The sequence below is a fragment of the Salvelinus namaycush genome, chromosome 3, assembly GCF_016432855.1.
Source record: "Salvelinus namaycush isolate Seneca chromosome 3, SaNama_1.0, whole genome shotgun sequence".
Lineage (NCBI taxonomy): Eukaryota > Metazoa > Chordata > Actinopteri > Salmoniformes > Salmonidae > Salvelinus > Salvelinus namaycush.
The window spans coordinates 69,449,481-69,593,659 of NC_052309.1; the positions used below are offsets into that span (position 1 = coordinate 69,449,481).

The window sequence follows — 144,179 nt, forward strand, 5'->3', positions numbered from 1 at the left end:
GGCACCATGCTCTGCTCAGACTGGGCTGTGCCAGGCCTTTCTTTAGTGGAGAGGAGTGCTGTCGTCCCCAGCCCTCATCTCATTTGTGGTTCAGATAGTCATCATTAAAAAAAATGGTTTATTCTCCTCACGGGGCAGGACTTGTTATTTATGAAATTATGGGGGTAAATTAATTAGTATTCCATTTGAGTGACTTCTTTAATGTTTCAGTTAAGACAAAAGCCATTTAGCCCTTTGGAGACTTCTCTTTAGTTAACTGCTGCAGCTGTATGCAAATACCAGCAAACATAGTTAGAATTTACCCAGCGGAGGACTTTAACCAGCATGAAAACACCCGGCATTGTTCTATTGAAGAGGGACAGCGTATGGGGTGGTGAGAGAGGGGGGGAACGGGGGATGGGTAGAAGCTTGAAGTGGGGGTGAATGACCACACACAGATTTCAATTTACAAATCAGCAGTGAGACCCCCCCCACCCCTCTCCATCAGCCCCTCTCGACCCCTTTCTGTCAGTACCCAGGCAGCTCTGGCAGCTGCCTCAGTGATTAGGCTGTCCATTCAGCGGGACTTAAAGCCAACAGCGCCAGCCTCTGATCCCTTTACCAGTGAAACCACCACCCTTCCTTAAACAAACACAGGCCCAGGGCCTTGCAGCATCCATCGCACAACATCTGCTCCCAGTTTGTTGTGCAAACCAATCAGATAAAGCTTTGGCACCGATGGAAGATAGTGCTGAACTGTAGAAATGGGAGGGGAGTTATTAGAAAAGTGAATGTCTTTGCCTTATCGCCCTGTGGCATGAACTCAGCCAGCCCCACTGTTAAGATACAGATCTGATGGCTGTTGCTGCTCAACAGTCAGTGGCAGCAAGCAATTAGTGGGAATGTGGGGTTGGTTCAGTTGTCATAAACTGTTGGGAGGTCGCGAGCAGCGAGGAAGGAGTGAGTGGGCGCTGCTACCTGGCGTGTTGGGGCACGCGGCGGAGATAAGGCAGGTGCTGTCTCTCAAGAGGGGAAGCGTAAACGGGCAACGGTAGACACACACACAAACAGGCAACGGCAGACACAAACAGGCCATGGGGGCCCTTTCATCAGCCCTGTCTGTCTGACTGAGGGAGGGCTGCCTAGCACCTGCTAAGCCCTACCCACCATAAAACAACTCCTAATCCCTACCTGCTCTTTTAAGTGTGCCACTGAGGCTGCCTTTTAACTAAACACCAGCCTGCAGTATTCTAACCTTGACAGCTTTATTCTTTGGCTACTAAGACCTTACTCTGTGTCACACAGGTGGTGCTGAAATTATCATTGGTGATGTCCCCATTGATATCTATATGATGGCCATCGATTTATATTTGTATTTCTAGTCAACATGTTGGAGTTAGGGAGTGGGTGCAGATCCAGAATGGAATTGGGTCTTAATGGTGTTGGGGGGGGAGGGATGGTTGCCTCCCTCTTTGTTCTATGTCTGGGATACTTTTGGGGGGCCTGCACAGTTGCCATGGAGAAAGGGGAACCTTGCATAAGAGGCCTTTATTAGAGTGGAGGTTGTTTAACTCCATGTGTTCTCCACATGCATAAATGACTGCTGCTAGATGGTCATCACACTGAATTAGATGTATGGTGAACAAGGACATCAGACATACTGTATTTTGGACTCCAGTTGATTCTTGTGCCACCACTTGTTCTGTGAGGGGCTTTGATTTCACGGATTTCCACTCCCACAATGTGATCTGATGTGTTTTCCCTCCTTTTCAGACATACATCTTCACAGACGGAGAAGATGAGGAGCTGAAGAAGAAAGTTGGTGAGTTTTGGATTTTTTAGAAGCATTTTAGTTCTCATTTTATATTTATCTTAACCTGAACAGTAGCTGGAATTAGTTTATCATTAAACGTCCAGATTTGATAGTGAGAAACCAAGCCCCTATTTTAATCCCCATGGAATGTGTTGCTTTGAGCTCCTGGGGCATGTAGTCTTAGTGGCAGATGCCGTTAAGGCTCTAACGACACTATAGTTACAATTACTTGCATTAACTAGCTAGTAAGGTACTAGTTTGTAACTCACCATCTCCTCCCTCATTGTTCCTACAGGGAGTCACGCCATCAACACCAACTGTTCAGCAGCACACAGCCGCCAAGCTCTATCCTGCAAGATGGCTGTGGAGTATGACAAGTTCATTGAGTCTGGGAAAAAGTAAGTGTCTATCTAAAGTGATGAATTTACCCAGGCTGTATATCATTCTAGATTTGATAGTGATTATTGTTCTAATTTAAATATTGTAACGCTTTAACAATGTTTTCCCCTCTTAGGTGGTTTTGTCACGTGGATGATGATAACTACGTTAACATGAGGACTCTAGTGAAGCTGCTGTCCCACTACCCCCACACCCAGGACATGTACATTGGCAAGCCCAGCCTGGACCGGCCCATCGAGGCCACAGAGAGGCTAGGAGACAACAAGATGGTAGGTGGACTTAGCCCTCCTGGCCTATGACAACTTTTCAATTGGTTATTAAAAGTTTGAAATGCTTCAGAAAGGTTGCATAACAACAACCTAACATGCTCGCCGTCTCTTTTTTTTCTTCCAGAGACCAGTAAACTTCTGGTTTGCTACTGGGGGAGCCGGCTTCTGTGTGAGTCGAGGCCTGGCTTTGAAGATGAGCCCATGGGCCAGTGGCGGCCATTTTATGAACACGGCAGAGAAGATTCGTCTGCCTGACGACTGCACCATCGGCTACATCATTGAGTCGGTGCTGGGGGTGCCTCTGACCCGCAGCAACTTCTTCCACTCCCATCTGGAGAACCTGCAACAGGTGTCCAGATCTGAACTTCACAAACAGGTGAGATGTGAACGTGTGTCCGTCCGTCGTTTCACTGTGAGAAAAGAGTTTCATTATTTATCAGAACTTATTGGGCAGGGTTGCTTATTTCTTTCCCATATTTGCTTATTCCAGATCACATTGAGTTATGGAATGTTTGAGAACAAGAGGAACATCATCAATATGAAAGGGGCTTTCCCTGTGGAGGAAGACCCATCAAGGTGAGACATTACACTCTGCATGACTAATACACAAATGGCAATCCTACTCTACTTGAACTATCTTGACTGTAAAGAGGGTATATCTTTTTTCTCTGTTAATCTAACCTCCATGTCTCTTTCTCTCCTTGTGTTCCAGGTTTAAGTCTGTGCACTGTTTGCTGTACCCAGACACCCCTTGGTGCCCGCTTCAGGTTGCCTACTAGGTGACCGGCTCCTTTGGTATCCTCGTCCCCGCCGTGCCTCGGTATCTGAAAGGCTGGTGGGGACCCATGTTTGGTATCGGACTGTGATGTCACTGTATTTTTGTTTCAGTGGCACACGGACTCTGATAGTTTTACTGGGCTGCTGTGCGGCCCCCCTTGGAACATTTCCTTCCTGTGTGGTGTCTTGGCTTCCTCCCCTGGCATAGGGGCAGAGGAGCCAGGCAGGCACTTAGTGGGAAGGAGCTTAAAGCATTATGGCTTTGCAGGCAATCAGTGCGTTGTGTTTTAAATGTTGCTTGTAAATGTATTTGCAATTCTTATAGAATGTACTACTTATATATCCAAGCCTTTTGCCAGCTTTACGTGATTAATTTGTTGAATTTCCATTGAATTGTTTGCTTTATTGTTCAATTTCTTTTTGTTTCTTCTGGGTTTTGGAAGCCATTCAAGGTGATCCTTTTAGGTTCTATAGAGATAATCAGACGGTCAGAATTTCTGAGATTGTGGAGGAAATGGTTTTCATTTGGGGATTTTTGGTTGTGGTTAATTTTTTTGTTCATTTCAGAAGACTCCGGACAAAAACAATAATATGAAGATATTTTGGTGCTTTTTGTTAATGATTTGTCAGTGTTATTACTAATATATGATTTGAGCTGGCAGAAGGCAGTTTTCCAAATGTGCCGTCAGGTTATAAAATCTGAGGTACATCAGGAATAAGCACTTTCTCCCTTATTGATAGTTTTAAATGAACGAATTGACAGAATTGACATCCCTAGATATGTTTCACAGCTGTGTCAAAACCAACGGATGTAATGACAACCCCAAAAATATCAATATCTCTAGATTTGATTGTATTTAATAACATTCCTTGCATTTGATAGAATCAGGGAAAATAAAATACAGCAAAGATGTTTTTTCTGTTACAATCAACTGTTGATTTGTTTGAAGATGGTCTTGTTTAAAAATTGCACAGCTGGGTTTCAAATGAACTTTTGCTTGCTCTTGTGAAGTAGCTAAATTACCTCCAACTCTTCCACTGAGAGTTTATATTTACCTTTTTAGATTACCATCAACACATGTAATACTCTCTGATACTTTTTGCACAAAATGGATTGATGGAGAGCCATGTACACTAGTCTAACTTATTCCTCAGTGAGTATGCGGGTTGGTTTTGTATTGAGCTTTGCAAGAGCAACACCAGTGTTTACACACACAGAGGTGTTCATCCTCTGTAAACGACCCATATTGGGTAGAATTGTATATGTTAATTATAAAGCAGTATTTGTGTACTGTGCATTTTTGTTGAAATGCTAAATGTGTATATTGAGGATTAGAATGTAAAGGATTTTGATGACCTGTACATGTTTTTTACTGCTTGTTGTAACTGCGCTAAATGGCTGTTATTTATCCTCCAGTATCTGGATGGTTCTAATGTTTGCTTCTCAGGGATTATGATCAAATCCTGATGTTATTACCATAGGAACCACTGTGGTGCCTGAACATGACGCTTTGAAATAAAGTTGGATAACCGCTGAGAAACAATCTGTGTTTCGTATTTTTTCTATGACATTCCATTCATAGTATGAGATTACAGATCTACTTCTACATAAAGATTAGAATGGAATAAACCATCCTTTTTTACAGATAGTGTGTGTGAACAAAATATCAGCTTATTCAATCATGTCATTATTCAGAAGGGATGACATGGGGTGTCATAACTTGCCATGATTTTATATGTAACTGTCTGTTAGAGGGCACACCCAGGCATGACGATTTAAAAACTATCATTGTGAACTCTGTCATCTCTCTCAACCATGCCAAAGAAAAGGGCGAAATGGTAATGCCCAAATGCTTATGTACTCTGTCTAAAGCTCTGTGCTCGTCTCACTAAAGCATTTAGGCAAAAAACCTCCCAGTGAGTCTGAATGTTGGCCGAGGCCCAGGGTGTAAATTATAATGCTAATTGGACGCACTTAAAAGCCACAACTCAGACTTTATTTATTAGTCTACAACACTGGGTATGGGAAAGGATTGCAAGAAAATAAACAGAGAACCGCAATTCTCCATGTGTCACAATCCTAATTCCACTGACATTGTGATCAGACGTGACATTTGTGTGTCTGACAGACACATTTGTGTGTCTGACAGCCACTGCTTTTCTTCAGACACAATTCTATAAGACGGAGGAAATCAGTCATCATACAGTGTGACAGAGCCTTGGGAAAACAGTTTGGCAATGATGAATTGTGGGTAACGCATTGTGTATCCCATATTGTACCCCTCTTACTGTAAATAAACAGTAGCCCTGCCTGATCTGAAAGATACTAGACCCAACAACGTCCATCACTCAACCAATGCAGTCTCACCTATAACATAGCGCAGAAAAGCTTCTCAGAACTTTTCATCCCTCTAGGTTTTGAAATGACTGACCAAGGTAATGTTTCTGTAACCCTGTGAGTCAGACCAGACTTTAGAGCCAAAGCTATACGAGATCACATTACTCTTCAATTAAGGATTTGTTATTCATATAAAAACTTTTGTTTTTCTAAGTGAAAGATCTCGGTGCCGAAGAAGACATGTTATTATGAGGACACATCCGCGACTTACCACTTAGTTGTACAAGAGTTGATATACTTGATCCATGTTGATGCAGTTCACATGGGTCCAGTGCCAGTAAAGAACCCCTTCCTTCCTCTGGGTTAGTCAGGATACACTTTTACCAAACCAATAGCCACTGGTTAAATGGATATGGTTACTTGAGTGATGGCTTTAACATGCCTGTGTCATATAATACATTTCACCCTCAGTTCAAACCTCCATAAAGATTGGGGGGGGGGGGGGGGAGTTATCATTTCATGTGTCACTGGAGAGAACAGAGAGAGAGAGAGCGAGAGAGAGAGAGAGAGAGAGAGATATTGATGACAGATGTCTGTTTGAAACTGAGCTTCAGACACATTACGGGCCTGTAACTTTTCCCACTACATATCACCAAGCCAAGCTATGATTATGGCTTTGTGGTCTGGATGTTTTCTCTGGTAATTTGTCTCACATGCTCAGCTTCACTGACGGGTCCGTCATCCCTTCACATTAAATGTTTTCTAAGTGGACAAATGACTGTAAATGTAAAGTGGTTGAGTCAAAAGATTAAAATATGCTTTGAGAGATAGGCTACAGTCCCACTGAATGGAAGTCCTGAGTGTATGAGACAGACAATCTTAGACGTGTAGTTACAGACACAACAGCAGGTGACAAACAGAAAGACATGTAACTGGTGAGAGGGTTATCAGAGAGCAACAACAGGATGCTACAGCCCTGTAACCTCATCTCTTCTGGTGACTAGACACAATGTTGAAACAGAACCGGGGGGGGGGGGGGGGGGGGGGAATGTTGTGCCTCATCCTGTTATCACTGATAAAGATTTTAGGAACCAAACCAGTCCACTATCCAACTTCAGTTTTTTAAATGATGAATTGTCTGCATAGTTGATGTTGTTTCTCCACACACTGATGCCAGTCGACACTCGATCTCCAGTCTTCCTTGTGTTAGCTTCTCCAGAATTGTGTCAGTCCAACTGTCTGCCCTCACCCTTGCCGTACTTGTGGCTTTAACCCTGGGCGTCAGTCATCATGAATAGCTGATGTATCTAGTCTCTGTCTGTCTGCTCTGCCACCCTTTTAATGATAGTTAGTTCTGAGAACTCCCATGTGGCAGTTGACATGAATTCTTAAGTACTTTAAACACACATGGACTTAAGGTTTTATATTTGTTTTGACTGGTTCCCCTCCACTTCAGAAGCTACAGACTGTCTGAGTTCCGCCTTTTCCCAGACGGTCCATTTAATGAGTGCTTCCTGTCTAAAAAACCTCCCAACCTACTTGAGAATGTGTAGGCCAATAATAGAGCGAGTAGGATTCCAAACATTACAACTATAACTATATTTAAATCATGAAATCCCCCCCCCAAAAAATGTGCAATGTAAACACCAGATCAACTGGTGCCTTGATAATGAAACATGAAAGCAAACCTGTTAAACACTTGAGGTAAGATAGTTGCATTGTGACTCACTCCGACTCATTTGGTGGACACACTCAACAGTTAATCCAACGATCATTTTATCTACAGAGAAGTGTCAGAGATGGCTATAGACGGTGATGATCCGGAACTGTCTGTATCCTGCTGATAAGACACTTTAACACCTCGGAGAATCTATAGCCTCCTAGGTGTTACATCTCACACCTCCCTGCTTGCTGTTGGTTCAGATGTGTCAAAGTACACACGAAAAGTCTGTTTTATTAGGGAGGTCTGCCTTGTTTTCATTCATACCCACTGGGCACACTGGTTGAGTCAATGCTGTTTCCACATTTCAATTCAATTTTTTAAATATATTTTTTATTAAACCTTTATTTAACTAGGCAAGTCAGTTAAGAACAAATTCTTATTTACAATGACTGCCCACACTGTCCAAACCCGGACAATGCTGGGCCAATTGTGCGCCGCCCTATGGGACTCCCAATCACGGCCGGTTGTGATACAGCCTCGAAATTACATTGAACCAATGTGGAATAGACGATGAATTGACATCTGTACCCGGTGGGTATTAACTCCATTTATGTGTCAATTAATAAATGACTGTCTGACAATGGAATGGCATTGGGCAGTGGGCCAGTGGTGGTGTGGATTAGGAAACTCCTGCAGTGATGTTCATGGTGAATCCTGGCATAAGGCTAAAATCTGGCGAGGTATGGAAGGCGTCCAACGTTGGAGCAACTGCCAGGAGACAAACATTCCACAGCGCGCCGGGGATTGCGGAGACGCTGGTGACTCGCACGCTGTCACCGTGGCTTTCCCCTGCAGATCACCCACCCAGACAGTCTCCAATTAACAGCCCACGGTGTCTGTAGGATTAGGAGTGGCTGGAGTGGTAGGACGGTTCTGTATAGCCCCACTGGGAGGGAGCACTCACAGCAACTGGCTGAGGGCTTAATCCGCTTTCTCAGCATATACTCAAAAACTGGGAAGGCTGTCTTTACCATAATCCAGGTATCACATATCTCTAGAAGTGAAGGCTCGCTTGAACTACAGAGTGGCTATTATTTGTGAAGACACTGTCCTTGAACAGAATATAGTGAAGATCCAGCCTTAGGAGTGCTGCAGGCTCCTCCCAGACCGATCCATCTATATACCATAGCCTCTTGAAAGGTCCATTGGGTAAGGTAATACATACGGGACCTTCTAGTGTCCCACAGCAGGTAAAACAGTTCCTGTGTGTCCAGCCAATAGCTTGATCTCACCCATCCATTCCACACCGACTCAGAATGGCTGCGCCTGTAACTCATGATCATTGAATTATTTCATCTGAGTGCTGGGAAATTAATTCCTGTTGGCACAAGCTGTAATTGAAATATCCATCAACAGTCTTATAGTGGGGCCTCCCGGGTGGCGCAGTGGTCTAGGGCACTGCATCGCAGCGCTAGCTGTGCCACCAGAGTCTCTGGGTTCGCGCCCAGGCTCTGTCGCAGCCGGCCGCGACCGGGAGGTCCGTGGGGCGACGCACAATCGGCCTAGCGTCGTCCGGGTTAGGGAGGGTTTGGCCGGTAGGGATATCCTTGTCTCATCGCGCTCCAGCGACTCCTGTGGCGGGCCGGGTGCAGTGCGCGCTAACCAAGGGGGGCGGGTGCACGGTGTTTCCTCCGACACATTGGTGCGGCTGGCTTCCGGGTTGGAGGCGCGCTGTGTTAAGAAAAAAGGTTGGGTTGTGCTTCGGAGGACGCATGACTTTCGACCTTCGTCTCTCCCGAGCCTGTACGGGAGTTGTAGCGATGAGACAAGATAGTAATTACTAGCGATTGGATACCACGAAAATTGGGGAGAAAAGGGGGTAATAAAAAAATAAAAAATAAAAAAACAGTCTTATAGTGACAATGATAATGTACTCGACCACTTTCCATGACATTGTCCTAAATTGAATCATTTGAATTATCTGAAAACATCCACTTATTTCATCAAAGACATGAAAGGCTGTCCCGCCTATTCCTCACTCATATACCATTGCTGCCCTAGGTCCAAAGTACTTTCCTACACTTAAAAGAAACACACTGAGTATATAAAACATTATGAACACCTGCTCTTTCTGACATAGACTGACCAGGCAAATCCAGGTGTAAGCTACAATCCCTTATTGATGTCACTTGTTAAATCCACTTCAATCAGTGTAGATGAAGGGGAGGAGACAGATTAAAGAAGGATTGCGCCATTCAGAGGGTGAATGGGCAAGACAAAAGATTTAAGTGCCTTCGAACGGGGTATGGTAGTAGGTGCCAGGCGCATCAGCTTGTGTCAAGAACTGCAACGCTGCTGGGTTTTTACCACACTCAACAGTTTCCCGTGTGTATCATGAATGGTCCATCAACCAAAGGACATCCAGCCAACTTGACACAACTGTGGGAAGCATTGGAGTCAACATGGGCCAGCATCCGAGGGAGAAACGCTAAGTCCATTATACTTGGGGAACAAGGATTAGCTCATGAAGTCAGTACTGTATGGCCTGGGGTTTAACTCTTCCCACTCCAGTGTTCTACAGTGACAACATTGGCAAGTGCAGGGCTGTTGAGTGACGCTTGGGCCCACACCCTCTGCGTTAACATCATAACAGTAACAGCAGAGGAGATCAGTATTTCAAACGATGCTACTCTCAGATATGCAAATATCACCGTCAGCTCTTACACCCCAGGTTGTGTCGCGTAAAGACATGCAGGATGTTGGGGGGATGAAGACGAACCATCTTTACCAGTTGAACACTAGGTTGACACGCCTATCATAATCTGACCCCCATTACAACACATTCTGAAACGTACACAAGGAAGGAGGCCTGTTCTTACTGTATAACACCAAAGAGATCTTCAGCAGAGATATGCAAGAAAGGTTGATTTGATAGTGGAGGCAACAAAATAGAACATTTCCTTTACACATGTAGGGAAACAGTCCTAACTCAGGGACTCGAGCACACATTGAACTGAAGAAGTCTGGTTTCTTGTGGAAGTGTCTTAGGGGTGTGCGAGACGCAAGCTTTTGCATGGAATGCAAATCAGGATGCAAATGAATTCTCTGGACAGACAGCACCTTCTCCAGGCCTCTGCCCCAGCAGACACTCAAGATGACTCCAAGCTACGAGTGTTGACTGCAGCTTGATTACTGGCATGTATGCCTCATAGCCACCTGTCTGGAGATTTTCAGTTAAATACAGTATATTACAGCTATTGCATAATGCTGCTTATTCATAACCTATACCAAATCCCACTAATGCATCTGTGATCTAGGATTACAGTTATAGGTGTGCCACACTTCAAATGGGGCTCAGTTCAGTCATTCCATTGCAGTATTTATATATTAGGCCTCAGAGCCGACCGGCAACAAGACAATCGTCACCACAGAAGAAGACCCGTTCTTTGTAGCGATATACAAGTCTCCCTGCTTTCTAACACGATAGCTCGTTCTGTAAATGCCATTTCCAGCTATTGTTGCTTCTACAGGAGGAATGTGGCCACATTCACGGCAAGTGTGGCAAACTAATGTGAAAATGTACCTTATTAAACCAGAAGTGGTGGAAAAACATTGGTTCAAGGCATTAGTTTTGCCCAGGAGGCAAGACGCCCCTCAAAGCCTAGGAACGAAAAGGGATACGGTTTAGATCAATGTAAAAAGTAGGACAGTGAGAGGGAGGAGGGGATTTGCTCGAGAAGTTAACTACCCTGCACCAATACCAATGATTGCTTTTGAAATGACTGGTTTTCCACACAGCCATGGAATAAAAGGTTAGGGAGTGGGTAACAGAGTAGTTCCAGCGATCCCTCATTCCCCCTCCTGGTGTGTGAGGGATGTGAGTAACACAGACACCCCCCCAGGATACAGCTGCCCCTCTCTTTTGAGTCCAGCCACAAAGGAGGGACACGCAACACGCCCTGTCTCCTTGACTCCAACTACAATGTGCCTGGTGGGACATCCCTCCAGTCAAAGATGCCCAGAGACCTGCATTCACTGCTCTCTGCCTGGCTCAGTCCCACAGGACACTACTGTACATTGTGTTAAAAAAGGGTGGATCAGAATACACTGAGACATCCTATAGAATTAGACTTTTCTAATTCTAGCTAAAAGGGATGACAACTTGGAGAGGCATCTACACTAATAGGCTTCTTCCGTCTGGCCTGTCATGCAGCTGCTCTGAGACCTGGAGAGATAGCTGGGGTTAGAATCCTCCAGAGGAGAGAGGGCTGTGCTAGTGTAGGAGCAACTGGCTGCGCGCCCAGGCCCGACTCAGGAAGTGTCTGCTGGGGGTCAGAGGGCCCTGGCACCATCTCGCCCCGCTCCACTATTCAGCCCTCCACCTCAATGCATTAGCAATGCATTCCTCCAATCCAACAATGGGGAGTAATTCAATTTCCTCAAGAGTAAGACTGTGAAATTTCATTAGCGCGCCCCTTCTCACTGAATACATTTCCGGTGCATTTGTGAAAAACTTGGCTGCCTCTTCAGGAGAAACAAGACTATTTAAACACCGTTCTGCTTTGTTTCTTTACATCTCAGTCAAACTGAAACTTTGAGAAGCAGGGAAGGAAGGAGGTAGGTGTGATTGCTATATATTCAGACAAGAATATTGAATTAGAAAACTTTTTTTTGTTCAGCGAATATCGTAAGCATCATAAACCATTTACATGTAAGACCAAATAATATCATCTGATAAGTATGCATGGAGACAACAATGCCTAACGTATATCCTAAAGGGTTACCAAAAAGTTCACATCTGGTGTGAGATACTAAATGGACCTTCCAAACTGATGACAGTGCAGTGAGTGGCCAGAAGGAACGGACAGCTGCTGAGTTCATCTACTTCTCCAGCTGTTCACTTATCATCATCCTACGATCCAGGAAGAAGTGTTGACCAGTTTTCTTTGTTCATACTATGTTGGAAGAACACATGACAACCGATTTGATTTAAAAGGATTTGTTGGACATTTCTGTCATGTTTGTGAAATTAATGTATCGTAAAGGCTGAGTTCCTAACATTACATTTGTTGTAAAATGGGATGAACAAAATACTAGGATTAAAGTACTTTGGCTCATGATCTTTCAGGATCGAGGGACCATTCACTCATCCATCCACGTTCCCATCCCTCCAACCCCCCTTAGACTAGACAGGACGCCAGTCTTGGAGAGACAGCAGCTGCCTGACGTTCCGCCCTACAGGAAGGAGACAATGCTGGACGTCTGTCCTGTTTGTGACACTGACCTCTCGCCTGCCGTCGGCCCAGTGAGGTTACACAGACAACACAGCCTTTCTCCTCCAGGCCTATAGCCTTTCAATCTCCACACTATAGAGAACAATAGCACATCCCAGAAATACATTTGAGCTATATATTACTGCCTGTAACAAAGCCTGCTGTGTTGAATATCAAAATACTTGTATCAACAAACAACCATCACCTCAGAATACTATAGCACAGATATATTTACTGAGACACTGTGTCGTTCTGCTGCTACCTACCTACCAAACAATCTGTTATCTTTGTTCTACCATTGATAGCTGCACACGGGCTTCCACTGTAAAATAATGTAGGCTAAGTTAAAATCAAACTCTCGTATAAATCATGCATTTTAGTTATGATCAACATTGTCCATTCTTTACGACATGTAAAGATAAGTCAGGGTTCAACAGTTAAGGTTGGTTTAATTTCAAAACACTGAGTTCAAGCTCAATAAAACCACAGGTTTAACATGTACAATATTTTAGTAATTGATTTAAAATAATATAAAAACAAATGAGTAAATCTACAGGGAAATGTTATCAAAACAAAGCAATGAAAGACAAAAATGATATCGTATTCACATTAAAAGAAACAAACATGTTCTTCTTGCTACACATCGTAATATATGCAATGAACACTAAAATGAATCAATGGTAAATTACTTTTTTTTTTATGAAGCAAAAAGAGATTTCATCACAATGACAAAGAAAATGTCAACTTCACCAGCTCATTTAGCAAACATGTTTTAAAGGGATACTTGTCAATTAATGCCCTACTTCTCCAGTCAGATGAACTCGTGGATACCGTTTTTATGTCTCTGCGTGCAGTTTGAAGGAAGTTTCTAACTAGCGTTAGCGCATTTGCTAGTAGATACCACACACTTCCACTCATTCAGCTATCGCTAGTTAGCATTAGCTCGCAGATCTACCTCATACTGGATGCAGACGGTGGTCTATTAGTTCATCTGACTCTGGGGAAGTAGATAAAGGGCTTAATAGCCAAAATCCTGAAGTATCCCTTTAAAGTCTGTACATTGGTCTAGCATTACAATATTAACAAAGATAATATGACTACTCTAAAACAGTAAAAATGCATCATTACTATAATAAATGGTCTTTCACACAGAGAATAAAAGAACAAGACATTTTCAGTTCAAAATGTAGGGCTAATTTTCCTCATTTGGTTGCTCAGGCAACCACAGTGCTGTGAACTGTACAAACAGGCCTAAGTGAGACATTTAAAAAGATCAGAGTAAAGGTAAGGTGTTGTGTTTGGTTATTGGCACAGTCTGAAGAAAGAACCACACCTCTCATATTGATTACAACGGAGAACGAAGGGGCGCCAAGAGAAGCGTCGGTAGCAACAACGTACAACAATATTTCACTCTACGTTTGAAGGGGCACCATGCTTTAGGAGTCCACAGGAAAGTAGGATGCTCTTGCTGAAAAGGTAAATGGTACAAATGAACCTGTGTCACTACAGCATTTCTTCAGTTCACCCATTGTGAAACAACTCCTGCAGTTTCATTTTCTCTCTCCAAAATAATTCTTTATGCCAAAACACATCTTTGTGACAATGAAATGCTGGTGCATTACAATGTCCATTTTGCAGTTCTCTTGGCTGTTGCAACATGCATAATTGTACACTAGAATACATGTATTCTACCCCTCTTTAGAAGACATACTAATTCATGTACACAGCCTCCAGACACGGGATGTAACGTGATTCAGCAGAGGAGAACGTTGCGAGGTGGTCAGAGATCTGTTGGGAGGACAGGAGACAGGCAAGCAAAAACACCGACCACTGTACACAGAGGAACACCAACACAAGATACCTGGCTAATAGAAGAGCACTGCAAATGAGACTTTAAATGAGTCTTATAATGGTGGAGGAAAACTCCTCTTTTGTTTCGTCTCTCAGCAATCAGGAACCAGTCCTCATATCTGTCGGTTGAAAAAAAGCTTGTGCTTCCGTTAGTTTCGAAATGTTTCCTTTCCTCGTCTGAATGGTCTTCCGGTTTGGGAACAAAACCTTACCATAGAAGTGTGAACATTTTTGTCAAGCATATCCTCAATTGATCAAACTCCTCAATGTAATTGGAATTACAGTTCTGATAACAGCGGTCTGTGGTATTGATGAGAGGACAGTGGGTCCCACCGTTCACAGCTCCTCTTCTTTAGTGAGCTTTATCCGTCTTTTCAGTTCACATCATCCAAGAGCAGACGCTGGAATCGAAAAAATAAACTCGTTTTTCACAGCAAAACTCTCCAGTTCAAATTCCATGTAGCTTCAGTCATTTTTCAGGAATAGTGGCATACTGTATCACTCCAAAGAAAAACCTCCCTCTGGGGGGGGGGGGGGGGACACGACGGGGGACGACAGCCACAAACATGCAGGTCAGGACTAATGTAAGAGTTAAGAGGTCCCAGTCTTTTCCAGTCATAGACCTACTACTATAAGACATTAGGAAATAAGATAACTGGTCCCACTCACAGTCTGTTTGTACAGACAAATGCAATAACAAGCTGATGGCTACGTAGATAAGAAATCAGTAGTCTCTCAGCTTGTTAAGACAGTAGTAATGACATGTCAATGTGATCTCGTCAGACACATGGATTGAGAGACCGGATAATACAACTGATGTTAATGCCCTTTCCTCGACCAGGCGTTCTACTGGTCGTGTTGCAAGTCCTCCAGATAACAGGATTACATGAGGAACTGAGATGTTTCACTATTATGAAGAACACTCACACGGAATGCTTGAGAAACACTGGTCTTTGTCTTTCAGACATATCATTGCCATAGTATTGTTGAGGTACATCCAACCTTTGGAGGAACCGTGCCTGGATCCCAACTTGCTATGACAGAGGCCTAGTTCTGTAAAAGGGTGAGAGGGAACAGCAGTTTCTAGGCCTTGCCACAGCTCTCTGTGTAAGGCATTGCTCAACATCTCCTCCAGCAATGAGAGAGAGTACAGTACGTAGCAACATATTGAACAAAATCACTATCAATAGTTATCAGTGCTAGCCTAGATATTCCCAAAACTGTCTCAGTCCTCACCAAAGCAATGGCAGTTTGGTTTCATTATCTAGTCATGTGTTCTCTCCTTCACAGCACCATAACTACTGGTTTTTGCAGTGGTGAACACGGAGACCATTTGATGGTGGATATCTCCTTCAAACAATATCAAATACAGGGAGACCCCAAAAGTGGCAGACAAATAAGACCAACAGATGTTGTTTGAGCAACATATCCTCACAAGACATTATTACTCCGTTCAAGATGATATTTGGTGGACTGAGCAGACAGAGGAGTGGAAAAGGAGCAGAGATCGTTCATGAAGAGCTGGAGGCCAGTTGCCTCATTAGTCTGTATTGTCCCTGGGCCACGAGGATGGCCCAGCACTGAGGCGAGGCGGTGGTAGGGGGTAGCAGGGGAACAAGGGCCACCACTCAGTCAGTCCACTAGCAGCCCATGAAGCAGATATCACACGATGCTGGAAATAACCTCCCACTGGCACTCCACCCTGCACTGGCTAGCTGCTCTGCTGTGGCCCAGCCCAGACTTGCCATCTGGAAACATCATGAACGGGCCTATGGAAAACATTGTAATGACGACAGAACTATTTACATGATGCGTCTGCCTTGCGCGTTCCTTTCTTAGCTCTACCATCAAGCACACTTCAAAAGACATATTTGGCTCAGATGTTTGAAGTTGTTGCTGGGGGGAGAGGGCGAGTAAGAGCGAAGAGGAAAGGAGATTGAGACTGTAGCCTGGTTGAGGATGGAGATGATGTCACAGAGATGTTGAGGGGTATTGGAGAAGAAGTTCCAGAGGCTAGGCGGTTCCACACTGGTGTGTCTGTTGGTGGGTCACGCCCCCGGTGTTGTCTAGAGCTGTGCCGCTGGGTGATATGGTGGGCGGTGTGGAGTGTGCTGTCGTGAGTGGTGTGCAGAGTCGTGTTCTTGGTGCTGTGATGGGTGCTGTGGAGGTACGGGGGTGGAGGTACTGGGACCCGGGCCGCTGTTGGCCAGGTACTTGGCCCTCATGCTGGAGGTGTACTGTTGAGAGAAAGAGACAAGTAGAACAGCATGAGATGACCAGTGTATTCACAGATAAAACATTTTCATCCAATAAAGAACTGTAAAAAAATGGAAAAGTCATGAAAGGTCCTCCGGAAAACATTGTAATGAAGACAGAAGTCTTTACATTGTAATGAAGACAGAAGTCTTTACATTGTAATGAAGACAGAAGTCTTTACATTGTAATGAAGACAGAAGTCTTTACATTGTAATGAAGACAGAGGTCTTTACACGTTGCCTCTGCCTTAGTGGTGTATATTTGATATTTTCTATGTTTGAAAGTGCAGGTCTTTGCCCTGACATCAAAAAAGCAATACTAACGTAACAAGCTGAGAACAACAGGTCACCTTAACAAATCAATAGAGAGGGTTTGGTTTTGAGGGCTGGAGAATGAACAAGCTCCACACATTACAGATGACAACTACAACAGAGAAAACATTCAGGGTCCCCCATTCTGACGCTGCAAAACAAATGCACCACTCGTGTCAAAAAAGAAACCATTCATTTTGAATTGCGTAACTGTGCAGAGTCCATGCGGGATACAGCACCGGGGGTTTGCATTGTGGGAATGTCACCCGGGGAGTCATTTGGACAGCCTATTGTGGACACCTAGGATCAGCAGTATGTTCACAATATCTCAGAGTACCCTACCCTCAGATTTGGCTCTGAACAGTCTGTGTGTGAGATCAGAAATGTAACTGCCTGGTGCATAAAATCAAGCTTCAGTCTGCATTTTGGTTGGAAATGGCAAAAATTAACTGCATGCTCATTAGGCTGTGATGTAAACCTGAAATATAGATACATTTGTCCCTTAATTGCCTTACCTGTAAACCATTTGGAATTCTACCACAGAGATAGAGATAGGCTTCACTACAGGCTATCTGCAGTATCTACAGTACCTACCAATAGCATCTACTTATAGTATCTATCTACAGTATCTATCTATAGTATCTACAGTATCTATCTATAGTATCTACAGTACCTACCAATAGCATCTACTTATAGTATCTATCTACAGTATCTACCTATAGTATCTACAGTATCTATCTATAGTATCTACAGTATCTATCTATAGTATCTACAGTACCTACCAATAGCATCTACTTATAGTATCTATCTACAGTATCTACCTATAGTATCTACAGTATCTACCTATAGTATCTGCAGTACCTACCAATAGCATCTATCTACAGTATCTACCTATAGTATCTACAGTATCTACCTATATTATCTGCAGTATCTATCTATAGTATCTACAGTACCTACCAATAGCATCTACTTATAGTATCTATCTACAGTATCTACCTATAGTATCTACAGTATCTACCTATATTATCTGCAGTATCTATCTATAGTATCTACAGTACCTACCAATAGCATCTACTTATAGTATCTATCTACAGTATCTACCTATAGTATCTACAGTATCTACCTATATTATCTGCAGTATCTATCTATAGTATCTACAGTACCTACCAATAGCATCTACTTATAGTATCTATCTACAGTATCTACCTATAGTATCTACAGTATCTATCTATAGTATCTACAGTACCTACCAATAGCATCTACTTATAGTATCTATCTACAGTATCTACCTATAGTATCTACAGTATCTACCTATATTATCTGCAGTATCTATCTATAGTATCTACAGTACCTACCAATAGCATCTACTTATAGTATCTATCTACAGTATCTACCTATAGTATCTACAGTATCTACCTATATTATCTGCAGTATCTATCTATAGTATCTACAGTATCTACCAATAGCATCTACTTATAGTATCTATCTACAGTATCTACCTATAGTATCTACAGTATCTACCTATATTATCTGCAGTATCTATCTATAGTATCTACAGTATCTACCAATAGCATCTACTTATAGTATCTATCTACAGTATCTACCTATAGTATCTACAGTATCTACCAATAGCATCTACTTATAGTATCTATCTACAGTATCTACCTATAGTATCTACAGTATCTAAATATATTATCTGCAGTATCTACCTATAGTATCTGAAGCATCTATTTACAGTATCTATCTGCAGAATCTACAGTATCTACCTATAGAATCTTCAGTATCTACCTATAGAATCTTCAGTATCTACCTATAGAATCTTCAGTATCTATCTATAGTATTTACAGTATCTATCTCCAGTATCTATCTCCAGTAACTACAGTATCTACCTATAGAATCTTCAGTATCTACCTATAGAATCTTCAGTATCTATCTATAGTATTTACAGTATCTATCTCCAGTAACTACAGTATCTACCTATAGAATCTTCAGTATCTATCTACAGTATCTATCTCCAGTAACTACAGTATCTACCTATAGAATCTACAGCATCTATTTACAGTATCTATCTGCAGAATCTACAGTATCTACCTATAGAATCTTCAGTATCTATCTACAGTATCTATCTCCAGTAACTACAGTATCTACCTATAGAATCTACAGCATCTATTTACAGTATCTATCTGCAGAATCTACAGTATCTACCTATAGTATCTACAGCATCTATTTACAGTATCTATCTGCAGAATCTACAGTATCTACCTATAGTATCTACAGCATCTATTTACAGTATCTATCTGCAGAATCTACAGTATCTACCTATAGTATCTACAGCATCTATTTACAGTATCTATCTGCAGAATCTACAGTATCTACCTATAGTATCTACAGCATCTATTTACAGTATCTATCTGCAGAATCTACAGTATCTACCTATAGTATCTACAGCATCTATTTACAGTATCTATCTCCAGTAACTACAGTATCTACCTATAGAATCTTCAGTATCTATCTATAGTATCTACAGTATCTACCTATAGAATCTTCAGTATCTATCTATAGTATTTACAGTATCTACCTATAGAATCTTCAGTATCTATCTATAGTATCTACAGTATCTACCTATAGAATCTTCAGTATCTATCTATAGTATCTACAGTATCTACCTATAGAATCTTCAGTATCTATCTATAGTATTTACAGTATCTACCTATAGAATCTTCAGTATCTATCTATAGTATTTACAGTATCTACCTATAGAATCTTCAGTATCTATCTATAGTATCTACAGTATCTACCTATAGAATCTTCAGTATCTATCTATAGTATTTACAGTATCTACCTATAGAATCTTCAGTATCTATCTATAGTATCTACAGTATCTACCTATAGAATCTTCAGTATCTATCTATAGTATTTACAGTATCTACCTATAGAATCTACAGTATCTACCTATAGAATCTTCAGTATCTATCTATAGTATCTACAGTATCTACCTATAGAATCTTCAGTATCTATCTATAGTATTTACAGTATCTACCTATAGAATCTACAGTATCTACCTATAGAATCTACAGTATCTACCTATAGAATCTTCAGTATCTATCTATAGTATCTACAGTATCTACCTATAGAATCTTCAGTATCTATCTATAGTATTTACAGTATCTACCTATAGAATCTTCAGTATCTATCTATAGTATCTACAGTATCTACCTATAGAATCTTCAGTATCTATCTATAGTATTTACAGTATCTACCTATAGAATCTTCAGTATCTATCTATAGTATTTACAGTATCTACCTATAGAATCTACAGTATCTACCTATAGAATCTTCAGTATCTATCTATAGTATCTACAGTATCTACCTATAGAATCTTCAGTATCTATCTATAGTATTTACAGTATCTATCTCCAGTAACTACAGTATCTACTTATAGTATGTACAGTATCTACTTATAGTATCTACTTGCAGTATCTACTTGCAGTATCTGCCCGCAGTATCTACTTGCAGTATCTGCCCGCAGTAACTACTTGCAGTATCTACTTGCAGTATCTGCCCGCAGTAACTACTTGCAGTATCTACTTGCAGTATCTGCCCGCAGTAACTACTTGCAGTATCTACTTGCAGTATCTGCCCGCAGTAACTACTTGCAGTATCTGCCCGCAGTAACTACTTGCAGTATCTGCCCGCAGTATCTACTTGCAGTATCTGCCCGCAGTAACTACTTGCAGTATCTGCCCGCAGTATCTGCCCGCAGTATCTATCTATAGCACCTACAGTATCTATCTATAGTATCTACAGTATCTATCTATAGTATCTGTGGTTGAAAAGCTAGTTTTAATGACTCCAACCTAAGTGTATGTAAACTCACGACTTCAACTGTAGATACGGTAGATACGATAGATAAGATACAAATCTACCGTATCTATTGTATCCATCTATCTACCGATCGTATCTATCTACTGTATCCATCTATCGTATCTACCGTATCTATCTATCTACCGACCATATCCATTGTATCTACCATATCAACAATATATATCCATCCATCCATTTATCCAGTGTGTATATAGTATGTTTCTACATGGGAAAGTAAGGGCTTATCATACTGTACTTAGAGATAATAAACCACACTAGAATTGGGTTGTCACATCTGTGTACATTACAATGTATTTACTGCAAAGGAAGAAGCAGACACAAAACCAGGTGCACTTGCAGTACATACTCTGTGAAAGGATGTGACAGGTTTACAGAACTAACAGGACTTATTCCACTTGCCTATAGCTCCTATATAATATACATGCCATTTAGCTTTTATCCAAAGTGACTTGCAGTCATGCGTGCACCCAGGATCATCAGCGTTGCCAGGGCCATGCTCGGCCAACTGGATATAACCAGACGTTATATCCTGCACACGGTTGTACTGAAAAGTGGCCTTGTCAGATCAACGTGACTTTCAATGGGAGTCTCTTAGATTTGGAGGTAAAGTGAAGTGGAGATCATCCCACTCCACACTCAGGAGCCATTCTACCCTTTATAGTGTACATCTATGAGCTCTGAAGGCCAGGAGAGAGATGGAGACATAGGTGGAACAACCTGACAATAGCAGAAAGATGTTCTGGCTCACAGAAGAATTCAAGACTTCCAAAATGAACCAGTACAAGTCCTGGACCAGGGGAATCTCCTGGCAACAAACTGGATCAAGTTGTTCTCTTCTACAGTAAATAACTCGTTCATTTTTCAAAACCGTCAAAATCCCTAAAGAAGTCCACTCAGATGTAATTCACAGTGTCCACTCCGTTCCAGACCCTCCCTGGTTCAGGTGGAAAGGGGAATGCAACAGTCTGAAGGGCTCGGCAGACTGCAACGCAGTTACGTGAATGTCCTTTTTTGTTGGATGTAGGCTTAAAGGTTCATGAAAAAAAGGCCATGATGGGCCTGAAGGCAGGACAAGAACGTGACGTGTACCACCTAAAACAGCTGCAGTGCTGGGGGATAGGAAGGCATGCTGCCCAAGGCAACAGTCAGGGAACACGCGTTAGGTGAGGGGTCACACTAGCAAGACACAGGAGGGCAGTGGGGTGGCAGGTAACTCTGGTTACGGCGTGGGTGGTTGGGGTGGGGTGTTGGGGGGGTAGACTTGGTTTGGGGGTAACACAGGCCAGTAAGTGAAGGTGGGGGGGAGGGGCATTGTCTGTACCTGTTAGCATAGCGGAGGAGGTTACCAAAACGATCTCTCACTCGCCGAGGGCTTTAACTGCCAGCTGTTGCGGCTGTAACTGTCCATGCCGGCAGTCAAATACAACTGTGTGGGTTTGCAGGAAAGAAAACAACAGCGACAAGACAGTATAGAGATGATACACAGCGCAGAGTCTAGGCCCAAGCAGACACACTGACACCAAGGAGGGGCTCAGCCTCCAGGACAAGAGGACAACCAGCCAGGGACGACCAGGGACCACTGACAGAGGGATCCAGGATGACTTACAACACACAACCTATGGAGACTGGTAGCTAGGATCATCATGTTGACTCTAGCGCTTACTGTGAGCCAAACTCACTTGAATATGTCAAAATAAGAGGCAAAAACCACTGACTACACTGAGACATAATTTCCAAAGCCAGGCCCCGTTGGCAGACTTAACTTTAAAACAAGATCTCATCGGAAATATCTTTCATTATCATCATCATTATCGTGTCCTACACAACGGCTGCCAAAAGACCCAGTCAGTGGAGGTGTTCTGTCCATCAGTGTATAACGTAGACATGGGGACACTTACCGAGGGAGGAGGGGACTCTCTCTCTATCAGTGGGGTGTTCTCACACCGCGGGTTCTGGAAGGCATTGGCATTCTGGGTCCTGTGTAACAGAGCAAACACACACTCCAAGGTTAAACACAGGCGGTGATGGAACTGCAGCTGCAGAACCTGCGCGCGCGCACACACACACACACACACACGCACAGAAACAGGTGCACAAACACGTACATGACTTACTGACCCTCAATATATATTTTCCATGCCACAGAAGCACGTACACCCACATATACAAACAGTTCATGATACCATTTAAACCCCTACAGGCACCACAAACACAGAACCCCACAGTACATCCCAGGCTGTACTGTGCTGTACAATCCACCAAAACCAGAAGTACCAACAAATCCCCTCCCCCAGCCCCCATCCTAAGAGGTCCATTCATAAGGCTGTTGGCCTTGGGTTTCAAAGGGCCACAGCTGGAGAGCAACAGCTGCATCGCTCGTGGCCGCCAGAATGTGACCCTCTATGGGAGAGCAGAGCACCGCTCCTCTCTTTCTCAGCGGTGCCCTAAACGTGGAGGCTATGCTAGTACAGCCCTGGGTCACATGGTATCTCACATTCCTCAATCCTCACCACCACAGCCTGCTTTGAACCTGTCAACACTGAGAAAGTGGAGGGGAAGTGCACCCACTGTTCCCCAGTGATTCTGTTTGAGACGAGTGTTCCACGGGACTGGTGTTACTGTACTCACATGTACTCTGTGACGGGGGCGTTGCTGACGGTGTGTGCTGCAGCAGGGATGCTGGTCTCGCTGCCGTAGCTGCTGCCACAGCTGTACAGGCTGGGCATGTGGACGCGGTACAGGTTGTCGTGGTTCTGCAGTCTGCCTCCGTGGGCCACGGACTCCTCCTCGCTGTCCGCCTCGTTCCTATAGAGACAGAGAGAGAGACACTGCTGAGTCACACATCCACCAGGACACATACTACCAGGGTTGGAGTCAATTCCGTTTCAATTCAGGAAGAAAACAGAAATTCCATATTCGACTTCCACATTTTCTCATAGAACATCATTGAGGAAAAGGCAACAGAAAACATGTCATACCCTAAGAAGGATGCAGCGCCCCCTGCTTGGACCAAATGAGATACTACATGTGACTAACACATTTCAGTTAATTACTATAGCTCCTGCCTTGGGCAAATCAGTGTAATTTTGTAAATGTCGGATCTCTATAGAAAGATGCGTCATTCAAAATCGGGCCCAGCGCTATCTGAGATATTGCATGTGACGAACGTACAAACGGACAAGGACAGATCCACAGTCCCATTCTCAATTTCATCATGGGGGACAAAAATTGGAATGACAGTTATTTCCAAATTGAAATGGAATTGACTACAACCCTGCAGAGTGACAAACGGCCACAAGAGGGAGCCCCTCTCCCACTGATGGGGTGAGCAGCAGCAGCACAAAAACAGGCACATTTCACAGTCACGTTTTGCATTCATCCACGGCCACGTTTCTATTCAATTCACTGCCCAAGGGGAGACGAAAGATGTGTCCCTTTGAAAAAGGGAAAGCAGCAAATCCCCACTGAGCTTAAGGAATAAAACCACGCTCCACTAAACATGTATTCAGTTTCCACACGAATATTACAGATTGATCTGCTACAATACGGATTGGTTAACTTTGCCATTTCTGTTCAAACATGAGCTGTGATCGTGACTACCGCAAGGGCACCACTGAAAGCCCACATTAGTTTTTTTTTGAAAATGTGACAAAGACATTTCCCCCTGTAGCACAATGGTCAAGGTATAAAACATGGACAACAAAATAAGACAAAAATAGCCCTTGCGGCGCTGCAGTGAATAGCGCTGATGATGATGATGATGATGACATGGTGGAGCTTGTCTCCCTCTAGTGTTCAACCTGCCACCCACAGCGTTCTCCTCCACACAGCGAATTAATGACATCATCCCATTCAGGGCAGCACGCATTCACCCATACAGAACATTACGAAGACAGAGTGTGTAGTGGGGGGGGGGGGGGTGTAACTAATTTCCAACATTGCCGTGTTCATATATAAAACATATCAATGGAATGGCTTATGGCACTAAAAGCAGTAAAGCTTAATGGCGGGTTATTAAGAACTACATGCGTCATTACAACAACGAGCTATTACTCAAACAACTAAGTCATTTAGAAGATGCATTCCTATACAAAACCCTTTGCTGTATAACAGGAACAGCGAGCTGAGCTCAAACTGCAGGACATAACATATCCACCAGTCTCCTCAGAACTCTGCTAATTACATAGTGGAGTTCAACTGGAGGCGTGGCCTGGGACAGCTAACTCTCATCTCTCTTACAAGGCATTATGATTAATCCTCTCCATCTGCTGCTGATAGGGTCACCCAGCGGAGGGAAATCAGATGGATTTCATAAAGTACAACGTCAACCTCCAGAATTACACCACTCCATGCAATGGTTGCAATAGATTTAGGCAAAGCTTTGCACGATTAGAGAGAGGGGGATAACAGGAAGTGATATATTTGGGGAAGCAGCTGGGCCCTCCTGGCCAGGTCCCATGGAACACGCTGCCAGTGTTCTACACACTAGCAACGGAAGACTTAAAGCAGCTAACACATTTAGTCTGGGGTTTAGAAACTCTTCAGGAAAAAAACTATTAAATTCTATAATAGTATTGTCTCTGACTGTCTACAGGCAAATCATTATCATTTGAGTTATTTCCGTGTAATGTAAAAATGGGACTCCGAGGCTACAGTCCACGGTTCAGGCAAAAGCTCTATTAACTAATGTATGAGTTCTATTGGAAGCAATTCTAAATGGTTTCTCAAACCCCGAAATACCTAAAACATCATTTATTTTCTGAACCATTTTGCTCATAGACATGGAGCACTAACATAGAAACAGAAATAGCATTGAGGTCCAATTGGATAGTGGTGTGGTACTCCAGTATGTGGTACTGGAGGATAGTGGTGTGTACGGGAGAAGGGTTCTGACCTCTTGTTGTTCCAGGTGTGAGGTAGGCTGCAGACGATGGAGCTGAACATGAGAGCCGTGACGAAGGAGAAGAACACCAGGTAGATCAGGCCCTCCAGTCCATCATAACACAACCCTGTTATACCCTGGACATAGTCCTGAAACACAACACAGCAACAGACAAGTCATTTATAACATCATTTATGGGCACAGTATGCACAGGGTGGTACAGTGCATCAGTCTCTTCAATTATGTGATGGTGCATGACATTAGATCACTAGTAGATGTCATCCATCCATCCATCCATCCATCCATCCATCCATCCATCCATCCATCCATCCATCCATCCATCCATCCATCCATCCATCCATCCATCCATCCATCCATCCATCCATCCATCCATCCATGTACAGTAGGCCTGTATGACAGGACATTGATGCAATTGTGCATGAGCAAATGTGAAGTTTTGCTATGTCTGGATACAATACCACTAACATGGTAACAGATCTGTCTGCTCATCGTATACTCCACTGTCTAGTAGGGCGATACTTCAGTGCCAATACGACATGTATTGCGATTCTCACAATTGTAATATGTACTACCATTCGATACTGTGACTTTATTGCGAGTCGATCATTCAAAAATACTGCTGCTGCAGAGGGACAAGACAAGAGCCATGAGAAAATGAGGTTTGATCAGTCGCGGAAATAAAAGTGCTGAAAACAAATGGGCTTCCTATTTAAAGCTATGAAGGACAAATACTGGAGTTTTGGTGCAGGTACAGACAACTAGCACACAGATAATATTGCGATATTGTCAAAACTATGCAATGTCTCTTCAAAATAATACCCCGATATGTACCTGCATGGATCTTTCCTCCCATCACTACTGTCTGGTTCGTTGTCATGTCATATACATGTATCTATGACAACTAGTGCACAGGCTAGAGATTCACATCACGTCACAGAAATACAACTAACCTACCAAACAGATGCTACATTTTGCCTGTCTGCTACACAGGGTTACTGTACCCAGCGCCCTATCTGACACACATGCTACACAAGCTGGGGGAGGGAGGTTAGACATGACTATTTAATGATACATCGCGTGGAGGAGTGAAAGCAGGCCAAGACGGTGCTTTTCCAGCGCCTTGCTTCAGAGCCAAGCAAATTACAGCCATTATCGAGAGGAAGTAGCTCGGCAACATGTGCAATACCCGCGAGCGCTATTCAACATGACAAAAGCAGAGTAAGTTGGGAATAATATTGTCCAGCATTTAAAGAAAACATTTCATGACGGCCGCTTCTGATGTAGTGGCAGGCGCGTTACACCATCCTCCTGGGTCATGCTCAGCACAATGTTCAGAAAGAAATATACGATGCAGAACAAAAATCCCTCTCTGTAGAAGAACAAACCACGTCAGCTCTATTCACATCATGACATTTCTATCTGCTACTGAAAGTGGCCCTGGTTTAGGCTGAATGTGAGCTCCTGGGCAACTACTTGATTGGCTCAGGTTCTCCTGCCCTCCGCTGTGAGGGCTGTGAGTGGTGGGGATGAGAGTGGAAGTGACAATAGGAACAGTGAGACCCAGGCAGGGTTCTGACAGTGTGACAGTGGGCATCGGCCACATAGGGGTTAACAGGGGAGGACAGGGAGAGCAGTCAGGTAGGGCTGCTACTACAGATCAGAGAGATATGCAGCTCAGCCCAGGGCGGCGGATGCACTGCAGGCAGAGAGGAGCAGGTCTGAATACAGGGTTGAACCAAGAGCAGTGGAGCAGAGTTGAGCTCAGCTAAGAAGAGCACAGACGCACGTGCACAGGAGTGTGAACCGTGAACGTGGTCCTCTCCATCACACAGGCAGAGGGAAAGCCAACTGTGGGTCAGGCAACGACTCACCGGACCGTTTAGACACAGCTTGCGCACACATCTGCAAACATCATCGGACTGGACATGCAGTGAACGTACCGTACATGCTAACAACCACATCCCAGAGAGGGATATGTACACATGTAGACCGTGACCACGCAACACAGAGACCATACGACATCCCCTGTGGAGTAAGGATGGTTAGCCATGGTCCCCCTGGTGTCCCAGGCAGGAAGGCAGCTCACCATGTGCAGGCTTCGGCAGTCCACCAGGGCAGTGAGCTGATGCAGGCCGATCTCTGTGGTGTTCAGCACCCCCTGGATCTGTTCTAGATTCCCCTGCAAGACACACAAAAACACACAAACACTTTAAAAACAGGGCCAGGTCTACATTTAACACAGCAAATTAGGCCAGACCACTGTCTCAGTGAGCGTGTGTGTGTGTGTGTGTGTGTGTATGAGAGATACTGGCAGTACTTAATTTTGGTGTCCTACTTAAAACTAGTAAAGAAGGTTGGTGTGACATCAACAAAAGTAGAAAAAACGTGAAATGTTCCCATGAACTCAGCATTTTCTCTCTTCACTGTGCCACTGAAGTGTGCTCTGTGCACACAGTGGAAAGATCAGCGCTGGACAATACAACACAGGGCTGTACAGAGGAGGCCAGTGAAAGTAACAGGAGCATAACGCAAAGGTGACGTGGCAGCAGACTTTTGTGGCCAGGTGCACTCGTCTCCTCTCTCTCTCTGCCTCTTGGTCCTTTGGTTCCATTCAGTGGACTGTTCAACCCTTAGAATTGCTACAATAGTACAGCCGGTGTATCCAGACCAGGGGGAAGGCAGGGTGTGTTTAGTATCAGTACACTGGCAGGTGGCGTTCACAGCAGGAAGTAAAGTGATGGATCTCAGGAGTCAGGACGCACACCTTAGTTTGGGGATACTCTCTGGTGGCCGAGCGGAGCAGCTCAGACACGTCGTCCTGCATCTCCACTAAGGCTTTGTGGCTCCCGGACAACTTCTACAACACAAGAGGGAAACACAACCGCCTGTATCAGACATGGCATTGAGTACGGCGCTACTTGTTCAATGTCTTGGTGAGAAACCTCCTGACCCGAACACAGAATAGATTTATTAAAAAACCCTGCTAGCGAACTCTAGTCCTTTCTGATGGTCAAATATGTCCCTTTACACTCAACCCAATGTCGCCACATTGACACCTTGTACCTGTCAGATATATTATATATCAACCCTTTTTCTTAACAGATGGAGCTGTGATAGCTAGCCTGGGCTTGTGCTGCACTGAGAAGAGGGAAAGAATACTACCGTCCATTAAAAGCAAGTCACAGATAGGGTCTTATGGTAGGGTCTTCAAATCACATTCATATTTGACACTGGCAATGGCCTTAGTGGCCATTTCGCAGTTCTACATTTACACCTCCGGGAAAAGCTGACATTTGGCCTAAAAGATGAAAGGCACAGGGAGTGTGTGCACTCTGTTCTGTCTCTCCCAGCAAGACCACTCCTCTCTAGGTGGACCGGTACAGAGTGTACATCATAATATGCTTTTTGTGACCCCTTTTTGAACAAAAAGCTTTTCTGGGAGATATGTTTGTCAGTAAACATCTCCTGTACATCAATATTTTGCCACACTTTAATTAGTCGATTAAAAGCTACAAAGTCTAAGTGAAAAGACAATATTTTCCCTCTGAAGTAGCGGTTGTTGACTAGTCTTACTCCTCTTACTAAGACTCAGTTTCTGCCAGCAGGCAGAACATGTTCTAATGACATCACTTCCACCAACTTCACCCGCTGGGTTAAAGCTGCTGTTTTTAAGGCCGAGGCGGCGGTGTGAAATGTTAATCTGAGACGGCAGTCTATAAAGGCTGCATATGATCATCGTCGCCCTTCCTTTCGTCCAATGGGATCGGCTCATTCACACGCAGAGGTCATTCGGAGGTCATAGATGAGAGAGAAGATATGTGCATACATTATACAGTATGCAAGGTAGCGAGACGCATTAGCTAGATGAGTCATCTCACTGTTCAGCCTCAGTAGATCAGATAAATTATAACCCGCATCAAAGTTACATGCTAGCCTGATTCACGCATATACTGTACACTGAAAAAGATATGAATACTAAACATGCTATAAAACCAACACATCCCTGCTGCCTGCGAGGCCTATATCAAAGCGCTTTGCTAAAATATGATGGACAGTAAAAAGTCTGTTTGAAGTAGCCTACCTGTTGGAATGGGTTGGTTTGGCCCACACTGCATGTCATGTAGTACTGCAAAATGTCTGGAAAAACACACACAACAGGCCTGGATCAGATGATGTGAGCAGTACCGCGGACAACCTCAGTCTAGTTAGTTATAGTCGTGTCACTGTACGGTGAATTGCATTACCACATTCTCACAGAGGACATCATGTTTTCTCCAACCATTTCCCCTGTGAAAGCAGGTCCTTTAGAAGCTGCAGTATGTGGGAGCTCTCATTCACCACCATGGTGACTTACTGGATGGTATTTCTATTCCCTGACCTTGACATCCCATAGCCTTTATATGCCACTGCCTGAAGCAGTGCCCAGCCTACTGAATGTCAACTGGAAACTCCATAACCTACAGTGATATGGTATCATCTCAGGTCAGCTTCCCCAGAGACAGACAGAGACAGACAGATAAGGTTATTTTTGGGGTTGCTTTTCTGAAGAGGGTGAATAATGATCTTTGGGAGGGCCTGCAGAGTAATTAATGGCTGCCGATTAGCTGGAGGCTTGTGAGGAGAGGAGACGAGACCGGGGGCTTGTGAGGAGAGGAGACTGGGGTTGTGTCTCTAACTGGCACCCTACCCTACACCCTGGTCAATAGTAGTGCGCTATATAGGGAATAGGGTGCCATTTGGGACAGAACCTAGGTCGATGGGGACAGTTCAGAGCTCCGTAAACATCGCTAATGGGTTAGCTAGCAGCACGGTCAGGCACACTGTGCCAGTAGGATTAACAGTATCCTGCTTTAGGGAACTCAATCTGGGACAGTGTGAGAAGGAGACATGTATTCTCACCCACACACTCAGGCAATTTAATAAATAATGATATTTAGGAGTTCGTGACTCAAACTTAGCACAGCATGGCACAGGTTTGAATCAGAGTGGCTCTCCTTCTGGTCCCCAGTATGAATCATAGAGAATATCACCAGCACCACCAACATAACACATCCTAGTTCTGATGTCACACTGGTCTGTGACGTTCACTGATTACCACACAGTCAAATGTGTTCCGGATATACCGCACCCACACACGCGCACCCCCCCCCCCACACACACACAGCGTGGTAGAGAGAAGAGCAAGTCTGCTCTGGTTATGGATGGGCCAGTTCACATCTGCCGTAGCTCCTCTAAACTGAGCTCCCTCCCTGTGAGTCTCATAAACAGTGTAATTATGGCACTGACAAGGGAAATGAACTGCTCATTCAATTATATACTTGGATGGCCATATACAACAGGCTGAATAGAAGACCTCTCATTTACGGCTTGTAATAGTGTTTAAAGCAGCCAGTCAGAGACGACTTATCTTTGTGGGAGCTGCAATAACTCGGTTCAGGATTTTACTACCACAATGGCAGAGTGATGTAAAAGAGAAACAATGGACGAAACATTAAGCAGAAAGCGGGAGAATAGAACGGTCTTTCTGTTGGGACTAGGACAGGGCAGTAAAGACAGACATATTACAGCCAGCGAGGAACAACAGATAAGATGAAGAATGGAACCAGAGCTGTTGAAATGATTCCCAGAGAGACCTCAGTGCTGCAGAGTTAGGTATAGCCTGTAGCGTTCGTTTACCAGGACAAAATAAACAGGAAATCGTGTGCAGCAATAAAACCAACGGCTTGTCCAGGGCGGCCACTTTCTTTTCAAAGGCTGCCTTTTGCAGATTGAGAACAACAACCTTAGGGGTGGAAGGCAAGGTCATTCTTAGGGGTCACAAACATGTACTGGACACCATGTTGAAGAGAGAGAGACGCTCTCAGAGTAATATCACCAATAGCGTACCAATTTAAAATCAAGTCTTGCAATGCCACATAAATGTTCAGCTCGCTTCTAAGTCTAAACCACCTTACATTCTTTTGAAATAATTTCCATTGCTTCTTTTAAACACACAGGCATGTTAACACGCAGGGAAAACAGAATACAGTAACACCCCTGAATGCCCGAGTCCAGCCTCAAGGCAGTGGGTGAAGATACTGTACTGAACAGAGATGAGATGATGCACATACAGTTGAAGTCGGAAGTTTACATACACCTTAGCCAAATACATTTAAACTCAGTTTTACACAATTCCTGACATTTAATCCTAGTATAAATTCCCTGTCTTAGGTCAGTTAGGATCACCGCTTTATTTTAAGAGTGAAATGTCAGAAAAATAGTAGAGAGAATTATTTATTTCAGCTTTTATTTCTTTCATCACATTCCCAGTGGGTCAGAAGTTTACATACACTCAATTAGTATTTGGTAGCATTGCCATTAAATTGTTTAACTTGGGTCAAACGTTTTGGGTAGCCTTCCACAAGCTTCCCACAATAAGTTGGGTGAATTTTGGCCCATTCCTCCTGACAGAGCTGGTGTAACTGAGTCAGGTTTGTAGGCCTCCTTGCTCGCACACGCTTTTTCAGTTCTGCCCACACATTTTCTATAGGATTGAGGTCAGGGCTTTGTGACGGCCACTCCAATACCTTGACTTTGTTGTCCTTAAGCCATTTTTCCACAACTTTGGAAGTATGCTTGGGGTCATTGTCCATTTGGAAGACCCATTTGGGACCAAGCTTTAACTTCCTGACTGATGTCTTGAGATGTTGCTTCAATATATCCACATTTTTCCTCCCTCATGATGCCATCTATTTTGTGAAGTGCACCAGTCCCTCCTGCAGCAAAGCACCCCCACAACATGATGCTGCCACCCCCCGTGTTTCACGGTTGGGATGGTGTTCTTTGGCTTGCAAGCCTCCCCCTTTTCCCTCCAAACATAACGATGGTCATTATGGCCAAACAGTTCTATTTTTGTTTCATCAGACCAGAGGACATTTCTCCAAAAAGGACGATCTTTGTCCCCATGTGCAGTTGCAAACCGTAGTCTGGCTTTTTCATGGCGGTTTTGGAGCAGTGGCTTCTTCCTTGCTGAGCGGCCTTTTAAGGTTATGTCGATATAGGACTCGTTTTCCTGTGGATATATATACTTTTTTACCTGTTTCCTCCAGCATCTTCACAAGGTCCTTTACTGTTGTTCTGGGATTGATTTGCACTTTTCGCACCAAAGTACATTAATCTCTAGGAGACAGAACGCGTCTCCTTCCTGAGCGGTATGACGGTTGCGTGGTCCCATGGTGTTTAGACTTGCGCACTATTGTTTGTACAGATGAACGTGGTACCTTCAGGCGTTTGGAAATTGCTCCCAAGGATGAACCAGACTTGTGGAGGTCTACAATTTTTTTCTGAGGTCTTGGCTGATTTCTTTTGAATTTCCCATGATGTCAAGCAAAGAGGCAGAGTTTGAAGGTAGGCCTTGAAATACATCCACAGGTACACCTCCAATTGACTCAAATGATGTCAATTAGCCTATTAGAAGCTTCTAAAGCCATGCCATCATTTTCTGGAATTTTCCAAGCTGTTTAAAGGCACAGTCAACTTAGTGTATGTAAACTTCTGACCCACTGGAATTGTGATACAGTGAATTATAAGTGAAATAATCTGTCTGTAAACAATTGTTGGAAAAAGGACTTGTGTCATGCACAAAGTAGATGTTCTAACCGACTTGCCAAAACTATAGTTTGTTAACAAGAAATGTGTGGAGTGGTTGAAAAACGAGTTTTAATGACTTCAACCTAAGTGTGTAAACTTCCGACTTCAACTGTAGGTCTTAACAACAGTTCCACTAGCCAGGATCTACAGTTAAGGTAGGCTTTCCTTACTGGAGCTCCTCTAGTATTCCTATTGAGAGTAGGCAGAGGGCTTCACAATGACAGGGTAGAGAGCTCTATTCTCTCCAGCAATGACTTGACAATGGAGAGGGAAAGCTGGAGTGGTGATTTAGAAAGAGGATGACACTAACTGGGCACTATTGATAGGGCAAAAATATTGTTAAATCGATACAGTTACATATCGTGGTATTTTTGACAATATATCGTATCGTTTTGACAACATTGCAATAGTATTTTTTACTTCATAGCTTATTTTGTGAAATATGGAGCCAATTTGTTTTCAGCACTTTTATTTCCATGAATGCAGTACTTTTCCACAGATACCGTCAACTGCAGTAGGAACAAACACACACACCCACCCACCCACTCTGCCTGCCTTCTTCACCATAACGTCTCTCTCCTCACCCCCCTCCTCCACTGGTCTTATCTCAGTCACACACACACACACACACACACACACACACACACACACACACACACACACACACACACACACACACACACACACACACACACACACACACACACACACACACACACACACACACACACACACACACACACACACACTACTTCACACACTACTTCACACACCCCTGGCTCCATCTCTCTCCTCATCATGGGACCAGATTGGCCAATTACGCCACAGGTCGCATTAGACACTTAAAATGCAGCACAGCCCGCTTGTCTGCCCGGCCACAGATGCTCTGGGGGTAATTTATTGAATCCTATTACAGGTTTGAGGAGGTAGCTCATGCACCCCAGCCCAGGTCCATAAATCTGAAAGCAATACATTTCACCGCTGGCCAGAGAAAATAAAACGTTTTATCTCTCTCCCCAGGGTGGGATGGGGGATTGACTGAGCATCAAAGTGATTGGGCTTGTCTGGCACATATTAAAGCGCTTTTGGCATTTGTGTCGTTGCTCTGTCATTATTTCCGCATCATATCCCAGCGTGCATGCTACTGAAGAGAATGAATCCAATCATTTGTCAGAGCTATCAAAAACATCCTCCAGATGAGTACCCGACGACAAAAGAAACACTCATTTTATCAAACAAACAAACAGACAGTGTTAAAGCCACACTTTTCATTGGTGTTAGGCATTTCCCCCTAAAACGATTTTCTACAACTGTTGTCGTGTTCTGTCAAGTTGAAGAGAGAACGCAATTCAGTCAGCAGACGGTTCTCCTCCAAAACAAACAGGATATGAAAGCTTACGTGACTGTGAGAAATCTAACAAAAACTTGCCTCTCAGCATTCTTGCACAGAACAACTTAAAAGTAGAGTTAGACGTGAATCTCACAGAGAGCAGAGTCTGCATTTCTCTTTATGATTGATCTCTCAATAAACGTGACAAATCTAAGACACTGACGATTCCTCTTAATGAATCTTCACCTTTATTGAGCACTCCATACTGTTCGGTCATTTGGGTGACGAACATGTCAGGAGCAACGCAGAAGTCACTGGAGGTCTGCAGAGAGGGAGTAAAACACATTCACACGGTGGGGAAAAACCAAGCAGTCAGAAAGCACAACAGGACATTTACCAACAACACAGTAGTTAGAATAATGAGAATGTTTAGTCTGTAGGATAATCAGTCTCACTAGAGGATTCCATCAGGAGATAATAAAGATCACATGCACCATCGTGTCATGGAAGGAAGACGAGGCGGGGGGGGGGGGGGGGGGGGGGGGGGTCATCTCTGATTCATATGCAGGGGAGGGAATTATCCATTTGAAATGGTGTGGGAGGGGGATTTGCATAAAGACAGATCCCACCGGGTCCTACATATTTGATAAAGGCATGCTGCGCACAACCAACGGCACACTGTACCAGCTATAAATTGTAGTAGCTAGTCTGCCTTGCAATTGTCCCTAGATAAACTTGGCAAGTGTTAACAAACCTAACTTCATGAATCATACTGATTATAGTACCTCATGCCAAACATTCTATTTTGTTCAGTGTCAGCTGGCCCACTGCAGTGATTCAGGTAAAAGGTTGTACAGGTTCTAACTCCCACACTACTGGGGCTGAGCTCTGGGTTCCAAGCCTCAACATAGAGATATAGAGCTATGTTCCCATGGAGACACTCACGGCAGACACAGCCAACTCCAGACCCAGGGAGGCCCAGCTAATAACCAGAGCCAGGATGCCCAGAAGACACACTCTGGGGAGAGAGAGAGAAAGAGAGAGAGAGAGAGGGAGGACAGAGGTTAGAACAGGACTGCCACCCGGAAGAAATATCAGCCCGTACAGAGACGCACGAGATTGAACTTCACTCAAGTTTACTACAGATTCACCCCGTTAGTTTACACTAGCAACGTTTCCCTCTACTGTGGGAATTGTAATCGAATCAACATAATATTTGTCTCTTTCAAAGCAACACACCGGGAAAAAAAACGTCTGAGATTTTGTTATAGGCAGAGCGCATCGGAGGAGGATTCCATTGCATTGACAGGCACGAGTGACCGCGAGTAGATGCACTTGTTTTGAGATCAAAGTGAAGAACCGCATGTATCTGCGTGCACATTTTAGGGCTGACCCCATTTAGTAGACTGGTTGATTGTTTGGTCGACCAAGATTTCTTTCGTTTTTATTTATCATCATCATGTTCACAAGACATCTGTCTGATTGGCACCTGTCTGAGTGGACTAATCCATTGTGGAGGCCGTGGGGATGGCACAGTCCATCACTAAGACGTGCTACTGAAATTGTATGTGGTTATATTACATAACAATGGTGCAACACTAATAAAAATAATATTACTTCATAACAAATGAGCTTTCTCCCGAGTTGGATAGAGGTCGCTGTCCGTGGTTCTGAAATATCTGTACACTATTGAATTGGTGCTTTTCCTAAACCATGTTGTTATGTGCATAATAGCTATAATAGTAGAGAGAGAAATAGTCCTATAATTCCTATAATAACTACAACCTAAAACTTCTTACCTGGGAATATTGAAGACTCATGTTAAAAGGAACCACCAGCTTTCATATGTTCTCATGTTCTGAGCAAGGAACTTAAACGTTAGCTTTTTTTACATGGCACATATTGCACTTTTACTTTCTTCTCCAACACTTTGTTTTTGCATTATTTAAACCAAATTGAACATGTTTAATTATTTATTTGGGGCTAAATTGATTTTATTGATGTATTATATTAAGTTAAAATAAGTGTTCATTCAGTATTGTTGTAATTCTCATTATAACAAATAAAATAATATAAAAATCGTCCGATTAATCGGCATCGGCTTTTTTTGGGCCCCCAATAATCGGTATCGGCGTTGAAAAATCATAATCGGTCGACCTCTAGTTAAAACTAACAAAAAAAACTTGCTACAGCCTCAGATCACACAGTAAAACACACACTGGAAGTTGCACAGAATTTTCATAACGTTCAAGTTTGCTCCCAGCAGACAAAAATGTTCTCAATGCCGCAAAAAAATTGAGGGAACATTGCCTTGGACTGGGAGTTGCTTAGCCTTAACACCAAACGATGGCTATTACACATTATGACTGATGTAAATAAAATGCTGGAGGGTTTAATGTTAACATATGAAAAAGGAAACCTTGATTTCAACCCTAAACACCCACAGGGACTTGGGATAATGTTTCCCTCATCTCACAAGGAGAGTTAAGGTTAATTATGTTAGAGGAAGTACCCCTTCATTGGTCTCTGGGCAGGGCTTGAGGATGACCTGGGTCTGATTCACTGAGGATGTGTGAGATGAAAGGACATAGGAGGGATAGGAGAGGGGGACCTGGGGGAAGCATAAAGCCCAACACTCTGGAACTGACACACATGATAATGAGCCACCCAAACTGACCCCGCTGTATCCACAGACACAGATCATTAAATGAAATAGAAGGGAAGGGACTGAAGAGGAGGACAGGCAGTGCTGAGCCTGTGTCCTTGATGCCTTTTAAAAAGGATCTAACATACTTCTGCATAGTTGTCAAGAGTTGAGACAGAGGAATTTTATGAGAGATTAGTTTTAATGCACGTGCCAAATGGACTGTGACTGGCTGACACTTTTTGAAGCGTGAATTCGTCTCACATAATCGCAATGACAAGGTTGTTCAGCGTACAGTCAAAAGTAATTTGCAACGGGCGAACAAAGTGATACTTGAGATAAAACTTCTGACACGTTGGAGGCATTCATTTTGTTTAAATAATTCAATAGCATGACAATTGCTATAAATATATGGCCTAGCAGAATATGGTCCCCCTCACCACAGTTCTTTTTGGCTCACTCCCTCACATGGTAGGACTCACCCAATAAGTGTTCCCTTGGAGTTGCGAATGAGGCCAAACAGCACCAGCAGGCAGATGAGGATGTTGAAAAGCAGCAGGCCTAAGTAGCCCAGCCACCTGAGGTGGAAAACAACAATAACAACAGTTACGAGACCAACACAACAGAACTATAGACCAACTGACTGAAGAAACCCCAACACCTGCTGACAAACGCAGCACAGAAAGAACAAGGAGAAGTTATCTATGACCACTGTACAAATCACATTGGTACTGCTAAAGAAAACAAAAGGGTACAAACATGGGGATTGCTTCAAACATGCATAAAACAAAAAGGAGATGTGATTTGAAGTCCACTTCCCCTGCGAGATGCTGAGGGAGGAAGTGTTTGAGATGTCAAGAGGAAGTAGCAGTGAGGGTCGGCTGCTGAATCAGACTGATTTAACTGTAAAGGCCTTTCCGCTGTTGACTGCAGTCATCTCTGTTGACTACTTTCACATTCATACAGATCCAACTGAACATCACTGTCTGTCTGGCTGGACGGTCTCACCAGGAGACCAACTATCCAACAGTTTATATATCCTCAGTACATTTCACAATCTTACACTGCAGGGTTGTTAACACGAGTTACAGGAGGGAGGACTGTGTTGTGTGTTTTGGGTGTCATCCAGTGTCTCCTCCCACTAAATGGTTCATTTGAAGGGTTTTCCCAGTAAAATCTGAGGTCTGTTGTGGTTCATGTTAGCTTTTTCTGAGTATAAACTGAGATGATTCTCTCTCTAAAAGGCCTGGCAGTGGAATTATGCAGCACGACACCAGCATAAACATAAATCTACGAGGAATGACGTACTGTTCGCGTTAGCTGCTAATCCTCTAGTGCAGGATTCCTCTCAGATTGGAAGCTATGTAGTTCTGTTTACGCTCCATTAAACCCACGTTGCTGTGAGCTCCTGTATGTAAATGAGGCAGCAGCAAAAGTAGCTAATAATAAAAACTCCCTAATCCCCAACTTGAAATACAAGCAATGTATCGTACAACATGACAAGAAAACAAACTCCAACTACATTCACCTATAATAGCCAAACGATGTACTAAAACAAACAGGCCTCAGTTCTGGTAATGGTTTTGGTGAACCATAGAAAGTGTCTGTCCTGAGATGTCATGTAATTGAGTCTCCCAGTCTGTCCATCTCTCACCTGTACCAGTCGTAGAGCTCGATGTTGACGGCCAGCTCCTCCAGGGAGATGTCGCTGTTGTCCCAGAAGGGGATCTCCACCATCTGCCTCACCAGCTCGTCCAGCTGGCCCTGCAGCTTCTGGATGATAGACAGATAGTCTGTGTGCTTGGCGTACTGGCCCTCCAGCTGCCCCAGACTGCCATCCACCGTCTGCTTCAGGGAGCCCGTGCTGTCTGATACCTAGGTAGTAGGCACAGGGAGGGACAAAGTCACAAACAACCCACTCCTTATGGGGATAGACAAAATCAATCGTGTTTATTATATCGTATCTATTTGGGGTTAGCAGGGGAATCATTGCTCCTTATAGTGATCAACAGTATGATAACTGTGAATGTGGGGCCCAGCCCATGTTATGGCTGTGACAGTAGAGATTTTGCTGCGGTGTCATTGTTTAAATGGGAGTTCTGAGTATTACCAGTTTCTGCACTCCTGCCACCGTGCGGTTGGCGTGGCGCAGGGAGTACGTCAGCCTGTTCACGCCGTCACAGGTCTCGCCGTTCCCATAGAAACCAACAGCAATGCCGGCGCTGAAGGGAGACAAAGGGGAGGAGAGGAAGCGGTTAGGAGGAGGAAGAGGGGTCGGCACAGCACGGCAGACAGACAGACGTAGGGGGTAGGCGTGTGAACCCTGCATCAACCCTGCCAGGGATAGATGCTACTAAACAGGCAGCATTGAGCTCCAGCAGAAAGCCTCCCTATACAGAGTCCATAGCAACCAAGAGGAATGGGTCAGCAATGCCCAGAGCCACACCATAGAGCTGACAAAGGCTGCACTGACACAGGACATCAACCCTTGCCCATTCATGGAGGCCGGAGAGTATAGGGGGAGCCGTCCTGGCTATCACAAAGACCTACTGCCTGCCAGCTAGTGCTAGACCAGTGGTTCCCAACCAGGAGAACCAGGAGCCCTGGGGGTAATTGGCCTATCCACAGGGAAACTTGAGAAGACTCATGAGACCATAGGCCTACTGGTAAAATGCACATGAGGGGGTACTTCAGGGATATTCCAGGCAGAGCAAAATTCAGATGGTGGTACAGTAACCAAAAAAGGTTGGGAACCACTGCGCTAGAGTGGTTCCCAAGTGGAATCAAATGCATTAGAGGTGGCAATATCCAACGCTGAATTTCTGATGCACGTATCATCTAATTATTTACATACACATTCTGAATATTAGCTACCTATTAAAAACCGATACCAGTAGGCCTTTAGAAGTCTGAGTTGTCCTTTAGATTAGAATGCGATTGAATTTTGCTCAACAGTGAAACCCAGGAAACTCAGTAGGAACTGAAGACCTGGTGAGAGTGGGACTGTTGCTCAATACATGTGGGGGGTAATCAATTGAATCAACAACGAGAATGATATCAGCCTTGTCTAAGGAGGAGTTGTCACTACTTTTAACCTCTTTCCCCTTTGGGAAACAAATACCTCACCACCAGGGGTCACTACAGCATCTCTCTCTCAATTCACGTAAAAATGTACATATTGCCAAAACTTACTTTGGAGATTTACAATATTAACATAATTAAAATAAGAAATATTCTCTCTCCAACTCCCTCCCATTGTGAGCAGTTCAATAGGCGTCACAATCACTGCCACCCTGCTGACTGAGAGACTGCCGAGCCAGACAGCCAGCCCAAACAATAGCCTAGTGACCATATGGTCACTCTCAGCTGAACACATGCAAACTGGAGGAGCGTTCCACGTGTACAGCAGCTTGTTGAAGGACAGTCCATCTACAGTTCACACACGTGACATCAGATGGAGGACAGGCTCCATACAGAGAGTCCTTCCGAGCTATAAACTAAAGTAAATAGGCCGATATCATGATGACATCATTAGAAGGCAGTTGGAGGGACTGTACAAGCAAGATGGAAGGAGGTCTGAGGGCAGCGTATAAAAAGAGACGTTCTGGTCAAACAGACTGGCTTTTAACATTGTATTGCAGGATTTCAAAGCTTCACTGCCATTATCCTACAGTATGTTCAAAGCAGGTACGTTCAGTTGTGGTTCTCAGAGAGACGTCATCTTCCTAAGGTTATGGTTACATGGTTTCCTGCAGCAGAGTTCCGATCATTCCTGCAAGGCAGTAAATCTGCCAGGATGATCTGTATAGGGTGTGGGTCTGGGGTAAGGCCAAACAAAGGGTTCCTCTGGCTGATATTGATAAACATCTAGTTGTTCAGCACCAATGGCGCCAAGACCAGGCCATTCCAGTAGTAGTAACCAAAACTTCGAACATTTCAAAAGAGAAGTTTGAGTGTCATGCATTTAAGGCTGCAGCAATAACTAGGCTACATCAACAGAAACTAGGCTTACTCAACATAATGTCTCAGTTGAAGTAGAGAATCTTCAAGGACAGATGAGGAGAATATCTCTGAACAAAGAGTCAAACTGAATTCTACGATGCAGCCACAGCAACAGTGATATTACATTTTGACGCACCATCAATGACTTATGAAATTGCCATGGCAACCACATTTGAGCAAAGTTAAAGCTGTACAATACGACAATTACCTCAGGGAGGGGAGAAAGAAGCAGAGTCAATCATTATAGACATAAGACAAGTTAAACTACTTCATAACAAACCTGGAGAAAGACATTCAATCATCCCCTGCATAAAATCTATAGACAAAGTGCCGAAAGTGTTCCACAGGGATGCTGTGTTGATTCCAATGCTTCCCACAGTTGTGTCAAGTTGGCTGGACACAAACCGTTCTTGACATAAACCGGTGCGCCCGGAACCAAGTATCATACCCCGTTCAAGCGCACTTAAATCTTTTGTCTTGCCCATTCACCTTCAATGGCACACCTACACAATCCACGTCTCAATTGTCTCCAGGCTTAAAAATCCTTCTTTAACCTGTCGCCTCCCCTTCGTCTACACTGATTGAAGTGGATTTTACAAGTGACATCAATAAGGGATCATAGCTTTCACCTGGTCAGCCTATGGAAAGTGCAGGTGTTCTTAATATTTTGTACACTCAGTGTATATTGTGAAGACTAAGCTGATCTAGCCCTCCTACGCTGTCTAGACGTCGTGTGAAAAAAACAGACTTCAACGAGCCACCCTACCAGTAAGATACATAATATCAAATGTTCACCCCCCCCCCATAAAACCAAGCTCAGATCTTTCCTTTTTTTAAAGCAGGTCTGTATAGGCTTAACTCTTCATGCCTGTGACATAACATCCCCAGTCCTTTACACAGGAGCATCTGATGTCAGAGGGGATTAAATCAAATGTCACGTTGACAAGGGAAACACCTCCTGTTAAAATGGGAGCCAGTCCACTCCTCTTCACCCTGCGTCCAATGAGTGGATGGGATTGGCCATTTCCTGAACTGCTGCTAGCTAGGACAATCTCTTCCTCTCATACTCTGAAGGATGGAAAGGTGAGCTGGAGCTATGGGTCTGTGTTCAGGGCAAACAAAGCACATCTCCCTCTGGGGACTGGTAAACTGTGGTGGAAACTGAGAACAGGAAACACAGCCAGAGATGAAATACACAACAACAGAGTGTTGTTGTTTCTCTCACTGTAGGGTCAGTGATTCAGGACTGCCAAAGCAGCCAGACAAACATGACTTAAGTGCTTTATGTTCAGGTGTTCAAAAAGACAACGCCAGAAATGACATATCTGAGTTCCATCTCCCTGTCATCCACCAGCACAGTGTGTTTACAGCAGGCTGAAGACAAACCAGAGAGATGTTATCGCACACTCAATGTCAAGCCTAAAAACGGATTTACATGAAAGGCAGTTCTGCTTCCAAGGCTCTTGCCTGGGATTTCCATCATCTTTAATTATGCAAGCAGCAACAGCTCCTTTGATCTCGACAACCTCAAGTTTCGCAGCCAAAACGTAACAGAGTGACAGAGGATGGGCATGTGACTGCGAGGACTCCCTCAAATCATGAGCTTTGTGCAAGACTTCAGTAAAAGAAAATTGCTGAGATTCTCTCAAGTTTCATGACAGTTGGACCATAAACTTACACTGCCTGTCATTCACGTGGCATTAAACTTCATTTGATATACCACATGCGGCATTTTTACTCATCGCTCTAATCCCACTTTCCCCATGCGCTCACCACACACACACACACACACACACACACACACACACACACGACGACACACAGGGAGAGAGTAATTGTCATGCAGCCCACATGCTCATCAGGTCTCCATGCTTGTGTGAGCCGCTCTGCAGTGATTTCAGCTGAATCCAACAACATGGCCCTGAACTGATCCAACTCAGGGGGCGTGAAAACAGGATTCAGCCCAGTGTTAAAATGGATGTGACAAAAACAGGAAGATTCCACAATTGAGTCGGCAAAAAGCTCATGCTTGGATTTCACAAGCTCTCCCAAATAAATTAACTCTTTATTGGGGATATGGAAGCTTTTGAAAGGGTCTCTCTCTTGGGCGTCCTCCATTTGTAAGACATTACTCAGTTTTCAGTACGCGTGGGAGTTCTTTGCTCTCCTCTCATGTTGTTCTTCCCCTTCTCATGACTCCTCTGAGACTGCATGCATATACAAGTATCTGGCCTAACAGTCAAATCCCAGAGGATTACTTACATAGTATCATTATACATTTTTTATTTGTTTATCCAACCTTTATTTAACTAGGCAAGTCAGTTAAGAACAAATGATCATTTACAATGATGGCCTCTCATCTATACATGAGAGAATAGGCTTTGTTTCCAGGCAGATACGGAGTGGATTTTATTTTAGGCTGTTTTCACACCTCCACAATGCTGAACATAAACTGCAGAAAGCAGATGGTTGGATTCTTAAAAGGTGTCCTTGAACGCAGTGCAATACAGAAAACGGACTTATTGCATTTATTTGGGTGGATCCATGAAGAGCCGAGGCCTCTTTTTCCATGTGGTCAACAGGTGAACAGGAAAACATTGAAAAAGATCATGAGCAGAAGATATCGGCCATTTTTAATGTCGGTCTGTCTGTCCTTCCTTCTCCTGTCACTTGCCATGAGGCCATTTTGCTCTGCGTTTGTGGCTGCTTTCCTAATTCCGCTTTGATCATCTATGTATGAGCTACAGACAGTGACTGTCCACAGTTTGCTGTCTGTGTGTCCATCTGTCCGTCCCTAGATGAGCAGAACGACTTCCATTTCAGCGCCTTGAGACTCCTGGCTGGGCCTCTGTGTAGACAATGATGCCATAATCTGAGAAGTACTAAACAAATAGAGGAAACAGACTCAACTGTTTACTTGTTTGGGTGGCCTGGGGGCTGAACCCACAACACAAAGCTCATGTTTTCTAAATTACAGCTGAAGAAGCCGTTTCCTCATCCTCCCATATCTTTATTGGCAGATTATTAAAACACACAAAGTGCATGACAGTTAAGATTCTCTGTTACAAAACCACCCACTACTTTGGTAACTGTTTATCATTAATGGCAGACCGGATTTGTTTTCTCCCCCTCCAAAAAGGCTTCCATGCACACAGACTAGGGATGGGCATTTGAAATATTTTCACTTTTCAAATAATACAATATATATATCGTTTTTTTTTTTTTTTTAATCGGATATCCGGATAGTCGAAAAACATGTGTTTTATTGTGAAACTTTTGTAAAACTCTGTTTGCTGCTGTAGCAGGGGGACGGGCAGGGGTCAGCGTGTGTGAGACCGCACTCCCCTTCCTTGTCTACAAGTACAACAACTCCTAGCCCAGAGTGGAACTCAGGTCTAAGCTTATAACGTATACCCACCTTGAGAGTTATGTCCCGCCCCGCTGTTGGCTTTTCATTTGAAGGGGTGGTGGTGGCATCAAACTATTTGATTGAACACTTTCTTGGGCACTGTTCGGCCATGCACACGGCAGCCTTTGCATCAGAACCATCTACCGATTACGGATACAGTCCAACGTGAGACACGTGCTGCTATAACAGGTACAGTCATTGGAGTAGTAATCTCTCACGCTTCTCCTATGTAATGCCCTACAACGGAACAGTAACTGTATACGTGACGGCGAGCTTCAGATGAAACAGTCTAACTTCCCTCATTTCTATTCCTTTATGATTAGAAATGTCCCCACTCACCTGCTAGGCTACATACAGTACGGAGCCTCTGACTGTAGTGCCGCTTTGATTGCCTCACAATAAACCAAATCAAACTGTGTCACACGCGCCGAATACAACAAGTGTAGACTTTACCGTGAAATGCTTACTTACAAGCCCTTAACCAACAATACAGATAATATTTACCAAGTAGACTAAAATAAAAAGTAACACAATAAGAATAACAAGGCTGTATACACCGGTACCGAGTCAGTGTGCAGGGGTACAGGCTAGTTGAGGTAATCTGTACATGTAGGTGGGGGCGAAGTGACTATGCATAGGTAACAAACAAACAGCGAGTGGCAGTGTACAAGAGGGGGGGGGGGGGGGGGGGGGGGGTGTCAATGTAAATAGTCTGGTGGCGATTTTATGAATTGTTCAGCAGTCTTATGGCTTGGGGGTAGAAGCTGTTGAAGAGCCTTTTGGTACTAGACTTGGCGCTCCGGTACCGCTTGCCATGCGGTAGCAGAGAAAACACTCTATAACTTGGGTGACTGGAGTCTCTGACAATTTTATGGGCACCACCTATTATATAGGTCCTGGATGGCAGGAAGCTTGGTCCCAGTGATGTAGTGGGCCGTTCGTACTACCCTCTGTTGTGCCATACGGTCAGATGCCGAGCAGTTGCCATACCAGGCGGTGACGCAACCGGTCAGGATGCTCTCAATGGTGCAGCTGTAGAACCATTTGAGGATCTGGGGACCCATGCCAAATCTTTTCAGTCTCCTGAGGGGGAAAAGGTTTTGTCGTGCCCTCTTCACAACTGTCTTGGTATGTTTGGACAATGATAGTTCGTTGGTGATGTGGACACCAAGCAAACTTAATGGTGTTGGAGTCGTGTTTGTCCACGCAGTCGTGGGTGAACAGGAAATACAGGAGGGGACTAAGTACACACTCCTGAGGGGCCCCAGTGTTAAGGATCAGTGTGGCAGACGTGTTGTGGCCTACTCTTACCACCTGGGGGTGGCCCGTTAGGAAGTACAGGATCCAGTTGCAGAGGGAGGTGTTTAGTTCCAGAGTCTTTAGCTTAGTGATGAGCTTCGTGGGCACTATGGTGTTGAACTCTGAGCTGTAGTCAATGAACAGCATTCTCACATAAGTGTTCCTTTTGTCCAGGTGAGAAAGGGCAGTGTGGAGTGCGATTGAGATTTTGTCATCTGTGGATCTGTTGGGGCGGTAGGCAAATTGGAGTGGGTCTAGGGTGTCTGGGAGGATGTTGTTGATGTGAGCCATGACCAGCCTTTCAAAGCATTTCATGGCTACAGACGTGAGTGTCATGGGGCGGTAGTCATTTAGGCAGGTTACCTTTGCTTCCTTGCGCACAGAGACTATGGTCGTTTGCTTGAAACATGTAGGTATTACAGACTCAGTCAGGGAGAGGTTCAAAATGTCAGTGACACTTGACAGTTGATCCGCGCATGCTTTGAGTACATGTCGTGGTAATCAGTCTGGCCCAGCGGCTTTGTGAATTTTGACCTTTTTAAAGGTTTTGTTCACATCGCCTACCGATTTACACGCGTGAAATGTGTGAAGGCTACCAGTGTGTCTTTTTTTTTTAAATGGGGTGCACATATTAAAAACTATATTAAAAAGTTTGTTGTTTTATTAAATGAAGAATGTCAAATGTCACGGTATTTACTTGTATGTAGTAATGTCACATCATGGATCATTTTAGTTAATTCAGACAAAGCCTATTCAATGTTAAAATAGGCCTACACATTTTTGCAGCAGAAAATGTACACTCGCAAATAATCAAATACTAACGTCCGTTTGATTAACCGGGCCGATCCCTAGCACAGACCACATGAATTACACAATAGCATTAAGCACATAAAGCACAGTCTTGCTCAATTCATGATACCTCCGCTGCTTATTATGGGTTGTGCTTCTTCCCAATGGGGAGAGACCCTCTCATAGCCTGTGAAAGGAGGGTAGGGCGAAGAGAGTTTGATGAATCTCTTCTCCCTACAAGCATAGATGGGAGTCGATAAGACTCCCACGGCCGGGAAGAAATATTTTCAGCTGCCTGGGCTTGCAGAGACTTGCATCATGTGGATGGATTCGTTCTCACAGAAGGGCCAGTGCCAGAGAGGCGGGCAGAGAGACTCCAGAAGCTCACTGTTAAGGCAGCGGGCAGATGGTCATTACTCACTGGGGGTTCAGGGAGGACAGATATCCATCATTCAGATTCAGCCAGAGATGCAATTACAGTTCAGGGAGCGGTACCATCCTCCATCTGGGTCACAGCGCCTTGAAACAGAAGGCTGGGAAGTGCCTATCCACAGACGGATGGAGGGAGACTGAGGTGAAAAGACCAAAAACCTTTCATCAGTCATAAATACTGGGCTGTGCCCCAGACACTACAGAGTGGCCATTCTGGCCAATAGCTTTGTCTTAACTTCTTGACGCTAGGGGTCAGATTTTTTTATTTATTTTTTAAAATAATGTTCCCAAGGTAAACGGACTATTTCTCAGGTCCAGATAGTAGAATATGCATATAATTTACAGATTAGGATAGAAAACAATCCAAAGTTTCCAAAACTGTCAAAATATTGTCTGTGAGTATAACAAAACTGATTTTGCAGGCAAAAACCTGAGGAAATCTAAACCGGAAATGATTTTTTATTTTAATTTTAATTTTTAATCTGTGTTTCATTTCCCATCTTTCTTCCATTTAAAGGGGTATCAACCAGATTCCTTTTCCAATGGCTTCCTCAGGCTGTGACCAGGCTTTAGACATAGTTTCAGGCTTTTATTTGGAAAAAAATGAGCGAGATTTTTCAAAACTAGTCAGGTGTCCTTTGATTAGTTCCTGCGTGCGAGAGGGGTAGCTCTCCATTTTCTTTCTCTCTTTTATTGAATAGGTTACGGTCCGGTTGAAATATTATCGATTATGTATGTTAAAAACAACCTGAGGATTGATTATAAAAAACATTTGACATGTTTCTACGAACATTACGGATACTTTTTGGAATTTTCGTCGAACGGAACGAGGCTGTGGTTTTCTGAACATAAAGCGCAACCCAAATGGCGTTTTTTTGTTATAAAAGTAATATTTATCGAACAAAAATAACATTTATTGTGTAACTGGGAGTCTCGTGAGTGCAAACATCCGAAGATTATCAAAGGTAAGCGATTAATTTTATTGCTTTTCTGACTTTTGTGACCATGCTAATTTGGGGCTAGCTGTTCTAGCATTGATTGATACACTCACAAAAGCTTGGATTGCTTTCGCTGTAAAGCATATATTCCAAATCTGACACGATAGGTGGATTAACAACAAGCTAAGCTGTGTTTTGGTATATTTCAATTGTGATTGCATGATTATAAATATTTTTAGTAATATATTTGGCGCCCTGCAATTCAGCGGTTGTTTAGGAAAATGATCCCGCTAAAGGGATCTGTAGCGCCAAGAAGTTAAGAGATCACTCACAAAGGGGCTGCATAATCGAAAAGGAAGGTTTTTCTAGGAATTCTAGGTCCATTATTTTGACAGGCAGCACTGTTCATTCACTTATCTGTCACTGACACTCAGAACATGACCCTTTGTGAGACACAGGGATTCCAAAGCTTGTCTGTGTGATTGTGATTCCAGACAGCCGTGTAAATCATTGGTTGGGAGGGACTCTGGAAGGAAGGATTTAGAAACAGAACAGTTTGGTCTGGTTTCCCACTGTACTAGACACAGAGCTACTCTTTGATAGTGAAAGGGTATATCGCCCTTAGCATTTACCCCAACGTGATACTTTGCCATCCCATTGAAGTATACAGTACAAAAATATAAAACGCAACATGCAACATTTCAAAGATTTTACTGAGTTACAGTTCATAGAAGGAAATCGGTCAATTGAAATAAATAAATAATCTATAGATTTCACATGACTGGGCAGGGGCGCAGTCATGGGAGCCATGCTCAGCCAATCAGAATGAGTTTTTCCCCAGAAAATGGCTTAATTACAGACATAAATACACCTCAGCACGGCACTGATAAATTCTATAAAACTTTGTTGGAGGAGGAGAAATTAACATTCAATTCTCTGGCAACAGCTCCGTTGGACATTCCTGCAGTCAGCATGCCAATTGCATGCTCCCTCAAAACTTGAGACATCTGTGGCATTGTGTTGTGTGACGAAACTGCACATTTTAGAGTGGCCTTTTATTGTCTCCAGCACAAGGTGCACCTGTGTAATGATCATGCTGTTTAATCAGCTTCTTGAAATGGCAAAGGAGAAATGCTCACTAACAGGGATGTACACAAATTTGTGCACAATATTTGAGAGAAATAATATTTTTGTGTGTATGGAAAATGTCTGGGATCTTGTATTTCTTTACACGTTGCGTTTACATTTTGTCCAGTATAGTAGACCATCTAGTGTGATTAGCTCCGCAAGATTGACACTTTTGCAGAATTCTTGGGGTAGCCTAATTCCTGAAAATACACCACAATATTATTGTCATTCAAAGGGTTCTAACGCTAAACCACCAGAGTCCTTGAGTATCCCTCTGCCTGCTCTGAGCCAAACCCCTGCCTGCTCTGAGCCAGCCCCTCTGGGTCTTCTTCTGTGTCCTGAGGTGGCTTCTGAGAGAATGTTGCCATGGAAACTACAGTGGGGGCTCATTTGTCACATGATTTCAGTTTGAATGTGGGAAATCCTTTGTTTTGCTAACTTTTTCATTACTTTCCAGTACATTGCTGGAGGACTACCTGCAGAGACGAGGCCTCACGGTTATCCCGTCTATCCCAGAGAATAGGGACGTTGGCATGGTGTTTGGTAAGGAACCAACGTTTCAGACAGAGACGCTGAAAACTGCCATGATTCTACGGCAATTTTGACTGCAGTGCAGCGCAGGAACTTGCATATACCAATGATGCAAACTAAAGCCTAAATATGGCTGGCCATTAAAACAGGTTGTGGTTCAGCCTAGAGCTGTTCAACAGCTGACTTACCTAGTTAAATAAAAGGTTAAATAAAATAAATAAAAATAACAGCCGAGACCCATCACATGACCACAAAAAAATGGTTTCTGTGTAATACTCTTCACTGTTCATAATCATACAGAAGATTACATTGCACAACAATGCCTCTCCAACTTCCTCGCTCCACTTATTCAGTGTTCTGTGGCATCAACTTACTCTCTAAATAGAATCAATGTCCTCATCTTCATAATAGCGTCTCTCAGTCAGACAACAACCACTTCATCAGCTTTAAACAAATCAATACCACTCCCACTATAATTAATACACATATGTCAATCCAGAAAGTCACAAGAAACTCATTGAGAATCCCAGAAAGGCCTGGCTTTTTAGGCCTAGTTAGACTAAATAAATGTGATTTATTGCAGCTTTGTATGTTGTTTATATATATATATATATATATATATACACACACACACACACACACACACACACACACACACACACACACACACACAGTTGAAGTCAGGAGTTTACATACACCTTAGCCAACACATTTAAATCAGTTTTTCACAATTCCTGACATTTAATCCTAATTCCCTGTCCTAGCTAGGTCAGTTAAGATCACCACTTTATTAAAAAAAAAAATGAAATGTCAGAATAATAGTAGAGAGAATGATTTATTTCAGCTTTTATTTCTTTCATCACATTCCCAGTGGGTCAGAAGTTTACATACACTCAATTAGTATTTGGTAGCATTGCCTTTAAATTGTTTAACTTGGGTCAAACGTTTTGGGTAGCCTTCCACAAGTTTCCCACAATAAGTTGGGTGAATTTTGGCCCATTCCTCCTGACAGAGCTGGTGTAACAGAGTCAGGTTTGTAGGTCTCCTTGCACCACAAGCGTTTTCAGTTCTGCCCACAAATGTTCTATTGGCTTGGGGTCAGGGCTTTGTGAAGGCCACTCCAATACCTTGACTTTGTTGTCCTTAAGCCATTTTGCCACAACTTTGGAAGTATGCTTGTGGTCATTGTCCATTTGGAAGACCCATTTGCGACCAAGCTTTAACTTCCTGACTGATGTCTTGAGATGTTGCTTCAATATATCCACATAATTTCCCCCCCTCATGATGCCATCTATTTTGTGAAGTGCACCAGTCCCTCCTGCAGCAAAGCACCCCCACAACATGATGCTGCCACCCCCTGCTTCACGGTTGGGATGGTGTTCTTCAGCTTGCAAGCATCCCCCTTTTTCCTCCAAACATAACGATGGTCATTAATGTCCAAACTGTTGTATTTCTGTTTCATCAGACCAGAGGACATTTCTCCAAAAAGGACGATCTTTGTCTCTATGTGCAGTTGCAAACCGTAGTCTGGCTTTTTTTTTAATGGCAGCTTTGGAGCAGTGGCTTCTTCCTTGCTGAGCGGCCTTTCAGCTTATGTCGATATTGGACTCGTTTTACTGTGGATGTAGATACTTTTGTACCGGTTTCCTCAGCATCTTCACAAGGTCCTTTGCTGTTGTTCTGGGATTGATTCACACTTTTCGCACCAAAGTACATTAATCTCTAGGAGACAGAATGCGTCTCCTTCCTGAGCGGTGTGACGGCTGCGTGGTCCCATGGTGTTTAGACTTGCGTACTATTGTTTGTACAGATTAACGTGGTACCTTCAGGCATTTGGAAATTGCTCCCAAGGATTAACCAGACTTGTGGAGGTCTACAATTTGTTTTCTGAAGTCTTGGCTGATTTCTTTGGATTTTCCCATGATGTCAAGCAGAGGCAATGAGCTTGAAGGTAGGCCTTGAAATACATCCACAGGTACACCTCCAATTGACTCAAATGACGTCAATTAGCCTATCAGAAGCGTCTAAAGCCATGACATCATTTTCTGGAATTTTCTAAGCTGTTTAAAGGCACAGTCAACTTAGTGTATGTAAACTTCTGACCCACTGGAATTGTGATAGATTATTTCACTTATAATTCACTCTGTCTGTAAACAATTGTTAGAAAAATTACTTGTGCCATACACAAAGTAGATGTCCTAACCGACATGCCAAAACTATAGTTTGTTAACAAGAAAGGGAAGCTAATAACCTAGATACAAAAAAGTAGCAGTGACTGAGGATTATTTAATTTGAGGCGGACTGCAGAAAGTATCGAGTAGAAGGATTTGTGGTGTCAAGCCTTTTAACCCTGTGCACCTCTCATTCTCTGCTTGAGCAGATGCTAGATTGTTTAAAAAATGCGAACACCAGACGAGGAAGGGGTTAACACCAAGCAGCAAGCGCCCAAGTAGCCTACCCTCTAATTGAGAGCTCCAATGAAGTAAGCAGAAGATTAGTTCTAAAAATACCACCATCTCACCAGAGTAGTTAGACACTAAACCAGCAGCTTTCAGATGCTACAATCTACCACAAACTTAAACACTACATCCCTTCCACTGCAGAGAAAGTGTTTGCCTACACAAAAACAGAATAATTTCTCAACGGGATTAAGTTTGCAGGTCAAAGTTTAGAAGAATTGTGGGGGTCCTGTCTGTCATCCCCAGACTACAGCATGCAACCCATGGTTTGTGAAGTCCAACGTCAAATGAAGATCTGCTCTTGTATCCTCAGTTCAGAAGGGGAGAGGTGTAAACAACAATAAAAGCGGCATCTGACAGTGTGTGTCAAATACCTCCTGTGTCCATTATGAGTTCGGAGACAGGTCACAGTTCTGCTCTCCTTAGAGCACAGCCTCCAGCAGAGTAAACTATCCATCAATTCTAGGGGTGTAGCGGTTCACCAAACCCACGGTTCGGTATGTATTGCGGTTTTGGAGTCACGTTTCAGTTTGGTTTCGGTACAGCGGGGAAATGAAATGCTATTCACAATGTTCAGCATTCACAATGTTCTTGGCATTGTCTGTTGTGACAGAATTGTTATGTTGGGCCTCTCAAGTTTCCACTCTGATGCTGCGTTTTGAACTATGTGAGAGGTGGGAAGTTACCTGTTGGAGGGCCATTCAAGTGGATTTTCCCCAGTCCTATATATAAAATGTACCCTTCCCTCTTTTTTATGAACGCACCATGATAGTTGCTGGAGCACGTTTACGAGGGGCTGAAACCCCCCATTCTCAACCACCGTCAATGGTCGCAGCTATAAACCGAAGACTGGTAGTCTGTTTCTTTTCTACAATCGCTATTGTAATTTCTTTGGCCAGGTCAGAATCAGCTGCCAAAGAATGCTTGAATGCAGAGGGGAGACGATGTTGTTGTTATTTCTTAGCGTTTCTGTCTTGTTCCGGCATACTGGGGTGTCAACATGAGGCGTTGGCAGCTGCATAGGCTATTCTCCTTGAGCAGAACGACATACTGTTAAGCATTTATCCACAACTCTCTGTCCATCGGCGCTGTAATCTACTGGGAAGCCAAAATGTTCCCAAGCTGGAGATTTAAATGATGAATGAAGATCCTCCAAGTCTGGTTAATCAACCCCACCACTCGCCATCATACAAAAATAATAAACTTCTGCACCTCACAAAAGTACAGTTTGATATGCGCCAATTAAAATTAAAATGTTGATAAAAAAGTACGCAAAGGCTCTAGCTGTTTAAACGGAATAGCCTGAAATGTACTCAAGAGACATAGGAATAGTGTTTGTATTTTGGACTGTAAATATCTTTTATGTATTCATTCCGGTTCACAGTATGGACCGAACCGAGGTCCCTGTACCGAATGGTTCGGTACGAATACATGTACCGTTAAACCCCTAATAAATTCCCTCCGGCAGACTAGGCATGAGGTCTTAAAGCCAGTCACGTATGACACCGTGGGTGGTGTTCACTCATCTCAGAGGAAGACTGCTGGCAATGTGTTAGATAACAAAGGTATCAAGGAGGAGATTAAAAAGGCACAAACTGCTCCATCAAGCATGAAATACGCTTATGTCTGTGCACTACAGGGCCAATCGAGGTGGTTATGGGGTGATGGTGAACATGGCTAATCAGAGGAGGTTAAGGGGTGATGGCTAACATTGCTAATCCTTGCATTGTCGTCTGCAGTCCCAGGCTTTACATGTTGAAATTAGAGATGGCCCACCTCATTACAGCTAGGCCTGTATTTTGGGTAGTGAACCAATGGTCTGTTGAGTGATCAGAGCCTTACGTCTTTCCACGTGGGACTCACCTGCAGACGAGCGTGGCGATGATGACACACCAGGCGGTGCAGCAGCAGTCGGCGTTGGGCTGCTCCTCGCTCTTCTTCCGCCGGCAGCACAGCCAGAAGGAGTAGAAGAGCAGGAAGAGGAGGTCCAGGGCCAGGCAGGCTAGAGCCACGCCTCCCAGCAGCAGGATGGACTGAGGGGGGGAACAAGAGGACGATGAGACGTCATCTCACACACATAATGAATAAAAGCAACGGAAAGTTTTGCGGTTATTACACACACACACAACTGCTGGGGAAAGCTTTCAGAGAGACTATGTAGGATGTAGAGGTACAGGAGCCAAGCATCCAGGATCCATTTTGTGGTCCTAGAACAATATTGTCTAATTTAGACAAATGTATTTTTTTTACTGCATAGCTGTTGCCCGTTGGAATGATATTTGGGGAAAGGGGGATACCTAGTCAGTTGCACAACAATGCATTCAACCGAAATGTGTCCTCCGCATTTAATGCAACCCTTCTGAATCAGAGAGGTGTGTGGGGGGGGGGGGTCTGCCTTAATCGACGTCCATGTCATCAGAGACCGGGGAGCAGCTGTCGTTGGGGGTTAACTGCCTTGCTCAAGGGCAGAACAATGCCGGCTCGGGGCTTCAAACCAGCAACCTTTTGGTTACTGGCCCAACGCTCTAACCGCTAGGCTATCCTGCACATCCAGTCTGCAAGGAATGAGAAGCTATTGAATCAGATATACACTCTGACCACCCAGAGGAGTCACATGGCAATGAGATGGTCCCTCTGATTATTAGCTATGCCCTTTGGCTCGTTAGAGCTCATTTACACCAGATCAGTTAATTAAGGATTATCGTCATAACTTTGAGAATAACGTAGAAGGCAGAGGAGGAAAAACCTCAAGCCTCATTAAAACCCCCCCATCATGAACAAGCACAAACACACCACCACAAGACACATACTCTGACAAAGCCTACTGAAACACATAGAAACCATATAATCTTAGTCTCTAACGTCATCACACATGAATAATCTGTGTGTTTCCCTGGCCTCATTTTGAGGTTTCACTTAAAGCCAGTTCTCATAATACAGGGGAAGGCCACAATTATTTCAAATCAAGCACAAATTTCAAACAGGATATATCCATTACGATGAATCATAAAAACTGAAGATACCGTAAAGCATATTATGCTCCAAATCTGTCTGCTGTACAGTACCTTCAGTCTTATGATTCATCGTAATGGATATATCCTGTATGAAATGTGGGCTTGACTTGATATCAAATAACTTGATTTTTGTGGACCCAGTGAACTCCTGTTTCCATGTGAGCACTTCAAAATGACTGGAATCTTTGGACGCTCACAAGCTGCCATCTTTCCCGTTCAATGTGTGCAAAGTATGTCTCACCTACTCTGTGTGGGCATACAGAACGGGGTGCTGGAGAGAGCATTGTGTTGGCTCAGGCCAGACCAGAGAGCTTGTGACTTTATAGGAAGTGGGGTAAAGAGATTCAGGGTCCGTGTGAGGCGACACTTCTCCAGCAGAGGGAAAAGAGAAGATTGACTGTCACTCCACTCCAGACAAAGTCTTGAGTGACCAGGGCCCTGGGGTGACTGAGGGGAAGGCCACTGTTGTTTGGGCTTAGCACTGCTCACTCGCTCTTTACTGCTGTCAGATGTACATTTGCAGTGATTTGCCCATTGCAATACTGTATATGATTAAAATGCCCAGATAGCAGTGGTAATTATTTGGCTTCACTACCTCATGGATATCAGGTTGAGAACAAACGTGCATAGGAAATGGTCTTTTAGATTATTGTTCTTCTCCACCTTTTCCTGGTGTTGTAACGCCTTAAATGAGAATGAATCCAGTATTACCGCACGTTCCCTCAACAACAGCTGCTCTGAGCTCCTTTGAGATAGGAAATTATTTCCAAAATGCAAGACAGCCCAGCTCCTTTGTGCAAATGCTAAATAAGGATCTAATTTTAGGCGCTGCCTGGGCTTCAGTCTTCTGTTCATGCGTGCGGACAGTGAAAAGCGAATAAAAAAACAAAGCATTCTCCCTAAAATGGAACCGTAGATAAAGGGAAATGAAGGCTCTCAAAGTAAATCCATTAAGACTTCTTGACTTTAATGATATTTAGATGCATTTACTTATCGAGCGCCCATCGCAGGCAAAAATGCATTAATTCTTGCACAGGAAAAACAAAATAGACTTTATTCTGCCAACTGTATGCCAAGTAAAGGTTGTTTAGAAAACAAATAATTCAGTCCTTGAATGAAAAAGGATATATGCAGAAGTTGGTAACTATCTGTTTTTATAAACTGGGTGGTTTGAGCCCTGAATGCTGATTGGCTGACAGCTCCGCGTTGTGTCGTGCGTTAAGAACAGCCATTAGCCATGGTATATTGGCCATCTTACCCCCCCCCGTGCCTTGTTGCTTAAATTAACACATTATTTTGGATGGAGTTAAATGAGTGTCTGGTAACTGTTTATTATCTATCCAGCTGCCTAGTCACTTTACCCATACGTATATGTACATATCTACCTCAATTACATCGTACCCCCTACACATTCATATATATACGGCCAAGTTTTTCTATAATGTTTATTTTTTCTTTCTCTGCATTGTTGGCAAGGACCTGTATGTAAGCATTTCACTTTTGTGAACGAAGCATGTGACAAATAAAGTTAGATTTGATAATTGTAACCAACTGGGCAGAGCTAGTTATGAGTTTTATAAAGCATGAATCAATCATTAAGACATGATTTGGAGTGTGCTATAGTGGCAAATGAATCTCACACATAGCCTCATTTCAGAACAGGGAAAAGAGAACAAGGGTCTGTGGAAACTGCCAACTGGTTTAAAAGTAAGGCAAAAGTGAACAGGAAACAGAAAGCTGCAACTGAGCAGGAATGCAGCGAAAACAAGCCAATCTGGGAGCATGGCCCGTATCAATTAAGATATGACTGCTCCCCTGATTTAGCCTAATGTCGAAAGAATAGCAAGTTTGTCTTCTCTATTGGCAGTGTAGCCTTCTCAACTTGGAGTGTAAAATCATATCAGCAAGACAATTTATGTAGGTGTAGGACACTACTCACCTACAGGTAATGTGGATCAAAATGATAAGAAAGTGGGTTCAATACTGACGTAAAGTCCTGGCTAGGCTGCAAGGTAGATGTCATATGGTCTGGGATCAGATCTTACGATATAGAGCTTTGACGTGAAAAGGCACCCATCTGCTGAACCTTGGAAGTCTTAGGGTGAATGTGAGTGAGATTTATTTTACTTTTACCATTTGTACATCGTTACAACACTGTATATATACATAGTATGACATTTGTAATGTCTATTCTTTTGGAACTTCTGTGAGTGTAATGTTTACTGTTCATTTTAATTGTTTATTTCACTTTTGTATATTATCTACTTGCTATGGCAATGTTAACATACGTTTCCCATGCCAATGAAGCCCCTTGAATTGAGAGAAAGAAAAGAGAGAGAAAGAGGTGAAGAGAGAGCGTGAGCAAACGAAAATGCGAGGTGTTTGAGTAATGAAAAGGCGTGTCAGTGAGTGAACGAGTGAACTAACAAACCGAATAGCTTAAGTGAACCAGCTTAGGCTAAATATGATCAAACAGAAACAGCATAACACCTATTATCAAATGCATCTCACGGCCTGATGACATGTTAAGTATTGTGCTAGAGAAACGGGTCTATTGCTGAGTACTGTAGGTCCAGCACCAGTCCCATACCTCAGCCTGCAGCACATAGGGAGAGGGCAGGCACTTCATATGTAGTTCACACAGGCCTCTCGCTCATGTTTGTATTCCTGTGGGGGAAATACAGGTTGGGAGTTCATTGTAATTACACAGATTTCGATCCAGACAGTTTCTCTTCCCCTAGTAGTCGCATATATTAAACAGGAAAATACCGGCACTCTGGTTCTCCAAACAGATGCATTTTTCAGTAAGATCAGCCTAATGGGCTGCCCCTGGGCTCTTGGTGAATAGAGGCCTCTCCATTGAAGCGCTTTATTGAGACGGTTTCCCCACCCTGGAGAAACAAAATCTGAACTCAAATTACAGTGTCTCACAGAGCTCCATCTCCTGGGCAGCCATCTTGTTACCTAGTGATATTATACCACTACTTCATGGATACACTGCGCAAACATTTTCAAATACTACATATGCTGAAATGCAAGTTGAGAAAATTCATACCATGAGTGGTTAAATAAATGGAAAACAGTCAATGTCACTGTCTGACTAAGTGAAGCTCATAGGGACTGGAGAGGAGCCGTACCATCCTGTGAACAGGATGCTGGCATTGTTTCAACCCCTTCTCATCTTCCCAGCTTCTGATCCAAGACGATGGGAATTCAATGCTGACTAATAATGACCTTCAATTTAAAAGTCATTCTCTACCTTTTAGTCATGATTTCTTTCATTTTCACTCCCCATTGTCAAGAAAAGGAAATGGTCATCGTTTTATGTTGTGATTCAAGTTTCAGGGATGGGAGTTCCGTTTTTCACATACCAGTCGGTCAAGCGAGCAAATCATGGTCCATATGTGTTCAATTAAAGGGCACTTAAGTATGGCTTTGAATTAGACACATTGCCATGAAAGAATAGCAGACCCAAATCACAAGACAAGAAGGGAAGTGAGAAAGTAACATGTGCTGACTCAACTGTCCACTTTGTCCATTACAATCAGGTTTCACTTCCAGGTCAAATTCCCCACATCCAAAATGAACTGCTTGATGAACATATGCAGACGGATGCAGTGACAAACAGCCCATTCATTTTTGGCTAATGTGCACAAACACTCCACCACACCAGGTACATAAAAATTGGTTCTCTCGTACATCTATCTCACTGTGCTATTGGCAGTGTGGATGTCAACATACTTGCCCTAACCAAAGTAGCCTACTTTAAAAAAAGGCATTTCTGGCCAAGTATGGCATAAATCTAAAGAATATATATTTCCCCACTCCTCAGGCTAGCCTGGGCTCTCCTGGTTCTCTGACCCAGGTAGGAGGCTGAAACCATGCTGGCCCTGTCTACTTTCCTCACCCCAGTCAGCCCACACCCAAACAAACCCAGCTCCAGTCCCACTCCCATCCATCACAATGGCAATAGACTGCCTCTCTTCTTCCACCTCGCAAACCTTGGCTCTGGTCCTCAATTTACAAAAGCTGCCTCTTGACAACCCCCCTCCATGTTGGCCTTCTGACGAGAAGGAATTTGTCAGACAGCCATTTTCACTCGTTTCTCACTATGGCCAAAACGTTTTTAACTATAAAGCACCAATGAAGAAAGTGGATGACTAAGTCATCATTAAGACATCATTGGATATCAGAATGAAAGGTGTGATTACTGTATGTATGCCTCAGGACAAATGTTGCATATATGCCTGGTAGGCCTATAGATCTTCTTTGTGGGCCAAATCAGAGGTTATGGGGAGAATTGGCGTACTAGGCAACATAGGCCTACTCAAAATTTGTGGACACTTGAGGCGGGGGTAAAACAAATTCTGGCTTTGGTCGTACCTTGTCGACAGACTGGCAATTCTCTCTCATTTTGAAATCCACTTCAACACTAAATTCTTAGCACTTGCCGTTAAAAAGAGAAATGGGAAAAAGTTCACTGATCAGCACATCAAGGACAGTGGATTTTACTTCAGAGGTAAACCCTCAACTAAATGAGCTGAGAATATCCATTAATTCTGACCCTGTGAACAAGTGCCATGCTGCAGAGTGCAGGAGGATGGTTATCCCCTCCCCTAATTGTAAAAAATTATACAGTTTAACAACACTGTTTGTAAAAGTTTTAAATTACATCTCGACCCAGTGATGAAGACATGTCTCATGGTATGGTTGAGTATGCAAAATACGTCAACGTTGAGCACCTTTATCTCTTAAAGGTTTTGGCATTCAGGTCCAAAAATGTCCCTTTCTGAGCACTTCTACAATGGGCAAATATGTATGGAAGGGGTGCTGTCAAAAAGTGATTGAATTCAAATGGATTTACCCGTTACAGTAGTATGCCTTGTTGCCATTACCTTGCTGCTTGAACCAGAAAGAGCTCTACAGGTGCAGAAATTAGGTAGGATACTGATGGTCATATACTGTACGTTTCAATCGTGTTTACAGTAGTCAGGTGTGAGGTATGGCATATGTAGGTATTGATAAGAGTTGGGTTGCAGAGTAGAAGACGGGTAGAATATTTTTAGGAATCGTCAAGAAAGACTGTGGAGAGAGGGAGAGGGATGTTGGCGGGGGTAAGCCCTTAGTCACCAGGGACGGCAAGAACGTCAGCATCAATAATCTGTCCGACTGTCTAATTATTCCCTGACATACTTGGCCAAAGACAAAAGCTGTCCCATTACCCTGAAAGACCTTTGAAGACTGAAAGCACATTATAGCCTAGTGAAGAGTGTGCTGGACAGCATAAAGCCAGGCCTGCCCTGCTAACACTGTCTGTAACATCCAGGGGTTTAAAGCACATAAGTAAAAATACTTTAAAGTACTACTTAAGTCGTTTTTGGGGATATCTGTATTTTACAACATGTAAAGCTAATTTCTCAAATGTTGTGCACATCCCTGTTAGTGAGCATTTATCCTTTGCCAAGATAATCCATCCACCTGACAGGTGTGGCATATCAAGAAGCTGATTAAACAGCATGATCATTACACAGGTGCACCTTGTGCGGATGACACGCAACTACTTTTCTCCTTACCCCCTTCTGAAACCCAGGTGGCAACACGCGTCTCTTCATGCCTGACAGATATCTCAGCTTGGATGTCGGCGCACCACCTCAAGCTCAACCTTGACAAGACGGAGCTGCTGTTCCTCCCCGGAAAGGCCTGCCTGCTTCAAGACCTCTCCATCGCAGTTGACAACTCCACGGTGTCCCCCTCCCAGAGTGCAAATAACCTTGGCGTGACCCTGGACAACACCCTGCTGTTCTCTGCAAACATCAAACCTGTGACTTGCTCCTGCAAGCTCTACAGCATCCATAGAGTACAACCTCATCTTATACAGAACGCTGCAGCCCGCCTGGTGGTCAACCTTGCCAAGTTCTGCCATATCACCCCGCTCCTCCGCACACTCCACTGGCTTCTAGTCAAAGATCGCATCCACTACAAGACCATGATACTTGCTTAGGGAGCAGCAAGGGGAACTGCCCCTACCTTCCCTCAGGCTATGCTCAAACCCTACACCCCAACCCGAGCACTCCATCCTGCCACATCCGGTCTCGTGGCCCTCCCAACCTTACCGAAGGAAGCTCCCGCTCAGCCCAGGACAAGCTACAACATCAGCAAATAGCTTTCTGAGCTGCTGCTGAGCTTCATGCTGGAGTTTCAGTGTGTCTAGAAAACATGAACTGAGGCTCCAAAAACACCCAAATACATCCTTTAATAAACGGCAAAGCACCCAGTATCATGATGCAGGTCTTTAGATGTTGCACACAAAGTTGTCATGCCAAACCTTATGCACAACGTTATAATCCATTTTGTTGAACTCGACCGCTAATTTTGCATATTGGCTTGCAAGCGTGTACTTGTTCCTCTCGCTATTGCGGGCGTGTAAGTAGGGGGCGTGCTAACGGCACAGGTACTAAGTAGCTAGCTAGCTACGTTTTCAGTTAGTCACTCACAAGATCAGCCAGGCGACGACAAGGGAACTGAAGTAGTTTTTGTTAGGTTATTTGCTGAATATTATTGAAAATGCTTTGCTGATGTGCAATCCTAACATGCATCAACGCAATGAGAAAACATACTGTATATTTAGCTATCAGATCACTGCTTATCAAAACAGTTAGCAATAATGCTTTCACTTATAGACTCTGCAAAAAAAGAAACAGGCCTTTTTCAGGACCCGGTCTTTCAAAGATAATTCGTAAAAATCCAAATAACTTCACAGATCTTCATTGAAAGGGTTTAAACACTGTTTCCCATGCTTGTTCAATGAACTATAAACAATTAATGAACATCCACGTGTGCAACGGTCGTTAAGACACTAACAGCTTACAGACGGTTGGCAATTATAGTCACAGTTAAGAAAACTTAGGACACTAAAGATACCTTTCTACTGACTCTGAAAAACAACAAAAGAAAGATGCCCAGGGTTCCTGCTCATCTGTGTGAATGTGCCTTAGGCATTGCGCAAGGAGGCATGAGTACTGCAAATGTGGCCAGGGCAATAAATTGCAATGCCCGTACTGTGAGACGCCTAAGACGGCGCTACAGGGAGACAGGATGGACAGCCGATTGTCCTCGCAGTGGCAGACCACGTGTAACAACACCTGCACAGGATCGGTACATCCGAACAGCACACCTGTGGGACAGGTACAGGATGGCAACAACTGCCAGAGTTACACAGGGAACGCACAATCCCTCCATCAGTGCTCAGACTGTCCGCAATAGGCTGAGAGAGGCTGGACTGAGGGCTTGTAGGCCTGTTGTAAGGCAGGTCCTCACCAGATATCCCCGGCAACAACGTCGCCTATGGGCACAAAGCCACCGTCGCTGGACCAGACAGGACTCAGACAGGACTGGCAAAAATTGCTCTTCACTGACGACTTGCGGTTTTGTCTCACCAGGGGTGATGGTTGGATTCGCGTTTATCGTCGAAGGAATGAGCGTTACACAGAGGCCTGTACTCTGGAGCGGGATCGATTTGGAGGTGGAGGGTCCGTCATGGTCTGGGGCAGTGTGTCACAGCATCATCGGACTGAGCTTGTTGTCATTGCAGGCAATCTCAACGCTGTGCGTTACAGGGGAGACATCCACCTCCCTCATGTGGTACCCTTCCTGCAGGCTCATCCTGACATGACCCTCCAGCATGACAACATGCACCAACCATACTGCTAATTCTGTGCGTGATTTCCTGCAAGACAGGAATGTCAGTGTTCTGCCATGGCCAACTAAGAGCCTGGATCTCAATCCCATTGAGCACGTCTGGGACCTGTTGGATTGGAGGGTGAGGGCTAGGGACATTCCCCCCTAGAAATGTCTGGGAACTTGCAGGTGCCTTAGTGGAAGAGTGGGGTAACATCTCACAGCAAGAACTGGCAAATCTGGTGCAGTCCATGAGGAGGAGATGCACTGCAGTACTCAATGCAACTGGTGGCCACATCAGATACTGACTGTTACTTTTGATTTTGACCCCCGCTTTGTTCAGGGACACATTATTCCACTTCTGTTAGTCACATGTCTGTGGAACTTGTTCAGTTTATGTCTCAGTTGTTGAATCTTGTTATGTTCATACAAATATTTACACATGTTAAGTTTGCTGAAAATAAACAGTTGACAGTGAGAGGATGTCTTTTTTTGCTGAGTTTATGTATAAAAGACTGATTTGACATTGTCTTGTTGCTTATGGGGGTTTTTATGTCACAGGAAACCTCAAGTTAATGGACCAATGCTCCATGTCAGCCAGAACCAACCCATTAAGTTGCACCACAATTGAGTGCATTACAATGTACTCTCACAAGCTTTTCGGATTTTAACATGTAACATCCCCAACTCTGGTTCACGAGTAACCCCGACATCACACATTTTTGTTGTAGCCCCGGACAAAAACACCTGACAGGCAACCACTGATGCAGGTAAAATGTGATGGTTTTGCAATGGACAGGTTATGGATTCTATAACGGAGAGGTCATGGATTCTATGGAGACATTGTCTAGGGTTAGGGAGAAGCTAATCACATTGTCATTGTTTTCATGTCTTTGTAGACTTGATGAACGTTACATAATGTCATTCTTTCCAGTAATGCTTGTTACTGTCATTGTGCATACTTTGCCATCTTATTTTCAGGAAAGGTAGACACCAGGCAGACTTAGTGTGTAAATCTTATGCGGAAGTGAGAAAATTGCTGATTGGGGTTTCATTTCTTCTCAGGCACACCCAGGTACAGTATGGTTCTCCTCCAAAAAACAAATCCCGGGTTGCTCAGAACATTTACGAGCCAACAAAACAGACCTTCTGGATGGACCTGGTAGAGCTGTGCTGAAAAGACGGGAGGACAAGATTGTGGTGTACAAGGACATGTTCTCCAATGTTCAACTTCCAACACGACCACCCAAGAACATAGCTAGTGTTCCAAGACCAGACAAGGCCCAGATTGTAGCCGATTTGGACTCCTGCCCCTTACCACTGTCGCTCCAAAAGGTCAAAATTAACACTCCCACTCTGGTGCAGACACCCCACAGAGTTCCAGCTCCCTAAGCACAGCCACCAGACAAATGGTAATCAAAAAAGGGGAGGTAACAATTCTGTTTGTACACTTGACGAAATTGATATGCGTCTTAATAAAAACCTAATTGAAACTTCGTTATTATCATGTCATTTCATTATTATTCAGGTTATTACTTATAAATATTACTCGACAAATGAAGAAATGCCAGGTTGGAGAGGACCTGTCACATTTTTGTATTGACTACATTAACAAGTCAAAATAATGATATATGCCTACCTTGTCCTTGTCTGTTGGCTTTTCTGCATATAACATTTTCTAATACAGATCCTATTTCGACGCACAAAACCATTCAAGCGAAGTCCGATGTGTTCTCAAACCTTTCCCGAAATAGTCACATAATTTACATTTAAGTCATTTAGCAGACGCTCTTATCCAGAGCGACTTACAAATTGGTGCATTCACCTTATGATATCCAGTGGAACAACCACTTTACAATATCCACTTTACACACTTTACCACTTTACACTTTACAATATCCACATATCCCTACCGGCCAAACCCTCCCTAACCCGGACGACGCTAAGCCAATTGTGCGTCGCCCCACGGACCTCCCGGTCGCGGCCGGCTGCGACAGAGCCTGGGTGCGAACCCAGAGACTCTGGTGGCGCAGCTAGCACTGCGATGCAGTGCTCTAGACCACTGCGCCACCCGGGAGACAGATAATAATAATGCCACAAACCCTGCTGCTGTGGCCATTCGATGGCAGTGGCATATGTTCTGCAAAGAGAGGACGCTGTAATGAGAGAAATAATGTAGCCTAAGCTACTGAAAACAGACTTTTTACAAGACTAAAGCAAGACAGGAGCGTTTGACTCTTATTAAAGAGATGGAGTCCAGACAGGCTTCTTTAGGAAACTTCCTGAATGGACATATAGGCCTATAGAGAGAATCAGCGTACTCACAACCCTGTAAAAGCACCCGTCTATCAAAGCCACTAGCGTATGTCAGATACAAGAGCAAGCATTTCTCCTTTCCTTAAAACGTATTAAAAAACCTAGGCCTACCTTAGGCTTTCCAGAAAGTAGACTATAAGATAATGAATTGACAATTAGCGTATGAACGGAGACATCTATGCTCTAGTATGAAGATTAAAATTGACCATCATTAAATTAGAAACAAATACATGCAACATGTCCATAGCCTATTTATCAGCGATGCTGATTATCGAGGGGGAGAGTGTTGGAAAGAGTTTTCAAATACTGTGAGGAACTACTATATATTTGAATGAATGTAAAAAAAAAAAAAACGGACTTCGTTGACTTACTGTGTGAGGTGAAGAAAAACTGAGAAGCCCAGCTGGCCACTTTCCTACATTTTACATTTGCGAGAAGCAAGCCAGGTACTTCTTTGCGTGCTCCGTCAACATTAACAGGACAGAGAAACCAGACACAACCAAAAGTTGTTTCTCACAAGCGTAGGAGGTTTTGAAATCTGCAAACAACTTTTCCACTCCGAGAATGAGAGTGGTAAATGAATAATTACATGCATTAACATAAATGAATGGTAAATTGCCTGTTTTACAAACGGTAGGTTACACAGACATTCATAAAAGTGAATTGCAGGCCGACACCGTATAGCCTAGGCTACTATTCTACTTTGCGAGTATAGGAGAGCTGCATTTTTTCCATGTTCCGCCTAGGGCGGCATATCGGCCAGGACCGGTGCTGACCACCGTTGATTAGTCTATAAATTAAGAAAATTTTCCATATCAAACTATACCATGCCAAGTTGGGAGAGGATTGGTGCATTCATTGTCCATTTGACACATCATTAGGCACATGTCGTAGGGACCAGATGTTGGAGCAGCCTTAAGGGCAGTCAGTAGCATCAAGTGCAAAATAGTGTCCAGTTTAGTAACAGTGAAAGGTAATTCCCGGTGAATGACAAAATCCAATGAAAATGTACATAACCTACTAAAAGGTATTTACAAAATGAACAGACTTAAAATACAGGTTTGAATATGAATCAAAAACCTAAGCCTCAAATCAGGCCTACCCTGCCAAACCAACTATAGCAGGTTGGGGTATACCAGACTATGGACAGCCTCCCCATACAGCTCACATAGCAGAGCTACAACATAACTGAAGCTCACAGGTGAAAACAGGTACCTTTATACCTATGGCCCCTCCCTATGAACCTTACCATTAACCCAAATATGGCATATTAAATCATGTAACAGACATCCTCATTATACCTACATTAACATATTCTGTCTAAATAATATGCGGGAATACTTTCCATTAATGAATACACAATTCATAACAATAGTTCTGCAGGCCAACAGGAGGCAAAACATATTACTTATGGAGCTGCGCTCCCATTATGCAGAGAACACAGACAAGACATGGAGTACCGAGACACGCATAACTTCAACACTCAGGACGCATTACAATATGGAAATAAACAAACATTGCATCCACCGGGAGGATTGCGAAACGGTAGATTACTGCAGTTAAATATGAAACTGAAATGAGACACAATGCAACTCGACCAAACATTTCCTCGACACATAATTAGCCTTGCGCACAGTAAATACCGTGACACTGGCAAAAGAGGAAGCAACAGTATATACATTTAGAAGAAATTAATTATTAGATATAAGTGGAAACATGAACGCCCTAAACAATTTATAAAGGGGAAATAAATTATGCTCGTTCGTGACGTGATCTAGTAAATCAGCTTCCTCAGAGCCAGAACAACCTTGTTGACTGCTGTCGAATAGGAAATGAAGTCAGACACATCCAAACTTTTTTTTTTTTAAAGATCGATTTATATAATTACTAGCAAGCAATGAAAACATGTATTGTGTAAAAGAAAGTCCACACATCAAACATGATTTTTACTAGTGCCATAGCCTACAGCGCTCTACACCCCACCGCTTCTAGCAATCAGCTGCTCCAGCACATAAGGACATTTAGACAGAGGAGATGTATACTGAACACAAATATAAATGCAACATGTTACAATTTCAAAGATTTGACTGAATTACAGTACATATAAAGAAATCAGTCAATTGAAATAAATTCATTAGGCCCTAATCTATGGATATCACATGACTGGGAATACAGATCTCTGTTGGTCAGATATCTTAATTTTTTTTTTTTAAAGGTAGGGGCGCGGATCAGAAAACCAGTCAGTACCTGGTGTGACCACCATTTGCCTCATGCAGCGCGACACATCTCCGTTCGCATAGAGTTGACCAGGCTGTTGATTGTGACCTGTGGAATGCTGTCCCACTCTTCTTCAACAGCTGTTGCCATTGAAGTTGCTGGATATTGGCGGGAACACAATGTCATACACGTCGATCCAGAGCATAGCAATGGGTGACATGTCTGGTGAGTATGCAGGCCATGGAAGAATTGGGGACATTTTCAGCTTTCAGGAATTGTGTACAAAACCTTTCGATATGGGGCCGTGCATTATCATGCTGAAACACGAGGTGATGGCGGCAGATGAATGGCTCGACAATGGGCCTCAGGATCCCGTCAAGGTGTACCTGTGTAATGATCATGCTGTTTAATCAGCTTCTTGATATGCCACACCTGTCAGGTCGATGGATGATCTTTGCAATGAAATGCTCACTAACAGGGATGTAAACCTAATTTGTGGACAGAATTAGAGAGAAATAAGCTTTTTGTACATATGAAAAATTGAACAGGTGCCCCTTGTGCTTGGGAAAATAAAAGGACACTCTAAAATGTGCAGTTTGTCACACAACACAATGCCACTCGTCTCAAGTTGAGGGAGGGTGCAATTGGCATGCTGACTACAGTAATGTCCACCAGAGCTGTTGACAGAGAATTTAATGTTTATTTCTCTACCATAAGCTTCCTCCAACATTGTTTTGGAGAATTTGGCCGTACGTCCAACCGGCCTCACAACCAATGACCACGTGTAACCACGCCAGCTTCTTCACCCGCGGGATCATCTGAGACCAGCCACCCAGACAGCTGATGAAACTGAGGACTGTTTCTGTCTTTAATAAAGTCCCTTTGTGGGGAAAAACTCATTCTGATTGATTGGCCACCCATGGCTGCGCTGCTGCTTAGTCATGTGAAATCCATAGATTAGGGCCAAATGAATTTATTTCAATTGACTGATTTTCTGATATGAACTGTAACTCAGTAAGAATTTGTACATTTGCGTTTATATTGTTGTTTAGTACAGATTTCCAAAGCTGGTATAAGCAGGTCCAACTCCACGCAGCAAAGACACTTGCCCTCAGAGGTATACCACCAGTTCCCAGAGGTCCTGAGTCCCATCTCAGCTGCTGGTTGAATATCTGCCTGAGCCCCTGCATGCTCCATCTCACCCTCTCCTTTCTCTGTCATCCTCAATTTGTTGAAGATCTTTGTCTGTATATGCCGGATCAAATAAATAAGGCTCGCCTGCAAATTCAAACATTTCCTCATATTTTCTAGTCAGATATGTTGGTAGCATAGTAAAAAAGAACAAATAATTAGCTTGCTTGATAGATTAGCTAGCTAGCAGCTCTGCGTTTACAGTGGACACGTTGTTGTAGACTGGCTAGTGTGTTTTTGAAACACGCCCCCTTTAACTTATAGGTGTGCAGTAGTCAGTGAGGTATAGGCAGAAGCGAGAGGAACAAGGAAGTAAACGCATGCACGCCAATATGCGCACGCTAGAAATTATCGCCTGAGTTAAAAAATATTATAAAGTTGTGGATAAAGTTCAGTATGACAAAATGTCATGTGTACAACATCTAAAGTCCTGCATCAGGATACTGAGAGATTTGCCGTTTGTAAAAGGACGTATTTGGAGCATCAGTTCATGTTTTCTGGATGCCTTGTAACTCCAGAATAAGGCTCAGGAAGTCACATGCTGGTGGGATAAGTTTCTCAAAATCAAGTAAAATTGCAAATAAAACTTTCTGGAAACTTCTAGAACATGCTATTTACATCAAAAATACAGATTATGGTCATAAATAGTGAAATTCTTCTTTAAGATGAATGCACTAACTTTAAGTCACTCTGGATAAGAGCGTCTGCTAAGTGACTAAAACGTAAAATCGGGCAGCCAGATGACCTTGGGGGTCACAACCTCAGGTCAAAGGTCATACATCAAGGTCTTAATGACCTATTAGTGCCGGGCTCTATCTCCCGAGGAACAGAGTTACAGTATGAAAATAATGCAGAAAAGAATGCAAATAATGCCTAACAGACTAATCATCAGCTAACACATGGCACATTACAGACATGACTGGGTCTCATTCACACTGACATGGCCCACAGCTTGCTTTGGTTAGGACAGAGTTATCTCAAGAAATTTGAGAAATAACTTTTGTAGTTCGGGGATAGTACATTCAATTCCTTCAGCATGACTTAATCTGGGGTTATCTTGAGATGTGTAGGCTGGATGAAGTGTTTGGTCAGCAGGCCCACGGCCCAGGATTAAGTCTGATAACTGACAGGTTATCTTGGTCCTAGAAGCTGTGAATGAGCAGCTCTGGCAAACTCCCTTTCCCTTCTCCCTGAGCACTCAACTGACAGTCACACCCAGTGCCAGAAAATACAGCCCTCTTTTTAGAGCCTGTTGTGACAACTGTCGTCGTGATACCCATAGCAGCTGACAGGGAAGGGGAAGCCATCTGTTAATCTCATCCTCCTCCATACACTTTGGAAGCAGACAAGCTCATTTTGGAAATCCCCATCTCCTGTGATTAGCTAACTTAAAATGTCCATAGTTTCTGTTTGCTGTTGCACAGGCCAAAGCCATAACGGCCACACCGTAAATGGGCATTATGCTCCCCCTCACACACACTTAATTAGGAGAACCGGAAAACAGGCCTAGATGAATAGCTATGATTATGATGCAATTTATGAAATATGGGATCCCTGTTATGACTCGGTTTAAAGACCACTGTCTTTAATCCATCTCCACCCATCCCTGGAATCCATACATGTCATGTCAGAAGGTAACAGTGGCTGTTTCTGCAATGGGAAGTCAACATGACAACAGTTTGAGAAATATAGCCTGCAAGAGTAGTTGTTAGTCACCCCTCCAGTCTCAGTAGGGACTAGGTCTATGCACTGTACCATGCCTAGGGAACCACGGTTAATAAGAGTCTCGAGTACTCTTGCAAAGGCTCTGCACCAAACAAGTTTAATAGGCATTGTCAGTGCACCGGGGTATAACATTGCATTGGTCTATGCTGATGCCTGCCCCATTTATTCAACTCCCCAATTGCATCATCCCAGAATATTATCATACATCAAACAGCAACCCACTGGCAACTCCTTTGTTTACAAACGTATAATGTTTGACAGACATGTATAACTTCTGATTCACAAGACACAGTTCAAGTAAGTGTATGTCATAAAGTTACCTGTTGATATGACGAGTCCTCCGGGCGAAAATCACTGCTTGTCTGTTCGAATTGAAGGTTGAAATGAGGGAGTCGGTGTAGCAGGTTGACCCACCACGGCCGTGAGTAGTTGACAACCGCTGCCATGGTATGAGGGCTGTGGACGCTTTAGGGAAACGGTGACCTGTGTGGTCAGTCAAAAATGAAATAATGGACTGAGCCCGCGTCATAAAGTTATTGTTAGCAAGCGGTCCAGCAAAACCAAAGAGATCCTATGTCCGAAAACAGAACGTCAGACCTAATGCATTGTGGTCCAACGTTAAACTGTACCTGAGATATCGGTTGTCACTTCTTCCCTACGGTACTTACAAAAGGGTAGCTAACTATATCCATTGTCATATAACACTCCCATGTTCACTTCTGTCATGTGTAATACTAAACTGTGTCAAAAAAGCTGAAGGAGGAATAATGGGCTACCCAGTCAACTAACGTTAACTTCACGAACACCCCCACGCCGATGACAGTCCATCCACCTTGTTGTAGTTGCCTGTCTGTCTGGATAACTACTGTACAGATGACGTAACGTTATTTGGCTATCTGGATAGCTTCCCAACTCAACATGCAAGTAACCTTAGCTAGCTAGCCGGCTAACTATTGTTGTTGAGCAATTCTACAGAACGCATCCATTCCAATCAAATACTTTCGTAAGAAAAAATGCGTAGCTAAAACATTTGATTGATTCTCAACAATTCCTTCTGGATTATAATTTGACTGTCCTTTCCTCATTATCAGTCATAGCCAGTTGATTGTTCCTCGTGTTCCAATTTATAAAGCTAGCAGCAGGCTAGTTGGCTTGCTAACTAGCTTAGCGGATATATTCGTGCTCCGTCCGTGGTTGCTCCAGTTCCATTTGCGCCCTTTGTCTTTTCTTCAATTTTCCTAAATGCTTTGATGGCGACCAAGTCTTTTATTGTATTGCAAAGTAGTTTAAAGTCGACAATTCCTGTTCATTCACTAAAGATAAAGAATAATCCGTTGAACTATTCAGGGGACTACGACGCTGCAACCTCCACACCATCCGATGCAGATTGCAGTCCCGCTCGCACCCACAACAACCCCACTCCTCACGCAGCGCCGCTGTCTCGTGTAAATGATTTGTGTGTAGTGGCCTCTGGTGGCGAGATGGTGAAGCTACACACACCCAGGCATATTTTGAGTAAGAGCGAGTTATCGAGTCAACCTGCTGAGTAAAGGGATAAATGAACAAACTATTGGGCTCTATCCAGGAAATCATTGACACACACACTGTACAATAACAACATTTTTGTAATTATCAATTTAGGGTCCTGCTAATTACTTGACTGTTTTTTTCTCTCCTTCGGGATCTATTGGAGGAGACAAATCACCCTTCAAACTTTTAGACCATCTCAACCCATTGAACGACCAACAAGTAAAAATAGATTACAATGTAATCATATACACATTTGTATATCAATATCCAATAAATAGATTTGGTGCACTGGTCCTCAAAGAGATGTTCTTTGATTTATTTGGCTAGAGTTTTTTCAAATCAAGTTATGGTTAGGCAGAGGTGGAAAAAGTACTTGATTGTCATACTTGAGTAAAAGTAAAGCTACCCTAATATAAAATGGCTCAAGTAAAGTGAAAGTAACCCAGTAAAATACTACTTGAGTAAAAGTACAAAGTAAAAGTAAATGCTATTGATCAAATTCCTTATATTTAGCAAACCAGATGGCACAATTTCCTTTTTTATAATTTTTTTTGACAGCCAGGGGCACACTCCAACACTTAGACATAATTTACAAAGGAAACATTTATGTTTAGTGTGTCCACCAGATCAGAGGCAGTACGGATGACCAGGGACTTTCTCTTGATAAGTGTGTGAATTTCACCTTTTTCCTGTACTGCTAAGAATTCAAATTGTAACTAGTACTTTTGGATGTCAGGGAAAATGTATGGAGTAAAAAGTACACCATTTTCTTTTGGAATGTAGTGAAGTAAAATTAGTCAACAATATAAATAGTACAGTAAAGTGCAGATACCCCAAAAAACTACTTAAGTAGTACTTTAAAGTATTTTTACTTAAGTACTTTACACCACTGCGGTTAGGCTATGTCATAATTGCACGGTTTACAAAGTTGGACTGAGAGTGGGAATGCAATTATATTCGAGGGCAGAGGCATATTTGAGGTTTTTCAAGCCTTTGTGGGGGAGGGCCCATATACAATAACACTTGTTCACCTATGCTCCTATGTTCTGGATTCCTAATATCCAGTTTGCAGTAATCCAGGTCTTGTCTAGTGCCTACAATAATGTTTGGACATATACAGTACTGCTGCATAAAGTCTGAAATCTGGCAAAAGTCCAAAGTTCACTACAACTTTAAGACAGGATATTATTCGGGGTTTTTTCTTCAGGAAATCACATGGAGGTGCTGTCGTGCTCACATGCCAATCTGAACTATGGCAGGCGAGCTCAATGAAGGTAATTTGCTAAATACGTGTTATGTTCCACATCTTTATGTTGGATTTAAGAATGTGTTTTCGACTTTTTGTAAACGTTCTACGTGGCGACAGGCGAAATAATGTTTTTTTTTTTGGGGGGGGGTACGTTTGTTAATTGAATTCAGACTAAGAGAACGCGGTGTGAAGTGTTCAGAGCTAAATAGTGCAGCCTACGATTCGTGATGTAACTATAAAACCTGTCAACTTAAGATAAACAGTAATATAGTAGGTTTACTGCGAATTGTAAAATGCAGGCTACTCATCTGAGCATTAGATTACAAGTTTAGCAAGGGTGTTTAGTTTATTAGGATCCCCATTAGCTACTGCACATGCAGCAACTACTCTACCTGGGGTCCACATAAAACTTACAAGTACAGAACAGTAATAGACAAAAACATAAGATAGGTGTAATTAAGGGTGATTTGACAGATAACTCGTTTTTTTTATACAGTAGGGTAGGCTGCTGTACTGTTGCATTGGTCTGCTCATTGTCATGTTCTCACCTGTTATGGATGTTACCTGTCCCATAGAATTACAATCTAGATTATATTTCTATGACCTGTCCAACTCACGTATTCAACGTTCCATAGCAAAGGACTAGCCTGGTTGTCTTCTGTTTAGCTATTATATTCCACTACTTGCCTCTCCTGTCATTTGCCTAAGAGACTTTAGGCACTCTTCATATGAACATTCTGTCATTAAGATTTGATCCTGATTCGATAACCCTCACAGCTATCATCCAATCACAATATTTATGCAAATTATACTAATAGAAAAACATTAATTTAATTAGAAACATTCTAACATTGGGTATACTGATGTAATACATGTCATTGTAAACATAACATTGGGTGTGGGGAGAGCAGAGGATTCCCGTTTTGCTTTTTTTTTACCAGCCTCTTGGCAAATGACAGGAGTGGAAAGTTAGTTGGTACCCAGACTATCATAGGAAAGTTGTCGATAGTTTATTTTTATTTTTTTTCATTATGAAAATTACATATAATGGAAATGAGGGATACAAAGAATAATGGAAATGAGGGATACAAAGTATATTGAAAGCAGGTGGTTCCTGAGTTAATTAAGCAATTAACATCCTATCATGCTTAGGGTCATGTATAAAAATGCTGGGCAGGCCATTATTTTGGCTACCCATCCCACAGAGCACGATTGGCCACTGAATGATTTGATGAGCATGAAAACGATGTAAACCATATGCCATGGTTGTCTCAGTCACCAGATCTCAACCCCAATTGAACACTTATGGGAGATTCTGGATTGGTGCCTTAGACATTGTTTTGTATTCAGGACATGAAGTTTGTTTCTTTGCCACATTTTTTGGCAAAGAAAGGAGAGTATACACTGAGTATACCAAACATTAGGAACACCTTCTGGCCCATGTTGATGCTGGCCCATGTTGACTCCAATGCTTCCCACAGTTGTGTCAAGTTGACTGGATGTCCTTTGGGTGGTGGACCATTCTTGATACACACGGAAACTGTTGAGCGTGAAAAACCCAGCAGCGTTGTAGTTCTTGACACAAACTGGTGTGCCTGACACCTACTACCATACCCTGTTCAAAGGCACTTAAATATGTTGTCTTGCTCATTCACCCTCTGAATGGCACACATACACAATCCATGTCTCAAGGCTTGAAAATCCTTCCTTAACCTGTCTCCTCTCCTTCATCTACACTGATTTTAAGTGGATTTAACAAGTGACATCAATAAGAGATCATAGCTTTCAGATGGATTCACCTGGTCAGTCTGTAATGGATAGAGCAGGTGTTCTTAATGTTTTGTACACTGTGTAAAATATCTATATATATCCGGACTCTGACATTGCTCATTCTGATAATAATTTTGGAGTGTGTGTGTTTCTGTATTGTTAGGTATTACTGCACTGTTGGAGCTATACACAAGCATTTCGTTGCACCTGCGATAACATTTGCAAAATATGTGTACGCGACCAATACATTTGATTTTGTTTAGGTTAAATGAAATCGATTTTGTTAATGATGTTTAACCACAAATCATGCAATTAATAAAAATGTCTTCATCCACATAAATCCATGCCTAATGGTTTGTGCACCTTCTCTGTCAGGATCAGTCCCTCCATACTACAGGGAAGTTTATGAGGCCATCCGGAGTAAGATAGATGAACGAGTGCAGGTGGAGGTCTTCCAGAGGTTGCTCAGCAGAACAGATCTTCCCAGTGCTGTGCAGGGCCAGGTGAACACAACTTTCTCTTTACTTGTTGTCACATCTATGATTTAGAATGCCTGCCAAATGTGGAAAGGGAGTTCTGGCTGTTTGTGTTTTTTTTAGGCTCAAGTTTTTGTTGTTATGAAAGAGAAGCACAGACTGGTTTGTAATGTATTAGACCTATGGGTTTTCTATCCTCTTCCCTTCTTGGAACTCCAAGAAAAGTGAACAAGAAATTCTGCAGAATAGGAAGTAGACGCATAACAGAAAATACTTGAAAAACATCTAGAGCTCTTTGATACAAACCATTCAACTCTATTCGAATACCCTCTCAAGCCTATATTTGTTTTACCACTAAGTACTAAGGGGGTAATTACAATACTAGTTCCAACACCAGTTATTAGAAAGGGTGGTTTCTGCTAACTATCTCCTTGCTGCCATTTAATTAGTGGTATTTGCTTCAGTAAAGCTTACTGAAAAGTGATGGTATTTGAGGGGATGGCCTTTAAAAGTTGTGCTATTCAAGAGCACATGGGACATGAAAAATACGACATGTTACACATTATCCATGGAAACGCTTCATAGATGCATTTCAGCTGAGACCACATGGTTCAGTTTGATGTTTCTGACTGCATTATATCATTACTGAAGTGTTTTCTGCTTTTTCTTGTCAACCACTGCTGAATTTAGACCTTGGATTGGGCAATGACCTGTTAAGAGAGTCCTGTAATGTCCTTGTCTTTTTCAGATTGCTGAGCATGTTGACTACACTGATGGATTCTTAAGCAAGTTGTCCCTATATAAAGCACTGGCGTTGATTGCGCTTGCTCAGCAAGGAAAGCAACCAAGCCCGAAACTCTTAGAGAACTGCATACAAGGTAAGCCTTTGAACTAGTTGTTTACAAGTGAGGACACAGCAGTAAATGTGTAGCTTAATGAGTAGCTTGACTGTTTAGTATGTAAGGTCAAAAACCTTTGTGACCCCTATAAACAGCTTGTGTGAGAAAGTTCAGTTCACTATATATTTCTTGTGTGAAGTTGAATATGCATGTGACAAGCACATTGCATTTGCACACAAAACAAGCAAGTGTGCTGTGCTAAAAAGCTGGTCCTAGTTTTATCATAGTGTGTTGTATTTGTTGGCCGGTTTCCTCTAACCTCTGGGCATTGCGTCCGGGAATACACCAGCTCCCTTCCCATGTCTCTGTAAAATACCTTTCCCTGCCCTTTTTTATTCCTCTGGAACAGCTCTGTGAAAATCATAATGAAAGTTACAGGAAGAACTCTTCCCTCTCTCTTAAGTACACTTGTATTTCTTGATTGTATGAATCAATTTACTTTCACATTCTGCGGCTAGGTTTTTGTGCAGAAAAGCATGAGTGTTACAGTGTACAGTACCATTTAAGTTGGAGAGGAGTCGTCGTCTTTGGTTTTTCAGAGGTAGCCATTACTCCGAACACAGCCCTGAGTTAGAGCTCTGTTCCAAAGCTCATATTATTATTTAGGGCCCTCTGTGTTATTTCAAGTGCTGCCAATATGGCAGCTGACTGCTTTCTGTGAAATTGATGTCACGTTTTCTCTGCTGAGCTATGGTAGAGCTGGTTTCCTGGTTGTTGTAGGAGGACTATTAACTCTGCTCATATCTCTGTGGAATGTCAAGGAGGGTTACATTCAGGATCACATGAATCACACCATCATAATTGTTTGAAAGACTTAAGAGACATTTGAGTTTAGGGAGTCATGTGTGCTTTCTAATGGTGTCAAGTCTAGTTTCCTCAATATTACGAAAGGTGGACCTCAGGCATTGGTATTGGGACCTGTGCTCTTTACTATTTATATATAGTGCTGTGTGAAAGTATTTTTCCCCCTTTCTAATTTTCTCTACTTTTGCATATGTTTGATACTGAATGTTATCAGATCTTCAAACAAATCCTAATATTAGATAAAGGGAACCTGAGTGAACAAATAACACAACAATTACATACTTATTACATTTATTTCATAAATAAAGTTATGCCACACCCAATGCCCTTGTGTGAAAAAGTAGTTGCGCCCTTACTCTCAATAACTGGTTGTGCCACCTTTAGCTGCAATGACTCCAACCAAACACTTCCTGTAATTCAGGACGCCAAGATGGCGTAGCAGTGTAGGCATGTTTTGTTTCGTCCTCTCGTGTACTTTTGTATTTTTCGTATTTTTTGTATATACTGTATATAAAAAAAAAAAATCTATCTCTTTTCGATTTTTTATTCGATTATACCTTCCGGTAACCTACCTCACCCAATGTGATACGGAATCGCTATTATTTTTTAACTTTTTTAACTTTGGAACACATTCAAGAACCACCAGTAGCTAACCAGCTAATCAGCTACAAGCTATTTAGTCATTTTTAGCCACTGCTAGCAGCTTTTACCTTCTGCACAGACACCAGCCCTGTTATTAGCCTGGATATTACTCACCAATTTACCAGCATCGGACTGTCTCTCCACAACAACGCCGGATTCCTGCCGTAATCCCTGAGCCACTACTTCTGATCCTCACAGCTAGCTTGCAGCTAGCGCCACTGCCACGAAGCTAGCACCAGTTAGCAAACAAAATTCTACAATACCTCTTTCGCCATCTGGCTTGGATTCTCTGTCGACACGGTGCCCCGCCGCACCACCACGTCTGGTCTGCCGACGAATACCCCATCCGCTGTGCCCTCAACCGGCCTCCGTCTGAGCAGACCCCCTCCGTCTGAGCAGACCACCCCCGGGCTACTAACTTTAAACGCCGCGTGCTAGCGTAGTGGCGGCTTCCCTGCTCCATCTACGGCTGCCCCCCGGACACTATGATCACTTGGCTACATAGCTGATGCCTGCTGGACTGTCCATTAATTCACGGTACTCCATTCTGTTTATTTGTGTTTTATCTGTCGGCTCTGTGTTTTAACTCAGGCTCTGTGTGTAGTTAATCCGACCCTCTCTGCCTAGTCATCGCCATTTTACCTGCTGTTGCTGTGTTAGCTGACTAGCTGCTGTTATCTCACCTGTTGTTTTAGCTAGCTCTCCCAATCAAGACCTGCAATTACTTTATGCCTTACTGTATGTCTCTCTCAAATATCAATATGCCTTGTATACTGTTGTTCAGGCTAGTTATCATTGTTTTGGTTTGCAATGGAGCCCGTAGTTCCACTCCCCGTACCTCTGATACCTCCTTTGTCCCACCTCCCACACATGCGGTGACCTCACCCATTGAGACAGCATGTCAGCATGTCCAGAGATACAACCTCTCTTATCATCACCCAGTGCCTGGGCTTGCCTCCGCTGTACCCGTGCCCCACCATACCCCTGTCTGCACATTATGCCCAGAATCTATTCTACCACGCCCATAAATCTGCTCCTTTTATTCCTTGTCCCCAACGCTCTAGGCGACCAGTTTTGATAGCCTTTAGCCGCACCCTCATCCTACTACTCCTCTGTTCCTCGGGTGATGTGGAGGTAAACCCAGGCCCTGCATGTCCCCAGGCACCCTCATTTGTTGACTTCTGTGATCGAAAAAGCCTTGGTCTCATGCATGTCAACATCAGAAGCCTCCTCCCTAAGTTTGTCTTACTCACCGCTTTAGCACACTCTGCCAACCCTGATGTCCTTGCCGTGTCTGAATCCTGGCTTAGGAAGGCCACCAAAAATTCTGAGATTTCCATACCCAACTATAACACTTTCCGTCAAGATAGAACTGCCAAAGGGGGAGGAGTTGCAATCTACTGCAGAGATAGCCTGCAAAGTTCTGTCATACTTTCCAGGTCTATGCCCAAACAGTTCGAACTTCTAATTTTAAAAATTAATCTCTCCAGAAATAAGTCTCTCACTGTTGCCGCCTGCTACCGACCCCCCTCAGCTCCCAGCTGTGCCCTGGACACCATCTGTGAATTGATCGCCCCCCCATCTAGCTTCAGAGTTTGTTCTGTTAGGTGACCTAAACTGGGATATGCTTAACACCCCGGCAGTCCTACAATCTAAGCTAGATGCCCTCAATCTCACACAAATCATCAAGGAACCCACCAGGTACAACCCTAAATCCGTAAACATGGGCACCCTAATAGACATTATCCTGACCAACTTGCCCTCCAAATACACCTCTGCTGTCTTCAATCAAGATCTCAGCGATCACTGCCTCATTGCCTGTATCCGCTACGGGTCCGCGGTCAAACGACCACCCCTCATCACTGTCAAACGCTCCCTAAAACACTTCTGCGAGCAGGCCTTTCTAATCGACCTGGCCCGGGTACCCTGGAAGGATATTGACCTCATCCCGTCAGTTGAGGATGCCTGGTCATTCTTTAAAAGTTACTTCCTCACCATATTAGACAAGCATGCTCCGTTCAAAAAATGCAGAACTAAGAACAGATATAGCCCTTGGTTCACTCCAGACCTGACTGCCCTCGACCAGCACAAAAACATCCTGTGGCGAACTGCAATAGCATCGAAGAGCCCCCGCGATATGCAACTGTTCAGGGAAGTCAGGAACCAATATACGCAGTCAGTCTGGAAAGCAAAGGCCAGCTTTTTCAAGCAGAAATTTGCATCCTGTAGCTCTAACTCCAAAACGTTCTGGGATACTGTAAAGTCCATGGAGAACAAGAGCACCTCCTCCTAGCTGCCCACTGCACTGAGGCTAGGTAACACGGTCACCACCGATAAATCCGTGATAATCAAACTTCAACAAGCATTTCTCAACGGCTGGCCATGCCTTCCTCCTGGCGACTCCAACCTTGGCCAACAGCTGGGCTTGACAATCTGGACCCCCTATTTCTGAAACTGTCCGCCGCCATTGTCGCACCCCCTATTACCAGCCTGTTCAACCTCTCCTTCGTATCATCTGAGATCCCCAAGGATTGGAAAGCTGCCACGGTCATCCCCCTCTTCAAAGGGGGAGACACCCTGGACCCAAACTGTTACAGACCTATATCCATCCTGCCCTGCCTATCTAAGGTCTTCGAAAGCCAAGTCAACAAACAGATCACTGACCATCTCGAATCCCACCGTACCTTCTCCGCTGTGCAATCCGGTTTCCGAGCCGGTCACGGGTGCACCTCAGCCACGCTCAAGGTACTAAACGATATCATAACCGCCATCGATAAAAGACAGTACTGTGCAGCCGTCTTCATCGACCTGGCCAAGGCTTTCGACTCTGTCAATCACCATATTCTTATCGGCAGACTCAGTAGCCTCGGTTTTTCTAATGACTGCCTTGCCTGGTTCACCAACTACTTTGCAGACAGAGTTCAGTGTGTCAAATCGGAGGGCATGTTGTCCGGTCCTCTGGCAGTCTCTATGGGGGTACCACAGGGTTCAATTCTCGGGCCGACTCTTTTCTCTGTATATATCAATGATGTTGCTCTTGCTGCGGGCGATTCCCTGATCCACCTCTACGCAGACGACACCATTCTGTATACTTCTGGCCCTTCCTTGGACACTGTGCTATCTAACCTCCAAACGAGCTTCAATGCCATACAACACTCCTTCCGTGGCCTCTAACTGCTCTTAAACGCTAGTAAAACCAAATGCATGCTTTTCAACCGTTCGCTGCCTGCACCCGCACGCCCGACTAGCATCACCACCCTGGACGGTTCCGACCTAGAATATGTGGACATCTATAAGTACCTAGGTGTCTGGCTAGACTGCAAACTCTCCTTCCAGACTCATATCAAACATCTCCAATCCAAAATCAAATCTAGAGTCGGCTTTCTATTTCGCAACAAAGCCTCCCTCACTCACGCCGCGAAACTTACCCTAGTAAAACTGACTATCCTACCGATCCTCGACTTCGGCGATGTCATCTACAAAATATCTTCCAATACTCTACTCAGCAAACTGGATGCAGTTTATCACAGTGCCATCCGTTTTGTCACCAAAGCCCCATATACTACCCACCACTGCGACCTGTATGCCCTAGTCGGCTGGCCCTCGCTACATGTTCGTCGTCAGACCCACTGGCTCCAGGTCATCTACAAGGCTATGCTAGGTAAAGTGCCGCCTTATCTCAGTTCACTGGTCACGATGGCTACACCCACCCGTAGCACGCGCTCCAGCAGGTGTATCTCACTGATCATCCCTAAAGCCAAAACCTCATTTGGCCGCCTTTCCTTCCAGTTCTCTGCTGCCTGCGACTGGAACGAATTGCAAAAATCTCTGAAGTTGGAGACTTTTATCTCCCTCAACAACTTTAAACATCTGCTATCTGAGCAGCTAACCGATCGCTGCAGCTGTACATAGTCCATCGGTATATAGCCCACCCAATTTACCTACCTCACCCCCATACTGCTTTTATTTATTTACTTTTCTGCTCTTTTGCACACCAGTATCTCTACTTGCACATGATCATCTGATGATTTATCACTCCAGTGTTAATCTGCTAAATTGTAATTATTCGATTTATTGCCTACCTCCTCATGCCTTTTGCACACATTGTATATAGATTCTCTTTTTTTCTACCATGCTATTGACTTGTTTATTGTTTACTCTATGTGTAACTCTGTGTTGTTGTCTGTTCACACTGCTATGCTTTATCTTGGCCAGGTCGCAGTTGCAAATGAGAACTTGTTCTCAACTAGCCTACCTGGTTAAATAAAGGTGAAATAAAAAATAAAAAAAATAAAAGTTGTAGTTGTTTATCAGTCTCACGTCACTGTGGAGGAATTTTGGACCACTCCTTCATGAAGAACTGTTGTAACTCAGCGACATTTGTGGGTTTTCAAGCATGAACTGCTTGTTTCAAGTCCTGCCACAACATCTCAATTGGGATTAGGTCTGGACTTTGACTAGGTCATTCCAAAACTTCAAATGTATTGCCTTTTAGCCATGTAGACTTGATTGTGTGTTTTGGATCATTGTCTTGCTGCATGACCCAGCTGCGCTTCAGCTCACAGACAGATAGCCTAACATTCTCCTGTAGAATTATCTGATACAGAGCAGAATTCATGGTTCCTTCTATTAAGGGATGTCGTACAGGTCCTGAGGCAGCAAAGCACCCCCAAACCATCACACTACCACCACCATGCTTGACCGTTGGTATGAGGTTCCTACTGTGGAATGCAGTGTTTGGTTTTCGTCAAAAAGTTCTACTTTTGAATCAATCATAGAACATTCTTCCAAGAGTCTTGATGATTATCCAGGTGTTTGCAGGTGCTTTTTTTGGCAAACTTGGATAACATAGGGTCGCATTATGCCTGACGAAAACCAAACACTGCATTCCACAGTAAGAACCTCATGACAACGGTCAAGCATGGTGGTGGTAGTGTGATGGTTTGGGGATGCTTTGCTGCCTCGGGCGATGTGAGATACTGATCAACAACAACAGGAAGCATTTGGTTGCAGTCATTGCAGCTAAAGGTGGCACAACTAGTTATTGAGTGTAAGGGGCAATTCATTTTTCACACAGGGGAATTGGGTGTTGCATAACTGCGTGAATTAAATAAATAAAATACGTATAACTTTGTGTTATTTCTGAGTTCCCTTTATCTAATATTAGATTTTGGTTGAAGATCTGATAACATTCAGTATCAAAAATATGCAAAAAATTTAGAAAATCTGAAAGGGGGCAAATATTTTTTACCAGACTGCAGCAAGCCACTACTCTTAAACAGTTGGATGCAGTCTACCGTAGCGTGCTTCACTGACAGTTTTAATACTCATCACTGCATCATGTATCAGAAGGTTGGCTGGACCTGACTAAAATCCTGTAGATCACTTTATTACTCCTTTCTTGTTTACAAAGCTCTGCTCCACAAGATTCCAGCATACCCCACTTCCCTATTGAAATATTACAATATGAGATACCAATCCCGTTCTGAGGTTTTCTTAACTCTTGAGGTCTCGGTTGTCTCCACAAAGTTTGGTAAATTCGCCTTTAGTATTCCACAGTTATGGAATACCTTACAAACAATTTCCACCTGGATTCCCTGGTGCCGATAGGGCAGTTTAAAACTCTGTTGGTAATTAAGTTCACGCAAGTGTGTCCTCAGGGCACTATTGCAAATGAGACACTGGTCTCAATTTGGCTCCCTTGATTAAATAAAAGTAGCCAAAAAAATGTGAATGGGAGATTTCAAGTGTCTGAGGGATCAGAGGGCAACTAAGGGAGGTGAAATGTCAAATGTACACTGAAACATGCTTGCTTTTCCCACACAACATGGATGTTTTTTATATTTGAACCTGCACTACAGGAAATCATAAATGATGTCTATTAGTTCAATAGAGCTGGATGTGTACACTTTGTCTGTGAGCATAGATGTGCTGATTGCCTTCTAGAGAAATGAGTAGATGAGAGCATTGGTTACTCATGTTTGATTTGACAGAGTTCCCTAAGCCCCAACTTGGTGAGTTCAAGGACCTCCAGACTCTGAGGATGCAGCCAACTCAGGAGAGCCCCCTCACGGTGTCCCAGACCCTGGGCAAGCTGCTTGCCAGGGATACAGTCCAGGTGGAGCTAATTCCTGAAAAGAAGGGTCTGTTCCTCAAACACGTGGAGTACCAGATCACCAGCCAGGTGAAGGCTGCATTTAATTACATATGAGAGTAACATAAATGGGCTTTGTTAGAAGAACAGTCAAGGAATTTATTCATAGAAAAGGTCAAGCACATACTTTACCATGTATTTACCTTTTTACTTCGAATAGGTCACAATTGTGCATTACAAGCAACATATTTTTTTATAGGAATTTTGATCATAACTCCAAAAAGCCTGTAATTCCCTCTGGCTATGTTCCTGGCTCCTCAATTATTTCTGCATTTTTGGCTTGGTGAAACGAATGGCTTTAATGCTTGTTGGTAAGGGTCCATCTAAGAATGAATGTATACATACAGTACATTGCATCGCTTACACTGGATGCCTAAGCTGAACAGAGCTGGTGTTGTTTCTGTGCAGTGAGCATTCACAAACAGTATGAACTAAAGCCAACCCATGACAAACACATCCATTGTCAATATATTTGTTGAATTCACAACCCAAAGCATTATGTTATTTTGCACATCTCGGTTATTCACAGATAATATTTGTTTGAACTTTTTCAGCATTTTAAGACATCTGTTTACCGGCGGTACAGTGATTTCGATGTCTTCCACGAGCTCTTGCTGCAGAGGTTGGCCTACAGAATGGTGCCTGCACTGCCGCCTAAGAGAATGCTGAAAGGAGGTATATAGAGGATGTCAGTCAGAATGTTTGATTATTTGGAGGAGAGTGAGGCTTTGGTCTGTAAATAATAGTGTTCCACTCTGCATCAGAGCTGGGGTCCCGCTGCTCCAAAGAAACTCAAATTCTATTAATCCAACTTCACCTGTGTTCCCACAGCAGACATGAACTCTGTCTTTATATTACCATTATTAGATACCATTGTTATTACTTTTTTTCAGGGTTGGGCGGATAACTTGAAGAATGTAATCCGTTACTGATTACAGTTACATGATAAATAATAATTTGAATTACCCCAAATAAGTAACCTAATCCAATTACATTTGGATTACTTTTGCATTACTTTCACTTCTAGCACCCAGACATATTTGAAAACGCTTAAAACTGTTGATTTAATATAGTATTCTTTAATTTAGTAACATTATTATTTCCAAATGGGGTGAGAGCATAGCTTAAAGATCCTATAATTCATGTTATATTCTATGTGTAAGATCATAGTCACAGGGCTCCATACTAACATTTTCACTTGTTGGCAACAGCCCATGATTTGGTTGCACCACAATTGCTGTGGGGTCATGCAATAGAAAAAAAATGGTATCCTTATCGTCTTATAAAGTAATTCAGCGTTTTTTATTCAGAGGTGTACTAGACTACTAACATGGTATGATTCAAGAAATACATGGTTTATTCTTACATCATGTTCAAGTACAACTGCATGATTCCAGCTATTTTGATTTGCAACCTAAACTGGTGATTGTCATGGATTTGGGGTTTGGCAACTAGGCAATTGTTATTATTTTTCTATGAAAATAGGGTTACAGAATTGTTATATTTTTTTGTTCAATAGATATTCATTTGTCTACATCTTTTTGGGCACTCATTTATATTTTGAGGCTAATTTATTTGGGACTAATTCACCAGATGAAGAAGTGGTTAGCTAGATCGCTAACTCAAAATATAGCATATTACTGATAGTTAGCCGTGAAATGTATATCTAACAGTACATTTTAATCTATATGCCTATACACCCACCTTGAATGCCCGATGTGAGTGCCCTTTGTTGAATATTAAATACAATTCAGACCAGAAAGCTTAGACCCTTTTCTTTTAAACAGTAACAACATTGGTGGCATTCAATAGTGTTTTTCCCATGATTAGGCCTACATTTTGAAATATTGTGCAATCAGAAAGCATTTCACCAAGGAAAGAGAGTTTGAAATTGCACTGCTTAAAAGCAGCAAGCAGGACCTCTGTAGTCCCAGCTGATTTGCATTGACCAGTGAGCCAGGTGTAAATGTTTTGGAAGCCTTACCAATTCATTCAACCACATAAGAAGCCATCCACCCTTGATGGGCGATCAGCAGAATAATAGAATCTCTGAGAGCATGTGAGAAGTGCTGATGGTGCGCTAAATGACAGCAATGATGACAAAGTTTTATCAAGATGAAGTATAGATAGATGAAGTAATCCCGAAAGTAATTAGCTGTTTTTAAGAATGTATGTAATCCGATTACACTTTTTAAAAGTAATCCAGGTTGATTAGTTACATCAAGAGCCAACCCTGACTGTATTACATAAAACGGTATGATATCTTCTGTTTTACGGAAGCAGAACAACTGAATATGCTGGCTCTTTAACTGACCTCTGTCTGTCTACAGTCCTGACCTCTATGTCTGAGAGGGACTTTATAGAGGGAAGGCGGCGTGCTCTGGGCCGGTTCATCAACCTAGTGGCACGACACCCCTTCTTCTCCGAGGACGAACTGGTCAAGACCTTTCTCACCTTCAACGGCTCGGTACGTCTTTGCTACTGAAAATCCCACCTTGCTTCATCTCTGCTAGTTGTCTATGCCAAGATCACATTGTTCTTGGGCTTGCCATGGATAATGACCGTACTGCTCACACAACTTTACTCTCTCTCTTACTCTCAGGACGTTCAAGTGAAAATGCGTGATGCTTGCAAGAAAATGGGAGATGAATTCATGACTAATACAATGGCAACTCTGGCAAAGGTTTGTATTGTTTCTATTATGAAATAGTGCATCAAATGACTATTTGATATCCTACTGAGATGCAGCAGTGTGAGTCTTGGTACATCTGTGCTGTAGGAATATCTCCCAGCTGATATCCAGGCCCAGTTTTCATCAAGCAGGGAACTGATCAGGAATATCCACAACAGCTTTCACAAGCTGCGGGACCGGGCAGAAAAGATGGCCGAGCGCTCCAAGGAAAACGCCACTGATTTGCTAATGTTTGGAAGGGAGCTCAGGTACAGAACTCAGCATTTAAGGGCATAAAGCTCTCTTTTTCTATCGCCCCTCTCTACACAAGTGTTTTGGCCCAAGGAAACGTATTATGCTAGCTACCCGACCCATACAACAGTTTTGGGGAAGAAAATGTTGACAATTGTAAAGGATTTGTTTTCTTTTCCTTTTCAGGGTTTTCACTTCAAATCTTTTTTATCAGCCAAGACACCGTACTGGTCCAGCTTCTCTAGTTATGCTTTCTGTTGCAGTACACTGGGCTCCGATGGTTCACCCATTCCCTCTCTGGCCTCATCCCAAAGCACCTGGGGCATTCTCCGTCAGTCTCTGAAAGGCCTTTCCGTGGAGTTTGCTCTGCTAGCCGACAAAGGTGCTCAGCAGGTACAATCCAGCTCACTGTATACGTTCCACCTGCTCTACTGTGCTATTGCCAAACTCTACCTGCGTGCAAAACATAATCATTTATTCATTGATATCTTAAGGGGAGGAGAGAAGAGGACGATGTTGTGGAAAAACTGAATCTATTCTTGGATTTGCTGCAATCATACAGAGTGAGTTTGAGAAATGTAAAAAATGCAGTTACTGAAGGACTATCTGTCATGTTAATGCAATGTTACCAGTGTTATTACAAATGTACTACACAGGTATAACAGAAACTTAATTTAGAGTGTTAACAATACATCTTTGACCCATGTGGCTCAGTTGGTAGAGCATGGTGCTTGCAACGCCAGGGTTGTGGGTTCGATTCCCACGGGGGACCAGTACGAAAAAGTATGCACCCACTACTTACTGTAAGCTGGACAAGAGTGTCTGCTAAATGGCTATAATGTAAAAAATAGGGTAGTTATTTCTTACCCAGTGTGTGTGTGTTGTTGTGTCCCATAGGATCTGTGTGAGCGGCATGAGAAGGGAGTATTGCACGAGCACCAGAGAGCGCTGCAGAAGTACGGTATGATGAAGAGGCAGATGATGAGTGCCACAGTGCAGCCCAAAGAGCAGGTGTCAGTGGAGCAACTGGAGTCTCGCATTGTGCAGGTTCTCTTTCTCATTCATTTTACCCCCTTCTCTTCCTCTCTCTCTCACTCACTCACTCACTCGGTGTGCTTGAAAACCCTCTTCCTTCCTCATTTACTCAGGGTTGTCACACGTCAAATCAACACTGTTGACATTATTTCATCTTCATTATCCTGACATCACAGGCCCCACCCACCCTCTGTCCCTCAGAGAGACTGTGTCCTCTCTGACATTGAGAGGAAGGAGGGAACAGCATTTTCCTATATGCCATCATTGGGGAGTTGATTGATACCCTGGTATAAGGATTGATGTCCTTGTATATCCTACCACATTTCTCATACTAAACCATTTTAGGACGATATTGCATTTGACATTTCAGCCTTTAGAATGGATCTCATATGTCATGTTTTTCAACACGGACTTCTACAGACAAGGCCATGACAGCATAGTCTTATGATCAATGAGGCTGTTCCTCTTGATAACCATCATATGGTTGTGGTTTGTGAAGTAATGGTTTGTATCCTCCCCTAACAGCAGGAGAATGCCATTCAGACCATGGAACTGCGGAACTACTTCTCCCTGTTCTGCCTTCACCAGGAGACTCAGCTCATCTTCACATACCTGCCCATCACCTCTCACATCCTGGGAGCCTTCGTCAACTCACAGGTCCAAGGTCACCAAGAGGTGAGACTCACCTGGAAATATACAGTGTCAGGCATGGATTTCTAGGATTGAGTTGAAGTAGTAGAGCACACATTTCATTTGGTTGATGTGTGTGTGTTGATTCTAATCTTTAATAGATACACAATTATAAGATGATCATCTTGGAATTTGTCAGAGGATGCTTTCACTGTAACAGACTACTTTGTTTGTTCAATAACTAGATGGGTGCAGTGTGGAATGATCTCCAGCAGAAGCTTGGGTGTCTCTTCGGTGTCGATGAAATGCAATCCCCTCCTCTTACACCCAAGTAGACACCCATGTCCCCTTCTCTCTCAACAAGCGATGAATATGCTGCTTTGCAAGCCAAGATACAGTCAAAGTCTCAGAAGGGACTGATGGTGAACTGTTTTCATAAAACCTTGAAAAACACTACAAACTGTGCCTTAAGTATCAATCAGTGGTGAGTAAATGTAGTTTACCTTTTTTTTCCTTTGTGGGACAGTTTATCCACCTTTTGCGGAAAGATGCATTGAAGTATAGGGAGCGCTACTTTTTTCTCTGCTACCCGGCGATCAGTTTACCCACCTTTTTTTGTGACCACTATATCACTGATTTCAATGAATGGATGTGGTCTGCAGCTCGAGATATATTATACTGTACGTGCATCCTCACTAGGGATGTCAGAGGTAGATCAGTCAAAGGGGCTCATTGGGAAGTGGAAGAGTGCTTTGAAGAATGTGTACTGCTGCCTTGCTGTATGAGAAGAGGAAAATATGGATTTCATAATTGATATTTAGGAAACATTTTGTTGAAAAGCTGGACCTTTTGTGTTATTTTGTAGCTCACTGCCTTTACCATATGAGGGACTTCTTACCTACACTTCTTGGAGGATCATTTGCCTATGTTGAGGTATAATGTAGTGTCTCATTGCAGGCAGACAAATGTAAGAATGTATGTAAGAATGCACTAATTAAGCTGATTGAAGATGTTGCCACACAGGGAAGATATGTTTCCTTGCCGCAGCCAGGTGGTGGCAACATAACCTTTGTGTTTAAAATGACTAGCGTAAATGTTTAGAAAGATTCTAATCAGGGCACAGCCTCATTTCTGATAAAGACAGGCAAACCAATATATATTAAAGTAAATGTAGTAGCAGCATGCTATTCAATGGTTTGTTGGGAAGTACAACATAAGTATTAATCATCCTGCTGACCACACTTGTGCAACTGGGCTGGCTAGCTTGTTATTGTCTTGATATTCATGCAAAGGACTTCAGATTCCTTGCTACAATCGAATCTTAGTTGCAGTACTGTGAAAAGCTACTTCAGTTTCTACGCCTGAGCCGAGCAAGTTATCAAGAGGAAGAAGTTTGATAAAATGTAAATAATGTATGATTTATGGCTGATATAACACTCCACCTGACCAATGGTGAACATACCAAAGAAACATGCTACAATGCCACACAGTCATGAGCGCAATTATGAAGTAATTATCCTGTAATATTTTATTTCAGGTAGAAATTAAATGTGCTCTGTGTTAATGCTTCTGACATGTTTGCAATGTTTCAGTTTCAATTAAGCTGCAAAGGTTGTTCAGTGTTTACTTAATGTAGATTTGAAGAAAACTAGATTTAATATTTTTCTGTGTATGTAATATTCAAGAATATTCTCTGATTTATCTTTTCAATAATATACCCAATGATTTATTGTCCTCTTATTCAACAGTATACATTGATTCCATGTCTAAAGCATAAGATTATGTTGGTAAAGTTACTCATTATTCGATCTGATGAAGAATTCAGTTTTCCACTCACAATTTTGAAGGTTTACGTAACCTGTTCTTGCAAAATTCACCCTCTTGCAGGATGTGCAAATTGCATGTGTTTTACATGTAATTAGTGTACATGAATGAGGGTGTGTAACAAAATGTTGTCTCCCAATTAGAACGGAGTAATATTAGAGAGCTCCGGGACAATACGTTTTGTTATTCAATGCATTCTTTTTTGTCTTCTCTGTGGAACTGTTGGTTCCTCACAAGTTCTTATTATTGTGTCAACATAAGATATTGTCATAACCTTATTTTTTGGCAAGTCTTAAATAATAAGAAGAACAAATGCTTTCTATGATCTTTGAGAAAGAAAATTGGAACTAGGTGAAGGATGTAGATACAGGACCATTAACTATTGTACAGTTTTATGTTGAATCTCACTTAATGTTAAATAAAAAGTATCAGATACCCGTCTTATTTGGCTCCCGAGTGGTGCAGCCGTCTAAGGCACTGCATCTCAGTGCAACAGGCGTCACTATAGTACCTGGTTCGAATCCAGGCTGTATCACATCCGGCCATGATTGGGAGTCCCATAGGGCGGCGCACAATTGGCCCAGCATCGTCCGGGTTTGGCCATCATTGTAAATAAGAATTTATTCTTAACTGACTTGCCTAGTTAAATAAAGGTTCAATTTTAAAAAATTACCCTGATACTAAATTTAATTAAACAGGATGTTGAACAATCAAAATCATTGTCATTCCAGTTTACCATACCACCTGTTTGATAAAGTAACAAAAAAGAGGTGCATTCTTTACTAAAGAGCACACTGCATTCGCACATACTTTAAAATGTTTATATAAACACAATAGTGGAATGGGATACATATCTCAGCAACATTTACACATCCAGTATTTAGTTTTGGCTCAGTGGGAATTATTATTACTGATTCACAGGCATATGGTCACTGGCAACAAAGTGTTTCTAAATTTACAAAGACCTGGGGATTTCTTGGCACTGAATATGAACAAGGGTAGCTGGAATCAGTAGGAATTCTGCAGTATTTCTCCAGGGATGTTTCAGGTAGACAACATGTGGGAATGCTCTTTGATACAGTATGAATGAGTCAGAGGCCAGTAATCTGTCTTAAAGATTTTCTACCTCCTCCAACTTGTGATCGATGATCAAGTCATGACCCTGAAATTTGAAGTAGCCCAAGAACTTCTTCTTTTGAAGCATCAGTGGAAACCACAGAATATCGTCAACCCACATTTGACTAAAGGGTATCTTGTCCGAGTCGAACCACTGCGGCCTCATCTCTATAAGAGAAAAGATATAAGTTAGACTGATGTCTGACGAAGTTCACTAAGAAATTTCCATAAAAAGGCACGTAGTATAGGGTCAGCAGTTTTTTTCCAGGAAAACTATGGGGTCTATGATTATAGTCTGTTGGGCTATGAGTTTATCCTGGTCACAAACCAGGCCCTAAATAGAATGCATGAGATTGAGAATAAATACCATCTGACTCTGTTGGCTCCCCGTTGTAGTTGTCAGCTCGGAAAACATGGACATCAAGCAGCTCCGTTTCTCCGATGAATTCAAATTTGATATTTCCAATCTTATCAAGTGCATCCACTGTGAGGCCACTTTCCTCCAGCAGTTCTCTGGAGAAAAAAAAACCCAGTTTGTAAGTAGAGAGAAAGTAGCAGGAAAGTGTTTCGCTTTCAGACCAGAGTAGGAAAAACTAGATAGTAGGCCTCAGATAACAGGCAATAAATCAGACCATGCCTACTGTAACATCACATCACAATATGACATTTATGGGTGTATGTAGTATCAGATGCTGCCCAGTGCTGGAATCTGTTAACATGATTTTACATGCAAATTGTTAAACCAAATAGGGAAACCTTTCAAGACATCTACCGAGGACTGCAACCAATCTCACCGCCTGGCAGCCTCTTCAATAGTCTCCCCAGGTTGGACTTTGCCACCAAACCCATTCCACTTCCCTGCTCCGAACCCTCTCTTCTTCATGCCCAGCAGCACCCGTCCAGGCTGCACCACCAGCACCAGGGTCAGCAGCTTGTTGGTAAACATTGTACCTGTAATATACATAATCAGTGTGTAATAATCAGTAGACCACAATCCATGGATGACCTCACTCTCTTGGTTGCATCGAAGCTACAGTATCTCTAGAGATGACACATTGCAGATTATTGAGAAGCATTCTGTCATGTTATTGTCTGCCAAAACACTATTGTAAGAGTTCTGGTATGCAAGAAGACATCACAGCAGTGCACAGCAGCAAACTTAAACAAGTAGCCTTTTATTGCATTCTTCAAGTAGACTAAAAGTAAAACTTCATGCAAGTAACTTGCCTTTATAGCAACTTTTAGGTTGTCAATCTAGTCCTTTAAATGGTTTTCGTGATTAGAGTTATCCAGAATAAATAACGAATTTCTCCAATCCCGCGTTGACAGTGTCAAGGCCTGCCATGTGATCGTATTCAATGTGTCGGGCACTGACCTGTAGCATTCGACATTGACAAAAACAATATAGGATAAAGTTGGTCGTTTTAGTTAAAGATCTGTGAAAATGTGTTACCCTCAAATATTGTCGACTGGAAACGAGTATAATGCCACATCATATCAAAACAATTCCATAGCTGGTGATATCAGTTGCTGTAGTATTACGGTAACATCTTTAATTACGCATCCTCATACAATTTAACACGTTTGAAAACAAAATAATTGCCACCCGTTATAACTTCTCCAAAATAAGTCGATCTGCGCAGATGATGTGCATCATTGACGTTCTCGGACACATGAATTAGCTGCGTTCAATTTACCTCGTGCGACGCGCCGGGTTGGCGGATCACGCATGATTCTAATGTCGCCCTGCAGGACTACCGGGAGAGCTAAATCGCGGAGTCGGCTGTCTTTGACTAAATCGAGCGTGTCCAACAAACTCATGTGATCAGGAAGTGCAACTACAAAATCGAACCAAATGCTGTTTGCCAGCAGCATTAGCACATCGTTGCCATTACATTTAGCTAAATAATGTGGTACTCAGTGTTACAAAAATCATATCTACATACCTCTGTACATCTCTTAAAAAAGGCTGCGCATAATCTGAAAGGAAAGAGTACTGCTGATCAGCGCTGGATAGTTCGGCAGCTTAATGACCCCTTTGTGAAGGCCGCCCATGTGCACAACTACCGGTGTAGAAGCGCCTTCAAACTGCTGGAGATTGATGACAAATACAAACTTTTAAAACCCGGATTCAACGTAATAGATTGTGGTGCGACACCGGGTGCTTGGAGCCAGATAGCTGTTCACAGGGTCAACTCAACTGGGGCTAGTGAGTACGTCTTGTATTTACCCAACTGGCAGATTAACACATGACATGCTGTTATAATTAACCTACCAGCTAGGCTAAATATATATTTTCCTGCGTCTGACATTGTTTTGACTGCCATGTTTATTTGTATTTATTTATTTATCTAATCTTTATTTTATCAGGGAGTCATACTGAGACCAAGGTCTCTTTAACAGATGAGCCCTGAATTACATAAACCACAGAAAATACGCACAATATAAATAAAATAAACACAAGCAGAAAGAACAACATGGTCATAAAAAACAAACACATTCATCAGTAATACGGTCCTTAATCAGCTTTCTGAATGGACCTAGAGTCACAAGAACATCACATTTAAGAACATTTTGAAGATTGTTCCACAAATAAGGTGCAAGAAGGGTAAATCAGCTTTTAGTAAACTTTTATTTAATTTCCAGAGTTAACCATCCCTGAGACCGGGTGTGCTAACTCCTATGTCTAAAGTTTAGTCAAGATGTTAGGTACAGTGGGACTTTTTGTAAACGGGCTTTATAAATGAAAACATAGCAATGTGACATCAAAAAGGGACAACCAACTTTCTGGTAGAGAATGCAGTGATGAGTACTAAAATTGTCGCCCGTAATAAAGCATAGTACACTATGTTAAACGGTATCTAATGGCTTTAATGAAGTGGGAGCTGTGTTCATATAGATGATGTCGCCATAGTCTAGGACCGATAGGAACGTCAACTTTAGAATCTGCTTTCTACTATTTAGCGAGAGGCAGGACCTATTTCTATAGAAGGAGACCATTATATTTCTATAGAAGGAGCCCATTATATTTCTATAGAAGAAGCCCATTATAATTCTATAGAAGAAGCCCATTATATTTCTATAGAAGGAGCCCATTATATTTCTATAGAAGGAGCCCATTATATTTCTATAGAAGGAGCCCATTATATTTCTATAGAAGAAGCTTCTTACTAACTCATCAACATGCTTTTTAAATACAGTTTTCATCTATCCATGTAAGCAGGGACACGGTCAATATGAACACCATCCAAAGGACGTATGTTTAAATCATCAGTTATTTTTATGCGCTCTAGAGAACAACATGTACTTAGTTTTACCTGCATTCAGTAGGCTACTAATTTCAGGGCAATAAAGTTTTCTGCAATACAATGAAGGCAGACTGTAGCTCAGAGCCTCGTCACCCTTGGGGGCAATAAGATACACAACAGTATTATCGGTGTAGAAGTGCAGGTAAAATATTTTTTTTACAGACAAGTCGATATTGTTAATGTAAACAGTAAAAAGTACAGGACCCAGAATCAACCCCTATGGTACACCTTTCGTAATATCCAGGAAACCTAATTTAACACCATCAGTAGATACACATTAAGTTCTATCTGTCATGTCATTTTTAAACCAGTTACATTCAGCCTGGTCTAGACCACTTGAGGAAAGCCTCTGAATTAGCAGTGAATTATCAACAGTATCAAAAGGTCAATGAAGAGGGCAGCTCAATGTTGCCTTTCATCCATACAGTTAACCACATCATTTATAACTAGGGATGCAGCAGAGATGGTGCTATGACCTGGTCTAAATCCCAACTGATGTACATTTAGAATACATTTCAAAGATAAGAAAATTCTTAGCTGAGAATTAATCAAAGATTCTAATATTTTCTCGAGGCAAGAAAGTTTAGAAATAGGCTGATAATTATTTAGGTCACAAGGGTCACCACCTTGGTGAAGGGGGAGTACATGGGCCGCCTTCCAAACCTTGGGGATTGTACCAGATATAATCGTCAGGTTAAAAATATGGGTTAATGATTCAGCTATCAGGGGGGCAGAGAGCTGCAGCAGAAATGGATCATGGATCAAGCATATCAGCCCAATCTTAAGCAAGGCATCTAGCACATCACAGATAGTACATTTATTAAATTAAAACCAAGATTCACTACGGGTGCTTTTGTAAATTCACTCTGGATTGCCAGAGAGAGCTCAGAGTGCGCTCTGGGTGTTCATAAATTCTGAGCATTTTCAGATTGTCCGTTTGTAATATTCCAAGCGCTTCGCTCTCGGAGCATTCAGAATGCACACCGGACGCTCTGGCTGAGGAGTAGGAGTTGATCCGAGCATTCTGACCTCACAGCGGCAGTCAAGCGCCCAAGCTCACTGGCTAAAGTTAGCTAGCAGGCTAGCTACTTCCAGGCATAAATGAGAGAACACCTCACTCTGACCATTTTTCTCGCCCTAGCAGAGCTGGTTAGGCTGTTTTTACGGTATTCAGAGTGTTGGAGACTGTAACTGTGCTGCTGTCATCAATTTTAAATACAACTTTTTGCTGAGGTTTACTGACACCGGCCATATTCAACGGGTGTTGAGCATTCCAAAATTCATCAGTTATTCTGCGCTCTGGCACACTCAGACGAGAGTGCTTTAAAATCAGAGTAGATCCAACTCAGGATCAGGAATACAGGATATGGTGGCTAAATCAGAGTAGAACATGTCATTTAAAAACCCTTGAGGAGAAAATGTTTTCAAATGTCTCTTCTTAATTAAACAAGGATTAGTATTTTGCTGTTTTATATCTCTAATACATACTATGGGACAATGATCACCAAGATATACGCAAATACTAAAATATATATTTTAGTAAGAATTAAATTAATCAATGAGGAGTTAACAGGGTTTTTCACATTTATTCGTGTGGGTTTTGAGATCAATTGAGTCAATTAACAGGGGGGGGGGGGGGGGGGGGGGGTGTAAATCCCAGCAACAAATAAGTGTGTATTCTGGTTATGGGCACATCTACAACCAGTAGCTAACATTTATGGGGAATATAAATATTTAAAGATTGGGACACCATGAAAATAGATTTGACATATATGGCCACTCCTCCCCCTTTCTGTAATCTGTCACATCTAAATACATTATAATAATTTATTTCAATGTCTTTATCAGATACGGAACCATTTAACCATGTTTCCTAGAGAACCAGAATGTCAGGACACGAGTCCTGTACCCAAATGTCAATTGTGTCCATTTTTGAAATCATACTTTGCACATTTAGGTACATTAGCCCAAGACCCCTACAGGATTTAAAGTCAGAGGGTGTATTCAGCTCAGTCCCATAAGAGCTAACAGGCACAGGGTCATCTGCAGCTATTTGTTGAGTGAGCTGAGACTTTGCCAAGGTCTCTGGCCAATCCACGTGAGCGCAGAGTAGACAGCATTTGACAGACCTCCCTCAAGTCGCTGGGTACAGTGGCTAGGGCGGGAGCTGGGAGAGCAGTGTTGGCAGACCTCCCTCAAGTCGCTGTGTACAGTGGATAGGGGCGGGAGCTGGGAGAGCAGTGTTGACAGACCTCCCTCAAGTCGCTGGGTACAGTGGATAGGGGCGGGAGCTGGGAGGGCAGTGTTGGCAGACCTCCCTCAAGTCGCTGGGTACAGTGGATAGGGGCGGGAGCTGGGAGAGCAGTGTTGGCAGACCTCCCTCAAGTCGCTGGGTACAGTGGCTAGGGCGGGAGCTGGGAGAGCAGTGTTGACAGACCTCCCTCAAGTCGCTGGGTACAGTGGCTAGGGCGGGAGCTGGGAGAGCAGTGTTGACAGACCTCCCTCAAGTCGCTGGGTACAGTGGATAGGGGCGGGAGCTGGGAGAGCAGTGTTGGCAGAGCTCCCTCAAGTCGCTGGGTACAGTGGATAGGGGCGGGAGCTGGGAGAGCAGTGTTGGCAGAGCTCCCTCAAGTCGCTGGATGCAGTGGATAGGGGCGGGAGCTGGGAGAGCAGTGTTGGCAGAGCTCCCTCAAGTCGCTGGATGCAGTGGATAGGGGCGGGAACTGGGAGAGCAGTGTTGGCAGACCTCCCTCAAGTCGCTGGGTACAGTGGATAGGGGCGGGAACTGGGAGAGCAGTGTTGGCAGAGCTCCCTCAAGTCGCTGGATGCAGTGGATAGGGGCGGGAACTGGGAGAGCAGTGTTGGCAGACCTCCCTCAAGTCGCTGGGTACAGTGGCTAGGGCGGGAGCTGGGAGAGCAGTGTTGACAGACCTCCCTCAAGTCGCTGGGTACAGTGGATAGGGGCGGGAGCTGGGAGAGCAGTGTTGGCAGAGCTCCCTCAAGTCGCTGGATGCAGTGGATAGGGGCGGGAGCTGGGAGAGCAGTGTTGGCAGAGCTCCCTCAAGTCGCTGGATGCAGTGGATAGGGGCGGGAACTGGGAGAGCAGTGTTGGCAGAGCTCCCTCAAGTCGCTGGATGCAGTGGATAGGGGCGGGAACTGGGAGAGCAGTGTTGGCAGAGCTCCCTCAAGTCGCTGGATGCAGTGGATAGGGGCGGGAACTGGGAGAGCAGTGTTGGCAGAGCTCCCTCAAGTCGCTGGATGCAGTGGATAGGGGCGGGAACTGGGAGAGCAGTGTTGGCAGAGCTCAGTCCACCCTGATGAAGCTCCCGCCAAAGGAGGCGGCTGCCAATGCTCTCTTCTGGGTGTGCACAGGAGGCCTTGGTGTGGCTCCTGTTGCAGGGCTGGAGCTGCTATGCGGGGCAGGAGTGTCCCAGGCCTGTCCCGTGGATGGGAGTAGGGAGTGTAATCAAAACTAGCCTGGGAGGGAGGTTGTGGGGGAATTGAGGAGGGTGGTATGGAGGACAGTGTGGCTGATTATATGAATGATACATGGTGTGGACTGCATCATGTGGTGCACTACCCTCAACAGTATTTTGCTAGACCCTAGGGTAGTGGGCGGTGCAGTGTAGAGCTGGGCTGAGTTGAGGTGGGCCTGGCCTGGTAGAGCTGTGCTGTGATGGGCCAGGTCTGGTTGAGCTGTGCTGTGATGGGTCTGGTTGAGCTGTGCTGAGGCGGGCCTGGTCTGGTACCATGGGAGGGAGATTGTAAGGGGAATTGAAGAGGGTGGTGTGGAGGGCAGTGTGGCCGGCGACGCTCCAAACTCTGCATGGGGCTTCTTTGACTGCGTACGGCTTGGGCATAGCTCAGTGTATCTGTATGCAGTTCCTTGGAGAGAAGTGGTAGAGGGTGGTGTGGGGGGGCAGTGTTGCTGGCTGTTCTCCAATCTCTGTGAGGCGCCACCAGATGCAGGCATAAAGGAGCGTCTGATTTGTCTCAGGTAGTTGGTGCCTGTTCTGTTGCTCATGTGAGGTGGACTGGCCACCCAGAGCAACATCCTTTAACGTCCTGGCGAAGGTGGGGACTGTCTCTTTGTACATGTGTACATTGTCATAAAGACAGTCCAGGCTGAGGGTGGGATGGTGGGTCAGGTGTATGTTGGGCCTTAGCACACAGTCCTGAGAGAGGCTGGCATTTACCCTCTGGATGGTGGCAGGGTGGAAATCTCTCCTCTGGAGCAGGATAGATATTACTATGTTCGCGAAGGGGAAGATGGTGGAGGCCCTTTCTATCACTCCCCTTAGTGATGTGGCCACTGGCTCCTATTGGACACACAAGTCATTGGTCCCTGTGTGAATGATGATATGGCTGGGGGAGACAAGCTGGGCCACAGTCAAGATCTCCAAAGCTCTCTGTTGTGGGGCACCATCACTTTGACACATTTTTATTTGGGAAAAGTTTATTCTGTAATATAAACTTTCCATTTGAGTCCATCATTAATATAATATAATGTCTGGTTTTTCGTCAGGTCTATGAAGGATGGCAGGAGTGATTGGAGAATTACAGGCTGTGAGTTGGGGATGGAGTGGTCAGTTGGGTCAGTGCATTGGTTGGTTGGTGTGTCCTGATTCAGCTGTTGTCCTGGTTTTTGTGGGACTCTTTGTAGAGTGGATGGTTGCGCCTGAGAAATTCCTGCCTTAGCTCATATAGCTCCTTCTGCAGGTTGTGTATGTGGCCAGTGTTGACTGCGCTGGACAGTTCCTCTCTAAGTCTACACACTTCCATCCGGAGAGCCTGGTTTTCCTCCAACATTATTCAATGCACACTGCGGCTCCCAAACCATCCCTATGCTAAAGCACCAGGCTGATCTCCTCCTCTAGAAGATGCTGTGGTACAGCAGGTGTCACATGTGAGAGAGGCATGCTCAGGGCTGTGTCTGCTGCAGGCGAGGGAGGAAGAGCGACACTGGGGACTACATACTAGGGCACAGAGGGAGTGGAGGCTGTTGTAGGTAGTGACAGTGGAGAGGTTTTAAGTTCAGCAACAAGATGTTTTATTTGGTCAAAGTAGTGGACAAATTGATCCAAACTGGCCTCTGAACCTTGAACCGTCTCAATGCTGTTATAATAAATATGAATGTTACTTTTGGGGGTGGAATCAATGTACAGTTGCCACATTTTCTGTTTTTTGACATTTTAAGTTCATTGTTGGTCTTATGGAGAGCTCTGTGCCAAGCATTAGGATCATCTGTAGAACATCAGTGAAATTAATTGTCAAGGCTTGACAGTGTTATCCAATGTTCTTTTAGCACAAGAAGCTGTGAAAATGAGTTATGACCGCAGTTCTACACGTCATGACCTCTTGCATGTTTTGTTACTTCCAGATGGAGAATTCCCCCGTGGCACTGTGGTTGGAGTTGACCTTCTGCATATAGCACCTCTAGATGGAGCTCACTTCCTGTCCAATCATGACATCACCGACCCAGTCACACATGCCAAGCTGCTTGAACTTCTCCCTGGTGCTCAGGCTCATGTCATCATGAGTGATATGGCACCCAATGCCAGTGGTTTCAAGGAGATGGACCATGAAAAACTCATCACAATGTCATTGTCATTGATTGACTTGGCTGAGAAGGTGTTGCAGACTGGTGGCTCTCTGATTTGTAAGTATTGGGACGGGGCATTGGCACACCAGCTTCAGCAGAAGCTTTCAGCTGTGTTCCGTGACGTCAGGACAGTCAAACCAAAAGCCAGCCGAAAGGAGTCGTCAGAGTTGTTTTTCCTTGCCCGGTCGTACAGGAAAAATAGAATAGTCTGACTGTATATTTTCATGCGTGTTGTAAGCTTTGTTCACCTGCAATGAAAGGCTTTAGGTGCTCAAGCACTTGAGTAGCCCCTCTATTTCTCCTTCCTGAATGTACTTTCTGTAAAAATCTATAGTGTTCTATGATATCTTTACCCAACTCATTAAAATCGATGGATATTCTACAATGATTTACATTATTCAACATCTACAATTCTTGAAACCTTCCCTGAAATATTTTAAACATACTTTGCAAGTACAAGTCACATCCATACCACATCTGTAAAATCCAACAAGAAATGTGGATCGAGCATGCATTATTCATTTCTCAATTGAGCTGAAATATTTAGCCTACCAGAAGATGGCGCCTTTGAGGTATCAATAAGCTGTGCATTCGCAGGCCAATCATTTCTCCGTATGGGCTGTTTTCATCTTTACCTACAGACAAGGTGATATCAACATCTATGGGCCAGAATGTATTGTATGTATCAAGCCCTTATCATCAGAGCCACCATGTTCCTCAAGTAAATTTCTGTCAGAACTATAATTTTGTTCCTTTGTCAGGCGTGTTTGAAGTATTACAAAGTACATTTGGTATTTGTTTGATAATAAATATTCCAGTTTGCCATTTGTAATGCTTATAATCTGTTTTGCCAGCCACGTAGTAACATGTAATCATTCTCTCATTTAGGGCTTATAAAGGGAAAACGGGCTGGATGAAAGAGCCATGGACAGCATGACTAATGAAATGGCTGATGCCACTGAAGCCGTACATTATAAATAGTGTTGGTCTTCGCTCTCAGAGAGCGGGGATGTGCTCTTCAATACATCATCAGGCTGGCTTTTGAATGCTCTGCTTGAAATGATGTGATTTAGAATTATTTTTGCCAAGTGGAGATTTCCCTCAGGGGGCGGCAGGTAGCCTAGTGGTTAGAGCGTTGGACTAGTAACCGAAAGGTTGCGAGGTCGAAATCCCTGAGCTGACGAGGTAAAAATCTGTCATTCTGCCCCTGAACAAGGCAGTTAACCCACTGTCCCTAGGCTGTCATTGAAAATAAGAATTGTTTCTTAACTGGCTTGCCTAGTTAAATAAAGGTAAAATAAATACATAATATACAGAGCTAAATACCTCGGGATGAAGGGTAGTGTTGATTTGGCACTTTTTACTTTGCCTGTTTTTCTCTCTTGTCACTGACTACTTCCTGTAATTATATGCCTCTCAGGGTTTGAAAGTACTCTGCTGATTTCACTAGGAACAAAGAAACAAATGTAACAGAACTGTGCAATGGACTGAGAACACAATTAAATGTGATGGGGACAGGAGAAACAGATACAAATGTCCCTTAAAATAGAGAATATGATGAAAAGAACCTCACCATAAAGATCCACATGGAAGATTTCATATATTTGATACCATACATTGGTGGAGGGGCCCTGTCTCCATGATGCTATTATAAACCTTCATACAATTAGCCAGTGAGCTGTGACTTTCAAGCCATGGATACCTCCCTGTTATCTCCTCAGTTATGTGATCGGCAGCTAGATTGTAAAGGGTTGGTTCATTGTTGGCGTATTGGGTTCCACATGACTTGTGTTACACAGCACATAGAATGAATAGTAATGTGGACACTGCACAAAAATATCAAATCAACCTCGTTTTAAACATTGTCTTCATGGTATCGACCACTGAACTAAACCTTGAACTCTGTTTTTCAAATGCCTTGACTTTTCACAAATCATTGATGACCAAAGACACAAATAATGTCCAGTTAAATGCCTTAGAACAGACTGAATGAGCAAGGCATTTCTATTCAACCTCACTGCCATAAATGAGACTAGCACTGACTATACAAGTTCCACCATAGAGTAGTTGGGAGCCAGTCACCTTTACCATCAAGCATTGTGTGTAGGTAGGAGGGGACATAATAGATTACGTTGTACACTGTGAGCTGATATGCTGTCCAGATTTCTTTCCACCTCCGTGGTAACCTCAAGTTCGATTTGTTATTGCTGCTGACACAGAGGTCATTGTAGTACGATTAACCACAACACGTGCTGGTTTCACCTGCTCCAGCAGGAAAGTGTGCAAGGAACTTCTGAAGTAAACTAGACATGTTTAGAGGCGAAAGGTTAAAGGCCTAACACAATCATAAATAAATACATTGTTTTGGCATTCCATGTTCCAATATTGGTGCATTGCCTTGGTAAGAAGATCCAGATCTTCCTCATAGTCTCCGTGTAGTTTAGGCTAGCTACCTTGTATCTAATCATTTGCTTTTCCATTCTTGTCTCTGAAAAGTTCTCAATTTCCAGCTTCAGGGACATGTTGTGTTTCACCAGTTTCTGTAGTGTAAATCCACAGTGCCTGGAGTTTTACCAGTGCCCTGATAGACCGCTTTACCTGCTGCTCATAGCGATGGGTTTAGTATACCAACTATAAGGCATTAATGGGGAATGATTTCAAATTCATAAATAAGGCACAAGGGGGTGTGGTATATGGCCAATATACCATGGCTAAGGGCTGTTCTTGATAAAAGCTGGACAGTTTTATCTCAATCTCTTCATTCAAAGACTCAATCATGGACACTCTTCCTGACAGTTGTGGCCGCTTTGTGTGATGTATTGTTGTCTCTACCTTCTTGCCCTTTGTGCTGTTGTCTGTGCCCAATAATGTTTGTACCATGTTTTGTGCTGCTACCATGTTGTGTTGCTACCACGTTATGTTGTGTTGCTACCATGCTGTGTTGTCATGTGTTGCTGCCTTGCTATGTTGTTGTCCTAGGTCTCTATTTATGTAGTGTTGTCTCTTGTCGTGATGTGTGTTTTGTCCTATTTTGTTATTTTTAATCCTAGCCCCCGTCCCCGCAGGAGGCCTTTTGCCTTTTGGTAGGCCATCATTGTAAATAAGAATTTGTTCTTAACTGAATTGCCTAGTTAAATAAAAGCATTTATAAAATTATGCACGATGCATCACGGTGTGACTGGACACAACCCTTAGCCGTGGTATATTGGCCATATATCACAAACCCCCGAGGTGCCTTATTGCTATTATAAACTGGTTAGCAACGTAATTAGAGCAGTAAAAATAAATGTTTTCTCATACCCGGGGTATACGGTCTGATATACAGTTGAAGTCGGAAGTTTACATACACTTATGTCTGAGTCATTAACACTCGTTTTTCAACCACTCCACAAATTTCTTGTTAACAAACTATAGTTTTGGCAAGTCGGTTAGGACATCTACTTTGTGCATGACACAAGTCCTTTTTCCAACAATTGTTTACAGACAGATTATTTCACTTATAATACACTGTATCACAATTCCAGTGGGTCAGAAGTTTACATACACGAAGTTGACTGTGCCTTTAAACAGCTTGGAAAATTCCAGAAAATGTCATGGCACTGACGCGTTCTGTCTCCTAGAGATTAACGTACTTTGTTGTGAAAAGTGTAAATCAATCCCAGAACAACAGCAAAGGACCTTGTGAAGATGCTGGAGGAAACAGGTACACAAGTATCTATATCCATAGTAAAAAAAAGTCCTATATTGACATAACCCGAAATGCCGCTCCACAAGGAAGAAGCCACTGCTCCAAAACCGCCATAAAAAAGCCAGACTACAGTTTGCAACTGCACATGGGGACAAAGATTGTACTTTTTGGAGAAATGTCCTCTGGTCTGATGAAACAAAAATACAACTGTTTGGCCATAATGACCATTGTTATGTTTGGAGGAAAAAGGGGGAGGCTTTCAAGTTGAAGAACACCATCCCAACCGTGACAGACGGGGGTGGCAGCATCATGTTGTGGGTGTGCTTTGCTGCAGGAGGGACTGGTGCACTTCACAAAATAGATGGCATCATGAGGGAAGAAAATTATGTGGATATATTGAACGAACATCTCAAGACATCAGTCAGGTAGTTAAACCTTGGTCGCAAATGGGTCTTCCAAATGGACATTGACCCCAAGCATACTTCCAAAGTTGTGGCAAAAATGCTTAAGGACAACAAAGTCAAGGTTTTGGAGTGGCCATCACACAGCCCTGACCTCAATCCTATAGAAAATGTGTGGGCAGAACTGAAAAAGCATGTGCGAGCAAGGAGGCCTACAAACCTGACTCAGTTACACCAGCTCTGTCAGGAGGAATGGGCCAAAATTCACCCAACTTATTGTGGGAAGCTTGTGGAAGGCTACCCGAAATGTTTGACCCAAGTTAAACAATTTAAAGGCAATGCTACCAAATACTAATTGAGTGTATGTAAACTTCTGACCAACTGGGAATGTGATGAATGAAATAAAAGCTGAAATAAATCCTTCTCTACTATTGTTCTGAGATTTCACATTCTTAAAATAAAGTGGTGATCCTAACTGACCTGAAACAGGGAATCTTTACTAGGATTAAATGTCAGGAATTGTGTAAAACTGAGTTTAAATGTATTTGGCTAAGGTGTATGTCAACATCCAACTTCAACTGTACCACAGCTGTCAGCCAATCAGCATTCGGAGCTCAAACCTCCCAGTTTATAAATGGGCATTTTGCTATCTTTACAAACCCTGATGTAAAGATAGTCCTACTATTCAATAGATACACGACACGACTTCTGATGCCAGCATTTGTGTTCAGCCATCCCCAAATATAATGTCTACCAGCTGTTTTTCAGAATTGTACAGCCTTTACACGTTACAAAAGCATGAGACATGTAAGTATTGTATGGGTCACAACAAAAGATAACCTCTTAAATTCATATTCTTTTCAAATTGATTTTTCAAGTAGACATTTGACCATATCTTTCAATTGGGGTTTTTCATACTAAATTGTTGAAACAAAACATCATTAGTTTAGCATAGTGCCTAACAGTGTTTTAACATTTCTACTGAATAAAAGCTCTCAACGGTTTAATTTTATTGAATTAATCAACTGCTCTCAGGCTTAGGCTGAATATACTCTACATGAATAAATGCCCTTCAAATTACCACTGAGTTAATATCCTTGTTGAAATCTGATTAAAATCTAAAATTGAGTTTTTAGAAGTCTGATTATCCCATGAAATCGAATTTTTAAACCTAATTATGACTTGATTTGCATGTATTTATGGCACCAATGAAATAGATAGTTCATGTTAATGTATTCATTAAATCTGCTTATTTGGTTTCCTTTAGGCAACCTGTCACTTTCTTTAGGAATGATGACTGAGTATACTTTGTTGAACACATTTCTGGCCATGTTGAAATTACGTTAATAAAGAAGAAACCTTCTTTAATCCCAATTGTTTGTCCGTTGAAGGAGAAAAATAGTCTGGCCCATTTTGTTTTCTGCTCATTACTTGTTGATCGTCCACTTCGTTTGGTATTCAGATCACATTTTAATATTATTCCCTAAACACTGTGTGCTGCTGACACATATTTAGATGCAATCCTACAATCCCTTTGCACTTGTTACTGCTGTTGCTGAAAGGGCTAGGCATAATGCCTTGCGGGTTAATTTACCTTTGTGGAGACAGCTGGTGGCTTGTATGTAAATAGTAGCCAATTAAGCTAAAAAATAAAAATAATCATTTTGGAGGGACTATAAATTCCTTCAAATTCAATTATGGAAATGAGATCACCTCTTTAATCATCTGTCTTGTGAACAAACTTCCACCGCTTTAGAGGAACTGTTTGAAGTTAACTTTCTAATGTGTTTCCTTTCTTTCAGGCAGCACTAGGGATTTCCAACAAACTTTCTCATGGATTGTGGTGGAAATGTATTCCCACAGGGATTGTTAATAGATGTAGCGACCTGGCTCCGTCAGCAATGAGTTAATTTGCTTTTATGCTAAAAGCCTGCATCCTGGAGATTAGGAGCCTCTCTTTTAGTGGTTAAATTCAGGAAGGGGCTTGGGCCTGAATGTAAAGTGATGTTGTCTGCAGTCATTTGAGTTCAGAGTTGGATGACACGAGAAATTGGTGCTTGTCAAGTTAGGATTCGGTCTTTAGAGAAGGACTAAGAAAGTTGCCAACCGAGCATTGCATGCAGATCCTGACACTTGGCTATTATTTATTAAAGGATTACCTTTGCTTAACAAAATGTGAAACCTGTGACGTGAAAACAGTAAAAACAAAAGTACATTTCCAGGAAACAGTATGTATTTTCTAGTCACCTCATCTTACTTTGACACAGCAGAAAAATACTAACTTTGGAGCATTGATTCACAGTGCTCACGTCTGTATGCCATCAAAGAAAGAGTAAGATCAAATGTGGCTGCATTAGAACAACACAGCGGACTCAATAATCAGTTCACTGCATCAGGATGCTGCATTCACTTCTTGGAAGAAGAAAGGGAGGAAGTTAAACTACATTACCAACACACACCCCCTCGCTTGTTGAATAGACTTTTAGGCCATTATCCACTTATCCAATTTTATAAGCAAGCACAAATTATGGTTGACTGGCCAAGCATTCATAACTGCACTGACAGTTAAATGAACTTGAAATGGACATTTTACACATTTAGCAGATGCTCTTATCCAGAAATCTCTTGATGTATGTTTGTCTTTCTTTGTGTTATCAATGACACTTACAGTTCATAGCTTTGATGGTTCAGCTACACCAATTGACACAGGGACACTGAGAGACTTGTCTGCAAACATCTAGGTGCAGGCCCTCCTGAAGGATGTGGGAGGGTACAATGAGGCATGCAATTGAATATTCATACCTGTTCAGGCATTAGGTTGCCAATATACAACAGTATGTGCTTAAGTAGCTCTCTCTACACCATGAAGTCTTGAAATTAGGCAAAAGGCTTCAGACAGGTGTCCAAACTTCATTCTTCAATTCGACATTTCTCTTTCTAGCATACATGTTCACAATTAAACCCGTCCGGGAGTAGTCAAGGGTTAGCTCTCCTCATCAGCTGTCTCCCAGGCTAGTCTAAGGCAGATCAATTGAATTCCATCTTGGAGAGAGGGAGGAGATAAAGAGACGGAGGGCAGTTTCTCCTTTAATTCAGGTAGTATCTGAAACCCCATATATGTTCTTACTGTATAAAGTACCTATACGCCACATGGACTTCCATACAGTCCCCTTAGATGTTTCTCTTTTAATTGCATGGCAGTTTGACAGAGCTATTAGGATCCTTTGCCGTGGACCAATTATTCCTTTCATTTAATTAACTTGTCAAGGGACAGGTGTGTAACTGGTTTCTGGGGTTGCAGGGCTGGATCGCAGGCTGGTGGACAGTGTAAATGAGAAGTTACTGCCGGAATGGAGCGTGTGGTGAGACAGATGGTGCAAGGGCTAGTTCTGGGGCATCTTGCTTCGTTATCTGTCAGACAGGGGAAATGATTTGGATCCCACTACAAGGAAAACATGGGAGATGTTGATGATTTATTCACAGAAACGGACCAAGTACATTTATTATCTACACTTTCTAACTATCTCCTACAAATTAGCCCATGACATGTAATTTGAACATGATATAGAACGGACCTCTCAGGGTAAGCACTAAAATATTTGAACAAATATATTTATTCTAACCCTGACTGATTTGTAAGTAAGTGTACAGTTGAAAATATTCCTGTTTAAAATTTACTGATGATGGTTAAGGGAACTTGTTTTTTCCCCAAAGAAAATTATTGACAAATCACTGAAGCGTACAAATGTTCATCCCCTTCATACCTTCATGCCAAGTCTTAATTGCTATAAATGATCCCTGCATGTCAAATCCAAACCTTTGAAGACACATTCCCTCACTTTGCATCACTGGTTATAGCTGGATGCCCTCCTGGATTACTTTGGAACTCAGTGTAAACTAGGGAGTCTTTTGGACTACATGTAGTCATTCATCTCTCTAAGGATGCTGAAGGCAGAGTTTGACACAACACTACAGTAAGTTCCACTATATGGCCCGAATCAGTATAGAGAGGTGTATGTTGTAACAGCCTCCCCTGTGTTTATGGAGGGGTGTTGGTTTTTAAACCGTTCTGACTGGCTGTCTGGAGAACCATAGAGCTCCCACGGTGCTCTGCTGGTCATTCCTGTTGACTCACCTTTGGTGATAGTTCTCAGGCTAGCAGCAGGAGACAAGACTTTTTGGTAAGACATCTAACATTTCTCTCAGAATGGAAAGCAGCAGGAGGTCTACAAATGAAGGGGGGAAAACGACTCTTCTTGCTGTTACACAAGAGCTTTGAATTATACATGTGACCTGTTTTAAATGACACGTTGGTCTTGTTTAGCTGTGATTTGTTTTAAGATTTGCATTTCTGAGGTACAGCACTTCATTTGAATCAGATTTGAATTTAAACATGGAATGACCGATTTTTCTTCAGAATCAGAATGTGTCAGAATGTGCCAACCCCATAGGATATGCAGTACCAGTTTGTCATCACTAACGGCATATGGCTCAATATGAAGAAGTAAAAAAACAAGTTGCACATCGCTACTTTATTCACCCGATGTTTAACCAAATGGAGCATTTAATTAAGCTTAATCTGTCTTTTGCATTGCCTCTGCCAAATATATTTTGATACATGTGCAAAGAGGAAAAGGGTGTAACTGCAAATGACTACGTAATCTTGATGTATATTTGCCGTAAAATAAATAAAACATGCAGAGAAATTCAATTTCAAACCCGTTTTATCCTCGGGAAAATAATCAACTGGTGTTTAATAAGATATTCTGAAAGTGTTTATATACAGAGTGGCATAAACATGATTTGCTCAGGGATGTTTCTTGTTTTGTCTAATTGCCACAGGAACTTACAAAAAAGGCATTTGCTTTGGCTTTGAAGTTCGCTTGCTAACAATCTAAGGCATGATCTTAATGTTTATGAAATCTTTGAAAACTTTTTCATCCCATAAAAAACATATACTGTATCTGCTCCACAGCATCCAGCACCATACTGCAGCATCCAGCACCATACTGCAGCATCCAGCACCATACTGCAGCATCCAGCACCATATATTTTCTAATGAATTTGTTTATTGCTGCCAATCATATAGTGAGAAGAAGGGGTTTAAAACTGACAGGATAAACAGAATTTACACTGACTGTCTTTTCATCTTTTCAATGGAAATTGGCTAATTAGCTAGGCCTTTCCATTCCAGCCATGCAGAGTTCATAGCTTTGAAGATAGTTGACATCGAATTGCTATCTCGTGGCACTGGGAGTGTAGAAATCAAGAGGCCACTGTAGGTGTATCATGTAATTGATGCTCTCAAAGCAACTCTTTCATTTAGACTATTCTGATGAGTGTTCAATCCAACATCTATTTGACAAGGGACAATCTGGATCGGGGGGTTTGGGGGAATCGAACATAGGAAAAGTTTTGACTTTTTTTAACACAACAAGTTGAGTAGATAAATGACCGTTTCCTTTTATCCTACATTAGAGAGAATGATGCATTCACTCAGGAAAGGTTGTCTGAGATGGCACATTCTTCCATTAGGGTTAAGATGAAATATTATTCTCAGCTCAAACGTTAAGAATAATTACTAATTACATTGAACTTTAAAGTTTAAGACATGTAATCGATTGTCAAGAGAAATGAAGGGGCTGCCAAACACTCAGAAATGCCAGGAATGAGCTGGATGAGAATCAAACCAGTCTCTCACTCAAGGGAATCACCCTGAAGCCCTTACTGAGGAATCCAGATATCCCTCCTAAAGGCACAATCTGTTATTTCAACAGGTTGATCCTGCTGGTATATATATCATTAAGTTGCCATTGAACAGTGGGAAATCTTACAGATTGTGCCTTTAAATCACAGTTTAATTGGTTGGTGATAGTCAATGACAACTGGTAAGTCAAATGAGCTTGCCTTTGCGTCGCACATGAGAGTTATAAAGTTGTGAACATTATTTACATTCAGGGCATTAACCATATTGCTGCATTATTTATAAGGCAAGTCATTCATTAATGCGTATGGATATGAACCTATGGATGATATAGAGTGATGTAAATCTGTGGTATAATGAGCAAAAGGACAATATAGGAATACGGTGGAATCATATTACCCAGGCTCCGATGCCCGCCGCATGTGGCAGGGGCTACAGCTAATACGGGTTACAAACGAAGACCCAACTGTGATCTGCCCAACGATGCCTCTCTACCAGACGAACACAGTGCATGTTATGTACGCTTTGACAACGACAACACCGTGCTGGGTGTGAGGGCCGTCACCGACCCAGAGGATTGGGTAATCTCACTCTCCGATGCCGATGTGTGAAAGGTCTTTAATCAGGTTAACAGCCGCAAGGCCGCAGGGCCCGACGATATTCCAGGGTGCGATCTCAGAGCATGCGCAGAACAGCTGGCAGGCATATTCACAGTCATTTTCAAACTCTCCTTGTCCCAGTCTGTAAACCCCACATGTTTTAAGATGACCGCCATCATTCCCGTGTCCAAGAACTCTAAGGCTTCATGCTACAACGACTACTGCCCTGTAGCACTCACTTCTGTAATCATGAAGTGCTTTGAGAGGCTGGTTATGGCACACATTAACTCCACCATCACAAACACACTAGACCCACTCCAATTTGCATCCTGCCCCAACAGATCCATAGATGACGCAATCTCAATTGCTCTCCACACTGCCCTCACCCACCTGTATAAGAGTAATACTTATGTGAGAATGCTGATCATTGACTAGAGCTCAGCGTTCAACACCATTGTCCACTCCAAGCTCATTACCAAGCTTAGGACTTAGGGTCTGAACACCTCCCTCTGCAACTGGATCCTAGACTTCCTGACGGGCCTACCCCAGGTGGTGAGGGTAGGCAACATCACCTCCACCACACTGACTCGCAACTCAGGGGCCCTACAGGGCTGTGTGCTTAGTCCCCTCCTGTACTGCCTGTTCACCCAGGACTGATTGGCCACGCAAGACTCCAACACCATCATCAAGTTTGCTGATGACACGACAGTGGTAGGCCTGATCACTGGAGATGATGAGTCAGCCTATAGGGGGGGGGGGGCCTGGCAGTGTGGTGCCAGAACAACAACATCTCCCTCAGTCAGTAAGACCAATTAGCTGATCGTGGACTACATCGATGGGGCCACAGTGGAGCAGGTTGAGAGCTTCAAGCGCCTGTTCCTCAGGAGGTTGGTAAAGTTTGGCTTGGGCCCTCAAATTCTCAATAAGTTCTACAGCTGTACCTTTGAGAGTATTTGGCTGCCACACTGCCTGATATTGCAATAGCACGGCCGTGCTCCCTGCCATCCAGGACATATATATCAAGCAGTGTGGTAGGAAGGTCCAGGAAATCGTGAAAGACTCTAACCACCAAGCCATAGACTATTCTCTATGCTTCCGCACGGCAAGCGGTACCGGTGCATCAAGTCTGACACCAACAGGCTCCTGAACAGCTTCTATTCCCAAGCAGTAAGACTGATAAATAGCTAACAAAATAGCTACACAGACTATCTGAGTTAACCTTGTATCCTTATTGACCTTTTACTTTTGCACTGTCTCTATGCACACTCACAGGGCCCTACACACTCACAAAGCCCTACACACTCACAGGGCCCTACACACTCACAGGGCCCTACACACTCACAGGGCCCTACACACTCACAGAGCCCTACACACTCACAGGGCCCTACACACTCACATTGCCCTACACACTCACAGAGCCCTACACAGTCACAGGGCCCTACACACTCACAGAGCCCTACACACCCACAGGGCCCTACACACTCACAGAGCCCTACACACTCACGGAGCCCTACACACTCTCAGGGCCCTGCACACCCACAGGGCCCTATACACACACACACACACACACACACACACACACACACACACACACACACACACACACACACACACACACACACACACACACACACACACACAGTCAGTCCATCATCTGCTCACTAACACATACATTTATACTGACTCCACACACACACACACACACACACACACACACACACACACACACACACACACACACACACACACACACACACACACACACACACACACACACACACACACAAGCTGCTGTTACTCTGTTTATCTTATATCCTGTTGGCTAGTCACCTTACCCCTATACATATCTACCTCCATCACTCCAGTATCCCTGTCACCTTACCCCTATACATATCTACCTCCATCACTCCAGTATCCCTGTCACCTTACCCCTATACATATTTACCTCCATCACTACAGTATCCCTGCACATTGTAAATATGGTATTGGAACTGACCCTGTATGCTTATTTACTTACTTATTGTGTTCTTCATATTTCTTCTTATTTCTCGTGTTTTTCCTTCTAGTATTACATTGTTATTGATTACTACATTTTGGGGTTCGCAAGAAAGGCATTTCACTGTACTTGTCCATGTGACATTAACACTTGAAACTAATGTTCTTAGTTATGTCACTATTTGTCTGAGTCAAGGGGGCACAATTAGTATGTATGTTCTGATGCCAGAAAGCCATCGCTTTGTTTTCCTCCATTGTGAGAGGTGTCGTTAGGTAGACTTTTTGATTTGACAAAGGTTTTGGCTCCAGCGACTGACATTGAGATCGCTCCGTACTTCTCTCCATCTGGAAGGATGATCAAAGACAATCTGTTGTTCGGACTTCAATTAGACCCCACAGACTTGTTACACTCTATGCTGTGCAATGCACACTGCTAACTGGTGGTGAGACTAAAAAGCTAAACTGTAATTCTACTGCTGTGAAACAACAAGTGAAAGCCTCTACAGGCAATGAGTACCGCTGGGAATGGTGTTTGATATTTCCCCTTCATTAAAGAGAAGTTTGCTGAGTCCTCGAGGGGGGAAAAAGCTGCCAATACTTTCCACACAATAAATGGTTTCCAGAAGCTGCCTCAAACTCTGGTGAAAAGCTCCCAAGCTCTTTGGAACCAGCACCATGTCTATCAAAGACACATGTGATGAAGAAATTGGGCTTGGAGAATCTCTCGTTTCAGCAGTATTCTCAAAGACTTTGGGTTCTGAGATAGCTCTGTTTTAAAAATAAATAAATTATGCTGTCCTCATGTCCCAAAAGCCTTTGTGATTCTAAGCTTTTACAGCTGTAATTGAATGGTATTTCCTTCATGAATTTTAGCAAAAGGAAAAACATTTATCAAAAATACTTGACAGAAATAAATAATTGTTAATGCATGATTTTTAATGAAATAAACCAGTTATTATTTTGGTCTATTTTTTTAAAGTTCCATTTACTTTAATGTGCAAGGTATCTCTACGATAGCCTGTTTCAATTCATATCCTGCCCTTCTCGGGACTTAATTATCTACTATATACTCTCTTTATCTTGACACAATTATCCAAATGATGTGGCAAAGTTAGATACAATGTCACGACTTCCTCCGAAGTCGGCTCCTCTCCTTGTTCGGGCAGCGTTCGGCGATCGACGTCACCGGCTTTCTAGCCATCGCCGCTCCATTTTTCATATATCCATTTGTCTTGTCTTGCTAAACGACTACCGCCTCGTAGCACTCACTTCCGTCATCATGAAGTGCTTTGAGAGACTAGTCAAGGACCATATCACCTCCACCTCCACCCTACCTGACACCCTAGACCCACTCCAATTTGCTTACCGACCCAATAGGTCCACAGACGACGCAATCGCAACCACACTGCACACTGCCCTAACCCATCTGGACAAGAGGAATACCTATGTGAGAATGCTGTTCATCGACTACAGCTCAGCATTTAACACCATAGTACCCTCCAAACTCGTCATCAAGCTCGAGACCCTGGGTCTCGACCCCGCCCTGTGCAACTGGGTACTGGACTTCCTGACGGGCCGCCCCCAGGTGGTGAGGGTAGGTAACAACATCTCCACCCCGCTGATCCTCAACACTGGGGCCCCACAAGGGTGCGTTCTGAGCCCTCTCCTGTACTCCCTGTTCACCCACGACTGCGTGGCCATGCACGCCTCCAACTCAATCATCAAGTTTGCGGACGACACTACAGTGGTAGGCTTGATTACCAACAACGACGAGACGGCCTACAGGGAGGAGGTGAGGGCCCTCGGAGTGTGGTGTCAGGAAAATAACCTCACACTCAACGTCAACAAAACAAAGGAGATGATTGTGGACTTCAGGAAACAGCAGAGGGAGCACCCCCCTATCCACATCGACGGGACAGTAGTGGAGAGGGTAGTAAGTTTTAAGTTCCTCGGCGTACACATCACGGACAAACTGAATTGGTCCACCCACACAGACAGCGTTGTGAAGAAGGCGCAGCAGCGCCTCTTCAACCTCAGGAGGCTGAAGAAATTCGGCTTGCCACCAAAAGCACTCACAAAATTCTACAGATGCACAATCGAGAGCATCCTGTCGGGCTGTATCACCTCCTGGTACGGCAACTGCTCCGCCCACAACCGTAAGGCTCTCCAGAGGGTAGTGAGGTCTGCACAACGCATCACTGGGGGCAAACTACCTGCCCTCCAGGACACCTACACCACCCGATGTCACAGGAAGGCCATAAAGATCATCAAGGACAACAACCACCCGAGCCACTGCCTGTTCACCCCGCTATCATCCAGAAGGCGAGGTCAGTACAGGTGCATCAAAGCAGGGACCGAGAGACTGAAAAACAGCTTCTATCTCAAGACCATCAGACTTTTAAACAGCCACCACTAACAGTTAGTGGCTGCTGCCAACATACTGACTCAACTCCAGCCACTTTAATAATGGGAATTGATGGACATTTATGTAAAAATGTATCACTAGCCACTTTAAACAATGCCACTTAATATAATGTTTACATACCATACATTACTCATCTCATATGTATATACTGTACTCTATATCATCTACTGCATCTTGCCATCTTTATGTAATACATGTATCACTAGCCACTTTAAACTATGCCACTTTATGTTTATATACCCTACATTACTCATCTCATATGTATATACTGTACTCTATACCATCTACTGCATCTTGCCTATGCCGTTCTGTACCATCACTCATTCATATATCTTTATGTACATATTCTTTATCCCTTTACACTTGTGTGTATAAGGTAGTAGTTGTGGAATTGTTAGGTTAGATTACTCGTTGGTTATTACTGCATTGTCGGAACTAGAAGCACAAGCATTTCGCTACACTCGCATTAACATCTGCTAACCATGTGTATGTGACAAATAAAATTTGATTCGATTTTTTTGTTTTCATACACACCTGGTTTTCATTTCCCCAATCAATCTACTTGTATTTAACCCTCTGTTTACCATCATGTTTTGTGTGTAATTGTCTTCATGTCAAGTGATGTTTGTTAAGCGCTTTACTTTATTGTTCCGTTTTTTGAGCGCGTTTGTTTTGTTGTGCTCCCGGATTGGAACTATAGTAAAGTGCGCTTTATTTAATCATACTCTGCTCTCCTGCACCTGACTTCGCCTTCATACACATCTTGACATACAATAACTGTGTAATGTACATAATTTGAACAGTTCTGGCTCAAAGATATGGCATGTCAATGTATTTCTAATTCACCTACTGAGGTGAATTCACTTAACTGGACTTTGCATATTGTACTCTTGAGAGTCTTCACAAAATGGTCTCCAAATTATGCAAAGAACACAACCATTCTTCTCTATTCTTATTCTATTCTTGCATTTGCTGTCTGCAGCAGTTTGTGGTTCCTCCTTTACCAGCCAGGGGTGCCATGGTAACAACAGCTGAGCTGACAGTCAGATGACTTGGGAAAAGCTTGCACCTTCTAATGTAAAAGACCCAGGCTCTACTGGCCAAGTCATCATAATACATTCAGTTCCACAGAATATATGCCTGTTAATTATACAAGACCATCTTCATTGAATAAAAAACGATTTGCATGGTTACGATGGCAAACACACAACGTTAGGAGCAAAGCAACATTAAACACATAAGAACATTATGTGAGCATCAATGTCTAGAGGCCTCAACACATTTCCAATGAAACAACAGCAAGAGAGAGAGGGCCGGAAAACAGTTTTTGATACAAGCAAAGTATGTCGAATTTATCATTGAAGTGTTGTGTTTTTAAGATGAATGCTGAATAGATATAGACGTATAGTGTCGTTATGTAGATGGGTTTACAGTGGCTTTTTCTCACCCAGCCACACACTATACCCCATAATGAAAAAGTAAAATGCAACATTTTTGTCAAATTTCTAAAACATTTTTGTCAAATCTACAGTTCAAAAGTTTGGGGTCACTTAGAAATGTCCTTGTTTTTGAAAGAAAAGCACATTTTTTGTCCATTAAAATAACATCAAATTGATCAGAAATACATTGTAGACATTGTTAATGTTGTAAATGACTATTGTAGCTGGAAATGGCAGATTTTTTATGGAATATCTCCATAGGCGTACAGAGGCCCATTATCAGCAACCATCACTCCTGTATTCCAATGGCATGTTGTGTTAGCTAATCCAAGATTGTAATTTTAAAAGGCTAACTGATCATTAGAAAACCCTTTAGCAATTATGTTAGCTGAAAAATTTTGTTCTGATTAAAGAAGCAATAAAACTGGCCTTTTGGAGCATCAGCATTTGTGGGTTCGATTACAGGCTCAAAATGGCTAGAAACAAAGACCTTTCTTCTGAAACTCGTCAGTTTATTCTTGTTCTGAGAAATGAAGGCTATTCCATGCGAGAAATTGCCAAGAAACTGAAGATCTCGTACAACGCTGTGTACTACTCCCTTCACAGAACAGCGCAAACTGGCTCTAACCAGAATAGAAAGAGGAGTGGAAGGCCCCGGTGCACAACTGAGCAAGAGGACAAGTACATTAGAGTGTCTAGTTTGAGAAACAGAAGCCTCACAAGTCCTCAACTGGCAGCTTCCTTAAATTGTACCTACAAAACACCAGTCTCAACGTCAACAGTGAAGAGCATCAGCTACAAGACCATGGTGCTTGCCTACGGAGCTGTGAGGGGAACGGCACCTCCGTACCTTCAGGCTCTGATCAGGCCCTACACCCAAACAAGGGCACTGCGTTCATCCACCTCTGGCCTGCTCGCCTCCCTACCTCTGAGGAAGTACAGCTCCCGCTCAGCCCAGTCAAAACTGTTCGCTGCTCTGGCACCCCAATGGTGGAACAAACTCCCCCACGACGCCAGGTCAGCGGAGTCAATCACCACCTTCCGGAAACACCTGAAACACCACCTCTTTAAGGAATACCTAGGATAGGATAAAGTAATCCTTCTATAAGGATAAAGTAGGATAAAGTAATCCTCCCTTAAAAGAGTTAGATGCACTATTGTAAAGTGGTTGTTCCACTGGATATCATAAGGTGAATGCACCAACTTGTAAGTCGCTCTGGATAAGAGCGTCTGCTAAATGACTTAAATGTAAATGTAAATGTAAGAGGCGACTCCTGTTTCTCAAACTAGACACTCTAATGTACTTGTCCTTATTGCAAACAGGATGAACATTTTGGAATATTTTTAATCTGCACTGGCTTCCTTCTTTTCACTCTGTAATTTAGGTTAGTATTGTCTAGGTCCAAAGGGCTCCTTAACAGCTTCTACCCCCAAGTCATAAGACTGTGAACAATTAATCAAATGGCCACCCGGACTATTTACATTGACCCCCCCCCCAGTGACTATCTATGCATAGTCACTTTACCCCAACCTACATGTACAAACTACAGCGACTAACCTGTACCCCCGCACATTGACTCGGTACCGTTACCCATGTATATACAGTTGAAGTCGGAAGTTTACATACACCTTAGCCAAATACATTTAAACTCAGTTTTTCACAATTACTGACATTTAATCCTAGTATAAATTCCCTGTTTCAGGTCAGTTAGGATCATCACTTTATTTTAAGAATGTGAAATATCAGAATAATAGTAGAGAGAATTATTTATTTCAGCTTTTATTTCTTTCATCACATTCCCAGGGGTCAGAAATTTACATACACTCAATTAGTATTTGGTAGCATTGCCTTTAAATTGTTTAACTTGGGTCAAACGTTTCAGGTAGCCTTCCACAAGCTTCCAACAATAAGTTGGGTGAATTTTGGCCCATTCCTCCTGACAGAGCTGGTGTAACTGAGTCAGGTTTGTAGGCCTCCTTGCTCGCACATGCTTTTTCAGTTCTGCCCACAAATTTTCTATAGGATTGAGGTCAGGGCTTTGTGATGGCCACTCCAATACCTTGACTTTGTTGTCCTTAAGCCATTTTGCCACAACTTTGGAAGTATGCTTGGGGTCATTGTCCATTTGGAAGACCCATTTGCGACCAAGCTTTAACTTCCTGACTGATGTCTTGAGATGTTGCTTCAATATATCCACATAATTTTCCTCCCTCATGATGCCATCTATTTTGTGAAGTGCACCAGTCCCTCCTGCAGCAAAGCACCCCCACAACATGATGCTGCCACCCCCATGCTTCACAGTTGGGATGGTATTCTTCAGCTTGAAAACCCCCATTTTCCTCCAAACATAACAATGGTCATTATGGCCAAACAGTTCTATTTTTGTTTCAGCAGACCAGAGGACATTTCTCCAAAAAGTACGATCTTTGTCCCCATGTGCAGCTGCAAACCGTAGTCTAGCTTTTTTTATGGTGGTTTTGGAGCAGTGGCTTCTTCCTTGCTGAGCGGCCTTTCAGGTTATGTCGATATAGGACTCATTTTACTGTGGATATAGATGCTTTTGTACATGTTTCCTCCAGCATCTTCACAAGGTCCTTTGCTGTTGTTCTGGGATTGGTTTGCAGTTTTCGCACCAAAGTACGTTCATCTCTAGAAGACAGAACGTGTCTCCTTCCTGAGCAGTATGGTCAGCAGCGTGGTCCCATTATACTTGTGTACTATTGTTTGTACAGATGAACAGGGTACCTTCAAGGGTTTGGAAATTGCTCCAAAGGATGTACCAGAGTTGTGATGGTCTACAATTCTTTTTGTGAGGACTTAGCTGATTTCTTTTGATTTTCCCATGATGTCAAGCAAAGAGACACTGAGTTTGAATTGACTCAAATGATGTAAATTAGCCTATCAGAAACTTCTAAAGCCATGACATCATTTTTTGGAATTTTCCAAGCTGTTTAAAGGCACAGTCAACTTAGTGTATGTAAACTTCTGACCCACTGGAATTTTGATACAGTGAATTTGAAGTGAAACAATCTGTCTGTAAACAATTGTTGGAAAAATTACTTGTGTCATGCACAAAGTAGATGTCCTAACCGACTTGCCAAAACTATAGTTTGTTAACAAGAAACTTGTGGAGTGGTTGAAAAACGAGTCTTAATGACTCCAACTTAAGTGTATGTAAACTTCCGACTTCAACTGTAGCCTCGTTATTGTTATTTTACTGTGTTACTTTTTATTTAATGTTTTACTTTAGTTTATTTAGTAAATATTTTCTTAACTCTATTTCTTGAACTGCATTGTTGGTTAAGGGCTTATAAGTAAGCACTTCATGGTAAGGTCTACAGCTGTTTTATTTGGCACATGTGACAAATTTGATTTGATTTTATTTATTGTGGAGTAACTACAATGTTGTCGATTCCTCTTCAGGCTTCTCCTACCACAGCCATTAAAGTTTGTAACTGTTTTAAAGTCATCCTTGGCCTCGTGGTGAAATCCCTGAGCGGTTTCCTTCCCCTGCGGCAACTGTGTTAGGAACGACACCTGTATCTTTGTAGTGACTGGGTGGATAAATACACACCGTCCAAAGTGTAATTAATAACTTCACCATGCTCAAAGGCATATTCAAAGTCTGCTTTTTTAAAACCCATCTACTAATAGTTGCCCTTTGCGAGGCATTGGAAAACCTCCCTGGTCTTTGTGGTTGAAATTCACTGCTTGACTGAGGGACCTTACAGATAATTGTATGTGTGGGGTACGGAGATGAGGTAGTCATTAAACAATCATGTTAAACACTGTTATTGCACAAAGAGTGAGTCCATGCAACTTATTATGTGACTTATTTACGCTTTCCATAACAAAGGGGTTGAATATTTATTGACTCAAGACATTTCAGCTTTCCATTTTAAATTCATTTGTAAAAATGTATACAAACATAATTCCACTTTGAGATTATGGGGTATTGTGTTTAGGCCAGTGACACAAAATCTCGATTTAATCAATTTTATATTCAGGCAGTAACACAACAAAATGTGGAAAAAGTAAATGGGTATGAATACTTTCTGAAGGCCCTGTAGCTATCAGAGGACTAGTCGTGGCTGTTGATGTACTTTCTGACACAGCACAGGGAGTTTTGTAGAGATGCATGCTGTTGTCTCTTGATAGGCCGAGCTTGACAAGAGTTGAGCAAGTAATTCAAAGGCTCTCTCCCTGTCGATGCATGAAGGTAAAAAAGAATTCGTCTGGCATAAACGTGATAAAGTTAAACAAGGAGACGGGAATTCTCATTGAAAAATCAAAAAAATATTCCATAAGAGACAATATTGACACATCTTGCTTTTTCACCGGGCCTAGACTTTGAAGTGGTTCAGTCTGCAAGGCCAGGGGATCAATAAAGTGGCTACCCATGTCAAAGGTAGCTATTTTAATGATGAGAATGTCTAAAAGTAATTACTCTATTTGCTCCATAGGATCCTCCCCGTATCGACAAGGAGTCATTAAGGTTGCCGCTGTAAAGAGAAGATTGAAGGTCTATTACGTTCTCTACTTTGGAATCTGCTGCATTTTTCTGTTACACGTTCTGAGTAAGGAGACATTTTGCTTCATACTTTCATTGGCTCTATTATTGGAGTTACCCTTGAAACTGCCATTGTAATGTAGTTGCCCTTGTGAATCGTCTGGCCCAACAACGTCAGGCATTGTGAGTTCAAGAAGAATATCAAATGCTTAAAACTTTATGTATTTAATTGTTTCATATTTTTATGAGATTTGTTTCTCATAAATGCCTACAATAAATTGCTGATGGGCATTATGTAGCTCTGACTGATGCCATTGCAAAAGTGATACTGTAATAAGGAAGCTTTTTAGTACACAACTGGCAAAGCCACAAAGAGCCAGCCTTTAGTGCAGTCTGAAGCTGGGGTCGAGGGCAAGCCCCAGAGAGATGATCCAAATGAAGTGAGTTAATCAAAGTGCCAAGTTGCAGACATAATGTCCATATTATCGATGTTCCATAAATAAGCAGCATATATTTTACATTTTGACAGGGCACCCCTGTTTTCACAGGGTAGTTTCCACTATTAGGATAGGGCGTTATTGTTTAAGGAGTAGTTCACTATTTTACAACTTGATGTTAGATGGTTCCTCACCCTGAAAGGAGTCTACGTATAACGTATACACCAGGAAGTAAGTGAGTTTAATAATGAAAGGATAAACAAGCACAAACGTAAGAAGTGTACTGAACATGAGCAAGAACAATACCACCTAATGACAACTGAGGGCTAAATAAAGGGGGAGTAATGAATGAGAAAATGATGAGAAGGTGTGCGTAGTGATGGGAGCAGGTGAGCGCAATGATTGTTGCCAGGTGTGCGCACGCAATGTGGGTTGCCAGGACCGGTGGTTAGTAGACCAGCGAGTGGAGCTCCGGAGGGAGGGAGCAGGAGTAACTATAACCCATGGTTCAATTTTCTTTATACAGCCATTACAAACTTGAGCCAACTTTAGCCAACATTAACTAACAATCAATGGAAGTGATGGGAGGCTTGTGAGCATGTTGTTGTTTTGTTTATGGCCAAATCAACTTTAATTAAGTAACATCAAACCAAATATGGAGTTCATTTCAGGTGATTTGAGCATTGTTTTTCTAAACATGCTCATATCATTTCCATAGATTTTTAGCGGTGGCGAAAGTGAACTGAAGTTCGTAATGGCTGTTTAAAGAATCATCCATGAACCATGGATGACAGTTTCTCCTGGTCCATAGACTACTTTCAGGGTAAGGAACCGTCTAACATAAAATTGTAAAATAGTGAACTAGTCCTTTAACAGGCTCTGGTAATTTGGTTGTTCATAATTTCTCTCTTAGTAGAAAGTTATTGTAACTAAAGCTCAAGATCGAATGGGCAATGAGACGAAGACAAATGAAGAACTGTATATGTCCTTCAGTAACCTCTTGATTAGCTATATTGGCTCTACGCTGTTCAGAACTGGACACTGTTTGTTTGAGCTGAATTATGTAGCTGGACTCAAGGGTCTGTTTTACATGATAACATGGAGGCAATTATATTCCCTTTGCTTTAAGTTATTGATTTGACTTTAAACCGCCTATTATTGATATCTAAGGGATCAGGAGAGAGCCAAAGCACTTTATCGTGTTCTATTAATACATGGTGGAGGGGAGAAAAGTAGGTACAAAAATATAGCGGTTTTCCTCAAATGATAACCGCTGGGCCTTTGTCCATATTAGGCATCAGTTATGAATATACATTTTATACAATCAAAAATAAAAAGCCTCCAGTTTTGGTTGCCAATATTGTGAGTTATTGACTAATATTTCATTTTCCTATCAGGCATAACACTTGCTCTGTTAGATATAAATGGGGAATAATTGATGGTGGTGCTTATTTACCATGACATACATCTGTGTCAGTTGCTATGTGCTTCCATATACAGTAGAGTATGTGCGTGTTGTACTGTACATTATTAATTATGTCAATAGGCTGAGTTTCTGTCACGCCTACTCCCGTTCCATCTTTTCCGGCGCGTGACGTCGCCGGTCTACTAACCACTGGTCCTGGCAACCCACATTACGCACACCTGGCAACCATCATTATGCACACCTGGACTTCATCATTACCTTGATTACTTCCCCTTTATTTAGCCATCAGTATTGCTTTTGTTCACGTCCAGTACGTGTCTCCTGGTGTGTTTATCTGCTTATACTCATTATTAAATTCACCTGCTTCTTGACTCCTGGTGTATATGTTACAGTTTCCTTATTATCTTGTTTTAGCAACAAGCCAGGCATTGAGCATCTCTCTGTGTGTGTCTTCTAAGACAGTGTACTGCTCTTCCTTCTTGTCAGGGTGTCGGAATTATTCCAAGTCATTCAAGATTTATTCCAGGCAAAGATGTTAGTTCAGACTTATTGATTTATGCTTACACAGAGGCCTTGGCTTTCTCAGACAAGAAGCACAGCAAATCTGTCTGCAAGGCATGGCCGCATCAGTGTTTATTGAAACCATGATTCTACATACTCATCCAAACATGGCCCATCCTGCTGAGGGTGGTTTCTCATTCTGGTGTCTAGAACCGGATAGTTAGCATTGCGAAATCTATTCCAAATTCCTGCTTGCTGTATCAAAAATGCACCAATGGTACTCGGTTGTCAGCTAGTGACACACATGCACAAAGACCTAAGATATGGATTTTTTATGACACAATGATCCTGTCTGTGCTCTTTATTGTACTGTGCACATTCGTTTAGTTACACAGAAACATTGCAATTGCAAGTCATCTACAGAACCGAAATGAAATGTCAGTGTTAATCAGTATAATCTTGGGTAATGATGGAGATACATTTGTAGAATAGCTGGTGCTGAATGTGAATTAAATATCCAATAACCGACACTGAGATTGAGTCAAATGCACTTCCAAAGCATTGAGAGTTATCCTGTGTTTTCTGCATTTGTTTTTAAATGCCCTGTCAGGGATGATATTATGAGGGTAGTTTGATGGATGTTTTGTTGTGATTCAGTGGCAGAAAATGAAGTGGCATTATCCATGACAAAATTGAAATGAGCTCAGTCTATATTGTCGCACAGGATGTGCAATCACAGTGGAAATTGATGAATAACGAATCATCAGGATGCTGGTTGAAAATAGACAGCCAAACACAAACAAATCCCTTCTGGTTGGATGACTTGCATATAGCTGGATATAGCTACTTTTCTATACTCTGTGAAATGGCTGCAAACCGTCTTGTGGCTGAAATCCTGATTTGCATTTAACATGTATAAAGGATATTTCACTTTGCGAATTGTAAGCTGTACTTCCCCATTGTTGTAAAATCCCATGTTTCTGAGAACTGGAGAAAAGAAGAGGATGCAGTGAATGTGAGAAGTGTTTGTTAGCCTTCACATTGAATTTGGTCAGATGCAGCATGTGGCATGGGTGTTCATTTTCACTTCCTTCACTCAATCTGGACACATTTCCCTTCTGTCAATATGTATCCATCTGATTTTCCTGAGGATGAAGTGATGTTTGACTGTGTGAATTGCATGCGCTTCGCAGCACACTCGCTTTGTTTTTCTGTAACTGTCGGCCTGTACGTCAATGCCTAAGGGTGTGTGAAAAAAGAAATATCAATATTCTTGAAACAATTGTCAATATCTGATTTTGAACATAACGTGTGAATGAATGTGATGTCAGATTTGAGAGGAAACAATGAGTGAATAATGTTCTGTTGCTGAATATTAATACAGCAGGTTGTTTATAATGAATGCCTCCAACACCCTGTGTATGTATCATCCAGGAACTACATCTCAGGCTCCACAGCCATGCACTTTGTTTGGGCTCAGAGGACCAAGTGGGACAACAAGCACTGCACTCTTCACCCTGTGAAAGTAGAGGTTGTGGTCACCTTTGTCCTAAAATAAAGTACACAGACACTACCACAGTAGTTGACCTAAAAACACATAGTTATTACAGCGATGGCACAAAAGAGAGTGGTTGAAATAAAAAATGGCCTGCAGTCACTGATGATGATGATGATGATGATGATGTTTAGTCTGTAGAATGCAAAAAGGAAACAGGGATGGAATATTTTATTTCAAAAATGGTTTTATTTTATTTGAATGTGTTGGGTTTATGAACGTGCCACCAACCATGTTTCCTCAAACCAAATGGAACTTGGGCAGATTTACAGGCACTCTTTATTGCCGATGCTAAATTCTAATTATGTTTAACAGTCAACAACACTAGTGTCATCTAGGTGCTATGGGGCTTTCACAGTCAGTAATTAGGAGAGAAGCATTTCTACACACCTTCACCTCTAACGGAACCATATGATTAAATATAAATATGGCTTTGAGAAGGTCTATGTCCTGGGTACTTTCAAATGCAACAAACAACAGTCTTTCGAGTGCCAGTGTTAAAAAATATTATGAAGAAAAAACAGCAGCCAGTATCTCTGTCAACAACAGCTAATTACAAACATTGCGTTTCAGAAGTGTTATGTACTAGCAATCATCAGTGGAACTCAATGTTGCCAAGGTAGTATATATATGGTGCAATCTTGAACATCCTGCTATTGTTCTCATTAAGCCTAGGAGCTGGTTATTGCAGACCTCACACCACTGATACGAAGGGTGAACAAGTTTCCCATGTTTACAATTTGTACTCGGCTTTCTGTGTTGTATGAATCATGCTCAAATCATTGTTGAAATGTGCAGGTTGCTGTGACTAGCTTGTTTGCTGGATGTACCAACCAGACTTGGGGAACAGATTGGCGAGCAGGTCTAAAGCGGATTAGAGTTAATTACAGGGACGCTCCTGCTTGTCATATCCTTGAATCCTCTCACTATTTCCATACTAATGCTGAGGCATTGACTGAGAGGGTGCTGAGTGAGGGTGATACAGTACCTCCAACGGATCGCAGTTATAGTCGAATGTGAAACATGGAACTGTATTCAAATACATTTGTAATATTCTAATTTACTACAGTATGTGAAATTGCATGCTTATTGTAAAACTGTTCTCATTTAGTGTTGTAGCATAACTTGACGGGGTTGCAGCTGTATTTGTTTCTTATTTTTTCGAGAGTTGGATTGAGAACCACAGGTTTAAAGTTTCATACACATTTTGAGTTTTGACACATCTTCACTTTTCACTTAAGGAGTAAATACAGAGTTAATAGCGAGGCGGTTGTAACTAAATGTGGGATCAACATAGAAAAGTCCCATTGTGGGAGTCTGAAACAAAAATGGAGATAGACACCTCTGAAGATCGCTGCAGAAAGAACTGGCATGCTACTATTATCATATTCCAACACCACAGAGTAGTCAATTAGTGGTGTTTTGTATAGAATGAACACTTTGATTTTAAGTTGCCTCTCCATTATGTGGAATATAATTCCACATAACAAACTGCCCTTTCCTCATAACAAGGCCTGAGTGGGACTTGGCTCACTGTTTACTTTAATTGTCAACCAATTTCACAGATTTAATTTCATCATTTTTCAGACTCCACTCCTCTGGTGCTTTCGGGTTTAATTTCCCTGCAATGAAACCCTGTTATTAAAGTCCAATTGGCTCCAAATGAAAGACAAAAATGAAAAACAATGTGATCCATTGGACACTCAATACACTCCTGCCAATGCCATCTCGTTCCCTGTGCTTGCTTTCTTGGTGTTAATTGGATACTGTTGTTCATGTTGGCATGGATATAGGAATTCATCGCCAAAGGGATCTAGTCTTAGTAATCATATAGTCTGATACACCTCACCTTTTTTTGTTTTGTTTATTCTCAGTGGAGGAACTCTGCACACATTAGCTGGCTTAATCCACAAAAGTGCCTCCTATTTACTTGCATGAATTGAAATGATGACTGACTTATCACATAGTCTTCAAGCTGAAGACATTTTTTGTTTGACACACAACACTGTGACTAATAGATCCGAGAGTGCAGTATGACGCAGACATACTGTACATTTGCTGAAGAGAAAAACTTCCTTGGGGATTTGTTCCCTTAATTGCCAGCCAATTAATAAGCTGACCGAAACAATGTGTCCTACAGCAGTTCACGCTGCTTTTGTTCCTAAATTAGGACCACATTAATTTATGTCTCAACTCAAATGTAACATGTCCTTTGGAAGATAAACATTTTCCCTAAAGTTTATAGCTGATGGCACATTGTGGCCTGTTTTCTTCTGGTGTGATGTAGCCCGTAATAAATGACATATTGTTTTGGAGATATTGTGTCAGACAGGGACAGATTCTTCTTGTCAGATAAAGAGGAATGCAGACATAAGATTACAAACGTGAAAGAATGGCGTTCCTAGAACGTTATGATACATGTTTGTTATATTGTCGACTTTATGAAGGAACACTAAATACTGTATGTTCCAGATGCTCTGCCATTGTTTTAAGAGGATGTGATTACGTGGTTTTAAAATGAAAAACACCAATCTTAATGAAAATGTCTCACCTCTACAGTATATTTTGGTCATAGGCTGTAGTTTTCATCTTCATCATTTCCCCCATTACTTTGGCTGTGCAAGCTACTCCTCCTCTGAGATAAGAATATATCCAAGTTCCTCTTTGAGAGTAGTTGGAGACACTTTGACCTCAATTTTAAAGTCTATATTCCTTTATGCTTTAGGATATCACACAGAATAAACTAGACCACTGGTGGCCTGACATTTAGGTTACTGGGGAACTTTCTCATCTAACATTTGACTGTCTATTCTAGGATGAATTAATGTCTTGAGGGGTGGGGTGAGTACACAGAGAGAAACAAAACATATTTAATAAATAACTGTCTGAATAATTGTGAGGATAAAATCTGTGAGGTTTTGTCAGGGTAGTATCCTAGTCCCTTTACCAAAGCCTAGTTCTCCCTGTGGCTGGTAAGAGCAAAAGGGCTGCATACCCCGCTGGGAACAATCCGTCTCTCGGGCTAGGTGATGAAACAGTACTTTCCCATCCAAGACAATCACAGTTGTGCAGTGAGGTGCACAGCAATTGAAAGTGACATGGCAAACTTGAAAACGATTATGATTCAGTTGTCAGGATTGACATCATCTAATATTATACAGTGTCTATTATGCCAGCCCCTTATGTCATTTAGACTAACATGAACCAAATCCAAAATGTGAATTGTGAAGTCTTTAGTTGAGACTGAGCATGGATGAAGATGACCAACCAATAAAATAGTAAAGAGCTTTGTATGCACCTGTGCTACCTTCTAAAAAGACAAAACAAAAAGTGTCAAAAAAGGTGGAATGAGGAGTTTGTACTGAACTACAATATACCAAAGCTATTATTCATTTAAACTGGGTCTCTACCCTTTGAATATGGTGACCTATTCTTTAACCAAATGAAAAACAAGTTCAATAAAGGTCACATTCACAAATAGGGGGTGGAAAATAGTCAGGCATATATACATCTCTTCTATATTCATCATGCTTACTGCACCCTTTGATTTTCTATTCAGTATATGCATGCGCACAAGGCATATATTCAGTCGGATATTTCCCATTTCAAATAGAAGTTAAGCATTTCTGCATCAAATTATATCAATGTTTCCATTTTGACCTTCAGTCTAATTTTTCAAATGTTATTTCTCAGATTTTTGCAGCTATAGTTTTCAATGCATTATGCATGACTTTTAATAGGCACAGCTCATGCAGAACATTCATATATGAAGTTTGAAGTTGCTTGGATTGTCCCTTCCCCAGAGAATCTAAGAAAATCTGAAAAACTCACTATGAGAGAGATGGTTTATAAAAATTCACTTTTCCAGCTATTGCTGTTTTTTTAACATCTACTAAACCATTTACAAATACTCATGTGCGTCTTAGCCAAAACACTTAATTTTACGACGGGTATTATGTTGCTCTGCCATATTTCCTTTCAAGTCACAAGATATTTTGACATTGTTGGATTCATTTCAATAACTTTATTTTCACTAATGTAAGTATGAATAAACTATTATGTGTTATACGGTTGCCTGTCATTTAGTTGAAATACGGTTTCCTTCAATGTTTTACAAACTGCTACTTGTTATTTTTTGCAAAAAAAATATCACATATTGTCAGGGTTTACCAAAATTGGACCCAGAAGCAGACCAGGACAAGGTGAGTATGAAGATGGTGAGTATTTATTAATAAATGAGAACGTGGAGGTAGATAGTTCCAGGTGGCGGAGCGGGCAGCGGAGGTGTGTTGATGGGAGTGGATAGGCAGATCCAAGGGATAACCAAAAACTGGCGACGAGCAGACAGGGATGGGATATGGGTTCCGGGTGAATGGCTGTAGACAGAACAAACGGAGGTAAGTTAAAGGCAAGCAAGACGTACAAAACAACAAAACAAACTCTATCAACTGGAGGCTGGTTCGTGGGCACAACATACTGTTCATGGCTAACGATCCGGCAGGGAATGGATGTCAGGTCCGGGCTTATGAAGAGGAGAGATGATGATCAGGACCAGGTGTGCAGATAGCTGATGGGATACAGGTGCGGGTAATCAGAACTCTCCCAACTGGCTACATTGCCCGGCAACCAGACAGGGTGCGTTCCAGGACGCCGGAAAAAACACTCCAGGACAGAACACAGGCAAAAAACCGACTCAGGAAACGGGATTCGTGACAGTACCCCCCCTCCGACGAACGCCACCGGGCGGACTACCCGTAGCGCCAGGGTGGAGGCGGTAAAAGTCACGAAGCAGGTCATCGTCAAGGATCTGACGCCGAGGAATCCAACTCCTCTCCTCTGGACCATATCCTTCCCAATCCACTAAATACTGGAACCCTCGACCCCGCCGTCTGGAGTCCATGATGCGGCGCACCGTGTAGGCAGGACCACCTCCGATCATCCGAGGAGGAGGAGGATGAGGAGGAGGGGGCAACAGAGGACTGAGGAGAACCGGCTTGAGGCAGGAGACATGAAAGGTGGGGTGTACTCTAAGCGTTGCCGGCAATTTGAGTCGGACCACAACAGGGTTAATGATTCTCTCCACCACAAACGGACCAATGAACTTTGGTGACAGTTTCCTCGACTCAGTCCGTAGAGGAAGATCCCGTGTAGCCAACCAAACCTTATCTCCGATGGTATAAGCGGGAGCCAGAATACGGCGACGATTCGCCTGGATCTGATACCGGTCAGAAACTAAGGAGGACCTTCCTGGCCCGATGCCAGGTCCGGTGGCAACGACGAATGTGGGCCTGGACAGAAGGAACCGAGAGATCCCTCTCCTGGGAAGGAAACAAGGGAGGTTGGTATCCGTACAGGCATTGGAAGGGGGACATCCCAGTAGCAGATGAAGGAAGGGTATTATGGGCATACTCGACCCAGGGTAATTGAGATGACCAAGAGGTGGGATCAGAGGAGACAAGACAACGCAGCGTGGACTCCATCTTCTGGTTGGCTCTCTCCGCCTGACCATTAGATTGTGGGTGAAATCCAGAAGTGAGACTGACTGTAGCTCCAATGGCCAAACAGAAGGATCTCCAGACAGAGGTAAACTGAGGACCACGGTCAGAAACAATGTCACTGGGCAATCCGTGGACCCTGAAAACCTCCCTAACAAGGATCTCGGACGTCTCCGTGGCAGATGGAAGCTTGGAGAGAGGGACAAAATGAGCAAACTTGCTGAATCTGTCCACAATGGTCAGAATAACCGTGTTACCAACAGAAGAGGGCAATCCCGTGACAAAATCCAGGGCCAGATGCGACCAAGGTCGCCGAGGAATAGGTAGGGGGTGAAGAAGCCCAGAGCTGGGCCGATTGGTACTCTTGTTCTGCGCACAAACAGGACATGCGGCAACAAACCTCCGGGTATCTTCTCCCATGGCAGGCCACCAAAATCGTCTGCGCAGTAGCGCCATAGTCCGAGCAACGCCAGGGTGACAAGCTATCTTGCTGGCGTGGGACCACTGAAGGACAGCAGAACGGACCGACTCAGGCACGAACAACCGACCGGGTGGACCGTTACCGGGACCGGGCTGCGTCCGAAGGGCCGCCATCACATCCTCCTCAATCCTCCATGTAACGGCTCCCACGACAAGGTTCTGGGGAAGAATCGTCTCAGTCTTGGCCCCACTCTCATCCGTCTTGGAGAACATCCGGGACAAGGCGTCCGCTTTGCCGTTCTTCGACCCAGGTCGGAACGTCAGGGAAAAATTGAAACGTCCAAAAAACAACGCCCACCTGGCCTGACGGGAGTTGAGACGTTTAGCCGATTGCACGTAAGCCAGATTCTTGTGGTCCGTCCAGACCACAAACGGTTGCTCCGCTCCCTCCAACCAGTGACGCCACTCCTCCAAGGCAAGCTTCACAGCGAGAAGCTCCCGGTTACCCACATCGTAGTTTCTCTCAGCTGGTGAAAGACGACAAGAGTAGAAGGCGCAGGGATGGAGTTTACCGTCAGTGGAGCTACGCTGGGACAGGATGGCGCCCACCCCCACATCAGACGCGTCCACCTCAACAACAAACTGACGGGAAGTGTCAGGTTGAGAGAGAATCGGGGCGTTGGTGAATCGGCTCTTCAAGTCCAGAAATGCTCGGTCTGCCTCAGGAGTCCAACAGAAATTCCTGGTACAAGACGTCAAGGCAGTAAGAGGAGCGGCCACCCGGCTGTAATCCCGGATAAACCTCCGATAGAAGTTCGCAAATCCCAGGAATCTCTGGAGCTGCAATCTCGTACCGGGCTGGCCCCAATCCCGAACCGCCCGAACCTTCTCTTGGTCCATCTTGATCTCTCCCCTGGAGATGATGTACCCGAGGAAGGACGTAGTGTGGGCGTGAAAATCACACTTCTCAGCCTTCACGAACAGACGGTTCTCCAATAACCGCTGCAGGACCTGCTTGACATGCTGGACGTGGCTAGAAAGCTCCCTCGAGAAGATGAGGATATCATCCAGGTAAACGAACACAAAAATACCAATCATATCTCAGCACATCATTCACCATACTTTGGAACACAGCAGGAGCGTTGGTCAGTCCAAACGGCATCACCTGGTACTCGAAATGTCCCATAGGTGTATTGAACCCAGTCAACCACTCGTCCCCCTCTTTGATCCGAACCAAATGATAAGCATTGCGTAGGTCAAGCTTCGTAAACACCGTAGCACCCTGTAATGAGTCGAACGCAGAGCTCATCAAGGGCAGGGGATACTTGTTTTTGACCGTAATATCATTCAAACCCCGATAATCAATACACGGTCGAAGTGAGCCATCCTTCTTGCTCACAAAAAAGAATCCTGCTCCCAGGGGTGATGACGAGGGGCGAATGAGACCTGCAGCTAGAGACTCCTTGATGTAGGTCTCCAAGGCCTCACGCTCAGGTCGAGAGATACTGTATAATCGTCCCTTGGGAAAGGCAGCTCCAGGGAACAGATTAATCGCACAGTCATAAGGTCGGTGGGGAGGAAGTGACAGAGCCTTCTGCTTACTGAATACTTCACCCAAATCGTGATATATTTCTGGAACCAGGGACAAATCAGGGGGAGCAGACTCACTGCCCTGACTGGGGATAGCATGAGAACAGGCAGTCCTAAGGCAGTTAGCATGACACTCAATGCTCCAACTAGTTACCCTACCCGTCACCCAATCAACCGAGGGATTGTGTTCTCAGCCAGGGGTAACCAAGAACCAGGGGAACATGGGGCGAGGACAGAATGAGGAAGGAGATAAACTCTGAATGATTCCCCGACAACAACATCTTAACCGGTTCAGTCCTCATAGTGATCCGTGCCAGACTACTGCCGTTCAGAGTGGTAGCTTCAATGGCTTTCGGCAATTGCTCCTTGGAAAGCCCCAGCTGTTCCACCAAATCGGCATCAATAAAGCTGCCATCGGCACCTGAATCGATAAAAGCGTTCATCGCTAAACTCTGATTCTTATTCATGAGGGTCGCAGGAAAACAGGGTCTGACAGGGTTCTTGAGAGGTTGAAACTGGCTCGCTAAAAGACCTCCCAAAACTAGCGAGCCGGGCAGTTTAACGGGCGCTGAGGACAAGCGGAGATGTAATGTCCCGAGCTACCACAGTAGAGGCAGCTGTTGGTCTCACGTCTACGTTGGCGCTCCACCTTAGTTAACCCGTGTCGCCCTATAAGCATGGGTTCAGGATCTGACGGCAAGACCCCTCCACTAATCCTGTGTGGGGAATAATGATCAACACGTTCTGGTCCATTTCCTGACCCGAATGGTAACCGAGTCTCAGATTGATTAGACGGACACCACTGCTTCTCCCTCCTTCTCTCTCGGACTCTATTATCTACCCGAATAGCTAAGGTGACCAAACTGTCTAGGTCACTAGGCTCTGGATAGGAGATCAGCTCGTCCTTGAGTTGCTCCGACAACCCCTGGTAAAAAGCCGCTTGTAGTGATTCCTCATTCCAACCACTCTCCACAGCCAATGTCCTGAATTCAATCACAAAGTCTGCCACACTGCGAGCTCCTTGGCGAAGAGAGAACAAACGTTTAACTGCGTCCTTACCTCGGACTGGATGGTCAAAAAGCTTTCTCATCTCTGCCTTGAAACCCTGGTATGACGTCATGCAGGTGTCCCGTCGTTCCCAAACGGCTGAAGCCCATTCCAGAGCTCTACCACGCAGCAGCTCAATAACAAAAGCTATCCTAGCCTTATCTGTGGCGTAAGAGTAGGGCTGCCGATCAAAAACTAACCCACACTGCAAAAGAAATGAACGGCATCCTCCCAAATCTCCCTCGTACTTATCCGGTGTCGGAACCTTGGGCTCACGGAAGGAACCCGCTCCCGAATCGGCAGGTGATATGGGTGAAACAGGTGGTGGATGATCCGCCGGCAAATTGAGCTGATCCTGGATACTCGTTAAGCTAGCCGATAAGTTCCGGATTGAACCCGCTATCTCGTGTAGCGCCGTGTTGTGTTGTCCCAACATCTTATCCTGCTGGGTAATAGCATGGCAAACGGAGTCCAGGTCCGCTGGGTTCATCGCTGGCCGGATCGTTCTGTCAGGGTTTACCAAAATTGGACCCAGAAGCAGACCAGGACAAGGTGAGTATGAAGATGGTGAGTATTTATTAATAAATGAGAACGTGGAGGTAGATAGTTCCAGGTGGCGGAGCGGGCAGCGGAGGTGTGTTGATGGGAGTGGATAGGCAGATCCAAGGGATAACCAAAAACTGGCGACGAGCAGACAGGGATGGGATATGGGTTCCAGGTGAATGGCTGTAGACAGAACAAACGGAGGTAAGTTACAGGCAAGCAAGACGTACAAAACAACAAAACAAAACAAACTCTATCAACTGGAGGCTGGTTCGTGGGCACAACATACTGTTCATGGCTAACGATCCGGCAGGGAATGGATGTCAGGTCCGGGCTTAAGAAGAGGAGAGATGATGATCAGGACCAGGTGTGCAGATAGCTGATGGGATACAGGTGCGGGTAATCAGAACTCTCCCAACTGGCTACATTGCCCGGCAACCAGACAGGGTGCGTTCCAGGACGCCGGAAAAAAACACTCCAGGACAGAACACAGGCAAAAAACCGACTCAGGAAACGGGATTCGTGACACATATGTTCTGGCCACAGACATCTTAATCCTGATTATTTGATGCCAACACTAACAGAATCCTTTTAAGTTTATAATTGATCTTGAAGATCAATATTAGCAGCAAATTGATATTTGCTGAGATCCCTCTGAGTATCTACTCAATTAACGACAAAGCTTAAAGGCCCAGTTCAGTCAAAAACGTGATTTCCTGTATTTTATATACATTTGCACACTATTAGGTTTGAATAATAATGTGAAACTTATGATAATGCTCTTTTTGGTGTGAGAGCTGTTTAGAAAGACAAGAACATTTCAGCCTGTTTTGGTGGGATGGAGTTTGTCTGCCTGGTGACATCACCAAGCGATAAATTAGTTAATAGACCAATAAGAAAGAGTTCCAAACCTCTCTGCCAATAACAGCTAGTTTTCAGTTTCCCACTCAGACCACTCCCATACAGTCCTAGCTAAAGTATTGCTATAAATTATTGCTATTTTTCTTTATTTTTGACCATTTTAATAGAAAATAATCACATTAAGGTACTTAATCGTTACCCAGAAATTATTTGATATTCAGATGAAAACAGCTGCTTTGGACCTTTAATAACATGAGACAACTCTTAATTATTTGTCAGGATTTCAAGGTGAATATCAAGTTGTATTTTCTGTATATTGGCTGTGAAGCTCAGTTGTATACCTGTCTGTTCCAATAAGACTCCTATTAATTAGTTAGGAAAAGCTAAGTCAGGTAAGTCTTTTTTTCTAAATGTGATTAATATCTGGCAACAAAAAGCATTTAGCAACATACCTGTAAACTTATATGTGATTGGAATTTTGTGTATATTGAGAAGGTATTGACATCTTTTTTTACAGCATGAGTGAAAATGAAGAGTTGCAATGCAAAACCACACAAAGGTCATACTTCATAAAACACATTTAAGTCACGTGACTTGACATTCTACCATGGTACATCTGGCATAGAATCTAGCATGAGGATGCCTCGTCACACAATTTATAACTGATGTCACATGCCTGGCAAAGCTGCCCGGTGACTGACAGAGCTAACAGAGAGAGCCACTGGTCAATACTGTGAAAGTACTGCTCTCCAGGCTATCTGCTGGGCTTGTCTGCGGTGTAATCCCTCTGTCAGTGGAAGTGTATCCATTGAATTGCATATATTATATTTGTGCTCCACTGCCGCCAGTGTGCACAGGGCTTAAGGGTTCTTACTCGCACTACCATTTATATCTTCTGACAACCGCCCACCACCGGCACAGCCCACATCTTTCTCATGCCTCTTCCTACGTGGTGTGGCTTCCATTCCAATCAGATGGGCTTATGCTTATACACCTCAGAAGCAACCAGACACCACTGACTTCTGTTTGTATATATTTTCTCTGTCGTTCCTCTTCTGAGCATGTACACAGAGAAATGAAAGGGAAGCCACAGACTGTGGAATAAAAAACAAATTAGCACTTGAAATGTACATGTGGACGGAGCACAGTGGACATTTCTAAGTGGGGGCTCCCGAGTGGCGCAGCGGTTCAAGGCACTGCATCTCAGTGCTAGAGGCGTCACTACAGAACTTGGTTCGATTCCAGGATGTATCACATCCGGCTGTGATTGGGAATCCCATAGGGCGGCGCACAATTGGCCCAGTGTCGTCCGGGTTAGGGTTTGGACGGGGTAGGCCGTCATTGTAAATAAGAATTTGTTCTTAACTGACTTGCCTACTTACATGTTTTTAATATTTTTTATTTCACCTCTATTTAACCAGGTAGGCTAGTTGAGAACAACTTATCATTTACAACTGCGACCTGGCCAAGATAAAGCAAAGCAGTGCGACACAAACAACAACACAGAGTTACACATGGAATAAACAAACATACAGTCAATAATACAATAGAGAAAAAGTATATATACAATGTGTGCAAATGAGGTAAGATAAGGGAGGTAGGCAATAAATAGGCCATAGTGGCAAAATAATTACAATTTAGCAATTAAACACTGGAGTGATAGATGTGCAAAAGATGAATGTGCAAGTAGAGATACTGGGGTGCGAAGGAGCAAAAAATTAAAAATAAATAACAGTATGGGGATGAGGTAGTTGGATGGGCTATTTACAGATGGCCTATGTACAGGTGCAGTGATCTGTGAGCTGCTCTGACAGTTAGTGAGGGAGATATGGTTCTCCAGCTTCAGTGATTTTTGCAATTCGTTCCAGTCGTTGGCAGCAGAGAACTGGAAGGAAAGGCGGGCAAAGGAGGAATTGGCTTTGGGGGTGACCAGTGAAATATATCTGCTGGAGCACATGCTACGGGTGGGTGCTGCTATGGTGACCAGTGAGCTGAGATAAGGTGGGGCTTTACCTAGCAAAGACTTATATATGACCTGGAGCCAGTGGGTTTGGCAAGAATATGAAGCGAGGGCCAGCCAACGAGAGCATAGAGGTCGCAGTGGTGGGTAGTATATGGGGCTTTGGTGACAAAACGGATGGCACTGTGATAGACTGCATCCAATTAGCTGAGTATGCATAAAAATCAAATCAAATCAAATTTGATTTGTCACATACTCATGGTTAGCAGATGTTAATGCGAGTGTAGCGAAATGCTTGTGCTTCTAGTTCCGACCATGCAGTAATATCTAACAAGTAATCTAACCTAACAATTTCACAACAACTACCTTATACACACAAGTGTAAAGGAATGAATAAGAATATGTACATAAAAATATATGAATGAGTGATGGCCGAACGGCATAGGCAAGATGCAGTAGATGGTATAGAGTACAGTATATACATATGAGATGAGTAATGCAGGGTATGTAAACATTATATAAAGTGGCATTGTTTAAAGTGGCTAGTGATACATTTATTACATAAATGTTTCCATTATTAAAGTAGCTAGAGTTGAGTCAGTATGTTGGCAGCAGCCACTCAATGTTAGTGATGGCTGTTAAACAGTCTGATGGTCTTGAGATAGAAGCTTTTTTTCAGTCTCTCGGTCCCCGCTTTGATGCACCTGTACTGACCTCGCCTTCTGGATGATAGCGGGGTGAAAAGGCAGTGGCTCGGGTGGTTGTTGTCCTTGATGATCTTTATGGCCTTCCTGTGACATCGGGTGATGTAGGTGTCCTGGAGGGCAGGTAGTGTGTCCCCGGTGATGCGTTGTGCAGACCTCACTACCCTCTGGAGAGCCTTACGGTTGTGGGCTGAGCAGTTGCCGTACCAGGCGGTGATACATCCCGACAGGATGCTCTCGATTGTGCATCTGTAAAAGTTTGTGTGTTTTTGGTGACAAGCCGAATTTCTTCAGCCTCCTGAGGTTGAAGAAGCGCTGCTGCGCCTTCTTCACCACGCTGTCTGTGTGGGTGGACCAATTCAGTTTGTCCTTAAAACTTTCCACCTTCTCCACTACTGTCCCGTCGATGTGGATAGGGGGGTGCTCCCTCTGCTGTTTCCTGAAGTCCACAATCATCTCCTTTGTTTTGTTATTTCCACCTGTCTAAAGGTTCAATAAAGGTTAAATTAAAATAAATAAAAGTGCACAACTTTTTTTCAGTATGAAAATGCATCTTTCATTTCATGAAACATATTTCTTAAAAAATATATATTTAGAAAATTGTACACTGTATTTAATTATTATAATTTTAGCTGAATATAGTTTGATAATGCAGCAACTATTGCCCAATCGATGTCGAATCCAAATGGTCCAGTACTAACTAGGTGTAAAAAGAGGTTTAGTACCTAGAAGGTGTTAAGAGACAGTGTGTCAACACAAGAATATAGGCTGTTGGCCTGGTGTATAATGTTCCCACCTTGCATGTTATTGTTGTTGGCAGGATAATGCATTAACAAGTATGTTGTGCTGTGCCTGTGAGAAAGCTACAGAATAGAAAATAGATTCTATGCCTCAAAGAAGGATGTACAGAAGCCAGAATGTTAATATGGATGCATTTTAACACCACCAATCCCCTCTGTTACAAGGCTATTGAACCATCTGTAAAATTACAAAGTGCTGTCTATGCCTTTCTCTCAGGGTTGGAGATATTGTCATGTTCCTGGAAACATTAAGGAAATGTGTTTTACAGAATAATAATGTATTACAGAGAAATTAGATCTGTATTTGTCCATTCTTTTGTACAGGTTGACGAGAGAGTTGTTGTGGTTGGGGAACATGATGTTACTGAGAGAGATCACCACTTAGTACATGTTGTTACTGAGAGAGGTCAACACAGAGTACATGTTGTTACTGAGAGAAGTCAACACTTAGTACATGTTGTTACTGAGAGAGGTCAACACTTAGTACATGTTGTTACTGAGAGAGGTCAACACCGAGTACATGTTGTTACTGAGAGAGGTCAACACTTAGTACATGTTGTTACTGAGAGAGGTCAACACTTAGTACATGTTGTTACTGAGAGAGGTCAACACTTAGTACATGTTGTTACTGAGAGAGGTCAACACTTAGTACATGTTGTTACTGAGAGAGGTCAACACTTAGTACATGTTGTTACTGAGAGAGGTCAACACTTAGTACATGTTGTTACTGAGAGAGGTCAACACCGAGTACATGTTGTTACTGAGAGAGGTCAACACTTAGTACATGTTGTTACTGAGAGAGGTCAACACTTAGTACATGTTGTTACAGAGAGAGATCAACACCGAGTACATGTTGTTACTGAGAGAGGTCAACACTTAGTACATGTTGTTACTGAGAGAGGTAAACACTTAGTACATGTTGTTACAGAGAGAGGTCAACACTTAGTACATGTTGTTACTGAGAGAGGTCAACACTTAGTACATGTTGTTACTGAGAGAGGTCAACACTTAGTACATGTTGTTACTGAGAGAGGTCAACACTTAGTACATGTTGTTACTGAGAGAGGTCAACACTTAGTACATGGCTCCCTTTGTTCTTATGCCAGAGTGACATTCTGGCGGATGGAGGACATGAGGATGTCAGTTAAGGATTCATCCCCACATCCGCCCCCTATAAAGATAATAATGTATTCAGTTATAAAACTAATTTCATAAACCACTAACACTTTCTCAATGTCTTTCCATTGCTTAAAAGCTCATCATGTTCTTCTGGTGGCAAATATTTCCCATACATATTGCATTGAGCACTTAAGCTCTTCAAGAGGTGATTGTCTGTCATATTGCTGCAATGCTTGATGGGTTTTAATTTACCACTCCTGTCCTGAAGTATGACGCATGACAGAGAAATGCGTTATATAATCATTATTCTGACACCAGAATTCAGATTGATCCTTTATTTCCACCTGTCTAAAATACAAATATGAACATTTGTTATTCACAACTCAAAACCAATGTTCAAGGCCTGCTTTGTGGAGACCTGGGAAAAGTAATAGTGATTTGTGTAGATCTTATTTAAGCAAAAGCAGCCCCATTGTCATACCATTATGATGTGTCAGTGTCCTGATGACTTGAACAGAACACTGTCATGATCTCCAATACAAAGACACTTGGTGCAACTTAAACTGAAATGACATGAGAATCAGCTACATGCAGACACCCATAGAAATCTTCAGAATTGTGTCAAATTATTCTCCGTTGCTGCAGACTCCACAATAGAACACATTGAAATGCAATGCAAAAAAACACAATAGTAATCAGGTAGAATTGTTGATTGATAGAGAACCCTGGGATGCAAATGACTCTGCTCTTGATTGCTGTGCTCATGCAGAATAGACTTCCTGAGCTGCTAAAGACATAGGAGTAATTTCAGGGCCCCAGCTGCAGGTGCCATGAAAAAAGGGCGACAGAGGGCTCAGGAGTTACATCTCTTCAAGTTTAAGTTCAATGATGGAAGTGAGATCACATGAGACTTTCCTCCCATGAAATAAGTTATTTCTTCGGCAGGCAATTGTTCTCTTGATAAAAGGGTCTTATATACTGTGTAATAATTTCCCTGTCACTCACAATGACAAAGCTGTAGTGGAAGGACAGCCATAGGGGAGCAATACAAGTCCTTCAATTAGAAGATACAAAAGCATCCAAACCATCTCCAAACCATTTCAAACGGAATATTCTTGACATTTAAAGCAGATATCAATGCTTGCCCTATAATGCTGGTACGTTGGGCTTTCATCCTACTATTAGGAAGGAAATGAGAGATGTCCTCCGGATCCTGTTTTGTTGTCCACTCTGTGTTGTATTTTAAACAAAAATGCAGTTTGAAATGTCCCTAGGAGACGTGTGAACACTCCCTCCCCTTTGACTGGTGGAAAGGGTGACCTTGCTTAGGTGAACTAACCCACTGGGCACACACTGGTTGAATCAATGTTGTTTCCATGTCATTTCAATGAAATTACGTTGAACCAACGTGGAATAGATGTTGAAATGGCGTCTGTGCCCATTGGGAAATTTGCCCCACCATCATCGCATTACCTTGAATGTATTTGTGCTTAATATTTGTATAGGCACTAGAAGGACTTTGTCTCACGTAATGTCTACAACATGCAGGGCTGATTATTGTGTAATCAAATATGCTGGTTAATTTTCTGAGGACTACAGATGTATTTTGTTCATCAAATGCCCCAAATAAGACAGCAATGCTTTCTGAGTTCCAAGCACAGCTGTAAAACAAGGCGTCCTCGTGCCAGCTGCTGTAACGCTGTTTGAATGGTGACAGCAAGTTGCAGATGCTGGGACATAATCATTTTTCAATTGACTGTGCTCTCAGCAAATTGCTCAAGTATTAAAAGCCCCTCTGTTCACTGTCCCCAGGGAACTCAGCCAGGTGGCATTCGATGGAACCAGGTAACAACGTTCATCTCATGTGCACAATGGTGAGACCAACAGTTGAGAATGTTGTCATTGCTTAAGACTCCGCCAAGTTAACACAAAGGTTACCAGACAACATGACAACCAGAACATTTAAATAATATATGTCAATTTTGAATCAGTGGATCAATTCAGTTGTTCATGCGTCTGAAAGTTTTCCTGCTTTAAGTTACATTGTATCTATTCTCGAAGAATATAACTTACAAACGCTGTGTGGCCGAAGAACTGAGACTATTTCGCTTTAGTTGAGATACTGCAGAAAGGTGGGACCTGAGCCCTTTTGGAACCAGTCTGTGTTAATCTGAGAATAATGTGAACATCTGTTTACAACCTCCAAGCTGCTTTAAGTGCTTGAAATATTGGTGGGTGGAGTGTTCAATATGCAGGGCTGTTATGAAGGATACAGTTGTGTAGTACGACATTGATTCTTTATGCAATTTCAGAGGCAGGTTTTGCATCTCAGATGAGGTAGGCAGGAAAACATTTGCTTTGTTTGTTTTACTCACTTATCTGCTGGATTGACTTGCACCTCAACCGGCAATGTTGTTTTCCACCTTATTGTTGCAACACCAATTTGACAAACACAACCTGTTGGTTTGTGAAGGAATTCCGCTGCATATATCCCTTACTTCAATCAACGGGCATGTTACAGTATACCATCATATAAACAAAAGGGATGTGAATGTACAAATCTGCCTATTGAGACAGGAAAACAACACCTTTACCTGATTGAAGTAGTCGGAACAGATCTGCTAAAAGTCCCATTTGAAAACCTGTGAGCAGTCTAGGCTCATTTAACTCTAGACAGCAGCTTCTCATCTAATGTATGAGGATGTACCAACCTCCCGTTAACCTCCATCTTTCTGTTACTTTTCATTTAGATAGGAAAACAGATGGACCTAATGGAACCTCCAGGCTCCAGTCAGTACCAATCAATTAATTGTTGTATGGGCAAACAGAGATCACTGATACCTCTCTTAATGGTAAATAGAGGGCCAATTCTCTCTGTTAGCAAATAGCAAATTTAACAGTGGCAGCAAAATTAGCATTCAGCCAGTTTCTTCCAATGTCTGTTGTCTGGAATTTGTAGTCGAGTAGAGAGGAGTCGAGAGCCGGACACAATTTACAGCAGGTTTTGTTTTGAGTGTGGGCTTGGGAGCAAATAGCTTTTTTAAACTGTAGATCATGTACAAGCTCAGAGTTTTTTTTTAGCTGTTAACTGGATTTTCGCAGATAATATGAGGTGAGGTGGACTCTGCTCGGCCCCACTGTGAAATGTGTTCCACCGTGGGAGGAGCCTTTGGCTGACAGTGGGGGTCTTGAGCTTTGACTGGTAGGCAGCAGCTGAAGGCAACTGTGGAATTGCAATAAACCGCAGTATCCTGTAATTCCAGCAGATGTAACTACAGTAAAACAACAGTGACTTTGAGCACAAAGTACAGACCAACCTCACTTCACCAACTTTCAAAAAGGAAGATTAATCATGGCCCTTTTTATTTGCTTGTGTGCTGCAAAGATTCATCACCAGGACACATGTTGTTGAATGTTGTCTTGTGAAGGATGAGGCAGGAGCATTGCAGGTGACGCAGTTGCATGCAGGCTTCCTGAAGGCCCACTGGACTGCTTTGTCCCTCAACTAAACGCAGCATTGTGTTCTGATGAATCATGGTTCAGTACCAGGCATCTTCCCAACATTGGGAGCCAGTTTATGCCACTCAGATTGATCTTCTCCCCTCTCCAAACCTCTTATCTGCTTCAACAACAAGTGGAGCGATAGACACAACGTTTCATCACAGTAAGAAATGCTAGTGTCAAAGGCTTCTCCGGAAGTCTTTTATTAATTCAAAGGAATTATGGTGATCTAATTGTATTTGACAGTGGGTTGGTTTCCAGTATGAAGCTAGGTAAACTATAGATGAGTCATTGTATGAATAACGACATACAGAGAAACTCTGCTGACATCATACAAAATGAAAATTGTAAAAATACAATTTTAGATACAAAGTTTCCACACAATATGTTTATACACAATTTGTTGACCAAACCAAATGTTCTTATCATATGTTAGGACTAACAGGTCCCAAATGTTCACAACAAGATTACACAAAGTTGTGTTGCTTTTACAGAGGGTTGTATCTTATAAACAGGGAGAGTCATTTGGGAATTAAAGGCTGTATTGTGAACATTTAAGATGAGGTAAGGGGTGAGTCGAAGGTGCGACATTGTGGGGAATAGACATTGTTTTACTGGGGAACATATTGTGAATACTAATGTAGTGTCTCTAATTCAAATTGTCTTCCATTTATAATCAGGCAGACTGACAACAGGAAACTCAAGCTCCAGAGGACTGGGAAAAAAATCTATTAACACAATATGCTGTTTTGCTTGTTAAAATAATGGAAAAGCTTTAGGGGGAGGCTGACCTGGGTAGGTGCATTGTTCTCCTCGCTGTCGCTTGAGTTAATTGCAAATTTGAACCCCTAAAAGTCTTATGGAAGTTTGTGCAGTTTGACAAGCTTCACTCAGATATGAACTCCAAACTCCCATAAATTATTCCTCTGGATAATCCTAATTGAACATGTATTGGCCAGGCAGCTTATGTTGTTTTGGCTCTTATTAATAGACCATCAAAGGCTATTTTGAAGGGTGTCAGGGAAGAAAGAATTGACAATGGAGATAAA

General features: G+C 42.9%; 5 protein-coding genes across 6 annotated transcripts in view; 3 read left to right on the forward strand and 2 right to left on the reverse strand.

Annotated features, from left to right (window-relative positions):
* The window catches only part of LOC120044539 (beta-1,3-N-acetylglucosaminyltransferase lunatic fringe-like), an 8,035-nt gene extending 3,271 nt beyond the window's left edge, over positions 1-4,764 (forward strand). Inside the window, exons 2-7 of the mRNA XM_038989196.1 lie at positions 1,753-1,801; positions 2,088-2,190; positions 2,307-2,460; positions 2,585-2,836; positions 2,951-3,036; positions 3,173-4,764. Coding sequence (XP_038845124.1) covers positions 1,753-1,801; positions 2,088-2,190; positions 2,307-2,460; positions 2,585-2,836; positions 2,951-3,036; positions 3,173-3,239 — 711 coding nt within the window. The 3' untranslated portion in view covers positions 3,240-4,764. The remainder of the gene's footprint in view (positions 1-1,752; positions 1,802-2,087; positions 2,191-2,306; positions 2,461-2,584; positions 2,837-2,950; positions 3,037-3,172) is intronic.
* Positions 4,765-12,941: 8,177 nt separating this feature from the next.
* On the reverse strand, positions 12,942-71,837 carry LOC120036315 (protein tweety homolog 3-like). Its single transcript, XM_038982790.1, has 14 exons — positions 70,768-71,837; positions 54,171-54,340; positions 39,431-39,542; positions 38,975-39,195; positions 37,803-37,898; positions 35,622-35,694; positions 34,923-34,998; positions 29,799-29,854; positions 28,482-28,574; positions 27,804-27,896; positions 25,709-25,845; positions 23,443-23,619; positions 22,713-22,791; positions 12,942-16,599 (listed from the first exon to the last, which is right to left on the reverse strand). Exons 1-14 carry the CDS (start codon positions 70,891-70,893, stop codon positions 16,429-16,431), a joined length of 1,680 nt encoding a protein of 559 aa, XP_038838718.1. The 5' UTR covers positions 70,894-71,837; the 3' UTR covers positions 12,942-16,428.
* Positions 71,838-73,229: 1,392 nt separating this feature from the next.
* Positions 73,230-90,825, forward strand: LOC120044007 (sorting nexin-8-like). The gene is made up of 13 exons (XM_038988600.1): positions 73,230-73,251; positions 75,372-75,499; positions 76,221-76,350; positions 83,811-84,001; positions 84,526-84,646; positions 86,302-86,438; positions 86,574-86,654; positions 86,751-86,911; positions 87,158-87,287; positions 87,389-87,457; positions 87,792-87,941; positions 88,455-88,604; positions 88,805-90,825. The coding sequence occupies exons 1-13, from the start codon at positions 73,230-73,232 to the stop codon at positions 88,892-88,894; spliced, it is 1,560 nt and encodes a 519-aa protein (XP_038844528.1). The 3' UTR covers positions 88,895-90,825.
* Positions 90,826-91,052: 227 nt separating this feature from the next.
* Positions 91,053-93,660, reverse strand: LOC120036331 (7,8-dihydro-8-oxoguanine triphosphatase-like). 2 transcript variants are annotated; one of them, XM_038982822.1, is made up of 5 exons: positions 93,446-93,659; positions 92,727-92,874; positions 92,294-92,450; positions 91,867-92,012; positions 91,053-91,667 (listed from the first exon to the last, which is right to left on the reverse strand). In XM_038982822.1, exons 3-5 carry the CDS (start codon positions 92,443-92,445, stop codon positions 91,495-91,497), a joined length of 471 nt encoding a protein of 156 aa, XP_038838750.1. In that variant the 5' UTR covers positions 92,446-92,450; positions 92,727-92,874; positions 93,446-93,659; the 3' UTR covers positions 91,053-91,494. The 2 variants fall into 2 exon arrangements, with proteins under 2 accessions (XP_038838750.1, XP_038838741.1); XM_038982813.1 differs by lacking the exon at positions 92,727-92,874 and having other exon boundaries at positions 93,446-93,660.
* Positions 93,347-101,241, forward strand: LOC120036321 (rRNA methyltransferase 2, mitochondrial-like). The gene is made up of 2 exons (XM_038982802.1): positions 93,347-93,708; positions 100,188-101,241. Exons 1-2 carry the CDS (start codon positions 93,408-93,410, stop codon positions 100,619-100,621), a joined length of 735 nt encoding a protein of 244 aa, XP_038838730.1. The 5' UTR covers positions 93,347-93,407; the 3' UTR covers positions 100,622-101,241.
* The last annotated feature ends 42,938 nt before the right edge of the window (positions 101,242-144,179 follow it).

What these genes read in the sequence shown, in the direction of transcription:
- LOC120036321 (XM_038982802.1), top strand. Translation starts at nt 93,408, where the DNA reads ATGTGGTACTCAGTGTTACAAAAATCATATCTACATACCTCTGTACAT. An exon ending in GGTCAACTCAACTGGGGCTA is followed by an intron (nt 93,709 to 100,187) that starts GTGAGTACGTCT and finishes TGTTACTTCCAG; the next exon opens with ATGGAGAATTCCCCCGTGGC.
- LOC120036315 (XM_038982790.1), bottom strand. Translation starts at nt 70,893, where the DNA reads ATGGCAGCGGTTGTCAACTACTCACGGCCGTGGTGGGTCAACCTGCTA. An exon ending in TGGAGTTGGCTGTGTCTGCC is followed by an intron (nt 34,999 to 35,621) that starts GTGAGTGTCTCC and finishes CCCTCTCTGCAG; the next exon opens with ACCTCCAGTGACTTCTGCGT. An exon ending in CACACCTGGAACAACAAGAG is followed by an intron (nt 23,620 to 25,708) that starts GTCAGAACCCTT and finishes CTGTCTCTATAG; the next exon opens with GAACGAGGCGGACAGCGAGG.
- LOC120036331 (XM_038982813.1), bottom strand. An exon ending in ATTGAAGAGGCTGCCAGGCG is followed by an intron (nt 92,013 to 92,293) that starts GTGAGATTGGTT and finishes TTTTTTCTCCAG; the next exon opens with AGAACTGCTGGAGGAAAGTG. An exon ending in GGAGCCAACAGAGTCAGATG is followed by an intron (nt 91,668 to 91,866) that starts GTATTTATTCTC and finishes TTTCTCTTATAG; the next exon opens with AGATGAGGCCGCAGTGGTTC.
- LOC120044007 (XM_038988600.1), top strand. Translation starts at nt 73,230, where the DNA reads ATGGCAGGCGAGCTCAATGAAG. An exon ending in GGCAGGCGAGCTCAATGAAG is followed by an intron (nt 73,252 to 75,371) that starts GTAATTTGCTAA and finishes CTTCTCTGTCAG; the next exon opens with GATCAGTCCCTCCATACTAC. An exon ending in AGTACCAGATCACCAGCCAG is followed by an intron (nt 84,002 to 84,525) that starts GTGAAGGCTGCA and finishes GAACTTTTTCAG; the next exon opens with CATTTTAAGACATCTGTTTA.